Raw genomic sequence first — 126,225 nt, forward strand, 5'->3', positions numbered from 1 at the left:
TTTGTGCAAGGCACGAATTATCCCTCCTCTTCTGTTTCTCCTTGTGGCTCCTGGCCTCATTCAATTAGTGAAGTATTTGAGAATTTACTATGTTGGGCACTGGACAAAATGATGATAAACACAGTCCCAGGGCTGGAGGCACGCATAATCTAATGAAAGGGAGAAGGGCTAACAAATAAACAAGCATGAAAACATAATGTAATACAGGGCACTACAAATGTTGTGTGCCGTGATAAGGAAGAGAGGCACCAGAACATTTTGATAGTTGCCAGATGGGAGGGCGTTTTGGGAGCTGGGTGACAAAGGGGAAGGGATTAAGAAGTACTAATTGGTTGTTAACAAGTCATGGGGATGTAGGGTATGGCACGGGGAATACAGTCAATAATATTGTAATAACTATGTATGGTGTCAGATGGGTACTAGACTTACCATAAATTATATAAATGTCTAATCACGATGTTGTACGCCTGAAACTAATATATGTGAACTGTAATTGAAAAATAAAAATTTTTTTAAATTAAAAAACAAAAAGAGGCATCTAAATTAGTATTAGAGGGTAACGGAAGTCTTTTCAGAGAGGATAACCTTAAATCTGAGAGTCAAAGGTTAAGAAAGAGTTGATTAGGGAGAGGGGGTCAGGAAGAGAATCTAGGCAAAGGAACCAGCAATGGCAAATGACAGACTCAGAGAGAATGGCTCATTTGATGAACTGAAAATAGTTCAGTATAGCTGGAGCAGAGTTTGACCAGAGTTGAGGAATGGCAAGAAAAAAGGCCAGATTGTGTGGGACTCTGAATCAGGTTAAGAACTTTGAACTCCTGAGATAGTTCATTACAGCTGACTTCCCCTTCCATTGATTTCTACATTAGAGGCTGGCTAAAAACAGATTGTGATAGTTGAGGGTGTGGAAATCAGAGGATATGAAAAAATTGACAGCTCTTTTTGGCTGTAAATTCCTCTTCCTGTATCATTAGTTGACCCACAATGCCATCTTGGGGTGGCATCTGATAAGGTAAAGTTTCGGATGAGCTGCCCCAGTGAAGCAGTTCTATTATCTTCAGAAAGAAACAGGGCGGTAAAGGGCCCACTGCTATGCAGCATGATGACACATGAAACGTATCAAATGAAATTTGTTCTGTTTCATTTTATTGTAACACTAATTTCTGTTCTCTGAAGTCTGAGCAAACATACAGAAATCAGTGTTGTTAATTTGGTCATACACTTGTAACTTTTAAAAATTGTCATACACTTGAAACTTTTAAAAATTAAAAAGAATATTACTCCCAAAACTTGTCTTTCTGGGCCAAACACCTACTAGGTGAGATAAAACACCTACTAGAAGCTGAAAAGAAAGAGGCAAAGCTAGACAACTTGTCTACTTGTTTATTCTGTTCTTAAAAAAAAGGTCAAGAGTGGGAGAGGGAAATAACCCATAAACACTGAACAGGAACCAAGACTCCAAGACTTGGGCCTACGCCCCCTACCCTCAACCTCAGTTCTCCAAGATTCCCACCCACCCAATTTTCTTTTGAACAAGACACCCAAATCAGCAGCAAAGGAACCTAGGGTAGTTACTGAGATTTTTGAACACTGGGAATGGGAGGGGGAAAAGTCCAAAAAATAGGAGTTCGGATGAAAAGGGAAGGAATGAGGGACAGGCTAAGTTCTGGAGGGCCGAGTTGGGCCATGAGAGGTGGATGTGAGCCAGTATGGGGGGCACCCCTCCTGACTGCTGCAGCCCACATTCCCCGCGACCCGAGAGCCCCATGGTTTGTTCTGCAGTCCATCCCCTAATCCCCAAAGGCCTCACAGGCCTAGCTCCAAGTCCTCTAGCTCCTCCTGCAGCGCCCTCCTCCTCGCTAGCTTCTCCAGCTGCTCTTTGCTGGGCTGGCTGATTTCCCCAGCCTGGATCCGTTGCTGCAGCTCTTCCACCTGCCGAAGCTTCTTCTTTAGGTTCTTTATCTTCTTGGCCTTCTCGGTGGTGGCAGCTGAGTCAGGCTGGTCAGAGGCAGCTGGAGGGCCTGCCCGGGAGCCCGGTGGAGCACTGGGGAGTTGGGCTGTCTCTCCCAGGGACACCTTATCGAGAGTCTGGCTCAAGGCCTCTGCCTCCCCTTTCTCTTGCTGCTGCCGCCTTTTCTCCTTCCGCTTCAGATTGCGTTTGGCTGTCTTAGAGAGGCCTGGTTCACCACCTTCAGACCTTGTTGGGGTGACAGGAGCAGTGGCCTCGGGGCTCAGCCCTGGGGGTAGTTCTGGTTTACTCTTGAAAAACTTCACATACTTGTTCTCATACCTGCAAGGAGATGTCAAGTTTTAAAGAATCACTGACTTTTCCAGCCCTTTTCTTAACCTTCCAATTCACTCCACCCTTTTCACTTCTCTGCTTCCTTCCTCCCCTTTGGAACCGCCCCATCTTTTCTCTGCTTTGCAGATTGTAGGAGGGTCCCTAGGTCTCAAAGCTCTGAATGCTATTTGGCCATAGGAACCGGACTAATCACTTCTAATTGTCACTCATCCCTGAACCCCAACCTCCTCCTCTCCTTTCTCAGACAGTTGTCCCCTCCTTCCATTTCTGGAATTTGGCGATCAGGAGATTCTTCCATGAACTCATAGGCATACATGTTCTTTCTGTAGGGACCCTACTCAACACCCCCTCCTCAGCCTAACCACGCACACTGGGACCTCCTCCTGGGGCACATAGCCTTCTTTCACCCTCCTCTGCTTGCGCCAGGTCCCGTCAGGTCGCTGTGTTGAGGCGATGTACTTGCCTGAAATGAGAGAATTAAGTTAGAGAGTTACTCTATCAAATAGTTCCCAAGATGAAAGAATGCATGAATGCACAATTTCCCACAGCACCCTTCTGCCCACAAAATGCTGCCATTAAGACACTCTTTTCTCATATCAACCCTCCACCCCTCTCATTATTTACTGCCTATACACTGTATAATACACCATCCCTGCCCTCAGGGAGTTTCTATTTTTATAATCTAGTTGGCAAGACAAGACAGACACAGAGGAAGAGTTTTTAAAAGACAATAGCATGGGAACATCAAAAGACAGTAAATGAATAAGAGGCTTTAAAAAGGGGCAATAACAAGGAAAATGACCAGAGATGTTGTAAGGGAAAGTTTTAATAAGATAGATCATGAAAAACAAGTCAACTTTTAGGAATCCATACTATAGATATAAAAGCATCGGTACACAGGGATACATATAAAGAATGTTTGTTGCTGCATTATTTAAATTAGCAAAATGATAAAAGCAACTTGAATGGCCATCAACAGATGAATGATTGAATAGATGTGTTATCATTCACACGATGGAACACCATGCTGTTACGGAAAGAATTTTAGATATAAATTCACTGCCCTTAAATGGTGTTTGGGACATACTAAGTGAAAAAGCAAGTTGCAAGATAATGGGCAGTGATCCTCGTTTTTATTTCAGGATTCCCCCCTTACACTCTCATTTTGCCATATTACATTTAACTATGCAATATAAAAAATCGTATTTGTTAATCTCATCAGAGAAGTCTTTATTGGGAAGCTGTTAAGCTCCTAGTGGCAGATACAAGTTTTCCAAATTCTAATGTTCACTTGAAGGCTTGAATTTTATCATTGGCAACAAACACTGTCAAGTTGTTTTCCCTGAAATGACAGGCTCACTTCCTTCATTTTCAGGAAAATGCATATCAGATACCCAAGTCTGAATCACTAGGTTATCAGTGGTTTTTTTCAAGTAAAAATGGTGTTCTATGAAAAGAAGGCTTATTTAGCTTGCAACTCGGACAACTACACCAGTGCTTTTCCTTGAGACACTATCTTCAGTGTGCAACAGAGTATGTCATGCTTACTTTTCATTTAGTCCACTGAGAACATTAAAAATATGTGTAACTTCCAGACACAGGATGAGTAAGTTCCAGGGATCTAAGGTACAGCATGGTGATTATAGTTAACAAAACCGTATTGTATATTTGAAATTTGCTGAGAGTAGAGCTTTAATGTTCTCACCATAGCAACAAAATGGTAACCATGTGAGGTGAAGGATGTTAACCAACTTTATGGTGGTAAACGTTTCACTGTATATATATATAGATGCGCTTGTGCACATATGTGTATGTATATACTTGTATATACACATGTATATGTATCAAATCATCACATTGTACACCTTAAGCTTACACAATGTTATATGTCAATTACATATCAACAAAACTAGGAAAAAATAAAAACATGTTCAAAGGTCAGGGTTTAATAAAAGTAACAATTTTTATTACATCATCAAGAATGTTAAGTGAAACTGGCATTATTTACTGTAAGCATGTGGCAGTGAAGAATACAGTGGCTAGTACCGTTGGTGCCATCACCTTGATGAGTGCTAAGGGACCGGCAGTTTTACCCACTTCTGCTTTTCCGTATCAGTGCAAGTGTCAACCCAGGAAAAAGGCAAATAACATCTTATATATTATAAAAATGGTTATGCTTGCAGAGCTCCTAAAAGGGTCTTAAGGAACTCCCAAGGGTCCTGGACAATATGTTGAGAACACTGGTGTAGAGTGTGCTCCCATTCTTGTTGGGGTAAGGAGCAGCATGTAAAAGGGCCACAGAGTCAGTGTTTGGGGCAAGGAGAAAGGTGTGGAAGGACATATACCAAGGTACCAAGATTTTAACGCTGGTTACCTTAAGAGAGATAACCTAGAAGAGGTGGTAGAAATCATTAACAATTTATATACCCATCTATATAGTATAGATCTTGTATTACTTTTTTAAGTATATGGGTCTCCCACATGGATTAGTTACATGAGTTGGGTTTTTGGTTCAAAATGCAAATATCATTAATAAATTAAAACTAAAAAAATTGTGTTAAATAAAATGGGTAAGACTTGAGAACTAGAGGAGATGGGAGAAAGAACAAACATGAGCAAAGAAAGGCATGGGTGTGGGAAGTGGGAATGGGCATGGGATATTGAAAGAACAGAAAGTTAGAGGAGTCCAGGCGAATCACAGTTAGTGTTAAGGAGCAACAGGAAGCCAGTTTGGAAATAAAAAATGGGGCTAGATCTTAGAAAGCATTAAAAACCAGGTCAAGGAATTTGGAATTTATCTGGTGAATAAAAGAGAATGAAGATATTGTTTGCTCAGCTACGAGTTTAGAGACAAGAGGCTTCAGGGAGGGAGGACTGAGACTAGAGCTAGGCTTTGAAGACACAAACTAAAATAAATGAGAAAAGGGAAGCAGAATGGATTCTAAACAGAAGCTCACTCTAAAACAAAATTTCAGACATAGGAATGTAGATGGCATGTTCCGGAGGCGGTGAATAGATCAGTCTGGCTGAGTCAGAGGGCTGGTGTAAAGTAAATGAGGGGAGGCTGTTCATACCTTGAAATGTCAGTTATCTGGCACAAGGTATGCATTCAATAAATATCTGCCAAACGAATGAATCTTTTATCCAAAGCAATGCTTTAGGGCAATTAACCTGGCATGAAGGGAAGGAAAATTGGAAAGGGAAAACACTGGAGACTGGGGATATCAGTGAGGAAAAACAGATTGCAATAATCCCGGCATGAGGGACAGAATTGGCTGTAACAGTGAGAATGGAAAGGAAGAGACTGATGCCAGGTACACTGTCAAAGAATCAACATTTGTTAATTCACTGATTGGGGGAGGGGTAATGGTTAGAGTATTAAAGTCAAAGATAATTCACAATACTTTTAGCGATCCCAATCTTGAAAATTTAGCATAAGGAAATAGTTCCAACAAGAAAAAAAAAACAAAAACAGAAAAGAGAGAACCACATGAAAATCATAGCATTATCTATAAATAGCTAAAAAAAAAACAAATTTCACATCCAGTTATACAGGAATGGTTTATAATACATCCATTACAAATGATAAAAGGGCCCTGGTGGCTCAGGCGGTTAGAGCTCCATGCTCCTAACTCCGAAGGCTGCCGCTTCGATTCCAACATGGGCCAGTGGGCTCTTAACCACAAGGTTGCCAGTTCAATTCCTCCAGTCCTGCAAGGGATGGTGGGCTCCGCCCCCTGCAACTAAAATTGAACACGGCACCTTGAGCTGAGCTGCCTCCCTGATGGCTCAGTTGGTTGGAGCGCGTCCTCTGAACCACAAGGTTGCCGGTTCGACTCCCACAAGGGATGGTGGGCTGCGCCCCCTGCAACTAGTATCAGCAACTGGACCTGGAGCTGAGCTGCGCCCTCCACAACTAAGACTGAAAGGACAACTTGACTTGGAAAAAAGTCCTGGAAGTACACACTGTTCCCCAATAAAGTCCTGTTTCCCTCCCCCAATAATAAAAAAATAAAAAAATTTTAAATACCATAATTTGACACAATGTAAAACAATTTTTATGTATATACCATTATTTCAATTATATATGCTATATGAAAAATTATGTTGGGGTGATTAGATATTACTTTTTTTTTTAATTCCTATTATTGTCGTTGTGATATTGTGGGTTTTAAAAATATCTCATTTTAGGTTTCAAATGTAAATGGCTTGGAGAAGGGGTACAACAAAGGAGAGTAAAATTACTTTTGACCAGGTGATTTAAAAGGCTTTTATGGAAGACACAGCACCTGTTGTGACCTTTGGAAGATGAGCAGGATTTGGACAGGTGGGGGCGTGGGCTGTGGTTATGAGGAAAAAGGAAAAAGGGAAGTCTTTCAGGCATATGGGACAACATAATCAAAGGGACAAAGTGGACTAGTCACGCCCCTACTTAAAAGTTCTTCCTGGATTCCTGTTGCCCTCAGACTATGTACATGGAAAATGGAATCACACACAAAAGGCTGCCTTGACCCAGCTCGTGCTAGTTTCCAGCCTCTTAGCACTTAGTCACTCACTCTGCCCCAGCCACTGAAATATTCACACATCTCACCCAAAAGTGCCTATTCTCTATGCCTTTTTGCTTTTGTTTCCTTTGGCCTGGAATAGACTTTCCTTGATTCATATATTAGTTAATTCCTATTGGTCTTTAAAGGTCAAGTTCAAGCATAGGGCAGCCGGTTAACTCAGCTGGTTAGAGCGCAGTGCTCTTAACAAGGTTGCCGGTTCGATCTCCACATGGGCCACTGTGAGATGCACCCTCCACAATTAGATTGAAACAACTACTTGACTTGGAGCTGATGGGTCCTGGAAAAACACACTTAAAATACCTAAAAGGTTTTAAAAAATAAAAAAGTTCAAGTATAAACTACTCATTGAAATCCTCCTTGACATACCCACCCCATCCCAGGTTAGAAGTTGCCCTTTGTGCACTCAGCACCTGTTTTGGCTTTTATCATGCTTAATATTTAACATAACTGCTTGCTTGGGAGCAGAGACTTTGATATTTGAAGCAAAAGGCTTGGTCCACAGAAGTCTGTAATTAATTCAAATTAATGAATAAATAAACTTAAGCAAGAATCCAGAATACTTTGGGCAAAAAACATATGTAATGGGAAAAGAGACCAGAGGTAAATTAGTCAGAAGATGAAAGGTATCCAACCTCGTCTTGAGCTTGGACTCCAGCTTCACACTGTGGGAGAACACTGAAGGCCAATAAGGGAGTACAGATGCTCTGCTCAAAGCAATGCTTTAAGATTTACATGAAAATGTGTAACATAAACTAAAGGTAGAAAAAATGAAAGCAATAGCCACAATATGAGAAGACTTGAGTTAGATGGGTAATGTATGGGTAATGAAAGAAAAATTTGTCAGAAAGAGTATGTCAATAGGATCTGAAGACTGCCAAGATTTGAATTAAAGAGGAAATAATTGAAACAGTGCTACAGTGGATTTAAGCTGGTGGTTTTCACATGTATTCTCTTTATTTTTCACAATATACCTATGGGTAGGTAGGGCGTACGGTAATAACATTTATTCACACATGGATTTCAAATGTTTATTTAGCACTTGCACTGTAACAGGACCTAGGGATACAACAATGAATAAAGCAAGCACGGGTCTAGCCTTCTTGTAGTATGCATTCTAATGAGGAAGAAAGGTAATAAATCAGAACACAAACAAATTACAACATCACTTTTTAATGTGGAAAATTTGGAGAATAAATACCACCGATATACAGAAAGTCCAAAGGAGAAGACAACTCTGTGAAAATAACTGATTCAGTTCTAGACAGGTAGTGTTTTACATGGAATTAAGGAGAAAGGGACAATGCTAAGAAACATACTTAAGTAAACTTCAGAGATTACAGTCAAAGCCTTAAGACTAGTAAAGATGAATGAGAGAAAAGACAAGACAGAAGCTTCCTGAATGACCATCCTAACTGGAAGCCCTCAGAGATAAATAGCCCACTACCACAAAGGAGCACCTATTTTACATTATCTTGGTTCCATTCTCTGGCCTTGATGGTATCAAAAAGTGAAGTCAAAAAGAGAGAAGAGGTGTGGTGATTCCTACACTAGAAATAAAAACCAAGGGTAGAATATCAGAATTTTCAGGTAACATCTTTGAAAGAGTCAGAAACTAAAGATTAGAGACTGCCACTATAACAATTTTGCAAGCTTTGTTATTTCCCCACATATGCTGTTTTATGCTGTTTTGCAATCTTCGATCTGTTTCCATAAATTGAAAGGGCCCAGGGGGCCGGCCTGGTCGTGCTCCCAATGCTGAGGTCGCTGGTTCAATTCCCAAATGAGCTGCACCCTCCACAGCTAAGACTGTGAACAATGGCTCTCTAGAGCCCGGCTGCTCATGCCATGAGTGGCCGGCAGCCATTGTGAGTGGCCGGCAGCCTTTGTGAGTGGCTGGCAGCCAGCAAGAACTGCTGGGAGTGGCCCACTGGTGACCAACTGCCTCAGAGAGGGGGAGCACAAGGCTCATAATACCAGCACCATCCAGGGAGCTCTGTCCTACACAACTAGATTGAGAAACAAAGGCTTGAACCGGAGTGCGGGGGAGGGGGGGGATGGGGGGGAAGAAGGGAGAAGGGAGGTGGGGGAAGGGAGTAGAGGAAAGGGGGCAGGAATAAGGGGATAGGGGGAGGGGAAAAGGGAGGGGAAGGGGAGGGGGAGGGGAGGAGGTAGGAAGAAAAGGCCTTGTTTTCAGAGATGGCAGGAAGATTGAACAGACAACACAGCAAGGCTTCGGAGAACTCCAGGGGGGTTATAGGTGGAAATGACTGTTAAAGTTGTGTTGAATCCCTGGGACCTACTTCATGTAAGAAAGGAGATCTGAGTCACAGATCTGAGCCTGAGGATGCTCTCAAGGCCAACAATTATAAGATCTAGATGTGGTTTCTAACAGAAAATATAAAAAGATCCAATTTAGAGGAATGACCTAGAAAAATGGTCATGATCATTTTCTTCAAGGAAGAAAAGGTGCCAGCAACAAAAGAAAATGATTCTAGGAAAGAAGAACCAGGACAGTGCTATGCCATGGAGACCAAAGAGTTTTAAGTAAAGGCAGGCGATTAATAGTATTAAATACTGCAAGAGATTAAGGAAAAGGAGAAGATTTTGGCAATTTGGAAATCTCTAGTTATATGCAAGAATATTGCCTCAGAAAAATAGAGTGGTTAGAAGCCAGACTACAAATTATTTAAATGCAATAAACTATTGAAAGCTTCGTACGAGAAAACTACTATACAAAGTGCTACAGAGATTATCAAGATAAATAAAATGGTCCCTACTTTTAAGGATTTTACAGTCTAAGTAAGGAGGGTGGGCAAGTTAGGCAAATAAAGGATAAGACAAAAATATAAATGTCTTAAGTAGCCGAGGTGAAACTGATACATACTGGTAAGAGATTTCAAGAGAATAAATGTTTGATGAGGGAATGTGACAGGAAATCATGAAAATCTTGACCTTAAAGACGAGGTAGTAGTAGTAACAATAACAACAAATGAGTGGCTAATATTTCTGCAGGCAGCGAAAAGAAGGGAAAGGGCACTCTAAGAGGAACAACAACAAGCAAAACCATAGCAGTGGAAAACTTACAGTATGTTAGTAAGAACTATTAGGAAAGAACATTTATTAATAAGTAGCTACGTTAACAAGTAGGTACAAGAACTTTACATACATTACCTTATTGATTCTAGAAAATGGGTAGATATTATCATCTACAGCTGAGGAACGTCTTCAAGAGGTTAAAGGCACGTCCAAGATCACAACGGCAGCATGTACCTGCAATCTGAACTCAGTTCTGATGCCAAAATGGACACACTGCTCACTACTGTTGCACCTTATAGTGTATTGTCCAGTTTCACTGGAGGGTATAGGCAGAAACGTAGTATCTGATGATACTATATTGAAAAATACTAGTGAGTAGTATCTTGAGTGTACAAGTGAATGGTCCATATGGAAATTTTATAGTCAATTCTGAAAAGATAGTAGCAGCTACCCTTTACTGAGTGCCTGCTTCATGCCAAAGAAAGTGCTCATATATATTACTTCATTTTCACAACTCTACGCAGGATTATTCCAGTTTTAAATATGATGAGAAATTTAAAAACTTGCCCAAAGTTAAAAAGGTAGTAAAACGTAGCATATTTCAAACCCAGGCTGTGGGTTCCAAAGTACTTTTTATACCACTATTGTACACTGTGTTATAAATGAAAAAAAAAAAGTTCAATATCACTAATAAAAAATATATATATAAATGAAAACACTAAAATATTTTCATCTGTCAAAGCAGTAGAATTTTTAAAGATGAGGCTATCAGTGCAGCCAAAGAAGTGAGGAAACCAGCATATTCATATGTTGTAAGTGGTAAAATCCTTTAGAAAGCAACTTGGCTAACATAGCAAGAGAATATAAGAGAGTCCTATCATTTTTCAGCCTTTCCCAATGCTTTTGTTATATAAAACACTACTTCCATAAGACAGTAACAAGGGTTACCTAAAAAATTGTTAAATAAATTTGGGAAATTCTCGGTTAAACACTGGAAAAAATACTTTGTTTTTATCGGCAAGACTTGAGTTAATCTTATTCGTGTGAATATCCAAGACAGGAATATGGTTTATAGGGTTTCCCAGATGTATTTGACCCCAGGAACCGTATTTTTATTTCAGTTGTGTTGTAGCACATCTCACGGAACTAGTGAGTGTTCTGAGGATTTGGGGTAATACAGTCATTCAGTATGATCCCAACTGTGTTAAATATAGATATGTTATGTATGTGGATAGAGAGAAAAACCAAAAGGAAATGTAGCTGTAGTCATCTTTGGATTCTGGAATTACCAAACATGGATGCCTTACATTTTATGCTACTTTTGAAAATATTTTCCAAGTTTTCTATAATCAACATGAATTAACTTTATAATAAATAAATGTTTGTACTATCCAACCCAATAATTCTACTTTTGGGAAATCTATCCTAAGAAAATAACCCTAAATGCAGGCAAAGATTTATGCACAAAAACATCCATAGAGTTCTTATAAAAATTCTGGAAACAATCTAAAAGTCCAACAACAGAAGAAAGGTAAAAGAGGGTATGTGCCCGAACAATAAAACACTCTGCCAGTATTTAAAAAGATGTTTACAAAGAGTTTCTAACAGCAAAAAAAAAAAAGTATTTATGTCATAAAGTTAAATAAAAAGATATAAAAATGTATATACTATCTGATTTAAAAATGTTTTAGAAATTAACAGAAAAAATAAAGATCAGAAGGATATATACCAAATTTAACAGCAGACTCAGGGTAGATGAATTATATTGAACAAAAATTACATAACTAAATTTGCATTTAAGGGGCAATAATCTAGTTACAGTGCCAAATGAACTGGAATAGAGACTGGAGCTAAGATAATTCCATAGGAGGTCACAGCAATATTTGCAAAATAAATGAAACTAGAATTTTATCAGGTACTTAGAATGACTCAAGTATTATGCCTGATACTTTGCAGATATAATCTCTTCTAATCCATATAATAATCCTTACACAACATGAGTAATTATAGAACCATTTGTTGGGCACTATGTGCCGGACATGTAAATTATCTCATTTAAGTTTTAATTCTCAGAACAATCCTATGTTTAGGAGTTTATTATTCCTATTTCACTGATAAGAAAGAAAACCAAGGCTTAGATTCCCAAGGCTTGAAATTCCCAAGGCCTTGGCGGCCGGTTAGCTCAGTTGGTTAAAGCGCGGTGCTCTTAACAACAAGGTTATCGGTTCGATCCCCACATGGGCCACTGTGAGCTGCGCCCTCCACAACTAGACTGAAACAACTACTTGACTTAGAGCTGATGGGTCCTGGAAAAACACACTTAAATAAGTTTAAAAAAAAAAATCCCAAGGTCATACAACTAACAAGTATTGAAGATGGGTAAGAGTAATGGTAGTAGAAATAAAAGAATGATATTTTGATAACTGCTGTGTGTGTGGGATGGGGAGCAAGAGAGGAGTAAATGATGCAAAACAACACCCCAATAGCAGCAAAAACACTTAGTGATCTGATTTTGGTTTCCTATATTATTCCCCAATAAAAGGCACAACGGATCCTCGTAGAAATGACTGGTTCTAGGACTGGGGTAGAAATATACAATGAGCTGGAGCATCTTCTAGTGCCAGAAAGTAAAAAAGAGCCAAAAAAACAACAGCACAAACCTACACTGATGGGGCATGCCAGAGGGAGACAGGGCCAACTGAAAGAGCTCCCAATGTCCAAAGTGGGAACAGGTGAGGAATAAAAGAAATATTATTGGATTATAACCCAAAGTCTATACTGATATAAATAAATGATTGAATAAATACACAGGAGAGAAAAGACAAATCTCCTGTGCAGAAAAATTCCAAATAATATGTAAAAATATTCCCTCCTTAAGGAAGAGAGCATAACTTTCCACTCTTAACGTGTGCGTTATGATCCCAGACAAGAAAAACATGAAGGAGTTCACCACCACCAAACCAGTATTACAAGAAATGTTAAAGGGACTTCTTTAAGAAAAAAAATAAAAAATATTAATAAGACAATATCACAAAGAAAAAATTCTCACTGACAAAGGCAAACACATAATAAAAGCAGTGGATCAACCAACACTAAAGCTAGTAGTACAAAGGTTAAAAGGCAAAAATAGGAAGATCACGTGTAATTGCAACATTAAATTAAGGGATACACACAAACACACACACATAAATAAATAAAAAAGTAAAAAGTAAAAAACAATGACAAAACATAACCTTGGTGGTGGTAAGTAAAAATGGTAGTGATTTTAGAATGTGTTTGAATTTAAACCAACTTAAAATAGACTGCTATAAACATAGCTTGGTATATATGAAGCACATTGGTAACCACAAACCAAAAATTGACAAGAGATATATAAGAAATAAAGATAAAGGAATCTGAACACAACAGTACAGAAAGTCACCAACATACAAGAGAAGAGAGCAAAAGAGTAAGAAAACAACAAAGAACTACAAAAACAATCAGAAAACAATAAAATAACAATAACTACATACCTATCAATAATTGTTTTACATGTAAATGCACTGAATGCTCCAATCAAAAGAGGAATGGATAAAGAATATTTGGGAGCCAATCGGATGGCTCAGTTGGTTAGAGCGCGAGCTCTGAACACCAGGGTTGCCAGTTCGATTCCCACATAGGCCAGAGAGCTGTGCCCTCCACAACTAGATTGAAGAATGCTGAGCTTCCGGAGAGGCGGCCAGATGGCTCAGTTGGCTAGAGCACAGGCTCTCAACAACTTCGGTTCAATTCCCGCATGGGATGGTAGGCTGTGCCCCCTGCAACTAAAGATTGAAAACAGCAACTGGACTTGGAGCTGAGCTGTGCCCTCCACAACTATATTAAAGGATAACTACAGAGCTGATGGGTCCTGGAGAAACACACTGTTCCCCAATATTCCCCAATAAAAATTGAAAAAAAAAAAAAGAATATTTGGTACATGTATACAATAAATATTACTCAGCCATAAAAAATAAAATCTTAGCATTTGTGACAACATGGATGGACCTAGAGAATATTATGCTAAGTGAAATGCTAAGTGAAATCAGACAGAGAAAGACAAATACCATGATTTCACTTGTATGTGGAATCTAAAGAACAAAATAAACAAAACAGAAACAAACTCAGATGGAGAGCAAACTGATGGTTGCCACATAGAAGGGGGCTTGCAGGGCAGGGTGAAAAAGGTAAACGGATTGAGAAGTACAAATTGGCAGTTACAAAAGAGTCACTGAGAGGTAAAGTACAGCTTAAAGAATATAGCCAATAATATTGTAATAACTATATGCGTGTATGGTGTCAGGTGGGTACAAAACTTATGGGGATTACTTCGTAAGTTATATAAATGTCTAACCACTATGCTGTACACCTGAAACTAATATATTTAATGTCAACTGTAACTGAAAAATGTTTTAATTTTTTTAAAAACGAAAAAAAATATGGGCTATGAATAGTGACTTTCTTCTAAAGAGCACAGTATGAAAAGAGAGGGGAAAAGAGCAACTTACAGTAGAGAAACCTTATAAACACCACCGCAGCCAGGTGATCATGGTCAGAATCAACAGTAAAAAATCATCGTGATACTATTTACCCTGGACATGACATAATGAACATGCCACGTTACCTCTATGGTCGATTCCCCAAAAACATAACCCCAGTCTAATCATGAGAAAAACATCAGACAAATTCCAATAGTGGGGCATCCTACAAAATACCTGACCAGTACTCCTCAAAACTGTCAAGGTCATCAAAAACAAGGAAAGTCTGAGAAACTGTCACAGCCAATAGGAGCTTAAGGAGACATGAGAACTAAATGTAATGTGGTGTCCTGGATGGGATCCTGGAACAGAAAAAAAAATTAGGTAAAAACTAAGGAAATCTGAATAATGTACAGATTTTAGTTAATAATAATGTATCAATATTGGTTCATTAATTGCAATAACAATACCATACTAATGTAAGAGGTTAATAATAGGGAAAACTGAGTATAAGGTATATGGGAATTTTACCATCTTTTCAAATTTTCTGTTAATATAAATCTAAAAATGTTCTTAAAAATAAAGTCTTTAAAATTTTAAGAAGAAAGAGAAAGAGGGAGAGAAATGATGCAAAAATGTCAGTCTTGGACTGGCTAGAATAATTGTTGCCTTTAACAATTGGAAGGAAATAAGGAAGGAAAAACTGATACTGATTTTGGTAAGATTGTATTTGAGGTGTGACTGTATATCCAAGAATGAAGTCTATTCACTACACTATTAGAAAAGGAAACTGGCAACTCAGGAGAGAGGCTGGTGGTAGAAATAAAAACTGTAAAAAGTTAAGGAACCAATAAGCAGTGAGGAAATGGAAACAGTATGCATAGTCCTGATATTCAAGAAATTAAGCAGTGGACAGATGAGTTAACAGAAATGAAGGGTCTTGATTTTTCAATTAAATAGAAAGTGAGGTCATCTGCCACAAGAGGTAGAATTAAAAGGGTCACAGAGAGCTAGGGGAAAGGTTGGGGAAATAGCCATGGCAGGATGTAAGCAAACCAAGAAAAAAAGAATTGGAGAGAAGCTGTGATCTTGGCAGACATTAAGTTATAGAGACCCTGCTAGCTTCTGTGCCTGTTCTCTAGTCATATGCTGTGGCCTAGAAACAGAAGCCCAGAAAACAATTGATGGGTATGATTCACGATAACAAAAGTGCTTGCTTAGTATAGAAGATCAAAATGAATAAAGAAAATAATGAGGATAGTATCAAACTAGCTGGTCACAGAGGTCTACCAGGGCAACTTCAAGGGTAGTCATGAAGGTTCTGGTAGACTCAATAAAGTGGAAAAGGTTAAGAACCAGAGAACCGTAAGGAGGGCAAAATGCTGATTCTAAGGTTGTGAGGTAGTGAAAAGGGTGACCGGTAAGGAAGCTAAAATAAGTGATGAGAAGCACACGGAGCGGAAGCAGTGTCATAGGTGAGGTCCAAGTTACAGTGACTCTGATGTGTGGCTGGTTTGAAAATACAAAGGAAGGTCAATAGTCTCATGCTGAAGAACCTTAAGATCAGAGTATCCCAAAGGTGCTGTGCTGGAGATACTGAAAATGAGAGCGAGAAACAGAGTGGAGAAAAAAATACATGATGCCTGACCACTGCACTGTATACCTGAAGCTGAAACTGAATAATATTTTATGTCAACCATAATTTAATATATATGGGATATGGAGTACAGCATAGGGAATAGAGTCAATGGAATTGTAATAGATATATACGATGTCAGAGGGACAATAGATCGGGAGAGAGGGTTTATCACTTTGTGAGGGGTGAAATGTCTATTACATTGTTTTGTACGCCTGAAACTAATTAAAAAACAACAACAATGATGTGATAGGTCTGGGTCCTTGTGGGCCGTAGATGGCCCTGGGATATTAGAGAAACTGTTGTAATTGCATGGCAATACCGTCCACAAGTATTGGAGTGACAGTGGTAGATCAATGATCTGGAAAGAGTAAGGGAAAGCAAAAAAGCAGCGTGATTCCTTCTCCTCTTCCACATGGGTCACAGAAAACAGAAGACACCCCTTGGTGGGAGGGTAGGGTGAGATGTGACGTCTGGATTTTCGTTATATCAAATTAAGGAAACAGGTAAGAATAAAGAGCAGTGTACTGGAAATTAAGTAATACTTTCAAAGCACACAGTAAAAGGAGCTAGTTGAAGAAGGACCTACTGCGTAGAGAGGAGAGGTTGTACCACTTTGAAGTGTGAGGCTGGAGAAAGGAAACAGACCCGGGTTGTCATTAGATATCATAAGAGAAGTGGTTTGGGATGTTAAGGAACATGAAAAGAAGCAAAGCAAGAAGCATAAATGGCACATTTTAAAACAGACCGTATGTACCACAGTACAGACAGTGTCACTTCCAGAGAAGACTATCTATACATAATGAGGGCTACAAAAAAGAAAAAAGTGGAGGTGGCCACTTAGCTCAGTTGGTTAGAGCAAGGTGCTCTTAACAACAAGGTTGCAGGTTCGATCACCACATGGGCCACTGTGAGCTGTGCCCTCCACAACTAGATTGAAACAACTACTTGACTTGGAGCTGATGGGTCCTGGAAAAACACACTTAAGAGTAACACCCTGCCTTGCACAGCATTTTATAAGTTGCCTTCACATATGCCACCCTATTTGATCGTCAATGGATAGATAGTACTATACACATTTTTCTAAAGAGGGGGGAATTCGGATAGGACAAAACCACAATGAAAACCTTGCTTTTTCAGTTTTCAACACATAACCCTCACATACACAGCAGACACTTCAGCATCTCAATCAGCCAGGCTGGAAATTCTTCACTAGTGACAAGGAACAGCAGGTTCTATCAACTCATCAAAGGGCTTGAGGCCACTAGACACCTTGCTGGTTTGCCTTCTTGCACCTTAGATCCCTCAACTTCTATCACCATCACCAAAGAAAGTGGAGAAGGGTGGGGCCATCAAGGAGAGAACTCAGCTGAAAGTTGTATTAGGTTCCTCTTCCCTTCACACCTCTGTACCTCAGTGACCCAACAATAAAGATGAGAAAGTGGAAAAACCACTATGTAGCGATGAGACCTTCTACAGATACAGTTTCGAGAAAAAGAATTAAAACGTTGCTGTGGAAGGGCAGAAAGCAGGTATAACTAAGAGATGGGGGGAGGGGAAGGGCAGGAATTGGAGGGAACTGAGAGTGTAGGAGCCCCCAAGACGGGAGAATCCAAAAGAAATACTGAAGCTTAAACTGCTGGAGAAAAGATAAGAGCCCGAAAGGGTCCTGGAACAGGGACCAGCATTGAAGGACCCCGGGGTTTGGGTGACCGGAAGCAGAGACCCCTAAACTCGAAACCAGAAGGGGGCGCAGGTGACACCCCGTAGGAGAGAATGAATGGGTAAGGCGGTTCGGAGGGCGGGGCAAAGGAGGGGCCCCGGGATGGGAGGGGCACAGACCCCTTTCCAAGTCCGAACCCCTGCCCCGAGAGCCCGGAGAGAAGCGGCTCCGCGCCTCCCGCACTCACCGCCGGTCTCGTCAGTTACATAGGGAGTCGCCATCTTGAAAACGCAAACCACTTCCGGCGTGTGCGGGCTGGGGTCCCGCCCCCTCCCCACCGGAAGTGGAGTTCTGATCGTAGCAAGCCACCATTTTAGTCTTAAAGGGAGAGTACACCATTTCATGACCGGAGGTGGAGAAGAACGAAGGGAGGAATAGTAGCTGAAGACTTCAGTAAAATAAAAGCCGAGGGCTCTTTTACTGCCACTGATACCATTATTGAGCGTCTGCTGCGTGTAAAGCAGTCTTCTGGGTGCCGAGATAAGTTCCTAAGCACAGCCCCTCTCCTCACATGCACTCTTCATCCGACCAGGACCTGCGAGGGAAAAGGGGGCAAGGCCCACCTGCACCCGGAAAGGGGGGCTGATAGAGGAGAAAAGGAAGAATATTCAGGCTCTGGCCTGCACTCAGGTCCCAAAACGGCTTGAGGGCATGGAGCAGCGTGGGCAAACTCCGGAAACGCGCTGGGGCGCACTAGTGTTGTTGGGGGCTAATAAAAGATCCTCACTACTCTTTTAGAAGGTGGGCAGGGCGAAATCGCGTGCGGACTGCCCTCGGCCGCCCAGCTCAACCCTCCGGACTGAGAGCCGCGAGAGAAGGTGGAGGGCGCTGCCGGTTTGTCACCTGTCCCCGCAGTCTCAGGGTTGCCGACAGCTTCCATGCCGTGGAGGTGGTGGGTCGGGTTGGGCAGGAAGCCTGGGCCTGGCCCTGCCCTTGGGGCGGCCCCGGGGACTCAGGCGGCGAAGTGACGACTGCTTAAGTTTGCTCTGGCCTTCGGCCCCAGGAGCCTCTTCGGGCTGGGCCCCAGGGTCAGAGGGCAGCGTGAAGACTTATGGGCGGACCCAGTTAGTATTCTAATTAACCTCGTCCAAGTCTCTGGGCGAAGGGGATCGAAAGCGGGGCAACTCGCCAATAATCCGGGCCCACATTGTCACTCCCTTTACAACCCTGCCCTGCCCTGCGCCTCCTTATTCGTTAGACCAACCCAAATGGGCTCCCTCCCCGTTTCTTCTCAATAGCTGTTGTTCCTTCAGGGCTAAATCCTGCTAAACTCGTTTCCCCTGCAGCCTGGGAGGGGCCAGCTGCAGGTTTCTTTCCTCAGGTGTCACCTCTGCCCTTTCCCACCCAGGTTGCTTTTTCCTTATCAACCCGTTTACCTTCCCCAAATCCCCTACATTGGCTTACGTTAATTCCCAACAGTACCTCTGAAACCGGGGAGGAGGATGAAAGTGAGTATTAGTGACTGTCTCCGACAGGAGGCTGCGTGCCCCACTTTAAAAAACAAAAATTGGAGAGCAGTGGCTGACTAGGGACTTCCTAAGGCTTTAAAATTAAGCTTCAGAAGTTTTCTGGGGTCACAGCTTGACTTCCTATGCTCCTCTTCCCCGACTTCCACCAGAGGCCCAACTCAGAATATCTCAAAAGACTAAAAAAAACTGATTGCATTCAATACACAGTTATTGTAAGTGTTCTAACACTGCCATCCTTAACCCCTGTTCTCATCAGTTGTGCTCCATCCCTGCCAGGTCTAGCTAGCATCCTGTCCTTAGCCCTGTTACTAAGGATTAGAGGTGAGAGTGTGGGATGAAACCCCTAAAAACTAGAGGGATACATTGGTCTTGACTGTTCTACCTGAGGAGTACTAGTACTAGTGGGCTGCTCTATGGACCTTTCTGCAAAAGGGAATCCTAAAGTAGCCCTTGTTAACTACCCAACACTAGGCCCTCCACTGTGCCCCCAGACATCCTGCCTCAGCTCTGGGGTTGACAGGAAGTGAAACTCAACTGCCTGCCTAGCAGATCTGCCTGGGACCCAGCCCTGGGCCCGGATGTGCCCCCCACCTGAGGAGGAAGAGGGGAAAGAAGAGGCTGGGGAGAAGAAGGTTGTTGTTTTTTCCTTTCCCTTTGTTCGTTGTGGTTTCTTTCTTTCTGATTTTTATGATGTGGTTGATTAAAGAAATGAGCACCTGGAACTGTAGGCATTAGACGCCTCTTTCTGAGATCTTTCTTGGCCTTTCTTCCCCCCACCCCCAACAACAACTCCCTTGGTGTATGATGGAGAGCACAGATCCTAAAGAAGACACAAAGAATATGACTGATTCTGCCTTATTCCTTATTACAGAGATCACCTCACGTCCCACTTTGAAGTTTCAAAAAAGTCTTAAAAGGAGCCTCTTTAACTTCATGTTGGAACATATCTGAGGATGATGGAATGAAAAACACAGATCATACATATAGGGTGGTATCACTGTGAGTGTTAATTGCAAGGAAAGCTTGATGCCTTAAGAATTAGTATCACTCCAGGATTGCTAGATGAGAGGTTCGGATTGGAAGAGGTGCTAAGGGTCTTGTTCTTAACTTATATTGTATGTTGGTTTAGGATGGCTTAGAGTGGGGAGACACCACACACACACACACACACACACTCACCCAGCCACTCTTTGGTGCAGCCCCTAAACTAGACTATGTCTTTGGCTGTCCTGCAGAACTAAGTACAGGACCTGGTGCAAAATAGAACTTCAAAAGTTTTTATGATTCCTTATGACTAAGGAGGTCATATAGGACGGGGAGATGAAGGATGGGGAGTGGCAGTGCCCTTGTCTTTTTAAGGTTGGATGGGACACAGGAACAGAGAGACAGACCTTCTCCAACCCATGCCTCAGATCTCCAGTTCAGACGCAACAACAATATCCTCAAACCCTATTTACTCAGCAGCTGTATTTCTGATAAAAATGGAGAAGTCTCTTCTAACAAGCTTGTCTTGAAACAATCAAGAACTGCTTAGATTCCTCTGTTTCCACTAGAGGTCCTCATGAATTCATTCCTTCTCCTCCACCAAAGGCTGTGTGTGTATTTGTGTGTGTGCACACGACGTATACAACACACACACATATATCCTTCCTGTCAGAGCTCTCCCCTCCCCCTTTCTTGCACCACCAGGTGTAAAAGGGAAAATTCCAGGAACTCTAGACTTTGTTACTTGCCCTACTTCAATGTAGGGTAGGAAGGGGTTAGACGGGGTTGGGGCGGGGCCAGGGAGCAGGATGCCTGGGTCCCCAGTTCCTACCAGTAAGTCCCTAGGCCTCTCTCTCTCTACCTTGCTCTACCAACTTCACCACCATCTATGCTGCCACCAGAGCCTTAACTCCAGAACAGATTCCAGACTGGAGAAGCTGGAAGGATCTTCCTTCACCTTCTCTTTTGGCCAGGGCCTTCTACACCACCCACCAAAGCCAGCAGGTAAAATGGGACTGTTGGGCATAAAGAAAGGGTGTTCTTTGTACCTAAACCTCCACCCCAGGAATTAAGGGAAAGATCTGAGTCTTGAGAGAAGATGTCCTTAGACTTGGGAAAACAAGTCTGAGACATTTTCCCCGAGGTGAAGAACCTGGAGGTGGGCAGATTCTCACAAGGAGTGTCAAGCAGTGTGGAGCACATGGGGGGGGGGGGGCTGTTCAGGTCTCAGGATGTGGAGTCTGGAACCCTGGCCTTGCCGCTGTGAAATCTCCTGACTATGAATTTAAAAGTCAGTGGTGGATGGAAAGCAGTTGGAAAGGGAAGTCCCCAGATGGCAGCAATTAGGAGAGGATGAGACCTTGGCTGGGTGGGCAGCGGCCAAGCTATCCCATCAACAGCCCTGCCTCCTATCTTGGACTCCAGGGTCGGAATGAAGGAAGAAGCTGAGATGATTGGAATGAAGGGAAAATAGAAACAGAGCTGGTCCCGGGGCGGGAAGAAAATGAGAAGCTCAGGATGTGGAGAAAGTGGCACAGACCAGAGCCCTGGAGTAGTCGTGGGAGGGGGTGGAGGATGAGGTTTGGTAAAATGGAAACTGAGGCTTCTCCAGACTGGCAGTTCCCAGAGTTGGGGGTGCCTGGCGCCGGCGGGCGGGCGGGGGTGAGGGGCGGGCAGCTGTGTCGTCAGGAGCGGGGCGGCCCAGCGGCGGCGGCGTCTGCCTGGCCCGTCCCCTCCAGCCCTGCTCGGGCTTCAGCTCCCGCGTCGTGCTTCAGCTCGGATCGCGCGCCCTCGGCAGGCAAGGTAGAGACCCCGCGAGCCCCCGGCCGCCGCCAGCCCTACCCACACGAGCAGGGGGGGCGGGGGTCGCAGGAGGGGACTCCCCGCGGGCTGGGGTAGGGCTGCTGGGCCGAGAAGGAGGAAGCGTGACAGCTGGAGCGGGTAGCTACCTAGCAGGGTTTGCGCCAGGGCGCGGGGGCAGCGGGAGGACTGGGCCAGAACCCGGTAAGCAGCGTTCCCCGCAAACCTTCCCCTCCACGCCTCCCGCTCTCTCGGAGGGATGGTGAAGCTAGGCTCCCAGTGACCTGAGTCCAAGGAAAGTCCGTTTTGGAACCTCCACAGCGCTGCAGCAGTGGAGAAGGGTTCTTGTTTGGCCTCCTGGTCCCCAACTTCCCACCACTCTCCTTTTCACACCTGTCACCGAAAAGTTTCTGAAACTGCCTGGGTCTGAATATGCTTTTCACCTTTAAATGGGGGAAATGAGCTTTACTGAGGAAGAAATGGAAATATTACTGGGCATCTCCACAGCCTCACAACGAATGAGCGAGCCCACATGCCCCAACTGTGCCAACATGGGAACTTCCTCCTGTATTACACAATGACACCCCCCACACACACACACACACACACAAACACCACCCCCTTAATCAGGCAACACTACCATCTGTGAGGTTTGTGGAGGCTTAATGAATTTTGAGGCTTCAAGCCAAATGACTCCCTCTCAGGGGCCACTAACTAAACTAGTAACAGGGATGGGCAGGGAAGAATAGACCCTCCCTGGGTCCCAGAAAAGAAGAGGAGGATTCAGGCCCTGGTGTTGTTAAGGGATTCGGAAGTCCAGGTAGTCAAACCTGGGCCCAAGAAGGAGTGCCTGCCCCTTGGGGTTCCTTGCTGGGTCAGCCCGAATGTTCTGGGGGCATAGCTGATTCTTGACTAACAGTAAACGTAGGGGACTTGGAATGTGAGCAATGAATGTTGAAGTGAAAAAGAAAACTAAATTTTAGCACTGGCTTTGAAAATCATATTTATCTCTTGGTTACCAGCAATTTTAGTATTTGATATTTAAAATAAGATCTAGAAAACCAGACACACTAAGATTCAATGGAGTGGACTAAGGACAGGATATGTAGATTCTGGACATGACCCTGAGAGAGTTGTGCTCTCTCTGGGCCTCAGTTTTTCTCCTCTGTAAAATATGAGAGTTGGTACCTCCCAGTTCTGAGGATGTTCTAGGATTCTGTCTGCAAGTCAACTTCTAACTTTCTCACCCCAAGTTGGAAGGGGCTGGCAGGGAAACCAGAAGAGGGAAGGGAAGGGTGAGTCACAAATAGCTGGCTGGCAGGCAGTAGACCCCACCCTCCCAGCCCTGGCAGTCGCCTGGACTAGCCCAGGTTATAGCCTCAGGGTTGGGATGGAGCAGGAGGACAAAACTGGACTTGTTCCAGGTCTTAAAGGTCCCAGGATCTTGCAGTTAGCTGCATTTCAACAACAGGAGCAGCTAAACTTTCGAGGAGAGAAGTAAGGAGGACAACTGAAAAAATCCCAGGAGCCCTATGTCCAAGGTCTTAGCCCTGGGCTGTCCTTAGACACTGATACTCTAGTTTCCAGCCACCTCCTCACCCACAGGCAAAGTGCAGGATCCTGCTACTACACGTCTGTGCCTGAGATATGACGGGGAAGGTGTACAGTGGGGCTTCACTCATGCTCAGAGTTCCTAGAATTTATTCCTGGGTCAAAGACATTGTTTTTCCTGATCTCCAGATGTGTTTTCTTTAGGTACCACCCTTGTATAATGCTAACAACAACAACTGACATTTATAGAGTTCTGTGCCATGCAGTTGCTAAGCATGTTGCACGTATTATTTAATCCCCACATTGTGACTGATTTCTCTAGGTACCCATTTTACCAATGAGAAAACAGGTTCAGGGAGATGAAATAACTCATCCAATAGCTAGGATTCTAATCCATGCCTACCTAATTCAAAAGTCCATTCTCTTAACCTTTATACTACATTTCAGACCTGGGGGATAGGAAGGGTCATTTTGAAAACAGAGACAAGAGAGAAGTATCATGTCCTGCCATCCCTTGTTTTCTCTCTCCCTGTCACTTTCTCTTAGATTCCATTTCCTAGAATCTTGGAGCTATCTAAGAATCCCCAGGAGTAATCAGAGCAGCTAATTAAGCCTTACAGGCCCCATTAGCCATAAGACCATTATGCATTCACTGCATCTATTGTCACTAGAGATTATAGTCATTGAAAAGGCCAGATGGGTGGAGTCCTTTCTCCAGAATGTCAGTGTCCCAGAACCCTTTTCTGAGTGTTTCCAGAGAGTCCCCAGAAAAGGAATGGTGTGCTACATAGAGGTGGGCAGCAGAGATGTCTCAAGGACAGAGGCTACAGAGAAGATTCTTGTGCTGTCAGAAAGGAAATTCTTGTAAGTCCTGACTGCCTCCTTGAGGTTGACCCAACAAGCCCTAAGTAAGTGGGCAGAGAGGAGGAAGAAGGTCACAGTCTTGGAAGGAGTACAATATAAGTGCTTTTTAGCATTACTCAGTCATTTAACAAACATGTGTTTAACACCTACTGTATGTGCCCCAAATTTTCTCATCCTTAGTAGCAGGATGGACACTTTGGCATCTCATTTAACCATATTTGGGTTAATATTTCCAAAACGTGACTCCCTAACTTTGCACAACTATTTGTACAACCAATATGGAGCACTTATAACATGCTGGGCACTGTTTTAGGTATTGGGGATACACTTGTGAAGAAGACTGACAAGTTCTTGCCCTTGTGGAATTTTGGTAGAAGACAAACAGTAAACAATGAAGAAAATAAATTAGCAAGATAATTTCCACTTGTGATAAGTTGTATGAAGGAAACAAAGGAGGGTGCTGTGCAAAGAAGGGGGCTACTTTACAAGGGAATGATCAGGGAAGGTCTCTTTGAGGAGCTGACATCTCAGCTTAGGCAAGAAGTCAGCTCTGCCAAGAGTGGGGAAGGGTATTCCTGGCAGACAGAGCAGTAAGTCTGATGGCCCTGAGCAGGAAAGGACTTAGTGTGCTTGCGGAACAGAACAGAAAGGAGGGCTGTGAGACTAAAGGGCAGTGTGTAATGGGGAGAGTGGAACAAGAGGAGGACAGAGAGACAACCAGGGGCTCTGCCACGCCGTTCTTGGGTTTGAACTTTGGTTCCTCCATTTGTCACCTGCCTTGGGAAGTCCCAGCCTCTTTGAGCTCCAGTTTCTTCGTCTCTAGAATGACTATGCCAATAATTTTCTGTCTCATAGGATTTGATTTTAATTGATAATATAATAATAACTATCATTTTTTTGTAGGCCTTCTATATGCTAGGCATTATACTACCGTGTTTCCCCAAAAACAAGACCTAGTCGGACAATCAGCTCTAATGTGTCTTTTGGAGCAAAAATTAATGTAAGACCCGGTCTATTTTACTATAAGACCGGGTCTTACGTAATGTAATATAATTAATATAATATAATGTAATATAATATAATACTGGGTCTTATGTTAATTTTTGCTCCAAAAGACGTATGAGAGCTGATTGTCTGGCTGGGTTTTATTTTCGGGGAAATACCATAGGTACTTTTAACACATTATTTGACTTACTCCCCAAAACTGTGAAAGATAGGTATCATTCTCCCCATTTTACAAATGTAATTTGCCCAAGTCACACAGTGGTATCAGAGCTAAAAATGGAACCCAGATATGACTAACCCTAGTTCTGTTTTACTCCAAAACGGTGCTTCACTGTAGTAACGTGAGATACTGTTATTGCTGTTGTTGAACCCTCAAGGCAAGTTGCCCTCTGCTGCTTGGTCCTGGTGGTCAACATGATGCACGTGATGGCCCCTCCTCGGGCTCTGGGTCTCATAGCTGAAAGGTGGTGCTCCCCAAATACTGCTGGCTAACCTAGCAGGGTAGAAGGAAGACCCCAGAATCCGAGACTCACCCCCTCAGCTCAACCCCCCTGGAACTGGGAAGTCAGGCAGACGCTCAGTCTTCCCTTCCCTCCTTCTAATCTCGCGCTCCACGGTCCCCGCCCTTCCCGAGCCAAGCTCCGCGGGACACAGGCTAGGCGGGACCCGGGCTGGAGACCCGGCCAGAGCTGGTTCTGTGTCGCGCGTCAGAAGCGCTAGAGGTCGTTGCGGGACGTGGGTGGCTGGGGGAGTGGGTGACAAAGCCCCACTGAGGACCGAGGCCGGAGGCGGAGCAAGATGGGGTCGTGGCCCGGGAGGCGTGCCGGCAACGCAGTGAGAACCACCTGGAGGGCCGGGACTGCGGGATCCGTGATGGGAGAGACTGCAAAGATTAGGGGTAGCGGGAAAATCGGTAGAAGCAAGGGAGAGACACGCTCACGGAGACATACACACTGGGAAAATGGGGTTGGGGACAGGAAGGTGAGGGTGGCCAGAGATGAATTAAGACAGATGGGGGGGGGGAGAAATCAGAGAGCTTGAGAAAGATCCAGAAATGAGGAGAGAAAGAGATGAGTCAGAGAAACAGAGGCAGAGGACAGGCACTGTCCCGGAGAGATAGAGACATATGGTGAGGAACACAGGGAAAGGAAGAGACTGAAGGAGAGACTCTGAGACAAGAAACTGACAGAAATAACAGTGGGAGTGGACAATTAACGGAGTAGACAGAACCAAAGAAACTCGTTGGCTCTTTCAGCCACATGCTCTTGTCATCTTCCTCCAGACCTACCCTTGGAAGCGGAGGCCCAGGTACCAAAAGTACTACTACCAAGCTGCCTTTGTGGCCATCCTTAAGAAAAACAGAAAGATGGCCAAGGAGAGGGGCCTAATAAGCCCCAATGATTTTGCTCAGCTGCAAAAATACATGGAATGTGAGTCTTCCTTTCAGTCCTTCAGTTCTGGAGACCTTACCCCAGAGAATCCCTCTTCTTCCTTCTAATTCCCACCCTCCCCGACCCACATCCCCCAGTTTCCCCAGTGGATTTGAGCCAGTCAGCTCCTAAGATACGCTCATGATTTGGAAAGGGAGGAGAAGGAGATGGGGAACTTCCTGGGGTCTCAGATCTCCATCCACCTTCTCTGAAGCTTGACTGCCTGCTCCAAGTTTCAGAGAAGGAAGTGAAGAGGGGCACCACTTTGGAGGATCTGAAATGTTTCTCTCTCTGTATGTCTGTGTATTTTGAAATTTGTTCTTTTTTCATCTCACTTGAATCTTTTTTTCCCTGTTAGATGTCTGGGTGGGATTCTGGCAGAGGGCAGGGAGAGCCGAATCAGGCTAATGCTCTTCTTTCACTCTCTTTACACCTTAGACTCCACCAAGAAGGTCAGTGATGTCCTAAAGCTCTTTGAGGATGGTGAAATGGCTGATTATCTCCAAGGAGATGTGAGTGGCAGCTGGGAAATCCTCTCCTTGACCAATTCCTCCCATCTTTGTTTTTGCTACTCCATTGGGATCCCCAGCTTCCAGAGGTTGTTCTGGGCCACCCCTTGCTCTCCTTCCTTGAGATACCCCAGCATCCATTGTTACGGCAGCTATTGCTTTCAGACAAAGCAAGATATTCTATTAATTCAGGGCTCAGCCCAAGAAACCACACTCCTGTCTTGGATGCTTCTCAGCCCTGTATTTATTGTCTCTGTCCCCACTACTCCCAATTCTTCATTCCCCAACTTCCATCCTGCAGATTCCCCAGGGTAATGCTTGCTCTCATCATAGGCCATTGGTTATGAGGGATTCCAGCAATTCCTGAAAATCTATCTGGAAGTGGATGATGTTCCCAGTCACCTAAGCCTGGCACTATTTCAATCCTTCCAGACTAGTTACTCCTTAGAAGAGACTGTGAAAAAAGGTATGGTCATGTAGATGGGACTGGGCTGGGCCTCCAGAAGAGAAGTCAAATTAGTGTGTGTTTTGGGGTGAGAGTTGAATTGAGTCATATATTAAGGGCAGGGTTGGGGGCGAGAGGTGGAGGTTGGCCAAGCTGGTCTAGGAGCTAGAAGAAGGAAAAATTAAAGGGAAGAGTTGAAACAAACAAAGAGAAGAGCTAGAAGTGGAGGACACCCAAACCTCAGATCTGCTGTACTTTTTGCAACCAGATATGGTATGTCTCAGTGATGTCTCCTGCTACTTTTCCCTTCTGGAGGGTGGCCGACCAGAAGACAAGCTAGAATGTGAGTTGTCATTCTGGACTGGGAGAGGGGAGGAAAGGTGAAGGGAGAGAGGGTGTTCCCCAGCCTTCCCTCATTTTTTCAGGATTCCTAAGCACTGACAGGGTCAGACAAAGGTGGGGTCTGAGAATGGGCCCATTTCCTCTGTTCCCCCAGACTCCTTATACCTAATGCCATCCACCATAGTAACCCCAGTTCCCATGTCTTGTACATTTTCATGTGGGTGGCCTGGGGTGTTTGGGGGGTATGGAAGGTATGTACTGTCTCCCCTATCATGTTCACTAAGGGTGGAATCCAGGCCTGTTTCCCCTCCCTTTTTGTCTTCTTTTCAATCCCAGCCCCAAGCTTTGGGCTCTTCATCCAAAAGGTTTCTCCCCATCTCTTTGTTTCCCCTGTATTCTGTTGTGAATTCTTTGGGTATCCCTCACAAACTGATCCTGGCCCCCCTAAAACACCCCACAGTCACCTTCAAGCTGTACGACATGGACAGAAATGGGATCCTGGACAGCTCAGTGAGTTGGGGGACCTGTATGCTGGGCAAGGGAGTTTGTGTCCATTTGTCTGTGCTCCTCTGTCCCAACTCTTCCAGGATCTTAAGAAGCAGAGGAAGCTAAAGGGAGAAGTTGAATCCTCTAGGACTAAATTTGGGAGTAGTTTCCAAGCTCTTGACTCCTAAAAGAGGAGGCTGGAGGCATGAATTGGGGGCTGCCTTGCAAACATATGAACACACATAGACACTCATTTACTTGGCAGAGTCACCTAAGAATGATAGGTGGGTTTGGGGGTGGAACCCAGGAATCCTGATTTCTAGAGAATGGTTTGGTTAGTGGTAGAGAAGTGGGATATGGCTTTGGCTCTTACCCTCTTGACCCCCAGGAAGTGGACAAAATCATCATACAGATGATGCGAGTGGCTGAATACCTGGATTGGGATGTGTCTGAGCTGAGGCCGGTAAGGCAGTTCTTCCTTCCTGCCCCTTCTTACACCTCTCCTTGGTGAGTCCTGTATATACTTTACCCCATCGCTGAGAGGCAACCTGGTTCCCTTGGCTAGGATGGCTGGACTGGGTGTCCTAGAGGGCCATGGAAAGGTGTCAGACTCACACCAAAAGTTCCCCCACACACCCTGTTCTCTGCTCAGATTCTTCAGGAGATGATGAAAGAGATTGACTATGATGGCAGTGGCTCTGTCTCCCTCGCTGAGTGGCTCCGGGCTGGGGCCACTACCGTGCCACTGCTAGTGCTGCTGGGTCTGGAGATGGTGAGTAGGAAAGACTTTGAGGAGGGGTAAGGCAACTGCCATGGGTTTTGTTTGCCAGAGGTTGGCCCTCTAAGGGCTTAGACACTACTTAGCATCTGCTGTGCCCTCCCAGACCCTGAAGGACAATGGGCAGCACATGTGGAGACCCAAGAGATTCCCCCGACCAGTCTACTGCAACCTGTGCGAGTCGAGCATTGGTCTTGGCAAACAGGGGCTGCGCTGTAACCGTGAGTGATGGGGCCTGGTAGTGGGGGGGGGGGGAAAGGGGCAGCCCAGCTATCTGCCGGAACATGGCGCTCTGAACTTAGCGAAACCTGGGTTTGAATCCTGGGCTCTACCACTGACTAGTTGTGTGACTTAGTTAAACCTTAGTTTCCTCAACTGAAAATGAGGTGATTGTGAGCATTAAATAAGTTGATGCAAGAAAAGTGCTTCACCCAGTGCATGTACCTACTTTAAGCCTGCAATAAAAATTAGCTACTGTTATTGTTATTTTTATATCTGGGCCTCCTTTACATTATCCAGCTAGTTATTGGCACATGGATGGAGTGGGGATAGGCATGTGGTAGCAATTGCTCTTTTGGGGGAAGAGTGAGGAAAGGGCATAGGTCTTGGAGGTAAGCCCCCACCCTAAATTTCTATTCTGTACCACACCCTCACCGCAAAGGGTTGTATGTCTTGTTTCAGTGAGTGAGGAGGAAATAGGGGGAGGGGCTGCAGCTAAGGCTCTGACCTTCCCTCTCGCCCAGTCTGTAAGTACACCGTTCATGACCAGTGTGCTATGAAGGCCCTGCCCTGCGAAGTCAGCACCTATGCCAAGTCTCGGAAGGACATTGGTGTGAGTGATCCCGTGCCCACCCATACCTTGGCCCTGGCCCTGGCCCTTGGCCCATTGCTGCCCTCATCCCTTCTCCAGCCCTTGCTCAGACCCTGTCAGACAAGGGATTGCCTTTCTCCCCAAGGTCCAATCACATGTGTGGGTACGAGGAGGCTGTGTGTCTGGGCGCTGCGACCGCTGTCAGAAGAAGATTCGCATATACCACGGCCTCGTCGGGCTGCATTGTGTGTGGTGCCACCTAGAGGTGAGTTCGGGAGCTACCCCTCCAGCCTCTGCCTTGGGGCCTCTCCTTAAAGCGGCCCTCTCTCCTCCTGCCATTCGGCTCGCCTCCCCGATGGCATGTGCCATACTGTCACAGTTGCCCGTGCTCCAAAGGGCTCTCCAGTACCAGACCTCCAAGTTGAGAGGTGACGGGTTCACTCCATGATTTCTCCATGTCCACCTTGTCTTTCAGATCCACGATGACTGCCTGCAAGCCATGGGCCATGAGTGTGACTGTGGGCTGCTCCGGGACCACATCCTGCCCCCATCTTCCATCTATCCCAGCGTCCTGGTGAGGCCCGTGGGCAGCAGCCGGCAGGGGACAGGAGTGCTTCCTCGATTTAAAAACATACATACATACAAAGCCATTTAGAGCAGAACGGCTATACTTTTAGTATTCAAGTCAGACTCTCATCTGTTTAGGGATTCACACACAATCCAGTTTTCTTTCCTCTGTTTCTCTTCCTTCCTAGGCTTCTGGACAGGAGCATAAAAGCAAAATAAGCCAGAAGATCGTGGATGATTCAAATTTGAGCACCTTTGAGGCTCTGCGGGTACAGGGCTGAGAGGCTTGGGTTTCGTGGTGGGAGCTTGTTTTTCTTTGCTGGAGCCCCCTTTGGGAGAATGAAGTGGGGAATCTGGGGAAGGGTGCCTGTTCTCCAGAAGCCCCACCCTGGTAGGGGAGGGGGAAAGTATCTTGGGAGAAATGACAGCCTTCCGTCCGGCTCTAGGGCCATCTTCACTCTAACAAAACCTTACGTTCCTTATCCTTGTTTTCTTTCCCCATGCAGATTGATCCTGTTACTAACACCCACCCACTTTTGGTCTTTGTCAACCCTAAGAGTGGTGGAAAGCAGGGGGAGAGGTGAGAAGCGCTATATTGGGTCTTCTAAGATGGAGGGGGAGGACCGACAGAGGTTGGGAATCTGTGTGTATGTAGAGGACATATCTTGAGGAGGATATCAAGAGGGTGGGGTACAGAATCTCCATCCACTGCCATGAGCTTTCCCTTTTCCCTCCCACAGGGTGCTTTGGAAATTTCAGTATCTACTAAACCCTCGACAGGTGTTCAACCTCCTAAAGGATGGTCCTGAGCCAGGGTGAGTTTCAGTTGGGGGTTGTATCACACAGTGTTTGTGTGTGTTGGGAAAGAGCAGGAAAGAATGCATGTTGGTAGCAGAGGGCTAGGGGACCCCAAGAAACCAGAATTCAGAATGCTGCTTTACTAGGGTCACTAGGTATCCCCACCTCTGTGGTCTCTGCTTCATCTTTGTTCCATTCTCAAAGGATGAGATACCAGTTTCTCCCTAACCACTGAGGAATGGCTATAACTTTCCTCATTGTAATTTTTCTCTGCCCTTAGTGGAAACAAGTCTTTTGACAAAGGGGAAGGAGATCATATGTGCAGAAAAGAAGTAATCTGCCTGTCCAGGAGTTTGGTAGCCTTGGTCTTGCTATCTTTCCTCATCTTCTCTCTCACCTTTTGTCTCAGGCTTAGATTTTTCAGAGAAGTTCCTGATTACCGGATTTTGGTGTGTGGCGGAGATGGCACAGTAGGATGGATCCTAGAGACCATTGGTCAGTGCAGGGAAAGGCTCTGGGCAGGGCACTGGGCAGTGAGCTTCCAGAGCTAATTCCCTTCATCCATCCCTTCACCTGCCTCCCCAGACAAAGCCAACTTACCTGTTGTACCTCCTGTCGCTGTGTTGCCCCTGGGCACTGGAAATGATCTAGCTCGTTGCTTAAGATGGGGAGGAGGTAAGTGATTAGAAATTGTTTTCCTGGGGGTTGGGTAGAGTTAGGTTGGAAGGAAAAGGCACACCTAGAAGGCATCTAGGCATCTGGTGTACAAAGAGGGTTGGGGATGTAGAGGCACAGATGAGTGGGTACCAAAGTGGATTGTCCCAAAGGAAGAGAGCTTTGAAAGAAACAAGGACCACAGTCTGAACCTAGAAGGGTCAAGGATGGCAGTCCTATTCCTGTAAATCTACAAATATCCTATTTCTCCCCACCGACTCCTAGGGCTCAGAGCATCAAGGAATATGGGGGTTACAGGGAGGACAATGTGGGAATGAGGAAGGTTGTATAAGAGCTAAGTCAGATGCTGAGTGATGGCACTAGCAGGGAGCTTGACCGCGATTAATTCATTCAACCAGCTAATCAAAGGGCATTCATTCATTCATGATCATTTCTTCCCATCTATTGTAACACTCTCCTGACTGCATTCCCATTTCTGGTCTCTTGCTCCCTTCAAAGAGAAAGAGTTCAAGGGATGGTATTGGTAGTTAAAGAGGTCAGTGTGGGGCAGGTGGAGTTTGAGGTGTCTTGGAGTTGAGACTGTTGGACTCACAGTCCAGCTCTGAGGTCTTGCAGAGAAGGAGTCTCCTTAGCCGACCCCTATTCTATAATAGGGGTCGGCTAAGGAGAGTGAAAAGCATTTTCGGTGGAAGAAGTTGTGTAAAGCCAGAGGAGCCACCAACAACATGGTGGTGCTTTAGGGAAAGTGTGAGTCATTCATTGTGACTGGAACATCGGGTACAAGGTGGGCAGTGGGGACAGGAAGGACTGAGTTGAGCAGAGTCCATATGATGGAGGGTCATGAATGTTGTGCTAAGGAGTTTTTAACTTTACCCTGCCAGAGACTGAAAGCTGACAGCTCACAGAAATGATTTGTATCATTTGCCTTGCAGTGTTTTAACTTTTTGACTTTGGTTATTTCTAAGAAATGGGTCATGTATACTTCAATTCACCACAATCCCCTGGGCTTGCCTTTGTAACCTGAGGCATTTGAATGTGTAATTTCTGAATCGTGGGGAACTCTTAAACTCATGAAAGATGTAACTAAAAGAAAAAAATAGGTGTGTGTGTGTGTGTATGTGTGTGTGTAAGTGTAACTCTATTTAGTAAAATTTCTCTCTATGTAAAATATTATTCCAGAAAGTAGGAATATCTCTAAGTACATATTATAATTTAAATCTTTTTTAAAAAAAAATACATTTTATTGGGGAATACTGGGGGAACAGTGTGTTTCTCCATGGCCCATCAGCTCCAAGTAATTGTTCTTCAATTTAGTTGTGGGTGGAGGGCACAGCTCAGCTCCAGGTCCAGTTGCTCTTTTCAGTCTTTAGTTGCAGGGGGCACAGCCCACCATCCCATGCGGGAGTTGAACCGGCAACCTTGTTGAGAGCTCTTGCTCTAACCAACTTAGCCATCCGGCCACCCGATATAATTTAAATCTTGTATGTAAAATATGACCAATTCTTTTTGGCCAGTTCTTAAATCCTCAACATCTGACTCTGTTTTCATTTACGGTATTAGACACTTTGAAATCATGTATTTCGAGTCTTCACTGTGTATTATGCAATGAGACTCTCATAGCAGTTTCTGCTATGCAACTGAATCACGAAAATAATGATATAAATATAGCACTAATGAAAATTTGTGCTGATATTGAAAAAATCATAAGATGTGAAGAGGGGGTGATGCAAGGAATATTCTGTGGGAGCTCTGTGGAGGATGGGTTGGAGGAAGGAGACAGGGTAGGAAAGTACCTGTCCTGCAATAGTCTAGTCAAGAGATGATGAACACAAAAGCAAAGGCAGCAGCAGTGGAGTTCATGAGGTAGAAACCACAATGCTTGGTAACTAATGGGTTGTGGAGGAGGAGGTAAAGACAAGTCTAGGACACTTTCTAGGTTTGTAGACAGTAGATGACGGTGCCATTTACTAAGATAGGGAGTATAGGAAGAGGACCAATTTAAGAAAGAAAGACAGATTTGGTTTTGGACCTGTTGAGTTGAGGTGTCAGCGCAGCACCCAGATGGAGAAGTGTGGTGGGTAGTTAGAAATCAATATTAGGAATTTAGGATAGAAGTCACGACTGAAGATATATGTTCGAGAGCCATCGGGTCCTGGGAGGCAATTAACATCCTGAGAGTAGATGAGTTACCCAGGGAAAGAGATAGGAAGAGAAGGTGGGCAAGGACAGCAAGATCCTGCTAAACACTCTGTTTAAGAGCTGAGCAGAGGAAGATAAATTATTAAAGTAGTCTGTATTAGTGTCCTATTTCTGCTATAAGAAATCACCACAAACAGTGGCTTAAAATAACACAAATTTATTGTCTTGTAGTGCTGGAGGTCCGAAGTCCAAATCAGGTCCCACTGTGCTAAAATCAAGGTGTTGGTAGCTGTGTTTTTTCTAGAGTCTCTAGGAGAGAACCCCTTGCCTTGCCTTTCCCAGTTTCTAGAGGCTGCCTGCATTCCTTGGCTCACGGCCCCCTTCCAACCAGCAATGTTATCACTCCAACCTCTGCTTCCACTGTCACATCTTCCATGACTCCTCTCTTGCCTTCCTCTTTCACTTATAAGGACCCCTGTGGTTACCTTGGGTCTACCCAGATTATCCAGGATAATCTCCCCATTTAAAACTCCTTAATTTAATCACATCTATAAAGTCTCTTTTGCCATAGAAGGCAGCAGATTCTGGAAATTAGGATGTGGACATCTTTGAGGGCCCATTATTCTGCCTACCACAGAGACTAAGAAGGAACAGTCAGAGAGGTCTCTCTGTAACTTAGAGAGTGGTAGTTTAGAAACCAAGTGAGGAATTTCATAAGTTAAAATGAGAACTAAAGATATACTATTGGTTTTGGCAGGAATCATTGGCAATCTTTGCCGAAAGAGTTTCAGCCGGGTGGTACGATGAAAGGCAAATTACAGTGGGTTGAGCCATCAGTGGAATGTGAGGATGTGAAGACCCATTTTTGTAATCCTTTTTGTTTTCCTGATTACAAAAATAATACGTGTTTGTGGTAAAAAAAATAATTCAAACATTTCAGATACACATGACAAGAAAGTGAAAGATCCCTGTAATCTACTCCCTAAAGTTTTGGAGTCTTATTTCTCCATGGTTTTCTTTCTAGACACATACTAATATATATTTAAACAATGAGGTCATTTTATAGATTTTTTTTCTTCTTTTTTTAAACTAAACAGTTCATTTTGGTTATCATCATATTTCAACACATTCAGGTTTGTCTCACTCTTTTTATTACTGAATAGCATTCCATTGTGTGACTATGTCATCATTTATTTACCCAGTCCCCTACTGATAGACATTTGGGTAGCATTCAGTTTTTTATTACAAACCATGCTGCAGTGAACACCCTTGCACATCTGTCTCTGCACACAGATGTGATAATTTCTCTAGGAGAGATTTCTAGAAGTGGAATTGCTGGCTCAAAGAGTGAACATTTTACATTTGATTATTTTCTTTAAAAAATACACAAATAATACATCAGTACATTTTGACTAAAAAATTTTAAAAAGTGAAATGTGTAAATCTTTACATACAGGTTTCCTCTTCCCTACCCCTCACCTCCCAGAGATAACACCTCCCACTGTTTCCTGTTTGCGCTCATTTTTCTGTTTTTACGTGCACATATGCATACATAACACACTCAACTTTTAAACAAACATAAATAGGATCATGCTACCCAGATTGTTCTGGTTTTTCTTTTTTCATTGAATAATATGTCTTGCAGATCTGTCCATGTTAGTACATATAGATTTCATTCTGTATTCAATAGCTGCACATTATTCCATGGCATGGATTTGCCATAATTTATATAACCTTCCCCTACTGATGGGCATTTAGATTGTTTCCAATTTTTTACTGTTTTAGAAATAACCTCAACAAACTTCCTTGTACATCCATCTCTGTGCACATGTGTGTTAGTTTCTGTAGACGAAATTCCTAAAAGTGGAATTGCTGTATCAAAAGATGTATTGGATAAAATTTGATAACATTTGGATAAAAATTGCCAAATTGCCTTCCAAAAATGAAATGCCAATTTATGCTCCAACTAACAGCAAATGAGAGTGCCAGTTTATTCATAATGTCCTTAACACTTGGTTTTCTTAATCTCTTTGTAATTTGTCAATCTGATAGGCAACAAAAAGTTACTAATTGTTTTAATTTGTAATTCTTTTAATTATTATTAATATTGAGCATCTTTAATATGCATATTGGTCATTTGTATTCTTCTGTGATTGGCTTGTTTCTGTTATTTGCCCATATTTCTATTGACTGTATAAACAGCGATTTGTGAACTTTTTTTGAATATTGGGGAAGTTAATCTGTTATATGTGCTATAGCTATTTTCTCCTGATTTGTATTTGTTTTTTTGTTTGTTTGTTTGTAGGTATCTGTTATTTATGTAATGATACAGAAATTTTTAATTTTAATATAATTGTGCTATCAATCTTTCCCTTTTTTGATTCCTAGTTTTATATTGTGCTTTAGAAAGGCCCTTCCCACTCAGATTATTAAAACATTCTCTCATGTTTTCTTCTAATAAAAATTCTGCTTCCTTTTTTACATTTAAATTCTTGATCCATCTTGAATTTTTTATTTAAAAAAAATTTATTACATTTATTGTGGTGACATTGGTTAATAAGATTATATGTTTCAAGTGTACAATTCTATAATACATCATCTGTATACTGCATTGTGTGTTCACCACCCAAAGTCTCCTTCCATCACTATATATTTGATCCCCTTTACCCTTTTCTTCCTCCCCTCAACCCCCCATCTTGAATTTACTTTGGTATAAGGAATGACTTTTACACCGAGCACCATTGATTGAATAATCTATCTTCTCCACTTATTTGAAATGTCATCATATACTAAATTCTTATACATACTTGGGTCTATTTCTGGGCACTCTATTCTTTATTGAACTTTTTATTCTATTCATTGTGCCAGTACAGTATCACACTGTTTAGACACTATTGCTTTATACTGTGTTTGATCTGGTAGAATGAGGAGAGAAAGTGTCAATGGGGGGAGGGGGGAGGGGGGGAGAGAGAGAGAGAGAGATTTTTTTCCATTCATCACTCATTTTTTTATTTTCCTGGCTATTTTCTCTAATCTCCCAGATGAACTTTGGCATTATTGTTAGATGTGTACATACATTGGGAACAATTATCCTCCATGACAGTGTGGAGAAAGGGTCAGCAAGGTCTGTGGGACATTGGTCCATGGGAGCCATCCCCAAGCACCCTGCCCTCCCACTGGCAAGGGCTGGGAGGATATGCAGAACCAGGGCAGAGGATCCCTGGGAATTTGTGGAGCTGGGAGCTAAGAGGAGGTCTCTTTGGGACCTGGGACTCAGTGATAACTTGTCTTCTCCCCCATCCCTAGGGTATGAGGGACAGAATTTGGGGAAGATTCTCAAGGATTTAGAGACGAGTAAGGTGGTACATATGGATCGATGGTCTGTGGAGGTGATACCCCAACAAACTGAAGAAAAGAGCGACCCAGTCCCCTTTCAAATCATCAATAACTACTTCTCCATCGGTGTGGTCAGTGGAGTGGGGCATGGGGAAAGGGAGGAAGTGGAGGTTAAGCAGGCAGAGGCTGGAGGAGGGCAGACTGGGAAGGTAGAGGTTAAGGGAGCTGTGACAGGGAAATTGGGGGTGGGGTACAGTGGTGAGTTGCAAGAAAAGAACATGGGACATGCTGCTCCCAAATGGGGGAGTTAAAGAAAGTTCTGTGCTAAGGGGAGGCAAGCCTGATTTTCCATGCCCTGAACTCCCCAGGATGCCTCTATTGCTCACCGATTCCACATCATGCGAGAAAAGTATCCTGAGAAGTTCAACAGCAGGTGAGGGAAAGTGGGAGAGGGGTGGGCATACACAGGGGCAGGGACAAGCCTGTGGCCAAATCTCACCAGAGCACTTGGATAGTGACACCTCTAGGAAACCCCTCAGCCCAAAGCTACCCTGTTCCCCACGTGACAGGAATCAGGAGGTTGATGCCCTTCCCTGTCACTTGCCTACCCCTGCCAGCCTGTGTAACTTGTCCCCTCCCTACTGGGCCTTATATTGGGGCTGACACAGAATGAAGAACAAGCTATGGTATTTCGAATTCGCCACATCTGAATCCATTTTCTCAACGTGCAAAAAGCTGGAGGAGTCTTTGACAGTTGAGGTGGGTGTGATAAGACCTAACCTATGTCCTTTTCAGCTTTTTATACCTTAGTTTCTCCCTCCACGGGCACCCTCAAGAATTTCCCGTATCTTGAACCTCTACTTTGACCTCCCAGTTCTCCAGTTCTGATTTCCCAAGTTCTAAGATATAGTAGTCCCTATTTCTCTCCATTCCTTGCAAAACTCCAATGTGTCTTCTGGTGGAGGGAGGGGTCACGTCCTTGATGATGACAGAGGTAAGGATCTGTTTTCTCCTCCCCTCAGATTTGTGGGAAACCACTGGATCTGAGCGCCCTGTCTCTAGAAGGCATCGCAGTGCTGAATATCCCTAGCACGCACGGTGGTTCCAACCTCTGGGGTGATACCAAGAGACCCCATGGGGACATCCATGGGATCAACCAGGCCTTAGGCGCTGCAGCGAAAGTCATCACTGACCCTGACATCCTGAAAACCAGCGTACCAGGTGGGAGCTGAGTGGGCGGGCCTACGGGGGGAGGTGTGACTTTTGAGGCACCCTGCTTCTGTGAAACCTATCTCACTACTTTCCATCCCCAGACCTAAGTGACAAGCGGCTGGAAGTAGTAGGGCTGGAGGGTGCAATTGAGATGGGCCAGATCTATACCAAGCTCAAGAATGCTGGACATCGGCTGGCCAAGTGCTCTGAGATCACCTTCCAGTAAGGAAAGCTCTGGTAGGGGCTCTGCGGGAAGGAGGGGGGCCAGCAGCTCCAGGGTCATAGGAATAGTGGAGAGGGGCTGTACTAGGTCTTCCTCACTACCAAAGGGTCTCACAGCCAACCTAAGAAACAGTTTTGGTATTTGGTTGGTAAAGAAATCTCCACCAATCTGCCTTGGCCCCCACAGCACCACCAAAACCCTTCCCATGCAAATTGACGGAGAACCCTGGATGCAGACACCCTGCACAGTGAGTATTGCCTGTGCCTGCCAAAAACGGAACCCTCGCGCTCATGGATCCTAAATCTCCATTCCATAGCGTTTGTACTTCCTCCCGAAGTGTTAAGTTGCCCTGTGCACCTCCTGTCACATCCTGATGTCTCAGCCCCTGGCCTTCCTACCGTGGCCTCTCTAGGACCCCGGCAACCCACCCTGAACCCTACAGATCTTCCCCCAAATCTCCCGGCCCCAGCACCAAGGCTCTATGTCCCGCCTCTGAGCACGCCCCCTTCCCTTCCAGATCAAGATCACTCACAGAAACCAGATGCCCATGCTCATGGGCCCACCCCCACGCTCCTCCAATTTCTTCGGCTTCTTGTGCTGAGAGGGATACCTCGGCCTCTAAGCCGGCCTTGAACCCACCTCCCTGGACTCTACTCCCTAGGCTCTGTGTGCTTCTGCCACACCCTCCTGCCAGCTCAGGGGAGTGTTCCTTCACCCTCACAGTATTTATTATCCTGCACCACCCCCACTCTTCCCCATGCACATGTGTGCATGCACGTGCACGCTTGTGCGTGCACACACACACACACACACACACACACACCACAAACACATACACTGAAAGTGCCTCATCAGAATAAAATGACTTTTTCCCCAAAATGGGATATCTGTTAAGTAAATGGTATACCTCCTTCCTTTATACCTTCATTCCTTAAATGACAGACTCTCCCAAGAAGCAAGGAAGAAAACAGCACCAGGTTCTGAGTATTTATTTCAGGTAGTGGGCGTCTCTAAGGGGAGACTGGAGAAAAGAATAGGCATTGCCATCCACCTTGGGTAAATCCTGGCATCACGTGAGATTACTCAGACCTGCTGCTGCCCACTAAGGAGGGGGCTGCTCTCACCAACGGAGCAAGAGCGGAAGACCTGGGGCAGACGCAGCCAGTGGGTGCTACCATGTGGCAGCTGGGGAAGGAAGATAGATGAGCCCTGCTTCATAAGTCTGCGCCTAATATTGGGAGAAAAAAGGGGAAACTGGTTAGCAATGGACAAGGGCAGCCTGACTGCATCTCCTGAGGACACACCCATATCCCAGGTTTACTTAGCCTTGATCCTAGCTCCCTCCCCTTCTCCTCATAGACAGGGTTTATCCTCTCTTGTTTCTATGGTAACCTCAGTCTATTCCCCTCTGCCTATGAGCTTCCCTGCTTTGAGGACCTGGCACTCCAGGCCTGAGGATCTGTCCTCGCAAGTGGAGAACTCAGTTCACCCAACCTCCTCCACTCTTGATATTGCTAATAACAACAGTCATTAATTTCATCATTTATTGCATTCTTGCTTCAAAACCAGATGCTTTGTCCACATTGTCTCTAATGCTGACAACAGCCCCATAAGGCAGGTATTAGTTTTCCTACTTTTCAGAGGTTCAGAAAGATTAAACTATTTCCCCAAGGTCCCATCATCAAGACTGCAGCCCAGGCCTGTTTAACTTCCAAGTCTGGGCTTTTCCTGGACACCATACTTCCTCAAAGGGAGTGGTGATTCCTTTTCCCTTTGAGGAAGAGTTAGTAGTGGTAACAGGGAATAAGGGATTGTGAGCTGGATGGTGGGGTCCTCACCTATATATCAGAGATGCAAGCACCACAGCCATCAATACCAGCAAGATGCCCATGAACAGGGGAGCCTGCCCAAGGCCTGCTTCTTGACCTGTGAGTGGAATCCCAGGCATTGCTTCAGTGTCTGCTCCCTGCCAAATAGCCTCTGCCCCCTCCCCTTCTTTATTTCAGCTCTGTCCAAGTACCTACCAGGCATGACAAGCTGGGTGCTGACCATTGCCAGGCTGTTGGCATCAGCCAAAGACACATTGAGGCAGTAGGTCCCCGAGCCACCATTTAGTACCTGGTGCAGAACTAGCTGGCAGGCTGGGCTGGGTGCCACAGGCTGACACAGCCGCTGGGCAGGGGGCTGGCACCCTGGCGATGAGATGTCCATACAGGCTTCCTTGGGTAGCCTGGGAGAGGTGTCATCTCATGTCAGGGATTCTGGGAAGGGACACTAGACACCAGAGAGCAGGGCAACAGTCAACCCAGGAGTTCTCGGGGCTACCAGTAGGATACTCACCCGCCTTGGCAAGACACAGTCAATTCAAATGCATCCCCTTCGCTGGATGGCACAGCCTGCAGGATCTCAGCATTCTCAATACCCTCTGCAAAGTTGCAAGATTAAGTCAGGGATTCCTCTCTCAGGACTTCCCAAACATCCATAAATAGGAAAGCCCTAGGCTCTTTCCCTAATCTCATTCCCGTGCCTTCAGATGAAAACCCTGGGACTTGGGTATTTTTGTCCAGGTGAGTAACTCCTTCCACTGGCAGCCTGAAGCAGCACACACCTCCCTCCACCAGCCCCCCTTATATGCAAGACTCACGGACAATGTCCAAGGTGAGGGAAAAGGAGCCGTATCGATACAGAACACAATCGAAGGGGACTTGTCGCTTCACCAGCGTTAAGGTGTCTGTGCCATCCAGCAGGGGGCTCTGGGAGCCTGGCAGGAAAGTATTGAACAGGCAAAGTCAAGAGACATGATACACCTGGAAAGAGCCTTGCAGGCATTTTCCCAGGTAGACTCAGAGCTACTGAATCCAGGCTTGGAATTAGACAAGGCCTGGGAAATCTCTTTTTATAAATAAGGAAACAGAGGATCTGAAGGAGAAATAACTGCCCCAGAGTCACACGGGGGTAGCATTGGAGTTTCAAAAAATGCCAAATGTTTATCACTCTCCACACTGTGCCAGGTCCTGGGCTAGACGCTTGACATATGTTAACTTACCTAAATGTCACTATCTCATTCCTCCCTTTTCAGTGTTCCTAGCACAATTCAGGGTTGACCTGCTTTGGGATAGGAATCCAGAGGTGGGAAATGGTGTCAAAATCTGGGAAAGATTTCTATGCATTTACACTTGAACAGAAAATTAGACATAAATATTATGTAAATGATCAGTCTGTGCCCTGCCCTGCCCCTCAGGGAACAGCTCTCCTCAGGGATACACAAGCAATAAGCTCTCTCCCCAGGGCCTAGGGGAAGACCCTGACTTCCTAAACTCCACATCTGTTCCGTGTCATTAAGAGGGACCTGAAGGCTTTAAAACCAGAGAGGGCTCTGAGGGGACTCCATCATTAAGCAATGATTGGGTAACATCTGGGTTCTGGGTATGTCTTTCAGCTCTTTGGTAACAAATGCCCCAGTATGAATAAACCTCATTCATACTGACCCTCTTACCTGTAATACCTTCTGTAGGCATGAATGGGCTGGCATCTGGACCCTCAGGCTCAGGTGTGGATACCTCTCCCGCTGTGGTCTCCATCAACTCTGTAGTTGTTACCTGTGCAACTGTGGTTTCAAAGGGCTCTGCAGTTGACACTTCAGGTGTCCCTGTGACCTCTGCAGCTGGCATCTCTGCAAGTGTGGTACCTATGACCTCTGAGGTTGACCCCTGCTCAGGTGTAGTACCTATGCCTTCTGCAGTTGGCACTTGCACAGGTGTAGTGCCTATGACCTCTGTGGTTGGCACCTGCACAGCTGTGGATCCAGAGGGTTCAGCAGTTGGAACCTGACCAGGTGTAGTACCTACGACTTCTGCTGTAGGCACTAGCCCATCTGTGGTGCCTGGAATTGGGGAGGAACCACAGGAGGTGAGAGGAATGGCAGCCTGAAGTACCACCCGGGCAGTGACTGGGCCAGACTCTAGGTAAGTGTGAGTGACCATAAGTGCCCGAGAGATCAGGGTCCCAGTGCTGTCTCCAAAGTCCCAGGTGTAGGAGAGGTCAGCCCCAGACAAATATCCACTGGGGTCATGGAGCTGGATGGCAAAGATCAGAGGTTGATTTCTCAGGAAGCGCTTGTTCCCTCCATCCAAGGCCTGCATCTGGGACACGCTCACAGAGAAGGGCACCTGGTCTAGGATTGGAACAAAAAAAGGTGAGACCCACACCTGGGCCACAGCTTCTCCTTTCACAGCTATACTCTCCAGCCCTAAGCTGACTAGCCATCCCTTCACTGGCTCCAAGCCCCACATTCCTCTGCCCAGGTCTTCCTGGCTCTGCCCCTCTAAGATTATACACAATTTCTCCTTTCCCCTTCAAGTCCAGCCAGGCCTCCCTACCTTCTTCTCCTGCCCTAGGACTGGCGTTGGCACTTCCTAAATCCTTACCAGTAATAATGAAAGCGGAGCTGGAGTGGGCGAGGGGCACATAGCTCTGGGATCCCCGGCGGTGGTAGACTGTCACTTCCATGGTGTGTGTGCCCATCGCTGCTGTGCCTGTCTCAATGCTCAGCCCAGACACCGGGCCTCCCAGAATTTGCCAGTATTGGCCTGAAGTTTTTGGAAAGAAAAGTAGGGAGGGGTGGGGGTTACTGGTCGAAGAAAACTGAGGGGCCAGATTAGAGACCAGGCAACAGAGAAGGAAGGTCAAGAGATGGATCGAGGATGATTAGAGGGTGTTATGGAAGGTTGTGATATGGGGGGCAGGAAAGGGGTCCTAATGAATGGTTCCATGGGATGTGACTATAACTGGGAAAGGGATCCCAGAGAGAACTATAACAGAGAGAATTGGAGGGGGCTAGGTGCTATGGAAGAGAAAGGAGCCACGGGGAAAATGATTAGGGAAAATCACAGAGCTTAATGGATGGGACCAAAAGGAAAGGGGGTCAGGTAGGAAGAGGTGAATCCGAGTGTAGATGACAGGCCAGAGCAAGGAGTCCCTCACCCCAGGTCTTCCAGACATAAACAAATCTTCTCCTCCGAGACCATGGGTCAGATGGGCAGGCCCCCCCATCAGGGAAGATGCAGGTATCATCAGGTTCCTGGGGATACACTGGCTGTCCTATCCACACCTGGCTCCCTGAAAGGTAGAGAGTCACCTTCGAACACTGGCATTCCTTCCTGTACACCAAAACCCCCAACGTGGCTCCCAGAGAGGGGCTCTGGGAATACTCCCGAACTATAAAGTACATTCCCCTTGGTATAATACATTTTGGTTGGTAGTGGGAAGAATGGAAACTACAATTAAAGAGTCATGTGTATATATTTACATACGAAAGAGATTGCAAGACCATATATCCAAATGTTTAGAGTGATTTGCTCTAGCTAGTGGGATAAAAATAACAGCACCAGCTAGCATTTATTGAGCCTTTACTATAGGCTAGGGCAGGCATCATGCTAAATTTATGTATTATCACATTTTAATCCTTACAGCAACTTTTCAAGGTCGGTATCATCCCCATTCTGTGGATAAAGGAATGGTAGCACAAAACAAGTAACTTGCCCAGGGTCACATACTAGTAATAAGTTTACATCCAAGTCCATTCAACTTCTGGTCCACTGAATCTTCTGTCCCCCATTTTGGGGACTATAATTTTTTTCCTTTTTTTTTAATTTGTGTTTTCTAATTTTTCTAAAATGAATATGCATTACATATATAATCTGTTTTTTTAAAAAAGTAGAGGGTAAGGGGGCATTCCCTGAGGTCATTGGGGACACCAAGGAATCTGAGCCCTAGAAATGAGGGCCAGCAGTAGAGAAGTACTCACCATTGATGACAGTGTCATTGGCCCAGATGACCTGCCCGTCTGGCAGCACTTGTTGGCTTTCAGGGAAGTGCAGGGTAATAGAGAAGGAGGCATTTGCCCCGACCAGCGTAGGCCCATCATTACTGACCTTCAGGGCCACAGGGCCACCTGGGAAGGGTGGCTGCATTAGCTGGGACTCCTTGGCTTCCCCTCCCCATATGCCTTTCCCTCTCCTCTCTTCCCAAGCTACGTTCCAGCCAGTTCTTGCTCCTCTCCCCACCTCATTCCTACCATGCCCTCCCCAGAAATTGCCAAGTTCACACCTCTCCAGCAGTCAGGCCCCTGTATTTCTGTCCACTCTGGATATAGCTCCCTGTTCCAGGCTTTAGTTCTGAGCTGCCTCGAGACAGCAGGCCAGTCCCAGTCGTTGGGTCCTAAAAGGAAGGTACCATGAGGGTCCTAGGATCCTTACTCAGTCCCTTCTCAGGAGATAACACTGTCCCATGTTGCCCCACTCATTCTCACATTTAAAGTGCATTTTAATGTGCTGAATACCCACCATGTACTAGGCACTGTGCTAGGTACAAAGGACTTAAGAAGTGACTAAGACATGGCCCTGAAGGGATCCAAGGTAAAGTATAGGGAATAGACATATACATATACATAAATTACTATAATTCAAGGCACTGTTTAATATGAGCCATAGCCAGACATACATGAAGTACAACAAAATGACAGACTAAACAGATTAGTTCCACTCCAGTGGATTGGGAAAGACTTCAACGAGGAGTTGGCCTGTGAGATAAAGCACTCCAGGCAGGAGGCCCAGCGTGAGCAGCACGCATGGAGACAGGGAAACACATGGCGTGACAGGGAACTACTAGCGATATGGTTGATGCACATTGTGAGAGATGAGGCCAAGAAGATGGTTTGGGGGCTTTGAGTGTCAAATGAAGGAATTTGGCCTTCATCTTGCAGGCAAGGCCATCTCAGAAGGTTTTTTTTGTTAATTTTTTTCTTTTTGAGATATAATACATATACATAAAATTCACCCTTCAGAATCTTTTTGAATATAATCAGATTTGTGTTTCAGAAGGGTCACTATGGCAAGCAGTGAGGAAGATGGATCAGAGGCAGGCAGAGGTTGGGGTTGGGGCAGAGTAGACAAAATTATGGCAACTGACTGAGTGGCCTGAGAAGAAGGGATATGATGGATCCCCATATGCCTTACCCAGATCCAACAACTATCAAAATTTTGCCACATTTGCTTTATCTATTCTTTGTTATTGTTATTTGTTTGTTTTTTGGCTAAAGTATTTAAAAGCAAATCCCAGGGTGGCCTGGTGGCTCGGGAAGTTGGAGCTCCATGCTCCTAATGCCGAACGCTGCCTGTTCGATTCCCACATGGGCCAGTGCCAGATGGCTCAGTTGGTTGGAGTGTGGGCTCTCAACCACAAGGTTCCCGGTTCGACTCCTTGATTCCTGCAAGGGATGGTGGGCTGCAACTAAGATTGAACATGGCACCTTGAGCTGAGCTCCCGCTGAGCTCCCAGATGGCTCAGTTGGTTGGAGCACGTCCTCTCAACCACAACGTTGCCATCCCGCAAGGGATGGTGGGCTGCACCCCCTGCAACTAACAACGGCAACTGGACCTGGAGCTGAGCTGCGCCCTCCACAACTAAAATTGAAAGGACAACAACTTGACTTGGAAAAGTCCCGGAAGTACACACTGTTCCCCAATAAAGTCCTGTTCCCCTTCCCCAATAAAATCTTTTAAAAAATAAGAATAAAAATTAAACAAATAAAAGCAAATCCCAGACATCTTGTTATTTTAATGCTACAAATTCAGTTTGAATCTGTAAAAAAAAAAAAGAATATTGAATAAGCATTGTCACTTCACACTACACAAAATTATCAAAACCAGTCCATATAAAATTTCATAAATGTCTAAAATTGGCATTTTATGATTTTAAAAATCAGGATCCAAAAAGTAAGCACAATTTTTTAGAGCTGCAGGTGGGCAAGTATGAATAGAATATTTCCAGAATACATTAAGGAACATAGTAAAAGAAACAGTTGAAACAGCAGCATGAATGAGGGAGTCAGATCAAGGAGAACAGTCTCAAAGTCTGTAAGACCAGGAATCTAGAGCAAGAAAGAGGGAACTGGGATCTGATGTATATATTTCAGCACAGCAGAAACTATCCTCGTTTCATTTCTAATTTGTACTGGAAATCTAATTTGATTCTGCTGGGGGAGGATCTGGAATTATCTCATTGAGCATCCCACCACTAGAGCAAGAGAATCATAAGATGCCCCATTCTTTTTCCACTCCCAACCCTCCCTCCTCAGAGTAGCACGGGACATTCCAGACCCTCTCACCACCCCTTGCCCCCACCCCTTTGCTCCTGTCACGAGGCCCCAATCCCCCAGAGCCCTTTCATGTGATGCTCAGCTGAGACCCCTCTCCCTGTCTCTTCCAGCCCCAAGACAAAAGCCTGGGCTGTGTTCACTCATCTCCATCCCAAAGAAGGGAGGTGGTGCCTCCTTACCCTTCTTATCCAATACCACATTCTCTCACTCCTCACTTTAAATATTCTATCCCTAGTAACTGAGACATTTCCTAAAAGAATCTCCTACTCATTTTACCCTCTTGGAGCCCCTGCTCCAGCTCACTGCCCAGAGGGCCAAAGAACTAGGGCCACGAAGACCCATTATCCTCTTGCCCTTTCAAGCAGATGGGAGTATTTTGAAGCTCAGTCCCAAATCTCTATGTGAGGAGGGAGGTCAGGTGCCCATATCCTCACTAAATCAAATGGGTGGGAGAAGCCTGAAGTGTTGCCAGTATCTACCATTAGGAGAGGGAAAAGCAGAGAAGGTGTGCAACCCCAAATTCACACTTATTCATATCCACACACTCCACACTCACCTTCTGTGGTCCCCACAGCCAGAAGAGCACCCATCACAGCCACATGGAGAAGGCATTTTCTCTGCATCAGATCCATCCTGTCTTCCTTCCAGCAACCAAAGGTGCTGGGGGTGGGGGTGCCTAGGACAAGCCCCTATATAAGAAAGGGGTGCTCATTTGCATAGCCCTTCCTCCTCTCCTTTCAGAGGACGCCTGGGCGGGGCAAGAGGACCAGAGAAAGGCAGAACTAACAAGGGATCCTGGTCCCCGGACATCCCATTATTCAAACAGTTCCTGGTTTCATTAGGTCATTCTCATCTTGACTGAAAAATAATTAATTGACTGAAAGGCAGCTACATAACACGTACCCGACACACACAATTCATCATGGGAGAGTGAATCAATCTGTTGAGTCAAACTAGGAACTCTTAAAAAGACCGAAATAGAGACCCTTCATCCAGAAAGAGACAGTATCAGAGTAGGCTGAGAGGCTGAGGCAACGGCTCCTGCGAGGCCCAGGAAACCCTTACAATGAGATTCCCAGCTTTCTGCTTTTCAAAGGAGGACCCCTGGGCCAGGTGGAATTTAATCTTAGATCAATAGACATTTTCCCTAAGGGTTATGAAAACGGAGAGATCAGGAAATCCCTACAAATTCAGGACACAGGTAGGAAACTCGAGCCTAAATCAGGTACTTGAAAAAAAGTGCTTAGTCTCGGAGGTAGAAACTTGTCTTAATGCTGCACAGAACCGAACTTGCGCGGGGCGGGGTCATTTGCGGCGAGGGGCGCTGGGTTAGCCCCGTCCCCTCTGACGTTGACCAATAGGAAAGGCTAGGGGCGGAGCCAGGGAAACGCGGGAAGGAGAGGCGGGGCCTCTGGTGGTGGTAGGGAACTGGCGGGGAGGCGGCAACATTGTTTCAAGTTGGACAAATTGACAAGAGCAAGAACTGTACTGCGTTCCATCCGGACCTGGAGCCGCGGTGCCGGGCCCTGTTTCTCCCTCCTCCGCCCCCGAGAGCGGGGCCCCGCTTTCTGCAGGGTTCCCAGGTCCCCGCTCCAGGGCCGGGCTGACCCGACTCACTAGCGCTTCATGGAGAACTTCCAAAAAGTGGAAAAGATCGGAGAGGGCACGTACGGAGTTGTGTACAAAGCCAAAAACAAGCTGACCGGAGAAGTGGTGGCGCTTAAAAAAATCCGCCTGGACACGTGAGTGGCCTCTATACCCGGACTCCTACTTCGGGAGCTCCTTGAGTGCCCCCCACCCCCACCCTAACAGGCGGGTAGCAGTCCAGGGACCGGAAGGTAGCAGGGAGGGACTTCTTTTGAATTGGAGAGGTGGATTGGAGGACTGTAAAGGGTTTCCCTCCGGAGATTATAGGGTACTGTCGAGTCGTGGGAAATCTGCTCCCCAAAACCGGGTGATGCCCCCTAACGTGCAGTCAGGAAGAGGAAGGAGGCCTCTTGACATAGGGTCCAGGACTCCCCGTGGAGTTGGGTTTTGTGGGAACCGGTGAAGAGTACCTTTCTGAATAAAGAGCCCTCCTTACTGCCCCAGCCCCACCCTCATCTTAGAATTCTGTCCCTCTTTCAAAAGAATGGCAGTTGAACTTCACTGGCCCCTCAAGGGAAGCTGGGTGCTGCTACTCCCTTTTTTTTCCCTCTTACCTTCTCTCTTTCCCTTCACCAGGAGGCTTTACTTACCTACCTCTGGGAAAAAAAGAAATAATGACCTTAATATGTCCCAAAGCCACTTACTGTCCACACATGAATGAATTCCTACAGCACCCTTTTTCTTCTCTCACTTTCTTAGGGGATGCTGGGGTGGTGTCTCCTTGGGGGGAAAAGAGTGACTGGGCTGGGGAAAAAGGAATATTTGTAACCACATTCCCATCTCTGCTTTTCCAACCTCTCCAAGTGAGACAGAGGGTGTACCCAGTACTGCCATACGAGAGATCTCTCTGCTTAAGGAGCTTAACCACCCTAATATTGTCAAGTAAGTATATACCTGGGAAGTGGTTGACAGTAAAGGAGCATGCCTTCTGTCGTGTAGTCTGGGCATTTCTCTCCCTCATTTCCATTCCTGGACCTCCCTTCCTTAGGCTGCTAGATGTTATCCACACAGAAAACAAACTGTACCTGGTTTTTGAGTTTCTGCACCAGGATCTCAAGAAATTCATGGATGCCTCTGCTCTTACTGGCATTCCTCTTCCCCTCATCAAGGTAATCCTTCTAATCAACTCTTTCCCAACACAAGCATGTCTTGGAGGTGGGGGGCTGAAGGCAATTCAGACTGAGTGGTGATTTGTGATCTTGGTTTCCTTCCCAGACCTCCATCCTCTACACACACACACACCTTTCTTTTATGGCTCTTTCACTGCACATTATGCTTATTAGCGCTAGGGCTGGGCAGGAGAATTAAAGAAGTTGAAACTCTAGTGAGTCAACTTAGCAGCTCAGGTAGAAGATCAGATGAAACTCAGATAAATGGGACTTGAGGGCACTTGGTACATTCCTCCAAAAAAGCCCTTCCACCTGTTTGGTGGGAGAAATAGCCAGTGAGTCTATTATCTGTTTTAGGGCTGGGTTCTTTACTCCCTGAGCTACTTTCAATCTGTCAACAAATGTTTATTCAATACACATTTATTGAACACCTTCAATGTACTAGGCACAGGATGTGGAAAAGACGTGCAAAACTAAGTAAGACTTAGTTCTTATCCTCATTGGGCTGACAGTCCAATGAGAGAAATAGCTTGCAAACATGTAATTATAATCTAACATAGTAGAGGCTTTAGTAGAGCTTTGTAGGCACAGAGCAGACCCTAATCTGCTCAGTGTAATAAAGAAACCCAGTCCTCTCTCTCTCCATTGTCAGAGCTATCTGTTCCAGCTGCTCCAGGGCCTAGCTTTCTGCCATTCTCATCGTGTCCTGCACCGAGACCTCAAACCTCAGAATCTGCTTATCAACGCAGAGGGGGCCATCAAGCTAGCAGACTTTGGACTAGCCAGAGCCTTTGGAGTCCCCGTTCGTACTTACACCCATGAGGTCAGTCCCTCTCTGCATTTCTTCTCCGCTCTCCCTGGCAGGTGTTAACAAGGACATTCACTAAAATAACTAAAAGTATTTTGACAGCAGTTTCTCTCTCACTAGATGGAAAGTATTTCTGACACCTCGAGACGTCTTAGAGTATGCACAGAGTTCATCCTGTGGGGCTAACTGGGCTTTGATAGAAACCAAGCCAGGAGAGCTGGATGGCACATTATTAAAATTGTGATCACTTGTCTCAAGTTTTCCAGAAAAGTCACATTGGGGGTTCAGAAAATATGGTCCCCAGAACCATGGGCTATGCTCATTCTGACGTAAGAAGTTGTATGTAATAATTTTACTTAGGGGAGATCAGAGGGAATGTAAGGATGGAAGGAAAGAAGCTGTTAGGAGGCTGAGAGTTAGCAGGGTAGTATCGGGGAGCTGAGATGTGGGAATCTCCATGCTCGATACACCACCCCTCCCCTTCCTACTTTTGTCCCCAGGTCGTGACCCTGTGGTACCGAGCACCTGAAATCCTTCTGGGCTGCAAATACTACTCTACAGCTGTGGACATCTGGAGTCTGGGCTGCATCTTTGCTGAGATGGTACGGAGGCATGCCTGAGTTCCACCCAGCCCACTCCTCCCCACATTCAAGAACAACTGAACTGTTTCTCGGCCCCAACCCATGGCCCTTCTGTTATCACGGGGTTCTTTCTCTAGAGTAGCACCAAGGTGGGTGATGGGGAAAGGACAGGACTGTTGTCCCTGATGTCAATCACAATATTAGTATATCCTCAAACAGTTTTAGCATCCAGTATATATCTCTTATCCCTGAATTGAGCTGAATCATATCTGCAGCTGCTTTAGCTTTAGTCTGCATATATTTGGGAGAATGAATTCCATTTAGTGCTTCATTTGACCAGGAGACCTTATTGTAGGGTGCTAGGAATGCGGTGAAGCCACCAGTGTTCACCTTATCCACACCTTTTATTTAAACTACAGACTTCAGATCATGTCCTCCCGCTATGTCTGGCTTTTCAGACTGAAGGATCCCTGAGACCCAGTGTTATATGGGAATTCTCATCCTCTTAAATCAACAGTGGAGTGGGCTGTTTTCAAATCAAATCAGCAGTATGTGTTATGGTCCTTTATCTGGGTTGTAACTGGGGCTTGGAGACCATTAGCCATTTTATATATATATAAAATGACATTTATCCCCCAGTGCATTACCTTACAATTGCCCATATTCCTCTCTCAATTCATCAAAAAATATTTGTTAAGCACCTAGTGTGTACCCAGCACCATGCTAAGTGCTGTGGGGAACACAGAAGAAATGGAAGACACAGTCTCTGCCCGCTGTGCTCCTATCTAGAAGTGGCTGCATCACAAGGAGGGGGGATGACCGCAGTGTCTACCCCATACCCCGTGAGTGGCTTGGGATCCCTTTGCTACACGTCTGTGGCACCCCAGACATTCACCCCCTCCCAGCCCCACCCAGCCTTGGGGATCTGCAAAGCCATGGTTGGGGGAAGGAAGGAGGGGGCGAGGAGACAGATGAAGGAACTTCATTGTCTCAGGCTCTGTGTAACTGACCCCATGAAAGGCCCTGGGGCGGGAGTCATGGGGCCCTGCTGACCTACCACTGCCTGTGGGAACCTCCATTGTATAGGGGGCAGTTCTGACTGACGTCAATGTGGGTTTTGGCCTTTCCTCTTTCCGCGTTTTCAGGTGACCCGCAGGGCCCTGTTCCCTGGAGATTCTGAGATCGACCAACTCTTCCGGATCTTTCGGACTCTGGGGACCCCAGATGAGGTGGTTTGGCCAGGAGTTACTTCTATGCCTGATTATAAGCCGAGTTTCCCCAAGTGGGCCCGGCAAGATTTTAGCAAAGTTGTGCCTCCCCTGGATGAAGATGGACGGAGCTTGTTATCGGTGAGAGTGTGTGGGGGGTGGAGCTGGGCGGGGCATTTACTCATTCACTACCGGAGGGCAGGGTTTCTCCTAAATGAAGGAAGGATGAGGCCCTGGACTCTGGGTCTCAGTTTTTCCCTAGCCCCTGCTTCTGTCATCCTGTTGGCACACCAACTGAGCAGTCAGATACAGAGAGGAGGGAAATGGGAACTCTGCTTTGGGTAAAAGAAATTCTGATTTCCCGATTTTTTTTTTTCTGTTACATTTTATTGGGGAATATTGGGGAACAGTGTGTTTCTCCAGGGCCCATCAGCTCCAAGTCAAATCTTTAGTTGCAGAGGGGCACAGCCCACCATCCCATGTGGGAATTGAACTGACAACCTTGTTGTTGAAAGCTCACGCTCTAACCAACAGCCATCCGGCTGCCCCTCCGGAAGTTCAGTGGCAGCTCCTTGTCTTCAATCTAGTTGTGGAGGGCACAGCTCATTGGCCCATGTGGGAATCGAACCGGCAACCCTGTTGTTCAGAGCTCAAATCCAGCCACCCCGATTTCCCGATTTCTTTGAAAACTTGCCGCCCATTTAGTCTACTGTCACATTACTGAAGTCAGTATACATCTCTCCCTCCAGCAAATGCTTCACTACGACCCCAACAAGCGGATTTCAGCAAAGGCAGCTCTGACTCACCCTTTCTTCCAGGATGTGACCAAGCCAGTACCCCACCTTCGACTCTGATGTCCTTACCCAAGCCTCCAGTCTCACCCTCTCCAGTGGGGGCCTGATGTGGCTTGGCTCTGGGCTATTTGCCCTCTGTCTTGTCTGGCTGCCTTGACACTTACCTTCCCCTCTTAAACAGCCAACTCTGGGAGTATAGGGGAATGGAGGGGGGAAAAGGGTAAAAATGAAAGGAAACTTCAGTATTAGATGCACTTAAGTCAGCCTCTCCCACCCCTCCTCTTAGTCATTGCTGAGGAGGGCTGGTATTTAAAATAAAATAAAATAAAATAAAAGACTGTTCCCCCTCACCACATAGGAGGATTTGCCATCCCAATCTCTGAAAGCCCCGCAATTAATATTTCCTGTGTTTGGGATGACAGAGACCCCAAGCATCCTGTGGCCACTGTTTGTTAGGCTAACTGATAGCAGGGGGGTAAGTTGGAATTTTTGAAAACCAAGCAAAACGAAAACATAGGGAGGGGCCTATTTTAAAGAATTAGGTTAAAAAAATAGATGCAACCAATTTATACCCTAGTTTTAGTGTTTCATTTCACCTAACAGTCTGGGAGACTCAAGACTCCCAGTCTCTGCAGTCCTGGGGTGGCTGCAGTAGAAATGATTGCCCCCAGTGCCCTTGTCTGACCCTTCGATGGGCAAGGAGTGTCTGGGAGGCTCTGGAACAGGGATTGTGCTTCACCATGGCCTTATGAGGCAAGTGAAATATGTTTGAATTTTTCTCTTCCTTTTAAGCTTCTCAGTTCTTCAGGTGCCAGGTCCTGTCTTCCTCTGAAGGCCATCCCATAGGAGTGGAAGTTAGGGTTTAGACATCATTTTGAGAATGCTCACACTTTTTCAGGGCTGTGACTGAGTGGGAGCATTGGGAAAAAATATTTCTTTAAAATAAGGATGAACAATTATATTTATATTTCAGGTTATGGTAGTTTCTAAGTGGAAGTGGGTGGATTTGTTGCCATGTGCACCTTGGGGTTTTGTAATGCAAATATTCAAGTTTCTTTTTCTTTTCTTTTTTTGATTGTCTCTCTTCTCCCACCTCTTGTCCTTGAGTGTTCTTGCTATTAACATTATTTGTAATTTAGTTTGTAATTCATTAAAAAGAAAAAGTTTCTAGTTTTATAGTTCATCTTTACTCCTTTACTTTTGTGTATTATTTACTGAAAGAATGGTGTGAGAGAATATGAATGTGTATATATGATAATTGGTTACAGAACCCCACTTTTCCTAATCTGTCTCTGCAGGGCTACCCACCCCACCCCATTTTGGCTTTTATGATGCAATTGGGATAGTGCTGAGGGTGGGCAAAAGTGAGAATTGTTGCCTGATTTTACATCTGGAGAAACTGAAGCCTTTGTATTTCCTACTTCTTTCCCCACAAACCTGCATCTCCTCCTGCCCCCAACATACACACATACCACATACACATACATACACTCAAGGTGGCAGTTAGGGAATTTCATTGTTAGGAAGGGCTTGGGAACAGCAATATGGTTGAAAGTGGGCTCTGTGAGAATTTACCTCTACGCTGCATTTCCCAGTAACCTTGTCATTTTTCCTTTTAGTTGCATATCACAAATAGCAAAGTTTTATAAAGATACTTTATTCACCTTTATAATACGATTCATAATACCAATTGTCTGTATGAAAAATTATGAAGGGGCTGAAGCCTCCCCAAGCTACCGCTTCTTGGAGTTACCATTGTCTCATCCCACAAAAAAAACATCTCCGACTGTCCGCGGGCCACCCCAAAATTTCCTGTCCTCTTCGGCCCCACTAAAAACCGACTTGAGGGCTACTCAAATTCCCAAGCTCCGGGTCTCTAGAAGAGGTATTTCCTTTTACTCCCGTGCATTGGTCATAGAGGGAGGGGTGCTAGAGTCAGCCCCTGCCAAATCCGGGGGGAGGGGCGAAGGTCAGCCGCGGCCTTACTAAGGCTTCCTTCAACCCCGCCTTGCCTGCCATTCAAGTTCCGAATTTTCGCAGTACTGGTTGAAGTTTTACTTTGACCCGCCTCCGTCACTCACCTGATTAGATGTTTATGAGTCAAAGGGCGGGGTCATGAGGGTGTCGCAATTTTACTGGTGAACATATACGCCTGTCGACAGTGTACCGCCCCCTGTCTCGGGGAACTCGCTCGTCAATGGCTCGTCACCTCGTCCATCTTCAAGGATTCCCTTTCCATATTGGCCTAGGGTCCTGCCTGTCCAATCCCTGGCTTGTTCTCGTTGGTGACAGCGCCGAAAGAGACCCGCCTTTCTCCAGAGGATTGGCCGATCAGTGCACACAGAACCCACCCTTGATGGTAGGCGGGTAATCGTGCTATTGGCCGGGGCCCCCGCCCCAGGGCGAAGAGGAGGAGGAGGAGGGGCAGGAGGGTTTGGTTGAGCTGCGGCTGTTTGTCTGTTCGACACAGGCTTGGGCCCGACGGGGGAGACGGAGCCCCAGGTACCGGGCTGATGGAGCCCAGAAGGGCAGGGGCGGAGGCGCCCGGGAGAGGAAAGCGGCCTGGCCTGAGGGCAGAGGCGGGTCTGGGCCTCAGCGATGGGGTTAGAGTGGCCCACTGGAGAGGGGAAAAGGGGGCCGGGCCCCGGCAGGCCTAATGGGGGCGCTGAGGAGGGGGCCAGGCGGGCTGGGAGCCCGAAGTTGGTGAGTCCGGGTTCTGCCGGTGGCCAGACTGGGGGCCTGCGCGCGAGGCCCGGGGCTGGTGTAAGGGCAGGGGCAGGCCTCATTGAGCTGCGCCGAAAGGGAGGAGCTGGGGGAAAGGGCTGGGGCAGCGGGTGAGGTAAGCCCCTCTGCCGGGAGGTGCGGAGGGGTCAGTCCTGACGCCCGGCCCCGAGAGTATCGAGGGCTGGGCTCTGGCTCTCGAGATGTTTAATGGGAAGGGCCGGAGAAGGGTTCTTAGTTGGGTAAGAGGCATTCTTTTTTCAGGGAAAGTGACTATTATGAAAATAACCAGCCCAGAGCCGAGCTGAGAGAGGGATTTGGGTTCAGAGAGGGAGAACTGAGGCAAACGAAGAAAGCTTTCCTAATCTACAAGGCTAAAATAGTTGGGGAAATGGAAGGAGGGCCTGGTATCAGTTATGGGAGCTTCTGGGAATGCTCAAGGGTGGGCTGGAGGCACTGGGGCTTGGGAGGACTCACTCTTTTGTTTCCATTAGTGTTGAGATGTGGTAACTTGAAGTTTTTTTAGTACACCCAGGGAAGCCAATGAAGACAAAAGCAATTTATTTTCTGTGACTTTTGGCTCTTCCAAACTCAGCCTGTATACCTTCCCTTGGCCTCAGCTAGTTTAGGGTGCAGTCTCTGTTTCTTCTTACCAGCCTCAGCTGGTTTAGAGTGCAGTCCTGTGAAAAAGCTAAGAAGTTGGATTAGGGGATGTTCGTTTGTTTTCCCAGTGAATAATGTGGTCTATAGTGGATACCATATCTGACCTAGAAGTGGGGAGTCAGCTATCTCATTATCTGCACTAGAAAAAGGGGCTTAGGGATTCCCCAGCCACCAAGAGATCTTCTGACCATAGTTGGTGAAACTTTTGTGGGACTTAGACTTGGGTATTTCCCAGGCAGGTAATGGTTAGGTGGAACCAAGCCTGGAAATAGGAGGTGATATCACTGAGGAAGAGATTTAGGGAAGAGAAATTCCATTCCAAAAGGTTGGCATCACCCCTGTTCTTTGTCTGCTTCTCAGGAGCCCATGTTTCTGTGCCATAGAAATAGCAAACAGTAAGGCACTTGGGAAAGGGGGTGAGTAAAGAAAAAGAAGATAGACAGGAGTCCCCTCCTCCCATATGTTTTTAATGGTCTGCTAACCTTCCTAGTCCCCCATAGATTGGAGCTTATTGGATTTTCCCTTATTATACTTCCTCCCTTTTATACCACTGTAGTTTGTAACTACATTTCTTCTTAATTTCAGAAGTAATATGTACATATTTTTAAATATTCAAGCTGTACAGAAGTGTAAAAAGTGTAAATCCTACACATACCTCATTCATTATAGTTCATCCAGAAAGGTCAGAGATAAGAGACAGCAGATCATAATAATCTTGCTTTGCTTTGGGGGATGTGCCACCAAAAGCAATTCTGTTTTCATTTCAGTTCATTTTCAATTCTGTTCCCAGCAAGCTCTAGTCTCTCATTCAGTTTTCGCTTCTGAGGTGATAACTCTGTTACTTACTGTGCTCCTTTCACATTTCTTTTTGTCGTCTATCAAATTCAGACAAGCACAGTGCTGTACTCTGAGTTATCCCTCACCTTTTTAAACACACATACACCCAGTTGTGCACTGGGTATCCTAGGAAATGCCCACATATCTGGCCAAAACTTTTTTTTATGGGCAGGAAATAAACATTAAGGTAAATCATTTTGTTTGGAAGAACTCTTGGCATCTGCTAAGATGAGGAATTTGAGACCTCTATCTTCTGGTTCATGGTCTCTGCATGTTTAGATTCTATGACTGTCCCTTCATTATCCCAAGAGATGATGATGATTCTAAGGGGCCCTTGTGCCTGTCTTTCTGTGAGAAGCTTCCAAGTTTCTCTGGATTTGAAATTGGTTGTCCTCTAAACCTCAGTTCAGCTGGGACATTTCATACTACCACCTTATTAATTGAATTTGTCCTTACTGGCTTTAGAAGCCTTCTAATGTGCCCAGCCTTTGTACAGTGCCCTCAGAAACCTCAATTGTTGTCCCCCCAGGAGCTTTTATCTCCTCTTCTGCAAAGCCAGTTCTAGAGAAAATTGTAGGAGTGTGTGTTGTTAATCCTTTCTAAACTGCCATTGTCTTTTGCACCTTCCGCTTAATTAAAGCCTACCTTTAAGAAATGATTTGCTCTATATTAAGGCATAAATAACAAATAATCACTTAAAGTATTAATTCTTCCAGGGGTTTAAGTTTCATAAGAGCAAGCTAAGGAGTGGAATTATCAATATAGAATTTCAAACATAAACCTGGAGTTACAAAAATATATTTGGAGAAGAGGGCTTTCTCATTGCCCGTGAAGTCAGGGGTTGTTATCTTCTAACTCTTATTTTGCCCAGGAGCAAAGATTGCTCTTCTGAAGTGTTCCTGTTTGTATGCATCAATATGAATTTGCCTTTGCAGGAGGCATAGAGTAGGAGAAGCAAGTGTATATAGCTCCTATTCTTAAGGCATTTCAGATTGGAAAGTAACCAAAGTGTGAGACAATGAACTTAAAATAAGGAAATGCAACAGCCCTCTAGGAGGAAGGATACCTTAAAACCCCACACAATACACTCCCACTTCCCAAGGGTGTTTTAGGAAAGGTTTAGTCATTGACTGAGCAGTAACTGAGCTGAGTAAAGAGCCACCCAGGTGAGCAAAGTCTATGCAGATTTCTGGGCCAGGTTGGAGCTTCTGTTTAGGGACAATGGGGACTTTTTCAGAGTGTTCTCAAGCTCTGTGATGATATTTTTTTTTTTTAATTTGTGTTTCTTAAGTTCAGAAATTAATAGAGATAATGACCCAAAGTTTTTTGAACACTTAACATCAACTGAAAATTCAGGGAACTTTGTATTTAGCCACAGTTGCTTCAGCGCTAGGGTGGGAGGGCCACATATTGGGTGTGATTAGGCCATCTGAGGCATAGTAACGGGTGACAGGAAAAGCAGTTAACCCATGTGAGTTGCAACAGTACCTTGTGGGCTGGGTCCTAAGGGGGCCCTCCATCCAAGGGAGATCACAAAGAGGCCAGAGTGAGAATTGGTTCTCTGCAGCCTATTAAAAACATTCCCAAATGGAACTGAATAAGAGGCTCCCTAGATGGCATGAAGGGTGAGGAGTAGATAGAGGAGAGAAGCAGGATTGCTTTGGCCTTAATTTAGGGAGCATTTAATGAGCACCTACTAGTGATCAGCCATTGTGCTCTGCACATAAAAAAGTCACACTTTTTGAGACGTTCATAATTTAGCAGAGCAGACAGACACAAACAACTCACATGATGTAATAAATGATGTGATAGGAAAGCAGTCTTAATACTGTGGATCACAGAGGAAGCAGTGATGAATATTGCTAGGGGGAGAGAGTAATTATGCAATTTCACAGAGAAGGTGACATTGGAGCTTGGCCTTAAAAGATACATTAGGAGTTTACTAGGCCGACAATGTGGGGAAGGGTATTCCAGTCTTTCCCAGGTCGATAATAGAGAGCTGTACACCATGCTCACAGAGATAAGTATGTGCTCTGCCTCTTAGGGAAATACAAGAGAGAAGGTGGGGGAAGTGACTCGTTGGATGACATTGGATGAACACAATGAAAGAGCTGAGCCAAATAGTGGAACTCTCAATTAAAGATTTTGGTAATTTGGGGTCTAAACAAAGTTGGAAAGTTGAAGATATGTACTGGCTTCTGTCCTATCTTACTGAGTAAATCTCTCACATTAATTCCAAGGCCCAAAGAATCCTGCAAAAGTTACCACTTATTTCCCTATCACCTTCCATTACATTGCTTATTTCAACCATCCTGGCAGGGGTTGGTCAAGACCTTCTAGAAAGGCATAATAATGAGTCCTTTTGTCAGAAGGATATGGGACGGGATCCCAGTTCCCAGGGAAGGCCTAGGTGTCCTAACTTTTTAGTCCCAAAGGAAGTACTTATCTAAACTGAATAGAGAGGTAGAAACTATCTAAGCTCTTGTTCCTGTCCTGGTGTCCTCTTTAGAGTTCAGCATCTCCTGCTTCCTTAAGTATAGTGGTATAATAGTACTGTGTTTCCCTGAAAATAAGACCTAGACGGACAGTCAGCTCTAATGCATCTTTTGGAGCAAAAATTAATGAAAGACCCGATCTTATTTTACTATAATATAAGATTGGGTCTTATATAACATAATATAATACCGGGTCTTATAGTAATTTTTGCTCCAAAAGATGCATTAGAGCTGATTGTCCGGCTAGGTCTTATTTTCGGGTAAACACGGCAGCAAGAGAACCTGACCAGGAGTACTGGCTAGAAGGAGATTTGCTCCTAAGCAGCTGTGTGATAGCTATCTGCATGGTAACACTTGGCAAGTTCATTAATTTTATGTGCCTTGGTTTCTTCACCTGTAAAATACAGAGACTGGCCTAGATGACTTCTAGACTTGCCTCTTATCTGGCAAACAGGCTTTATGGGGCTGACATTTGGGAGTGGGCTAGACTCCAGTGGCTATATACTTGGAACTCTGTCTCTATTGATAAGTGATAGTCTCATATGTAGTTGGCATAGGGACTCAAAGCTACCACGTGGCAGGGGGCTTGAGGAATGGAGTCTTGCTCTAGCTGGGATTGGCAGGCTGAGAAACCTTCCTATTCACAGTTTCCTGTGCTGCTGGGAGAGCTGCCCACACTAAGGAACTTGCCCCTTCACCTCCCCATTGGGCTGATGTCATTGCCAAGCCTCAATCCTCCCTAGTTAATGGTCATTTGATAAACCATTCTTGTGGAGCTGCACTTCTAAGTGAAGTTAAATCAGATTTGTTCTGTTCTGAACTGAGAGGATTAAAAGAATAACCTCTCCCCTTTTTTTGCCTCAGGTTTTTTGCCTCAGGTTTGAAGGTAATAATCATCATACCGCTTGACTGGTTGACTATGATTTATTCTTTGCCTTTGAATGGATCATTTGCCCACTGTCAACTCTTAGCAAAAAATCACCACCTATTAGAATAGGGGAGAAATCAATTGAATCTTATACATATTATTTCATTTCTGTACCCCTGATCTTTTGAAAGTCTAGCTACGAGTATTGCGTAAAAAACAATACCCTTATAAACATGTTGGGATTAAAGATCAAGGCACAGAGATGGGCAGCTCATCAATTGAACAGGAAGGTAGGACATATTGAGGGTGACACATTGGAGTGGGAGGTAGTCTTTTCTAACACAGTAGTTACCCATATCTGATAATCCAAAGTTGCTTAGTAGCAAGAAAGTTTGCTGATCATGTCTGAGCTCTGGCTTGACTTAGCTTCTGGGGTTAGTGACAAGGGCTTTGCAACCCAGAGTGTGTCTGTGACTTTCCTGTTTTCACACTTCCCCAACTCCTGCTGTTTTCCCAGGCCTGGAGTGATGTATCTGCCCGTGAGAATTCAGCCCATTCTAACTCCCATGTTTTCATTTTGTGGAGTAGTAATGTTGAAGCTTAGTGTTCTGCTCTTTGGATCACATGCTTTGAAATAGATAAAAATGTGAGAGAATAAGTTGCAAAATCTAGTAACTTTGCTGTTGTTTCTTAAAAGTGTAATATACCATGTTTCCCTGAAAATAAGACCTAACCAGAAAATAAGCCCTAGCATGATTTTTCAGGGTGACATCCCCTGAACATAAGCCCTAATGCGCCTTTTGGAGCAAAAATTAATATAAGCCTCGGTCTTATTTTCAGGGGAAACAGTATGTATGTCATCTAAAAGAACTTGATCAGCTTATCATCTGCAGTTTTTTTTCCCCCTGTGGTGTCATCTGTTTTAAAGTATAAAGTTTTATGATGGCCTGTCCTCTTTTTGTATGAAACAGTGTATATGAAGTGCCACATAAACGTGTTTTTAAAAGTAATTCATCCTCACAGATGGTGAGAAGCCCTAAGATAAACAATTTTCTTAAATGTACCCAGAACTTTGGAATTGAATTCATATTCTGCTCTTTGCTTTCACTTCTCCCCTCCATTCCAATCCTTATAGATAAGGAAGCTGAGGCTCAGAAACAGAAAGGGAGTGAATAGCCTAAGATCGCAGTGGGTTAATTGGCAAAGCAGAGAATAAAACTCACGTTTGCCCAATTCCAAAGCCCTTACCACTGCACAGGAGAGCCTGTTGTTTAGTTTGGCTTCCCATTTTCATAATTGCTCCATAACTTTGGTAGCAGGGTTGGAGAATCCTCTGACCCCTGGAGAGCTGTACTCAGCCCTCATCTTAATTTCATCTAGGAGTAAAATTAACCACGGCCTATAGGCTGGCCAGAGAGGAGACTTCCTCCCATCCCTACTAACCCATCTTTCAGTGTCAGCCCTCTCCAAAGCAGTGTTTTTAAAACTTTTTTGATCACAACTCATTTTTTAAAAAATTTTACATCATAATTCAGTGTATGTACATACACACACATGAAATATTTTCACAGAGTCCTACCCTTATTATTTGCAGTACACTTATTATTATTTTTTAATATACTGATCATAGTCACTACTGGCTTACTGCCACAGTTTGAGAAACACTATTCTAAGGGTTTGAGGATGAAAACAGCTAAAGAACTGACATTGGTTAAGAAGCTAATTAATACTGATTCTTAGAGTACTGGTTCCCAGAATTTTGGATTTCATAGACTGATTAATTTAAATTGGGGCAGTTTTATTTTTCCAAGTAAGGATATTTGGAAAGCTTATCGACACACCATTTTTTAAAGCACTTTTAAAAAAAAGTTGTTTAGAAAACTATTTTTAAATATATATTTCCTGTTAAAAAAGAATTATGTAGAATGAAAAAAATCTGAGTCTTCCACGTAGCGTTTTCCTCAATCCCATTCACCTCAGAGGTAACTACTGTTAACAGATGGGTGTGTATCCTTCCATACATTTTTCTATGCAGAATTTTGTTTTCTTTTATAGAAATAGGACCCAACCAGGTGTTTTTGTTGTACAACTTTTTTTTTCTTCACAATAGGCTTTAGAGGTTTTCCCATAAATATATATATATATATATATATTTACCTTTGAGAGAAAATTGATTCTAAGAAAAGTTAAAAATTTTGTTATAAAGGAAACTTCTCCTCCCCCGACTCAGGTTCAAGCCGTTGTTTCTCAGTCTAGTTGTGTAGGACACAGCTCCCTGGCCCATGCTGGTCTTATGAGCCTTGCCCATCCCCCATCCCCCCAGGCACTCGGTCACCCGTCATCGGTCGGGTCCGCTCATAGCGGCTCACGGCAGCTCTTGCCGGTTGCCGGCCGCTCACGGTAGCCCACGGTAGCCCACGGTAGCCCACAGCGGCAGGCGGCAGCACTCAGCCTCCCAGCTCCAGGGAGAGCTGTTGTTCACAATCTTAACTGTAGAGGGCTCAGCTCACTGGCCCATGTGGGAATCGAACCGGTGACCTACCTGAGCCACAGGGCTGGCCCCGGAAACTCTTAAAATGAGTAAATTTAGCTCTATAAAATACTTTCTGTATCATCTTTAATCATTTCCTCAGAGACCAGTGAAAACTTCCTAACAAAATGGCACATGTGTATCTGGATTGTTAGGACTCACTGGCCTCGGGGACTACAGAACACCCAGCAGGATCAGAGTAATTTGTTCCACTCTAGTCTGCTTTGGGACTCTTCTGAGTTCTCACTTCTGTCTCATTCCTCTGCTAACTTTCTCTTTATACTTTTGTTTTTTCTCTACCTTTTTCATATCATGGCTGCTTTTTGGGACTATATAGATAACAAGTACTGAATTATACTTTAGTATACTAAATTGATCTTTCTGTCAATGAGGGATACTAAATAACAGTACCTATCTTATTTATTAGCACTATGCTAAATACATCTTTCACTTAATCCTCACAGCCACTCTATGAAGTGGGTATTTTTTCCATTTTATAAAGGTGGAAGGTAAGCATCAGGCAGAGAAATTTTTTTTTCATATTAATAATCTCATTTGAGCACTTTATGTCAAATACTTAAGTTCTCTATCTGTGTTATCCAACCCTCACAACAACCTTAAAAAGTAGGTGCTCATAAGGCTATTGTCCATTTTACAGATGAGGAAATGGGTGCACAGATAAGATGTAGTAACTTGCCCAAAGTTTCGCAGCTAGTAAGAACTGTAAAATAAACCCAGTCAGTTGGACTCCACATTCTTTGTTCCTCTGCGCTGCCTACCTCCTGTATGCTTTTTCTCTCTTTACTAGGATTGCAGAGATTTTTAACCCTGATTTGACTCCAAAGCAACTTGCTACAGTGACAAAACATTTCCCTACATATACCATAGACTATGATGTTTGTAGAGTCACTAGAATTAACCTTGGGAAAGATTAATTTGAACACGCAAACTACAACCCAAGCAATGCTTAGGGTTTTTTTTTTTTTTTTTTTTAATTTTTATTTGGGGAACAGTGTGTTTCTCCAGGGCCCATCAGTTCCAAGTCATTGTCCTTCAGTCTAGTTGTGGAGGGTGCAGCTCAGCTCCAAGTCCAGGCACTGTTTTCAATCTTTAGTTGCAGGGGGGTGCAGCCCACTATCCCATGTGGGAATTGAACCGGCAACCTTGTTGTTGAGAGTTCGCGCTCTAACCAACTGAGCCATCTGCCCCCCCCCAGCAGCTCGTTGCCTTCAATCTAGTTGCAGTGGGTGTAGCTCACTGGCCCATGTAGGTATCGAACCAGCAAGCCTATTGTTCAGAGCTTGTGCTCTAACCAACTGAGCCATCTGGCCACCCCAAGCAATGCTTAGGTTTTAGAGAGAGGTTTTGCATGCTCTGATCATACTAACTCTACTTTGAATCTCATAATTCCTTTCCCCTCAGAGTCAGGATGATGAAATATATTCAGGTTTGGATGATTAGACACTCCCAAAATCCCAACTTCTCTCTCTCTGTCTCCTCCTCCACCACCAGCTTTCCTAGCCTCTTGGAAGGTAGAAAAGGTCGTTCAGTTTATTCTTTTCATCAAATATTTATTGCTTGAAGACTTATCCCCTACACCATCCTCTGGAGACTCCTGCATGTGTTTAGAAGGTACACCTTTTTTTCTCTGCCTCTATTTTGGAGGGTTACAGCTGTTAGGTCCATTTAGTGTGGAGGGCAGTCTAATCCCTAAGCACCAGGAAGACAGCTGCAAGTTGAGAGCAGGTCAAGCCTACTGACTCTTAGACTTGAGAGACTTTCAGATGTAGAGAGGTGGCAGAAGCAAAGTGAAAGACTTGACACCAAATGTGGTTAGCTGATTGTGTTTCTCTACTCACTTTTGACCAGAAATGAGAAAGGATAGATTTTCTGGCAATTGGATCCTGGTTAGATTTTCAGAAATGTCAAGAAGAGTGGTCATATATGAAGGATACAGCACCTCTCTACTCTTCGGAGGGGTGATTTAGCCCACACCCCTAGAGTGAATCTCTCATTTTGAAAACTAGACAAAAGGGGCAGGGGAAGAAAAAGAACAGCCCCAGGATACCAAGGAAATACTGGGGATCTAGGGTACTTGGTGTCTCTCGGTGTTCTTCAGGACAACTAAAAGTTGATCAATTTACTATTCTTTAAAGGCCTGGTGGGGAATTAATGAGAGATTAAAAACTTCTCTCAGTTTTCAGTCTCTCATTTCAGCTTCCTTGGCAGTTTGGGATTATATATTATATGGTAGGGCAAACTATTTCAGATGTAATTCTTATTGTTCCCCACTTATACTACTCAGTGTCAGCTGCCTGGAACCCTCTTAGTGTATAACCTTTTAATGGTGGATGAATATAAGCGTTAAATCTCATAGGAGCACAGAAACAAAGAGAGTCTATCCTTTGTCTAAAAAGTGATTGTAGCTAAAATGACCCTGTGTTTAATTTTACCACTTTTCTTCTTGCAGGACTGTTGAAGCCTGGAAGTCCCCTCCCCTCCCCCCTTCCCCCTTTGCCGCTTTGTGGCATCCCCTTCCCTCTACCCTTTCCCACTCTTATAATCTAGCCATGACTAGCAGAAGCACAGCCCGGCCCAATGGGCAGCCCCAGGCCAGCAAAATATGCCAGTTCAAATTGGTCCTGCTGGGTGAATCTGCAGTGGGGAAGTCTAGCCTGGTATTACGTTTTGTCAAAGGGCAGTTCCATGAGTACCAGGAGAGCACCATTGGAGGTAAGTATCTCAGGGAAAGAAGAGATTCAATGCTTACTATGGCTTTTGAAGGGAGATCTAGGGACCTGACTCTGAAGCTGGCTGTCTTAGCTCCCTGGAATAAAAATTCTTTATAAAATGGGGGGGGGGGGGGGGCAGCTATAATGCCAAAAAGCAGGTATATATATTCATCCTCGAGCTTCTTACAAGAAGTTGACCTTTGTGTATCAATAAACTCACTAATTTTTCATCTGTCTCCCTCCTCCCACTCTCATCTTAATCCCAATGAAATCCATTTGAGGGTCGGCTCCAGCAGCGTTGGTTTGGAGCGGTGATTCGTAATCAGAGATGCACATGAAAATCATCTGGGGAGCATTTTCATCCTATGCATGCTGGGCCCTACCCTGGATTTACTGATTAGTATTGGAGGCTGGGCATGTGTGTTTGGAAAAGCTCCTTAGATGATTCTGATGCACACATCTGGTAAACCAGGCTGAAACTAAATACAAAAGATAAAGGGCATCTGCCTTTCCCACCTTTGCTACCTTCTCGATGCCACTAACCCCAAAATAGGGTGCTAATTCAGTAAAGGATCATTTATGAGAACTGCGATGTTACTACTTGACATCTTGGAAATGTGTTCTGGGACCAGCAAAAGATTTATGAAAAAGTAACAGCCAAATAACATTGATAACGATGGGACCTCCCATTAAGCTTTAAAATCTTCTAATCAGTTCTCGATGGGACTTTTATCTGAAGCTTATTATCGCCGTCATTATCTCTTATTCTGTTTTGCTTAGAAGAGGGATGACTCTGGTATTTCTATCTTTCTTTCTGTCCCTCGTAATTTATGATATGTGCGCATTCCTTAGTAAGAGAAACTTCTGGTAGGTAGGACTTAGCCAAGAGTGGTCTTAATTCTGATTCCAGGATCTATATAGAAAGAGGAGAATGCTAAACCTTTTCTTGTAGCTGAATAGCCTGGGTTGTGACTGGTCTTAGAATCAGAGTGGAGATACTGTGAAGTGGGGTGGGACGTTCCCATTCATCCTCTCACAACTTCTCCATTCTCTCATCCACAGCGGCCTTCCTCACCCAGTCTGTTTGCCTAGATGACACAACAGTCAAGTTTGAGATCTGGGACACAGCTGGGCAGGAGCGATACCATAGCTTGGCCCCCATGTACTACCGAGGTGCCCAAGCTGCCATTGTGGTTTATGACATTACTAATCAGGTAAGTGGGCTGAGAAGGTTATCTTTGTGTTTATCTATAGGAATTAAATTAGGTGGGGGAAAGAAATCAGGTTCTTGATATAGTAAAATAAGAATACAGATTATATATACTTCCAAGTGCTGAGAAGACAGCATAATGAATTATCAGAGACGGGTGGGTTCAGTGAGGGAAAGCCGCCTGCAGAGGACTGGGTTTTGAAGGTGACGGGCCTGGATTGGCAGTCACTCCAGCCCACCCATTTTCTTCCTCATATTTTCATAGGAAACCTTCGCCCGAGCGAAGACATGGGTAAAGGAGCTCCAGCGACAGGCCAGTCCTAGCATCGTTATTGCCTTGGCAGGGAACAAAGCTGACCTGGCCAACAAGCGCATGGTGGAGTATGAAGTAAGGTGGCCCATAGAGTCCCTCCCTAACACACTTGCCCTGTGCTTGGGACCTCTTTTTGTCCAAATCTACCCTCTCTGGAAACCTCATCTGAGGACATTCGTCATCTCATTTCCCAGTTCTGCACCATGTTAAATAAAGTGACACTGTGACCTTTATGACAACCAGGAGATTTTAGAGGAGTCAGAAGAAAATTCTAGAGCAGAGGGGTAGAGAGTATCAGCTGTGGGGGTACCAGTGTGAAAACAGGAAGGAGGGAGCAATTGAAATGAGGTAAGGGACTATTCAAGTGTTAGAACCCAAAGGCCCCCACCCAGCTTACTGTCTCTCTTGTAATTAAGATTCCTATCTCTGTTTGTTGCATTAAGTGGTGTAGACCATGAGCTATCCTTGAGGGAGTTGTCACCAGAATATGGGTCCAGGGCCAGCTGGCTCTGAGGGGTAATTAAGGGGAAGGAACCTAGGATATGGCCTAGCTCTGGTGCTACATAGGAGTGGAAAGGCAATACTTGTTCCTACCCTGCGTTCTTAGCCCCACCACACCCCACCTCTTGCAGGAGGCCCAGGCGTATGCAGATGACAACAGCTTATTGTTTATGGAGACTTCAGCCAAGACAGCTATGAACGTGAACGATCTCTTCCTGGCAATAGGTAAGGTCAGAGCAGCCTGAGGTCTTCCTGTGTTTTTCCCTTACCTCTAGGCAAGATCACTAACCCAAGTCATAACGATAGTTGGGAGTGTCTCCTCTTGTGAAAACTTGGGGTATAGAAATACTTGAACTTTTCATTGTGACCTCCATCCTTTAGCTGCAGCTTGAGCCCCCTCATCTTTAATGTAGTTCACAGTGAACCCTCCCCTCTTTAGAACATTCTTTAATGTCTCATATTTCCTCTTTGTCCTACTTCTCCCTCACCCAATAATCTTTTTTGGGGGGATGAGTAACATCTGCCATACTTTGTTCCCTTCTCTTTTTATCTCTAGCTAAGAAGTTGCCAAAGAGTGAACCCCAGAATCTGGGGGGTGCAGCAGGCCGAAGCCGAGGTGTGGATCTCCACGAGCAGTCCCAGCAGAACAAGAGCCAGTGTTGTAGCAACTGAGGGGGTGGCTAGCAGCAAACAAATATGGAGCTAGCACGAGAGCTAAGAAATAACCTCCTTCCCCACCCCTCAGCACACAGCCCCTACGGTAACAGCACACTGAGCCCTGGCTCCCAAGGGCTGCCTCCTGACAGCTCCGTCATGGCACTTTTTAACGCTTCAGCAACCAACACCAGGCAGCTGTTGCCACTGGCCTCCTACCCCTACTCTGGGGCTTGAGGGTCAGGTCCCCCAGGACTTACCTTCCAAAACAAACTTTCTTCACTTTGTACTATAGGTGCAGGACAGTGACCTACTTATCTTTCCTCCTCCCCATTTTTTCAGAAAACATTTTTTTTGTCTTCTGCCCTTCCCCTTCTGCTTTTGGTCAATCCCTGTTCTTGATCTCCTTTTCCTCCTCTCCCCAGGATGGAGAAGGTGGTAAACCCAGGAACTGAGGAAGGAGGTTTCCAGTTCAGTCACAATAAGGGCCCTGGGGAAGAGTTAGGCTCAGAGCAGAAGGGAGTAAGGAAACATTTCCTTTTTGGTTTTCTCATATTTAAAAACACTGTAGTATCCATGAGTTGGTCTTGTGGAGGGTGTTTCTAGGTGGAGTGCGAATGGGAAGGCAAGCTCTCAGGCACCAGGTGGGAGGCGTGTTGTTAGCTAACTGGGCGGAGGGAGGTGGAGGTGGAGGTGCGGTATCTTCTGTGGCCCTGGAACCCTTCCAAGGCCTAGCTTGCCTTCACTCCACCTCCTAGGTGGCTTCTCCCCCTGTAGTGGGGGAGACTCCTGACCCCAGAGTCCTCCAAAGAATCTTCACTGGTTGCCTGCATCTTTGGCTCTGCTGTGATCTAATTGGAGGAGGGACCAGTTTCTGATACCCATCCTCTAATTTATACATATGCATTTTTTTTCTCTCCGGCCTTTAGATGGCCTCAGCCCCAGCCACTATATCCCCCTGCAGTTTGCACTTTAATTGATGGTAGTTCAGTTGGGATACATGTTTTATGGGGGTTTCAATTGATTTACCTGCCCTCTCACCTTTATAATTAAATGGAATCCAAGGTTATATGAGGTTTTGGGAGGTACTGTAGAAAACTACCAGTGGCAGCTACTCAAGCCCAATCTCCACTGCTAACTTCATCCAACTCTGATTCTTAACCTATATTCTTGCCAGTCTAGCTCTGGGTATAGGTTTGCCTTTCCTGCAGAATTAACTGAAACAAATGGAGAGTGGTCTCAGCACAGGCCATGGTAGGGGGTAAAGAGGAGTCAGGCAAAAGAGAGGAGTTTTCTCTCCTTTCCCAGGGTTCATGTTCAATGTGATCCACCCATTACCATGTCTTTAATATTTCCCTGTAAATAGGTATGATCTTTATTCCCACTGTACAGTCTGTTCTGTCCCCCCACCTCCCATCAGGCCCTATTTCTTTTCTCCTTTGTTAGTATTTTCAGTGTAGTCCCTCTATACTTGTCCCTGTATCCATCTCCCATGCAACCAGTGGTTTAATCCATATACCACTAGGGGCTCGCACCACAGAGATCTACTTGTGGCCCCCTCATATCATAATACCTGTTCCTGTGGACAGAGAACAACTGGCACTGAAGGTCCCTCACAACTGTCTCATATCACCAGATGCCATTGGTCCTTTCTAAATCTAGCCTCTCTTCACATCCCTCATTAGGTATTTTAGGATGTCTTTGGGAAGCCATCAAGACAAGAGAGAACTCTAAACTCCTTGTTCTAGCCTAGAGTTTTGGGGAAATTAGTGAAAGTGAGATAGGAAAGGCCTCAGTGACCCAGGATTGGAAACTTTCTGCCCTTTTGGCTTGTAGACTTCCTTCTGCCCCAGAGGAGCTGAGAAATCCATGAAGCTGAGATTCTGAAGGACCCAGCTTAGGTTTTTCCACTTAGGCCTCAATTCCCTTCTTTTTCCAGGGGCAGCCTTAGTTCCCATGGCCCTGAAATACACATACAGTTTCCCTTTCCTTTTCCAGCACCCACCAGCCCCCAACAGTACCCAGTGCATCCTTACAAGTGGAAGAACGAGGATGGCTCTCTTAAGTCTCTTAGAAATGAAGTTCTTTCTCTGTGCAGCTTTTCCCGTGGAGCAGGAGTGAAGATGTTTCATTGCCTTGGGGCTGGGAAACCATTTCTCCAGGCTTCTTCTCCCCTCTCCTGCCCCTTAGGAACAGGAATGGCCTTAGCTTCTGGGTCTATCTGCTGCCTTCCTTCTACTGCCTACCAGCTCTTCTGCTTTCCTTTGAGCTTGGGGATCTTAGTTTCTATTTCCTAGGTCTTCATTTTTTTCTTCTGATCAGTTTTTTTTTTTGGGAGGGGGGAGAGGTCCCTCTTTTTTTTTCTTCTAAGAAAGCATTTGCCTTTTTCCTCATTTCTTCCTCTTCCAACATAACAATCGTGGTAACAATGCGACTGCTGATTTACCGATATATTTAATGTAAGTAAAAAAGGAAAAAAAAAAAAGAAAAGTGTATTGGAGTGTTGTTTCTTTTTTTTAATTTGTCTGTCAGATACTAGAAATTTGGAAGAAAGGGCACCCAATGATGTTTTATTGAATCAGAAACACACTGTCCCATGCATCTTGGTGCTTCCTTATTCCCTTTTATCTTTGCTCTAATAGTGAGATAACCCAATTTGGAAAATAGCCCCTTTATTGCTGTTTAATCATTCCTATTCCCCCGGCCACTAGAGAGCTCATCAAATACGACCATAGCTTAATTTTTTCAGGCCCTCTTAACAGAATGTATATATTGGGGGGAGGTGTCTATGGATCTTTGGGCAGACTGTTGCTGAGACTGGAGAGAGAAGTCGAATTTGTGATTACTTTGAAAAATTTATGCAAAAATTTATGTGCATTTCTCCAGGGAGAGGGTCCTTTGCCTTATTAGTATCTTAAAGGGGACCATGACCTATAGAAGGTTAAAAAAATCACTGAACTAGCATTTTTGATTGATCATGTGGCTTCTACCCCAACAGGAAAATTTTCCTAGATCTCTTATTGTTTCCTACTGTACATGAAGCCCTTCAGTCCGTCACAGTCAAAGTAGGTGTGGGGTGGGGGGGAATGATACAGAGAAAAGATTTGGTATGGTTGCAGGAGTTTTAAATCCCAAAGAACCTGAAGGACATGAAAGAGGACTGGTGCCAGGCAGACCTGGTATTCCAGTCCTGTTGCTGCCAACTTACCAGCGGTGGCCTTGATCAAGTTACTTAACTGCTCTCTGCCTCAGGTCCTTCTGTAAAATAAAAGTTGAAATTTAAGTCATTATGTACAGCATATGTGTAGCACACCTACACCAGGAGGTCACACTTAGTGAGAAGTCTTATCCTTATGGCATCAGACAGTTCCCAGCTGACTTCTCTGTATCCTTGGCCTGAGCTGTTTCTTAAGACTGGTAAGATAGGTCCAGGGTCAGGCCTCTCCAATGATTTAATTGTACACAGTGGAGTTGGAACTCTGTTTCCAAAAATCCCCCTTTCAGTGTCAGTTTCCCATTATGTATATTTCTTAGTAACCCTCCCCACCCCCCGCCCCAATGGCTCTTTGGTTCCTGGTAAAAAGCTCTAGTTCAGTTTAGGAGAGCAGAAAAGGAGGGAAAACAATCGTCCAAAATTAAAGATGACCTGCACTTAAAAAAGTGAGTAAGATTGTAGCTCAACCTTCTGTTCTCTAGAGGGCAGTGTAGATACGTTTGCCCCATGCCCCAGGTTCACAGCCAGCCAATGATAAAAGTTCAGTTCTGCACCAAATGATAAAAGGGTAATAAAAAATTATTTCTATTAGTGTCCTTTACTCTGAGATTATGAGCGATTATAATCTTCCTTATTTAGGGTGTTGAATGTCATTTGTTAAACGATGATTTAAAAAAAACTAAGCAAAATAAATTTTAAAAAATGGCTATTCAGTGTTGGTTCCATAATTTCGGGAAGAATTCGACTAGTCCAAAGAATCTCAAAGTCTAAACCATTATTTAGGCTTCGTTTCTGCTCTCATTCCTGGATAGAAAGGAATGGAGAGCTTGATCGTGTGTTCTAAAAGACAAACAGGGCTGTTGTAGTTGCAACACAGATGTTTGTCAAAAACTAGAGGCGAATCTCACCGCCAGGAGAAAGCGGGCTGGATCCTGAGGTCTCCAGTGAACGCACCTTGAGTCTCAGCTGCAGGGACGGGGCGGGGTCATCTCAAAGTGTCCCACCTCTCAGCCCAACCTTTGGAGTCCTCTTCACATTCCACTGCCCGGGTTCCGGACATCAGTGAGGATCCCATTCCTGGTCCAGCCAGCGCATGTGGAAACAAACCTGTTTTATCTCCAAGCCCTGGAGGCGCCACGCCTGTATCGGCCTCCAGGAGGCGGGCACAGCAGCTCCCGGGCGGCCGCGGATCACCAAAGGCTGGGGGACGAACCCAGGAGCGGGAGTGGTCCTTTACTCAGGCCCAACCAACGTCACAGCGCTGGCCCCGCCCCTTCACCAGCAGACTCCCGGCGCCCTGCAAGTACAACAGCCACCGTGCGGGCGACGGACCGGGTAAGAGTGCTGGGCCCAGCAATTGGAGGAGGAAGGGCTGGTGACCCGGGCGACGGCAGGGGCCTGGACACCCAAGGGTGCTCCGAACCGCAAGGACAAAACTGCTGGTACCCTCTTTCACTCCCGCTGCCCAGGTGCTCCTGGGGGGCGGGGTGTTGCCACTAGACACTTGTGTTAGCTGCTGGGCAGTAACCTGGGACCGGGTGCTCAAGCCCCAATGCTGGACATATCCTACCTAAAGTGTCCCTGAGGAGTGAGAGGCCACCACCTTCACAAGGTTCTGTTTCGCAGCAGAAGGCTGCCTCTGCCAAAACTTAGGACATTGAACTGTGACCGAGTTGACCTGCAGGTCAGCCCTACCGGCCTGCATCTCCCTAGTCTGGCTCAAGTGGGCGGGAGGCTGGGATTGAGGGCCGGTGGCAGGGAGAGTGAGAGGCCCATGAGCCAGGAGTGAAATGCACACTCTGCTCCTACTTCTGTCGCCCTCACAGTTTCTCTGCCTGCCTCTCTCTTGACCATCTCATCAGCAGCTGGGACTCTTCTCACCCCTCCCCATTTTGGCCTGCTGGGCTCAGTGATCTGCTCAGTGCTGTGATTAAACAGCTGCAGGGCAGAACAGAAATATTACCTTCTTCCTTCTCTAGCCCCTCCCTTGACACCCTGGCTATCAATTCCTCAATTTGCTGAGCTCACCGGAGTGGCATAGACAAGGTAGGGGTGGGGACCCCGGGTTGGGGTCCAGTTCCCAGCTGGGTTCAATTTTTTTTTTTTTCAGGGTGGGTGGAGAGAGAGGAGGGAACTGAAAGGCCTTCAAAGACAATGTTATTGTCACAGCAACTCTGCTAGGTAGATCTCATTTCATAGACGAGGATGCAAGTTCAGAGATGCTTGGTATGTTACCCAGGGAACAGGGCTGATTAATGGCAGGGCCGGTTTCCCAAACCCAAATCAGTTTGCCTCCAGGATCTGAGCTCCTTCACCCCATTAGGCTCCCACTACCCTCTCCTCCTTTTTGTCCCTATTTAAGTCAGTTCTGCACTCAGTTGTCCTCTCCTGATTTCAGCAAACTGAAGAGTAGACATTTGGCTTCTGCCCTTTAGGCCTTTTGCCCCAGACATGGTTCTCTGTAGTGGACAAAGTAGAAAGTGTAGGATGGGAGATAGGTGATTCTAGAAGACTCCTATTTCCCCCTCCACCCCCATTCCCTTTCATCCGGTCAGCACAGTCTGTCTCTGGAGTACTGCAGGTTTTCTCTAAGGGTCCCTTTGGATCCCCACTCCTACCCTTTGGCCTCATTACCACAGAAAAAGTATCCCCATTTGACCTCCTCTGTGTCTTCCTCCCACCCATTCCTGCAAATCGCCCTACTATCATCCTCTCCCAGGAATCCCTATCTTGGTCCCACAATCTTCCTCTTACAGGTCTGCCACAATGCTGTTGCTGCACAGAGCTGTGGTCCTGGGGCTCAGACACAACTGCAGGTAGGCTACCCCATCCTAACACTTGTCTCCTAGCCCGTATCTCCCACTCCCAGTATCTTTATGATGTCTTATCTACCATATAAGATAGTTGAGGTAGTGTCTAGGAAGCAAAGGGAAAGCCAGATCTCACTTGTCCCACCCATCCCTGGAGAAACTAAGTTCCAACTGAAGGAACCAATGGCCAACCAGGGAGATGTAAATCCTAGGCCTTCGCTGATCGGAAGTGTGCTACTAAGAAGACCTCTCTTTCTTCCAGATTCAAGTCTCCCCCCTCAAAGTTGTGCGTTCAGGCCTGCTCTACAAATGATTCATTTCAGCCCCAGTGCCCCAGCCTCACCTGCTCTGGAGATAACTGCAGCACCAGGGGATGGAGAGTCATGGGGACCCTGCTAGGCCTTGGTGCAGTGTTGGCCTATCATAACCACCGTTGCAGGGTAAGTGGGGAAGGAAGGGACTTCACTGTCAGACCAACAGGACCCTTCTGAGCTCCCTACCACAGAACCCACAGTAACGCTGTCTTCATGCATAGTAGAGATGAAATCTGATACCTCCATTTCCTAGTGGCCACACTTTGTGATGTGGTTCAAGGTAAGATACAGTGATTTCTTCTTAATATTCTGTTCCCTTTTGCCTCACCCCTGCCCTGCCTGCAGGCTGCTCAGGAGTCACCACGCATATACACAAGGGAGGAAGTAAAATTGCACAGGAGCCCCGAGACTAGGATCTGGGTGACTCTGGGCTCTGAGGTCTTTGATGTCACAGAATTTGTGGACTTACACCCAGGGGGGTCATCAAAGTTGATGCTAGCAGCTGGGGGTCCTCTAGAGCCCTTCTGGGCCCTCTATGCCATTCACAACCAGTCCCATGTGCGTGAGATACTCGCTCAGTACAAGATCGGGGAGCTGAGCCCTGAAGACAAGGTGCCCTCCACCTTGGAGACCTCTGACCCTTACACTGATGATCCTGTACGTCACCCAGCCCTGAAGGTCAACAGCCAGCGCCCCTTTAATGCAGAGCCCCCCCCTGAGTTGCTGACGGAAAACTACATCACACCCAATCCTATCTTCTTCACCCGGAACCATCTGCCTGTACCTAACTTGGACCCAGACACCTATCGCCTGCATATAGTAGGGCCTGGGGGTCAATCACTGTCTCTGTCCCTGCATGACTTGTACCAGTTCCCCAAGCATGAGATCACAGTCACTCTGCAGTGTGCTGGCAACCGGCGCTCTGAGATGAGTCAGTTAAAAGAAGTAAGAGGTCTGGAGTGGAGTACAGGGGCCATTAGCACTGCACGCTGGGCTGGGGCACGACTATGTGATGTGTTAGCCAAGGCTGGTCACCAACTCTGTGAAACTGAAGCCCATGTCTGCTTTGAGGGGCTGGACTCAGACTCCACGGGGACTGCCTATGGAGCATCCATCCCTCTGACTCGGGCCATGGATCCTGAAGCTGAGGTCCTGTTGGCATATGAGATGAATGGGCAGCCTCTGCCTCGTGACCATGGCTTCCCTGTGCGGGTGATAGTTCCTGGCGTGGTGGGTGCCCGCCATGTCAAATGGCTGGGCAAAGTGAGTGTGGAACCAGAGGAAAGCTACAGCCACTGGCAGCGGCGAGATTACAAAGGCTTCTCTCCATCTGTGGACTGGGATACTGTAGATTTTGACTCTGCTCCATCTATTCAGGAACTCCCTGTCCAGTCAGCCATCACAGAGCCCAAGGATGGGGAGACGGTAGAGTCAGGGGAAGTGACTGTCAAGGGCTATGCATGGAGTGGTGGTGGAAGGGCTGTGATCAGGGTGGATGTGTCCCTGGATGGGGGCCTAACCTGGCAGGTGGCTGAGCTGGATGGAGAGGAACAGCGCCCCCGAAAGGCCTGGGCCTGGCGGCTATGGCAGCTGCAAGCCCCTGTGCCAGCTGGGGAAAAGGAATTGAATATTGTTTGTAAGGCTGTAGATGATAGCTACAATGTTCAGCCAGACACTGTGGCCCCAATCTGGAACCTGCGAGGTGTGCTCAGCAATGCCTGGCATCGTGTCCATGTCCGTGTTGTTCCATGAGAAGGTGAAATGGAACCATTTACTCCCCCAAACCCCTTTCTACACCCATCCTTTAGCCTCATTACCACAGAAAACCTTTCCCTCCACCTCTCCACTTCTTAGATCACAGTCCTGTACTATGCCTTCCTAAGCCATACCCAGATACACACTGCACATTTCCAAACAAGCACCCCCCTCCTTTGACACTGTTACATACCTCTTCTGGCCACTGACCCTATGCCAGGTGGTGAGAACTGTTGGAGTAAGGGGCTAGAAGTGGGATTAGTAATTCTGGAAACAAACACTATCTTCTCTTCCTACCCTACCTCTACTTCTAATCCCTATTACCACTAAGGCCTCATTTTGCTTTTCTTGGATTGTTTAGAGAATGTGTGGATATGTGTAAAAAAGGTGTATATGCAAATTTCGATTGCCTCTCTGGGTTGTCAGGTTGTGAAGGGTGCAACCCTCTTCTTTTATACTTCCTTTTTAAAATATATCAATAAAGTATGTTTAAGACTACAACTCTACCAAAAAAAAAAATTATAACTTTTGGGACCTCCTGAGGCTGGGAGCGAGCATGTTGCAGGAGGAGGGTGCACTGGTACTGGGATGTGTAGTGCGATAATCCAAAACGAGGTGGAGGGAAGGAAGAAAGGAAACAGGTGCAGAGCAGTCAAGTAGAGAGCTCTTCCTTCTCTTAAGTCTGTCAGTCTCTGCAGCAATGGTTAGGTGACCGACCTCAAGATACGCCCCCCCAACAGCGGAGATTTTAAAAAATTTGCCGTCCTTAAGCGCCTCCCCCCACAATTCCTATGCCCTCGGAAGGAAAGGCGAAGAATGCTAAGAGGTTAAAATCAATATTGTTTTAGGAGGTTCAAGGGCAAAATTTGGCCTAGGGGCAGATGTGCCGTCCAATGTGCTCCTAGTTTGCAAATTAGATGCAGATGAACGGGCACTCAGAGTTACCCTCTGCAGGCGACCGCGCCTTTCAGACTTGAATCTTTCGGTGCTCGGCTACTCTCCCCTAGCTCTTCTCCCTTCTTTCCCCAGCAGTCTCCCCGGCTTGGGGGCGTTCGGTGTTCGGCCACGCCGCCTGTCGCCTGGTAGTGGGACCGGAAGTTGTTCGGGGGAGGGGAGACGGCTGTGATGGGGGGGGTTTACGGGGGGGGCCCGTCCCTCCTCAGGTGAAGCCGCTGATGGAGATGGAGCCACCGCCGTCGCCGCCGATGAGCGTCCGGGTCCCAGCTCCGGCCCAGTTGTCACCGCCTCAGTGACCCCCACTCCCCCCGCACTGGGCCGCCCGGGCCAGAGTGGGGGACCCCCAACGCCCCGCCCCCCTCTCCCCCAATACCGTCCCCTCTCCCTCACCCCACCAGCCTGCGCGCGCGCGGAGCTGCCTCAGGTGAGTGAGGGGCGTGGCTTGGGCGTAGCGCGGGGGGCGGGACCTCGGCCGCCGGGGGCGGGGCCTGAGGGGCTTGGGCGTGAAGAGAGGGGAGATGTGGGCGCCGGCTGGGTGTGAAGAGGGTCGCCGGGTGGGCTTCGGCCCAAAGGGAGAAAATTAGCCCTGGGGAGTTTGGCGCTAGGCCCCAGGATTGAGGGGGAGGTAGCAGGACCCTAGGCGTCCTACAAAAGGCGGGAGATGGGTCAAAGCTGAGGACCGAGGACAGGCAGGCTCTGGCGTGCGTGAGGTTCCTCGGTAGGGTATCGCTGGGGTAGAACGGAAGGTTAGAGCAGAGAAAGTGGAATCATAGAGGGTACCTGGGAAAAAACGAGGGACCCAGGGGTTTGGTCGAGAAGGTTGAAGGGAAAGACAGGCCTAGGTGGGAAATGTCTGGGAGATAATGATCAAAGTGGGAACTACATGTGGTAGAGAAAAAACTTCAGGTGGAGTGAAAAGTGCTATGGGGGTACTGTGTAGGGTGGGAAGTCTAGGGAACCTGAAAAGGAAGAGATTCACTGCATGTGAGCCCTAAGAAATGTAACAGGAAGCCCTGGGGCAGATGTGGGGGAGCAACAGACTTAGGAAGCTGGTCTAAACTAAAAAAGCCTGCATGTACCTCCTCACACAGCCCCATCCCAGTTATTTTCTTCCCTCAGAGTTGTAGATACTCATTTTTTACGTTTTTGTTTGATTACTATGCTTTCTTTTCTTTAAAATCATGACTGGTCTTGTTTGGGATAGTGGAATATTTAATGGAACATGGACTTCTAGATGTGAGATGTTTAGAAAATAAGGTACTTTTACCCCCCTCCACAGTCAAGAATTTACAAACTCTGCTTCCAGGAAGATTCGATGCATTACCAACCACATTGTGTCAAGCTTTGCGTACCTTTTTTCCCCCCTCAATCCCTTCTCTTATAAGCAAAATTGTCTACTGTTGGGACTTTTATTGACCCTCACTTACATGTTTGATAGCTCCAGCTGTGTCCTAGTCTCCCCATCCTAAGCCCTCAAAGCATCCGTGGTAAGCTTGATATGCTCCTGACTTGCTCACATTTCAGCTCTAGGCCATCTGTGGTCATGACCAAGCTGAAGACTGTTGAGGTCTGGCTGTCTCCCCTGCCTGCTCCTTGTTCACTTAGCCTGGATGACGTTCATATGCTCATATCCTTAGGAAGCATTAAAAACAGGTGTCTACCTAGAGTATTTACACTTAACTCTGATTCTGAGGAAAGTCCAGATAAAAGGCCAAATCAGACAGTCTTTAAAAGTGGAGCGTCTTGTTTGGTAGGGTATGTTAAATGTCTAGCCAGGAATACTTCATCCCCTCATGGGTCTGCCAGTAGGTCAGTGAACCTTGATTTGTGGTATGTAGGGGACTTCAGCCTTCCCCACTAACAGCCTAAAGCCAGAGAATCCAGACAACTCCCTGGGTCATGAGAACAGTCAGAAGAGTGGCTCCTGAGATAAAAATAAAGTCTTAAAAGAAGAAAATAGCTTTACCATTGGAAAGCAGGAGAGGTTTCACTGGAACTTCTGGGGTGGGCCCCAGGGTGGTGGGAGCTGCCCTCACTTGGGTAGCTTCAGAATTATATCTTGCCCTAGTCAATAGATGCTGATGTCTCAAGCGCAAAACATAATGTCTTTGTTGCCCACAGAGTGCAGTTCAATTGTAGCTTCTGGGCAATCCCCTTCCTCCCAGTAGGTTAAGGGTACAGCATGTTTCAGGACTTGGCTCAGAAGTAAGTCCTGACTTTTTCCAGTGAAAATGCAACTGAAAGTTTCTTCTTTATTTCCTCTTAGTTTAAATCTGCAGCTTGTACTTCCCAGCATGGGCAGGAACATTATCCCACATTTTACCCTACCCTCTCCAACATCCACAAAGGAATTATTTTCTCCCAAACTGGCCATCTCTCTTCCCTCAGCACACACACAAAATAGCCAAGGAAAAATAGAGATGAGTTATTGTTGGGCAGCTATTTCTAGCCTCATTTTACTCTGCGGGAAGAAATAAGAGTGTGGGACCCTGTGGGTGTAGACAATGCCACAGGCAGAGAGACTCCCTTTCTTTGTTGGTCTCTTGACCCTGCTGGAGAAGACTGAATTCCATGTTGTTTGATTTGCCTCCTCGTCTCAGAAAAGTTGTGGGCTCTATATTGGAAACAGAGACAGGTTCAAGGTTTGTCCGATGAAAATATCTAAGAGATGGTAGTGCTGATATGAATGGCTTGCCCCCCCCAGCCCCCCCACCCCCGCGGGTAGTATCAACCTTGTAGACTCTGCTGAAATACATATGCTGACATAATCCTTGAACCAAGAAGCCCTGTTTCTACCTTAAGATATTTAGTGAATATCTAGGTTGGCTTTTTCCTCAGGCCTATAATCTCTGAAAGAGACATGGGAGGGTTATTTCTTTTTCCATCCATAAACCTGTGTTTCTAGTTCAAGGATTTCAGTCACTAAGATGTAGACCCCAAAACTGTTCATTTCCTCACCCAAGAAAGCAAGCAAGCAAAGTGGCCCCAAACCTTCCAACTATGTGGTAAGATTTAACTTTGTGCCATAGTACTAAAAAGAACTCCAGACTGGTAACCTGGGTTCTATTTGTCCTACTTCTGTCACTAACCAGATGGGTGATTCTGGGCTTAGCTGCTGCTTCTGTTAAATAAGAGATCGGAGATCATCTCTCAGCTCCATTCTGGCTCCAAGATTCCCCAGGTCCTAGAGCCTCCCTGCCCCCAAGGCTCTCTACTAGAAGAGAGGCTTACTAAACAGGATTGTCAGAGCAAGGTTCTTTGTTAGCAGAGGAGTCAGACAATTAAGTTCGAGAATTCATCCTAGAAAAAGGGCTACATACCTCACTGCTGAATGTCACTACGGTCACCTTCAAAGTACTCCCCTTGGGAAGCTATGCACCAACACCAGCACCTAGTCCACCCTTCAAAGCAATTTTGGAACTCTTTTTCTGGAATGGCCATCAGAGCTGTCCTTGATATCCTGAATGTCATCAAAATGTCTTCCTTTCCATATTTCCTTTTATTTTCGGGTAAAGAAAGAAGTCAGTGGTGGCCAGATCAGGTGAGTAGGGAGGGTGTTCCAATACAGTTACTCGTTTACTGGCTAAAAACTCCCTCACAGACAGTGCCGTGTGAGCTGGTGCATTGTCGTGATACAAGAGCCATGAACTGTTGATGAAAAGTTCAGGTCGTCTAGCTTTTTCATGCAGCCTTTTCAGCACTTCCAAATAGTAAATGTGGTTAATTGTTTGTGTAGCTGGTACAAATTCATAATGAATAATCCCTCCAATATCAAGAAAAGGTTAGCAACATCGTTGCAACAAGTTGGCAAACTTAATTGTCAGACCTCGCATTTCTGGCACAAACACCAGTCCAGTGAGTTCTTTTGATCAGCATGCATTAGGGACTTCTGGCCATGACTGCCAGAATTGTTCCTGGTCTCTTCCACCTTTTTGCCACCCTACCCCAGTTAGAATAGTTAATTGAGACTTCCATGTAATTTCAAACATCGTTAGATGGAGCTAACCCTGTTTTTGGACATCGTTGGCTTTAAAACTGATTATTGTAACACTCAAATTGAACTCCCTTGTTCTACTTTCCCCAACCCTACCCAAACGTACAGCTAAATAGCAGTGACTTTGTGGGACCTTCCTATAAACACAGGGATTGTATACTCAAGAGTATACCGCCCCCCCAAAAAAAAAAAAAACACACCAGGAAATATTACCTCATGTGCATCACACCTAGTGATTTAAACTGTTTAGTTTGACACTTAATTCCTTAAGTCCTAAAATGAGACATGGGTAGGGTAGGATTGTTTCTCCTCCCACCCATAAACCTTAGCCTTCTCTCTCTTCCGCAGTCTACATGGGGAGCACAGGGAAGCACAAAGAACAAGAGAAAAGATGCATTCATCTGAGATCTAAAAGGAAACAATGAAGTGATATTTTCCTACTGCCCAGGTGTTGTGTTTCCAGCTCTTACCCCTTCTTATTTTAGAGTCTGGCCATTCCTAGGATGACCTGGGAATTCATCCCCTCTACACTGCTCCCCAAGTTCTTGGATAAGAAGCTGAGCTGTCTTCATCTGTGTTATATGTAGATGGAAGGTCACCATCTACAACCTGGTGAAAAAATGAGGCAGCTTTCTGCTGTAAAGACAGACACATGAGCTGAGAAAAGGTTGGTGGGTTTCTTTCAGAGGTCACTAGATTGTCCCTAAAGATAATTTCAGAGGGGCAAATTGCTCGATTTCAAGGTCTATTTCCTGGAAAGGGTGCACAGTCAGTTTGCAGACAATGCCTAATTCCACCTCTCCCTCAACCCTCTACCTCTTTCTCCTCCCCAATTAGGCAAAACCCTGGTAGAGAGTAGAGATTCCAGCATATTTTTGCTCAGATTATTCAGTTTAGGAAGGCACGGACAGGAGAGGGTGATTTTGTAGGTTTGAGCTACTTGTGGTACCTGTACCTGTGGAACCCAGGCAGGTGGTAAGTTTTATCTTAATTGCTGAGCTCCACCTCAGATCCCAGGTCCTAAGGGAGACCGGAGAAAACTTTTCCACTTCTCCCTGTTGTAGTTCAGGAATAATAACTAAAAGGACAGCATGGATTCTTGCCACTCCACCGCCAGCCTCTTTCCCAGCAATACCCCCCTCACTACCTTTCTACCCACCCGAGGCCACATGGAGTGTGTTTTAAATTCCAATTTTGAAGTGTCACTGGATCAAACAGGATTCCTTGGAGGATTTGAAGAGCTTTAATTACTTATGATGTCCATCTTATTTCAGGCTTTCAGAGCCACTTCATAGAGAAATCTTGACTTTCTGACATTTTTGTCACTAATAGTTAGAGCTGTGGGAATGTTCTTGTGGAGATGTGGAGATGGCGGTGGTAACTGATGCCTGATCTGCCATTAGAACCCAGACCTTGGATTGGTTCTCCCCTGCTGCTTGTCAGGAAGTACGGTGAGAAATCTGTCTGGAAGGGATTCCCATTCCTGTTCATATGCGACATCAAGTGGATGGGACAAAAGGCTATGGAGGACTCTTGTTATGATGCCAAGAGGATTCAAAAGAACAACGAAGAAAATCTTTGTCTCCAGAGGTTACAATGACCAACCTTTCCTTTTTCCTCACAGAGATACTTCCTTTTGAATTGGGAGACTAGTTGTTTCTAATTGTTTTGTATTCAGCTCACTGAGCTGAATTTGTAGTACATATGTGCTTACCTGTATCACTAAATGACATCTATGTTGATATAAAGCCAGTTTCCTTCCAAGATCTTTGAGCCAGACCTGTCTTGTGTAACTAACTTCTCTCTCCTTAAACCTCCTCCCCCTACAGTGTATCTCCAATTGGCACTGCCTAATTTGACCCAGTTCCTCTAAGGAGACACTAAGATCTGCCTGCCTGGCCTGGCAGGGGGAGGAGGTGCTTTGAGGGATGGGCAGTGGGAAGGTTGGGAGGGATGTGCCACCTGGGGGCTTGAGCAAATAGTGAAGTTCATCTACTGATTTGCTCCTGGCTCTCAGAATCCCAGGATTGGGAACAGCAGAATCTCAATCCCCTCTGGCTTCCAGGGTTACCAACTTGGCATTTATACCAGTTGGAGGCAGCTAAAGACTTATTTTGCCCAAGATGTGTCATGGAGCACCTGTTAAAAGCAATTAAGAAGCAGAAGAGCTCAGTTTACTGCTAGGAACAAAGTCCAACTCAGAAAACAATTCCTTTAGACCCCTCTGGAAATTGTTTTGGGGCCATTTGGGCAGGTATCCAAGAATGAGATGCATTTCCTGAGCCAGTGCTAGCTGAATGCTATGCTTCAACTACTCTGCCCACCTAGTGCTTGTCTAGCCCCTGGTCTTCTCTTCTCTTTCTCTCCCCCCCCCCACACACACACAAGCATATTTCTCTAGGTAGAGCCTGTTCAACTTGTTCTTCCTTTTTAAGTAACAGACCCCACTCCCACAGGGATTATACCAAAGGAAAAGATGCCTTAATTGACGTTAGAACCAGGGAAAAGCAAGAGATCCATGAAGGCCTTGAGTATCCTGGCTTTTGAAAGGAAGCAACATGGTTTAATAGAAAGAGCACACCCCAGAAAGCCAGGAGACTTGTGTTTTTTTCTTGTTCTATTCTTACCATGAGCCCTGAACAAGTCAACCGTGCTGAGCCTCAGTTTCTCTAAGCAGAAAATGAAAATTCTGCTCACTCTTGCTTCTCCTGCACGGTGTGTATATGTGTGTATGTGTGTGTGTGTGGGGGGGGGTCATGTGCGGCATCTTGACCTTTGCAGTTTTGAACTTGAGCTAATGGTTTGGGAATGAAAGGGGCTCTATGAGTACCAGGCCGCCCTCCCTCATCTTTGGATCTCTGGCCACTGCAAGTTCTCTGGCTAGTTCCAGAGGATACGAGTTCACTAACCCCTGTGGACTTGGGCTCTTCTAATCATTGCCCGGAAGGGAACCTTCAGGGAACCATTTATTATTGTGGCTTGGTCTAACAGTCTGGTCCCAAAGCTCAATCTATCCCAGGGAGGATGTCAAGAAAAGTGGAAAATACACTTAGAGAAATTTTTCTGCCAAACCTAGTTTTCCTGGATGAGACTAACAATCGCTCTGATGAAATCTAAGGGAGAGCTGCTTTGTGAACTGGAGGAAAGCCCACATTTCAGGCTTTCTCATGAGACGTTTTAGGAGTATGATGTCTCAGCACTAGACAAGAAGGACCGTAGTGTGAGGAGAGACAGGTTAATAGATACTTTCCCCTCTCCAGGAATCCCTACCCCTGCCTCTATCAATATAATATTACAAACAACCCACATTTTCATCCATCTGCCTCAGTGAGATCCTTCAAAGAGACCAAGAATCCTAGTGGCAACTCAGGCTGTTCCTTGCCCTACTCCTGCTCCCCCAAATCTGCCCCTGGGGTATTTATTTTTCATTAGCTGAACAGAAAACAATTTTGGATGTATGTAAATTTCCAGCAAATGGATGTTTTTTCTCCTCCCACAGGATCCTAAGGAGATAATTCATTGCAACAAATTATCACTTTTAATTGTTCTCAGTTCTGGATTGTTTAATACTGTACTGCCAATTACTATCTGCCTTCCATCAAATAGACTAACCTGCATTTTAAATTCAGGCTCCCCCTCATTTAAAAACAGTAAACTTAGCAAAGTAATTGACAAGATGGCGGGGAAAGCCATTGAATTTGTCTATTATACCTTCAGCAGAGGGCTCCTCACTGAACCTGAGGTGGGCTGCTCTCTCCCACCTTCTACTTTCCTATCCCCCTCCCTCCTGCCACACACCCAAAACAGAATCCCTTGAATGACTGAACCCTGCTTCTTCCTCTTCCTACTAACCCATCCTTAACAAGATATAGAGCCTCTATGGGATTGTTTCTTTGCCTCCAAAGGGCTGAACTGAGCTGTAACCTGCCTCCTTTCCTACAGCATCTGCTCTACCTGCAGGGAGAGGGTCTACTCTCAAAACAACACAACCAGGACCGCTCTGGAATAAGACAGTGATTCCACCCCAGAGGTTGGGCAAGCAGAAATTGTGGGTTGGAGGAGACCCTGGGGTTTGTAAGTCAGGGTACACTATCTTCCCCACCAGGACAAGGTGTGAGGTTTTTCTTCTTTAGAATAGGGTCAGAGCACACTTAAGTGACCCTTTAGGTTTCTTGCTGACTCCAGAATGTTAGAGAGAAACCTCCTCCCTTCCCCGATCCAGCTTCTAATGGCAGCTATTTTCTCTTTCAGCAGAATCTAAGATGGACATAGAAGACTGCAATGGCCGCTCCTATATATCTGGTATGCCCTCTTGTGCATTCTATTTGTAAGGGCTGGGAGCAGACACCCTCCTGTGGAGCAGAGCCTTCAGCTTAGCGCAGGACCTCTGAGTGCCCTAGTCACAGAGCTGACACTCACGCTTGACAGTGTGCATTTATTTTGGTCACTTTACATTCCCTAGTGATTCTCTTCCCAGACTTCTTAGGGGATAGGGGAAGGGGAAGGGAATAGGAGAGGAATACGAGCAGAGACTATTAGAGAGGAATGATTTGAAGAAAAAGAGTTTCTTCTGTGCCCCGAGGTCACCAGCCAAACAGGACATTCTTTCCCAGCCAGGTAGAGAGTGGAGCAGGGTTTCAGACCTCAAAGGCCTGTCATGGCCATGGGGAATATGTAAATGAGTGACCTGGGTTAGGCTAAGGAGCAGAAGAGAAGGGTGGGGCACTAGAGAACATGTCCTACCTCAAGGAGCAGCAGCTCTTTAGTGTCTACCAGTCATTATCCAGTGTGGCCAAAACTTCCAATTTTTTAAGAGAAATCAGAAATCCAGATTTCATATGAAACGCTTCCATTTAAAAATAATGACTCAATCTTTTTAAAAATGTTCATGGGGCAAGCCAAACTTATATCTATGGGCTGAATTCAGCCAGTGGGCCAACAACTTATAGCCTTTGAAGTAGAGCTCTAGAGCCCAGTTCTCATTTCTCCCAATCATTTCCCACGATCATAACATGCAGCTTTTCATACCTGCCAGGTACTCTTACTGAGGCAGGAGAGATCACGGCTTATAGTACGACTGGCTTCTAGAGTAATCAGGATCCTCTCAGAGTTTAACAAGGTGAAAAGAAATGGGGAGGGTATAGGAAAGGGCCTAAGACACAGTATCTGTAAGATGGAAGCAATCATTTTTTGGACCATTAGAATGTTGGAGCAGGAAATGATTATAAGAGTTGTAAGGGAAGCCAGAATTGGGTTTTGAGTATCCCCATCTGAAATCCAAGCACCATTGTAGAGATGACCTAAAGCTTCTTTTTTTTACCCTAAAGTGGGACCAATGGAAGAGTTATGGGCATGCGCTAAGGCAGATAGCTGGATGGGTCAGGCACACATTTAAGAGTCACTGACAACACTTGGGTAACATAAGGGAAGACATCGACTCTAACCCCTTTTTCATTTAAGGAGGGAAGGAGTTGGAATGGGTAAAGGCATTCAATAGCTGTCACATGCTGGACAGAGTGACAGGGGTCAAGTGGACTGACTTAATTGAAAAAGACTTTATTGGTACAAAGGTCATAGCCCTTCTGAGGAACGAGCCAACCCTCCTACCTCCTGCCCAGTTAAGAAAACCACTATTGAGCAACAACCACTCAGAACCCTGCTTTATTGCTGGGGACCACTCAGATGGATGAAAACCAGTTCCCGCCCTAAGGTAGGCAAATGAAAAACCAGGAAGGTGGCTGGGGAAATATCCCACAGGGCTCTTTTCAGTCCTATCTCTGGAGAATGTTGGATATTAGACAAAAACTTCTGAGGGTGTTTGCTTCACGGTGCTGTGAGACCAAGCTTTCCCTTCTTCCAGCAGGTTGGCATTTCCTAGGTAGGAAGAGGCCTCTCTCTGCACAGAATGGCTTTTGAATGAAAGTGGAGAACCCCAAACCCTTCATCTTTATTTTGAGAATTCTAGATGTTAGCAGCTAACTTAGAAAGGGAAAAGGGAAAATCAGGGTAGGGCTAACATTAGCCCTGAAAAGTAGCCCCTGCAAAAAACAAGCATGGCGGAAACAGTCCACTTGGGGGGCATCTGAGAGCCCATCACTGACCCACGCCTTCTGGGCTGATAGGGCAGCAGTGGGAAAGGCTACAGTGCCCACCAGTGGCTCCTTCAAGGTTATCGCAGTTCTGCCTGGCCATTTGAAGGGGGTATCTCTGCTGTTCTTCAAAGAGATTTTCCCCCTTCACAGAACCTGATTCAGAAAGTCCATCTTTTCTCCCCCTATCTCTTTCTAAAGGTGCAGATCATTCCCTCCTGGAGGACAGAGGGAAGAAAGGGAAGAGCCCATGAATTTACCACACAGATTCTCTCTCCTCCCCCGTTTCCTATCTTTCAAGGGAAACTGAGTTGCTCAAACCAGTTCATGCAATTATTTGACTAGGCAGTGCCTGTCCCAAGTTTTCTGGGACTGGGAAATGTTTAAGGGAACCTTAGTAGAAAGGGATCCAGGGGTAGGCAGCCCAAAGTTTCACGGCCCCTCCCACCCCCAAATTCTTGGAATCAGAAAATCTAGTCTCCAAAGTAGGTCAGCACGTCAGTGAGCAGCTCCTCTGGAAGGGAAGGGAGCAGAGGCCTTGTCTTGATAGAGGGCGGATTCATCCAGGGCTGTCGGCTGCTTGCCCGCCCCAGGGGCACAGGAGGGGAGGGGAGGTGGGGAGACTATACCAGTATTTTGCCTGGGATCTGAAAGGGCTCAGGGCCACAGAACCACACCAGCCTGAGACCAGACTGTGCTGGGCCCTCTCACTGCTGAGAAGGAGGGGGGCTGTCAGTCCCCAGATCTACCGAGCTACCTCCCTCCTGGAGGAGGAGGGAAAGGAGGGAATACAAGTGCCTGAGTTTGGTGGGGGAGGGGCTTTCTGCCGATCTCAGAGCCTTGAAGCTGCCCTGTGTCCTGGGCCCCATGACCTCTGGGGCCTTGGCTTCCCCAGCTGGCGGAGGATTGGGCCTTCCCTGGGGGCCCCCCTTTCTCCCTCCCACCCGAGGGCCCATCCATCTCTCTCTCTTGCACACACTCTTGCCTCTCTCAGGCATTTGTTGTGCAGTTCCTCTTTGTCTGCCGGGCACGAGGGCAACGGCATCTGCCTCCCCCTCCCTGTGCACACACCCCCTACCCCCCACCCCCTTCAGAGGCTTGGGAAAGGGATGCAGTAGCCTGGCATCCCCCCCACCAGACACATATACATTCTCTCTAGCCCCCTCCCCAAGCACATCCAGGGTTCTCTCTCTCTCTCTCTCTCTCTCTCTCTCTCTCTCTCTCTCTCTCTCTCTCTCTCTCTCTCTCTCTCTCTCTCACTCACACACACGCACACTCTCTCTCATTTACTCCCTCACTCACACACATACACCCTGGGCTGAGTTCTTCTTGCTGGCTGCAGCCGTGGGCCCCTGCTCACCGTGCCGCTGCCGCTGCCTGCGAAATGACGGCGGTTCCCCTCACTTCCAGGAATCCACGCTTCCTGGAAGGTGAGTGGCTGGGCTCACCCCTGCCTGCCACCGAGACGCAGACATGCACACACCACCCGCACTCCCTCGCCGTTTCCAAGGCGGCGGCCGCGTTCGCACCCCAGGGTCTCACCGGCAAGGGAAGGATAATGTAAGTTCAGGCAGAAGGTGGTTAGTGGAGGGGGGAAGGGGGGTGCTGGGGCTAGGGAGCCAATTCAGTAACAACTCCCGAGCCTGAGGAGAGGGAGAGGATGGGGGTTGTGTGTGTGTGGCGGGGGAGGGGGCGTTCCTCCTTACACTTGCGGAGGATGGGAAAGGGTGTTTGGTGTTGCTAAGCAAAGACTGCGACTTGGGCAGTGGGAGCTTGTGGTGACATCTTGATTAGGCCTTGGGGACAGATGTAGAGCTGCTCAGGGTGAAATGCCGAGACAGGCCTGGGTGGGAATGGGTAATAGAGAGAATCAAGGTAAAGAGGAGCCTTGGTAGCAGATGCCTCAGCCTGGAACAGATCTAAGGGGCCTCAGCCTCCTTCCACAATAGAGCTGGGGATGGGCGTCTTTCTTTGCTCCTGTACCCACTATTCCCTGCTAGCAGGCTAGCATCCTGCCACCCCTGAGCCCCTGGTCAAGAAAGGGAAAGCAGTTAGGATGAGGTCCTTGGCAGAGAAATGTGGAGGTTCTCCCGCCTCATGGCTATTTCCTAGATGTAGCCACTCTTTAAGGGATCCAGGAAGGGCAGCAGGAGCGAGGGCTAGTCTTCTTCAGCGTGTGAAACACATTTAGCTTGTGGGACATTGCCCTGGTTCCTGTCTCTCCCTCCTGCTTTTCTGCCCTATACCCACCTCCTAGTTCCTCTGGTGTGAACCTCATGATTTGGCTTTGCCCTCTGGGGGTCCAGCCAATCCATAATGACTCTGACCAAGAAAATGTCTCTGAGACCTGAGAGCAGGCTTAATTTTTGGCTTTGACAGTTTGGGATTTCTCGGGAGTCCCAGGCGTGTGAAATTCCCTCACTGGGATTTCTGAGGCTAAGGGAGGAACTGGAGGACTTCCTAAATCTGACTCTAGTTCCCTCCACCCTTTAGCTAGAATTCAAAATCCCTGGGGGCCCCATAAAGATTTTTCCAACCCCTGAAATGATTCATTTTTATGTATTAGCCCCATAAAAGTAGACTTGAGCCTGTTTTCCCTCTTACCTTTATCGTAGGGAGGGCCATGGCACCAAAGAACTCCTTGAACTACTGTTGTCACTCTGGAGGCACCTGCTCTTCCTCCTGTTCCCAGGCTTTAATAGGGAAAGCCACAAAGGATGTTTTCCCCTTAATGTTCCGAAATATCCCTTTAAGGATATCCTGCCCCATATATCAAGCCCCTGGCCCCCAGAGGCCGCCTCAGCCTAGTAGGCTGGGACCAGCAATGGATTCCCAGCAAGGTTCCTCATCCGTCCAGGGTCAAGGACTCAGTGCCAGGGCCCAGAGCCCTAGTCTTTCCCCCATTACAAACATCAATTGATTTAGGGCAAGTTAGCACTGGTGTTTGAAAAGGAACGAGAAGATAACCCTTTCAGCCCTCCTAACTTTAGAAACCCTACATGTAGTTGAAAGGACATATTTTCAAACTGTGTCTGGGTCTGCAAGTCTCAATCCACAACTCTGAGATGCTCACTTCATTATATGTGTGTGGTTTTGATTTGGGGCGACTTTTGTATCTAACCATGGTTCACCTAGAGCCCCAGCTGGGGAAACTCAGTTTCAAGCCAAAAGGCTTTTTCTATAGATAGTGAACAAATTTCCTCAGGCTTTGATGGGATAGAGTGGGGGAAGTGGGACTTTTAGGAGAGGATATGAATGGGAAATGGTCCCAAAGTCCTGAGTGGTTGTTTTCTTCCCACTGACCAAAGCTGGAGAGGGATCCCTCAGGAGGGTGTGTTCCGGATTTCTTGCCTCAGGCCCAAGACTCCAACCATTTTATAATGGAATCTTTATTTTGTGAAAGTAAGTATGTGCATAGCTGGGAAATTGGGTAAAGTAAAGTACTAATAGGTGGACTTCAGGGATGAATTTTAGGGTTTGTGTCTCTTCCATATTTAGGCCTGTGTGCACACATCCATGCATGTTCATGTTAGCAGAGAATGTAGAAGGCTATGGGTATGTTTATCTCAGTAGGTGTGTTCTCTTTATGTGCATCTACATATGTGATCTCTGTGTCTCTGTGTTTTACGTGTGTCTGTGTCTACATGTGTTTTATTTCACCTATATATTTGTGTAGAAGATTGTGGGGAGGAGGGATTTTTTTTTTTTTGACATGATTCATATTATCTTCAGGTGTGTTATCTGATTTTTAAAAACATGAAATTTTCAAAAAGCATTTTTACAAAGCAATCTGTCAACAAGTTAAAATGAATACATTGAAAATAAACTGATTATTTCACTGTCAAGGGAACCTCAAATAGTAAATATCTGATTGGAATCATATCAGATAGGAGGGTTCCTAGAGTACTCGAATTTTTGCTAATTTTAGAAAGTCTAATGGCCCCAACATCCCCTGCTGAAACATGGAGTCCCAGTTGGCTGTGTAGGTGGTGATTACGGATGTGGGCACTTACTATTTGTGATCAGATCCCGCCAGTCCCACCACTATGGGCTATGTGACCTTGAACAAGTAACACAGCCTCTTTTGTGCCTCAGTTTCCTCATCTGCAAAATTAAGATAATATTGGCACCTACTTCATAGGGTGGTTGTGAAGATTAAATGAAATAATTCATTTAAGATGCATAGAACAATGACTGGGACATAGTAAGCACTCAGTTAATGTCAGCTGCCATCATTATCACTGCTATTATTATCATTAGATTCAGGAACAATTCCAGCTGCCCTTCCTGCAGATCCCGAACCTGGTGTTGGGGGCTCCAGAGAGGAACAATAGGGAAGAACGTCTGCCCTGAACCGCCTCCCTCCTGAGGCCCCCATTTTCCTCTCCACCCTGGCCCGCCCAGCCCCAGCCCTGCTTCCTGTGGACGTCAGGCAGTGATGCTCTTCCCCTCAGGCCTAGATAAAGGTAGAGTGGGCAAGGCCCAGCCACTCAGCTTGCAGAAGTCAGCACCGGGCACCCAGGCTGGCGAGGGCACAAGGTATGGTGCCCAGCATACAACACTGCCTTGTACATGGCTACAGGATAAATCTAACTGAATTTTGAAAAAATTAGGCAATGGACAGTAAATGGCTCCCACCCGCAGCTTCACCTGCCTTCTTGTTCTCTCTTCCAAGGTAGCGGGGACTCATCTCTGGAGAAGGAGTTCCTCGGGGCCCCAGTGGGGCCCTCAGTGAGCACCCCCAACAGCCAGCACTCTTCTCCCAGCCGCTCACTCAGTGGTAAGTGTACCTTCCATCCCTCCCCCGGCACTGGGCACCCCCATTTGTGTTTGGCCCTCGATTCATCTTCCATTGGCAGCCATTTCCCCATCGCTGCCTCCCTCTGGTTTCCTGCTCAGAGTCTCTAAGAGCACTAAGGAGCTCAGTGTCCAGGGTTTTTATGATTTCTGAAAGGAGAGTGAAGAATCACTGCCAGACTAGGGTGGAATTAGAAAAGACATGGGTGGGATTAAGTTTGTAAAGGCCGCAAAGAGAAAGTCTGGAGTTGGAGTAGCAGGTAGATAGAAAGATCATGAGCTGGAGTCAGGTAGGAAGTAGATGAGGAGGACCTCCTCATCACCTCTCCCAGTTCTCCCGCCCAGACGGGGTCCCCATGACTGCCCCTCCTTAGCTGGCCTTAGATCTGTGACATTCTCTAAATGGTTGAAATATCCAGGAATGTAGGTCAGAGCTAGAGCCAAAGCTTTCTCCTCGATGGCTCCTCCCTTCTCCATCCCCCTCTCCAGATTTTTATGGAGTAGAGGGGTTCAGTCTTATGAGGTGGGAGGATAATGTGAGCCATGTCTGTCTTCCAGTTTTGTTTTCTCTTTACCCCCGTCGCTTCGGTCTTCCTAGGACCATTTTCGTGTCACTGTTACTTGCTGGCTTCCTGCCCAGGCCCAAGTCAGACATCTTTCTTAATGACAAGAGAGTGGAGAAGTAGGCTCCCCTTAACCTCCTCCTCTCCCCAGTGACAGAAGACATCCTATGTACCCCCAAAGTTTTTCTCTTGAAGCCGATTTGCTTGGTCAGTGGGATAGGAGGAAAGGGTTGCGTCAGCGCCCAGCAGACCCTGACATCACCACATAGGATACCTAGCGTGTTGGCCCCTTATGAAGCCCGAGTGTCTTAGGGCTTGGAGAGTCCTTTTGGACTCTCAGAAGTGCCAGTCCGGCCTGGGGACAGGCTCTCCCCTTTGCCCGTCTCTATCCTAAACACCATCCCACCCTCTAGCCAACTCCATCAAGGTTGAGATGTACAGTGATGAGGAGTCAAGCAGACTGCTGGGGCCAGATGAGCGGCTCCTGGAAAAGGACGATAGTGTGATCGTGGAAGACTCATTGTCGGAGCCCCTGGGCTACTGTGATGGAAGTGGGCCAGAGCCTCACTCCCCTGGTGGCATCCGGCTGCCCAATGGCAAGCTCAAATGTGATGTCTGCGGCATGGTCTGCATCGGACCCAACGTGCTCATGGTGCACAAGCGCAGCCACACGGGTGAGTAAGCCAGAGGTCAGGAGGAGCTCCCAGGTGGGCTGGGGAGGTGGAGGCAGTGCTAGGAGGCCATGCCTACAGTGGGGTAGCCTCAGAAAGGGAATGGTCTGTCCTGGCACATTTTCTAGCTGAGGAAAAATAAAGGGAGGGAGACGGAATTTGGACGCCCTGAACACCTGATTTCCCTGGCACGTTCCTCAGCTGCTGTTATAAAGAACTGATATTTATCTCAGAAGTAAGGGAGGGGAAAGTGTTGTAGCCTCAAGAAGGATCCTATAATCCAACGGGGGTAAGACTCCTAGGTATTGTTTAGGCCTTCTCATCTCATGATGAAAAAACAACACAAAAAAAAACGGAAAACAGAAACCTCTTCTCAGCTTCCTCGGGCTTTGGGCTCTTGGGGCAGAGGTAGCCCCAGGGGTTTGGGTTTGGATAATGGTCTTTTGGCCCAGTGTTCCATGCCTGGTGCCCTTCTCCATGCCACACACCCCTAATCCACACCTTCCCAGCGTAAGACTGTTCCCGGGGGATCTTTCTTAAGCAGGATTTGTGTCAGTGGCACAGCTCCGTCTCTCGGAAACGTGTTCTGAGCACCTTCCCTCCCTCGGGCAGTGTGGGGCAGAGGGTGGGGGACTAGGCTCAGTCCTCGAAGTTGCTCTCGCCCAGTCCTCTGGAGTCTGCCCTTTCACTTGCAGGGGAAAGGCCCTTCCACTGCAACCAGTGTGGTGCCTCCTTCACTCAGAAGGGGAACCTGCTGCGCCATATCAAGCTGCACTCTGGGGAGAAGCCCTTCAAATGTCCCTTCTGCAACTACGCCTGCCGCCGGCGCGATGCACTCACTGGCCACCTCCGAACACACTCGGGTCAGTGACCTTCCCAGTGGGAGAGGAGGGTGCGGGACCCCAATAAACCCAGTAAATAGAGCTCAGTGACTTCTCTTCCATCTGGGGAGTTACATTATCTGTCACTGAGGCAGGCAGAGTACTCCCAGAGCAGATCGGGCCCTGCCTCTCCAACTCCTCCTCTGGGCAGCAGGCCCCGTGGGGAATTTGGGGGACTCTTTGATGAGGTATTTTACATCTGCCACACTCTGTGACATGGAACAAAAGGAGTATGGGCGATGTCCTTGGCTCTTTAACAGTCACCCTCCCTGACTTCTTAAAGTTCCTGCTGATGGCAGAACCATCTGTGCCCCATCACCCCTCACTTCTGAGCATCAGGGAAACCCCTCCTTCCACTCCGACTGCCCCCAGCCCCACACCTGTGCTCACCTCCTCTGGCAACATCAGAGGTCTGTCCTCTCCTTTACTTGTTACTGATTCCTGAAAATATCCACAGGCTTCCCAAACTGGAAGAAAGGAAACCTAGGAAAAATTATCCCATTTCTGTTCCCCATCCCAAGACGTTTCCCCTTCCCAGCGGCAAGAGCAGGGGCCTGGAGGTCAGTGTTTGGAACAGTGCCAGGGAACTGGACTAACCCGATTTTCTAGCCCAGCCAAGACTGAACCTACATCTGCCTGAATCAGCGGGACAGATAGCACTTTCGAAGCATTTTACTAAGTTTTAAGCTTTTGGCTTGGACTTGGGAAGATGCCAGGAGCTGAGCTGGCTGGAAAGAGGGAGCTCAAGATTGGGAAAAGTCAGGAAGAAGGGCAGAGGGGAGAGAATTAGCAGGGTCTGTCCTTGGAAACTTTCCTTGCTATTTTTCTCTTTTTCTAAACTCTCCTGGGCCAAGATTTAAAGGGACAGAGCAATCACTTCACCACCCTCTACTTTTTACAGCCACCTACCTTGTTCTAGATTCTCTCACCTTAGAGCTGGGACCTCTTTAGCTCTATGTATGTGAAGAAATGGAGAGAAAAAGCATCGTTGATTCATGCTTTATAATCCACAATTCCAATTGTGTCTCCTTATGTGATCCTCAGAACAGTTCCAAAGCAGATGTTGTTATCCCATTTTGCTGACAACTCTGGAAAAAGTGAAAAAGATTTGCCGGTCACAGAGCTTTTCTGCAGCCTCCCTAGAACCCTATCAAGGTCCAGTGCCAGAGATTCCTTCCTGCTCCTTTCCCTCAGGAAAGGGGCGGCTCCCCCTGCTGGTTTGGAACATTGATGTCTTGGCCCCTAGAATTCTTACAGCCAGGCCAGGGGGAGGGGGATTTTGAATGTTCTGTAAGAGATTATATTAGAGACAGAAGAAGGCACAGATATACTGTAAGGTCCCATTATGTGAAACGCTTTCTATTACAACCCACACTATAAGAAAACAACGGCTCCTCTGCAGATGTTAAATCATTTCCTCAAGAGTCTTGGGTGGATGGGAACCATGGCTTTCATCTCATCCCCCAAACACTGGGCTTTACAGAGCAAGAGCAAGATGGTAGTAGATGGATTGAATCAAGGTCAAGTTTAGGCAGGAGGATGGGGGCAGTCCCGGAGATACCTTCTCCAGTCTCCCTGCTCAGTAGTAGCAAGATACATAAGATAAAATATACAATACCTTGTTTCTTTCACTTTTTTCTCTCCTCTCACAAATATCATCTCTCAAAAGTTATCTGTAAAGGAAGTGTCGATCTCAGTTTTTCCAACCTTTTCTCTTTAGTAGAAACAAATCTTTATAACCTGTTCTTTAAAAAAAAAAAAGACCCTCCCCCAAAGTTGTTCTCTTCCTTTTATTCTTCTCCCTTGTTTTCCTCTCTGTTCTTTTACTCTTTTCTCTTCTCGGAATTTCTCTATCAGTGATGCGTTCTCTGGGGCTCTCTTGGTATCTCAGTGTAGAGAGACAGAAAGAAAAATAAGCAGTAAAACCGGGCTAGGAGTGGAGGTAAAAAAGCACAAGTAAAGGTCAGTGAAAACTGCCCCTCCCAACATTGGCAGATCTGAGGGCTCTCATTTCTGTTACCCCAGCCCACCAGTTTCCCCCAAACCAAAGCAGATAGTTCGTAAGCAAAAAAATCCCCTTGTGTGATAAACAACACTGACGCCGTCTGCCACGTGGAAAGGTTAAACCACAGTCTGGGCCCCAGACTCTGAGATCCTGGGGTGGGGCCAGCCTGCCCGCCAGGGATGATCCCCTGCAAAGTCCCTGGGTCCATCCTTCCTTTGAGCAGCAATTTGGCCATCTTGAGGCCCACTAGCAGTCCCGCACTATATGCCCTGGGTCCCCTCTCTCCTCCCATAGCTGTGCATTGTTCTTCTTCTCCAAGGTTTGATCCTCTGGCCTTGCTCACAGCTGAAGTTGGGGAAGGAAAGACAAGCAGAAGAATTCAACCGAGCAAGATCCTTTCCTCCTAATGCCAGCGTACCTTTCCTCCTAGATGATTTTGTAGAGCCAGGGCACAGGAAGAAGTAATTTTGATGCTATTTCTCTCCTCTCTCATCCACAGTCTCCTCTCCCACGGTGGGCAAGCCCTACAAGTGTAACTACTGCGGCCGGAGCTACAAACAGCAAAGTACCCTGGAGGAGCACAAGGAGCGGTGCCACAACTACCTGCAGAGTCTCAGCACTGAAGCCCAAGCTCTGGCCGGCCAGCCAGGTGGGCTGTGACAGGACTGTGGGGGAGTTGAGGGCAGGGCACAGAACAAGGTTGATTCCAGCACCTCCCCACGAAGGGATAAGGCCCTTGGAAAAGGGACAGTTACCTCAGGAAATCTGCCAAGTACCCCCGTTAATGCAGAGCCCCCGGTAGGTGCTGCAGGGAGACCCAGAAGTAGGGGAGGGTTTGATCTATGTCCTCAGTCTAATGGGAGAGAGGGTACACAAGGAAGTATAAAATCAAGGGTCAAGTGTATATAATTGTCCCCAAATTATCTGACATACTGCTGGGATGAGTTCTAGATAGGGTGAAGTAAGCAGAACCTAATTTCCCAGGCATGGGGTATGACCTTCCTTGGCTACTGACCTGCTGGTTTTCTCCAGGTGAAGGCTCCTGGTCCAGTGCTTCCCCTACTCAGCTGCCTATTCCCATCTCCTTCCCCATAGGTGATGAGATACGTGACCTGGAGATGGTGCCAGACTCTATGCTGCACTCATCCTCTGAGAGGCCAACTTTCATTGATCGTCTGGCCAACAGCCTCACCAAACGCAAGCGTTCCACCCCCCAGAAGTTTGTAGGTAAGAGTCCAGTTGGAGAGGAGACATCAGCTTTAAGCCACAGCTCATTTAAATCTAAGGTCTGGTAGCCATTAGAGCAGTTGGGTCTGGAGATTTGATTGAAGAAAAGAAAGTCTGGTGGTCTCTGGTGCTCAGAATCTGTCCCCAGAACAGGAGTGAAGAGGGATAATGACCTTGAGAAGGTACAAAGGGTTAGTGTTGAGGGCTCTTGTGGTGATTCTACAAGGACGGGGTCAAGGGACTCTGGCTCTCCCAGTTTTTGAGGATACCAAGGGCTTGTCTATAGGGGCTGAGAGAAGGGCCCTTAGAGTCAGAAGGAGGAGGTGAGGATGGGGTCGCCCACCGGGCCCTGGTCCTTCGCTCTCTAAGGACCTGGAGCTTTATAGAAAGTAGTGACAGCGGTAATAAAGATCAATGGGCTGGAATTGAGTCCTTTTCGAAGATTACAGCCTACAGTCAGTCGGGCGGCGGCCCCACAAGGGACCTGAGCTCGAGGGAAGTAAATGAGGGAGGGTAAATAATGCTACAGCCATCCCCTGGGTAAGAAAACAAAGAACTAATCCTGGGGAGCTGAGGAATTCTCCAAACCCAGCCCTGCTGAGAGCCTCTTCTCTACAGGCGAGAAGCAGATGCGCTTCAGCCTCTCGGACCTCCCCTATGATGTGAACTCGGGGGGCTATGAGAAGGATGTGGAGTTGGTGGCACACCACGGCCTGGAGCCTGGCTTTGGAGGTTCTCTGGCCTTTGTGGGGGCAGAGCATCTGCGTCCCCTCCGCCTTCCACCTACCAATTGCATCTCAGAACTCACACCCGTCATCAGCTCTGTCTACACCCAGATGCAGCCCCTTCCCAGTCGACTGGAGCTTCCAGGGTCTCGAGAAGCAGGTGAGGGACCCGAGGACCTGGCTGACGGAGGTCCCCTCCTCTACCGGGCCCGAGGCCCCCTTACTGACCCTGGGGCATCCCCCAGCAATGGCTGTCAGGACTCCACAGATACAGAGAGCAACCACGAAGATCGGGTTGGGGGGGTGGTATCCCTCCCTCAGGGTCCCCCACCCCAGCCACCTCCCACCATTGTGGTGGGCCGGCCCAGTCCTGCCTACGCCAAAGAGGACCCCAAGCCGCAGGAGGGGTTACTGCGGGGCACCCCAGGCCCCTCCAAGGAAGTGCTTCGGGTGGTGGGCGAGAGCGGTGAGCCAGTGAAGGCCTTCAAGTGTGAGCACTGCCGCATCCTCTTTCTGGACCATGTCATGTTCACTATCCACATGGGCTGCCATGGCTTCAGAGACCCCTTCGAGTGCAACATCTGTGGTTACCACAGCCAGGACCGGTACGAATTCTCTTCCCACATTGTCCGCGGGGAGCACAAGGTGGGCTAGCGACGTGCTGCCCTCCCCTCACTCAGCCCACCACTCCACTCTGCCCCCCACAGGGGTCTAGCCCTGTCCCCACCACATCCAAGGAGTTTGGCTGCGTAGCCCTCACCACTGGCTACCTGACTTCACCCTTGACCCTGAGCCCTCCTCACCTTTTCTCCCCCACCCTGACTGATTTAAGCATTGTGATGAAACAGGTCTTTTGCTTATGTTTCTCCTTTTTCTCTTCTTCTCTCACCCCAGCATACTCACTGAGTTATTTATTAATATAATTAGTTGATTTTGCTTTTGCTTTTTTTTTTTTTTTTACCTTACATCAGTTACTTGCCACTCCCCCACCCTCTTACCCACAGTCCCTTTCCACTTTAGACCTAATTTTTCTCTCTTTGATCTGGCTTTCTCCAACAGCCCTGAGGGTGGGAAGCTCCTCTTAGTACTAAGGGACCTTTGAGCTTCTTGCTCTAAGTCCTCACCTTTTACATTATGTGATGCTTCAGTTTGGATGCCGATAGCTCCCTCTGGCCCTACCTTAGCTCTGTGGCATTATGTCTCTTCTCTGGGACCCTTCAACCTGGTACTCCATACCTCTCGTGCCCTCTCACTTTAGGCAGCTTGCACTATTCTTGAACAAATGAAGAATTCCCTCACGTGGAAGGAGGGGCTAAAGAAATTCTCCCCAGTCATGGTGGGACTGAGGGTCCTCTTGACTCCCCCTATGAGTTCCCCAAAGCCTACATTCAGGATTTCCCTCTAGGATGTGATATCTCTTCCCCCAACACTTGAACAACCCCCAACACTGCTCTACTCTTCAATCTGCCCGTCTACTCAGTGGTAGTTTTTCTCTCCTTGGAGTGCCCCACTTTTCTATTTTCAGGGGCCAAGGCTAGGTCTGCAGTCCTCTGTCTCTGACACGTTGGGAGCCACAGGTGCCTAATTGGGAACCAGGGGCATGGGAAGGAGGTGGGTCAAAAATTCTTCTCATACTCTTCCACCTCTCAAACTTCTTCACTCTAGTGACCTTCCGAGGCTCTCAGGGACTCCTGCAGTCCCCGTCCTATGGGAAACTAGTGGGTTGCTGCCTGGTGACAAGGGGTATCTCAACCCCTCAGTCATGCTGCCTTCTTTTCCTCCGCCCCAGCAAGATTCACCCTCTCATTTCCGGGCTCCTGGGCCTTATTCTTAGGATCAGTGGCATGGAGAAAAGGGTGTCTCTTTTCTCTCTTCTATTTTTCAGTATAACCAAAAATTATCCCAGGATGAGCACGGGCACCTGCCCCGCACCCCAGTCCACTCTTGTCCCAGCAAGAATGGGATGGGCACAACTGAAAGGGGGTCATCCGTTACTGCCCTCTTCTACACTCAGCCTCCAGACCTAGGGCAGGAAGGGGCAATCTCCTGGCTACTGCACAGACCCCTGGCTATTTGGGTAACATAGTTAGTGAGTGGGGGCCGGAGGAGATACAGCTCCACTGCAAGTGGAGGTCTCTTTCTACAAGAGTTCTCTGCCCAAGGCCACAGCCATCCCATTCTCTGCTTCCTCGAGATTCAAACCAAAGGCTGTTTTTCTATATTTAAAGAAAAAAAAAAAAAGAAAGTAAAAACCAAACACAACACCTCACAAGTTGTAACACTTGGTCCTTCTCTCTCCTTTTCTCTTCCCTTCCATCTTTCTTTCCAAATGTCCTTTCCTTATTGGCTCTTTTGCCTCCTACTTTTCTCACTCCCTATCAGGGATAATTTAGGGGGATGGTAAAGGGTTGGCTAAGGAACAGACCTGGGATTGGGGCTCTTAAGGGCTCTAAGAAGAGTCTACCTTACCCTCTTATGGGGAGACCCTAAAAAAACTCCTCTTCCTCCTTTTTCTCCCCCATTATGTGGCCCCCCCAAGAGAACCAGATTGTTAGGGAGGGACATTGTGAGTTGATTGTTCCTCCTTGACAATGTAGCAATAAACAGATGCTGTCAAGGGCAGAGGATGGGGGAGTTAGCAGGGAGGAGAGTGGTCTCTAGAGAAGGGAAGAGATTTCTCAACAGCACCCTGGGGGTCTGGCTCCTTTTTTCAGGATGACAGCAGAACTGAGATTAATATCTGGAGTTGTCAACTGTTCTGGTTACTGAGCCTCTTCCTGTTAGACCTACTGCCTACCACCTCTTCTGTGTCTGCTGTGTATCTAATCTGGTGACACCTCTTAAGGACCAGTCCCTTCTGGGGTATCAGAGCCTTAGGGTGCCCTCATCCCCTCCTCCAGTCAGCTTTGGCACCTGTAACTTCCTGGAACATGAAGAACTATATTCTGAGCCCATGAGAGTAGAGACTGGAAGGGCAAGACCAGGTGCTAAGGAGGGGAGAGAAGGGCACTCTGTCTCTCTCCAGACCATCACTGCACTTTAACCAGGGTCTTAGGTACAAAATCCTACTTTCTAGAGCCTTTCAGCTCTGGAACCTCAAACACCCTCATGCTCTCTCTCCCAACTCCTTTTGCATAAAAAAAAAAAAAAAAAAAAAAAAAAAAGGTAAAGAAAAAGAAAAAAAATGCATTGAAACCCACGGGGAGAAAAGAGGTGTTTTCCTTTTATATTGATATTCAAAATCAACACCACACACAAAAATTTCTAAGTAGACACTTTTCCAGACTTTTGTTTTTTTGTGTCCGTGTCCAGAGCTGCAGATGGGATTTTATAATACTTCTGGCAGCTTCTTGTGTAAATAATATATATATATTATATATATTTTTAATCAGAAGTTATGAAGAACAAAAAGAAAAAAAAAACACAGAAGCAAGTGCAATACCACCTCTCCTCTCTCTCTCTCCCAGGGTTTCATTTGTAGCCTATGCTTGGTGTCTCCTTGGACCTTATCCCTTCACCTCCTCCTCTTCCTCTGGTTCCACCTCCCCCCCTTTTTTTTAAAAGTTTTTCTCCTTTCTCAAGGGGAGTTAAACTAGCTTTTGAGACTTATTGCAAAGCATTTTGTATATGTAATATATTGTAAGTAAATATTTGTGTAACGGAGATATACTACTGTAAGTTTTGTACTGTACTGGCTGAAGGTCTGTTATAAATAAACATGAGTAATTTAACACCCCTGGCTGTTTCTGCAGATTTTCTTTGCCTGGCTTTTCTACTTGGAGAGAGGGGGGCCTCCTTGCAGCATATTGTACTAACTACTAAACATTTTGAAGGTGAACAAGTCTAAGATTAAGAGGAAACCAAACAAGAATGATAAAGTTGTTACTACAGAAGAATTTTCAACCTAGAATGGGAAGTGCAGATTTTTCTTACCAGGAGTGCCTGCAGGATAGGAGAGAAAGCCCAACTTGCCTAAGTATCCGAAGCAGAGATTTATCAAATATTTGATGAGTACCTATTATGTGCAAAACACATTATATGCCCAGGGAGACACAAGTTACAATAACATGAATGATGGTAATAACATGAGGTCTACCACATCTTGAACACTCATAAATGCCAAGCACTGTGCCAAGTATGCATTTAATTGTGGAAACAACCTACAAAGGAATGATCACCATTACTGGTGAAGAAATAAAACCCCAAGAGAGAATAAATAACTAGTCCAAGACTCATCAGCCAATAAGTAACAGAACCTGGATCTGAACCCAGGGATGTGTGACTCCAAAGTCTGTGCCCTTCCCTTTATGCCAGGAATGCATCTAGTGAAACCCCAGGCTATAAAAATTCCAAGAGGGTAAAGGGGATCAAATATATGATGATGGAAGGAGAAATGACTCTGGGTGTTAAACACACAATGTGATTTATAGATGATATAATACAGAATTGTACACTTGAAACCTATGTAATTTTACTAGCCATTGTCACCCCAATAAATTTTAACTTAAAAATACACATACACACACGAGGTTGGACAATTAAGTTTGCGAACTCACCTTAGAAAAAGTGCTACATACCTCATTGCTGCATATCACTATGGTTACCTTTGAAATACTCCCCTTGGGAAGCTATGCACCAATGCCAGCACCTAGTCCACCCTTCAAAGCAATTTCGGAACTCTCTGAAATGGTCATCAGAGCTGTCATCGTATTACCCTTGATGTCCTGAATGTCATCAAAATGTCTTCCTTTTAATATTTCCTTTATCTTTGGGTAAAGAAAGAAGTCATTGGGCCAGATCAGGTGAGTAGTGAGGGTGTTCCAATACAGTTATTTGTTTATTGGCTAAAAACTCCCTCACAGACAGTGCCGTGTGAGCTGGTACATTGCCGTGATGCAAGAGCCATGAATTGTTGGCTAAAAGTTCAGGTCATCTAACTTTTTCATGCAGCCATTTCAGCACTTCCAAATAGTAAACTTGGTTAACAGTTTGTCCAGTTGGTACAAATTCATAATGATTAATCCTTCTGATATCAAAAACAGGTTAGCAACATCATTGCAACAACTTGGCAAACTTAATTGCCAGACCGTGTGTGTATCCTTGTGAATATCATAAAAATGTCAGCATGTCAAAAAGAAAATTCCAAGAAAAGGCAAGATAGGCACATTAAACGTGGTTTTGTCTTAAATACTTATTATTTTCTGCCCCCTTCACTCTGAAATTTTTTCTGTTCTCTCCTACTTACCTTACTTCCATTCACTATGGTAACATCTGTCTTCTATTTCCATGAGACTATATTGAAGTGAAAATTGGAGACACTCCCATCTAGAGTCTATTTTCCATTCCCCATTGAAAGTAAGAAATTAAAAATCGAAAGAGACTGAATACAGTTGTTTTGAAGCCAAAACAAAAGTTAGAAAATAAATATTAACCCCAACAAAGTGGGTTAGAGGTTAAGAGAAACTATGATGAGTTGTTGGAGAGAAAATGAATCTGGTGTATTCAGATTCCAGAAAGTCTCATGAATGAAAAAAAAAGTTGGTCTCCATCTGTACCAACTGAATGCTGAGAGGGTCTGAATGCTGAATGGTACCCTTGACACCCTAGTTTCTTCAATTTTGGAGACAAGTAGGTGGTTGGCTACCCAGGGGTAGCTACTTCTGCTCAAAGCTAAAGACTTTCTGAAGATTGTTCAGAGATAAATAGAGCTTACACATGACAGTGTGTTTCAACTGGCAGTCAGACTCATCGAGTGGCGAAATCACTTCAGTGGGACTTGATCAGCATTTATTAAAATAAAATAGAAAATTGAACATACCAGTGCACCTAATGTCATAAGGGTTAGTATCATTTCATGAAGTTAGTGTTTCAGGTGTGTTTGTGTGTGTGTGTGTGTGTGTGTGTGTGTGTGTGTGTGTGTGTGTGTGTGTTTGCATATGTATAGAGTACCATGTGAAATATATTTGTAGGGCCAGCCCGGTGGCTCAGGTGGTTAGACCTCCATGCTCCTAACTCCGATGGCTGCCGGTTAGATTCCCACATGGGCCAGTGGGCTCTCAACCACAAAGTTGCCAGTTCAACTCCTGGAGTCCCGCAAGGGATTGTGGGCTTTGCCCCCTGCAACTAAGATTAAACACGGCACCTTGAGCTGAGCTGCCTCCCTGATGGCTCAGTTGGTTGGAGCGCATCCTCTGAACCACAAGGTTGCCGGTTCGACTCCCGCAAGGGATGGTGGGCTGCACACCCCCTGCAACTAGCAAGGCAACTGGACCTGGAGCTGAGCTGTGCCCTCCACAACTAAGACTGAAAGGACAACAACTTGAAGCTGAACAGCACCCTCCACAACTGAGATTGAAAGGACAACAACTAGACTTGGAAAAAAAACACACCAAGTTCTGGAAGTACACACTGTTCCCCAAAAAAGTTCTGTTCCCCTTCCCCAATAAAATCTTTAAATATATATATATTTTTTATTATGAGTCTGAGTCAAAATTGTTTAAGTCACTGGTCCAGACTATATGCCTCCATCCATTTGTTAGGTGAGAGACAGCATAGTACAGTGGAGCCATAACACCTCTTACTAGCTTGGTGACTTTGGCCAACCTCAGTCTTAACCTCTCCACAGTACACCTCAGTTTTTTAATCTGTGAAGTGAGGATAATAATAGTACCTACCTTATAGGCTTGTCGAGGGTTAAATTAGTTAATATTGATAAGGTGCTTACTTACTACAGTACCTGGCACTGTGCTAACAGGATCCAGGGATAAAAAGACGAATGAGAAACAGCCCCAGCACCAATGCACTTGACCATGGCCCCTTATTGTGGGGGTGTTTCTCCATAACGGAAGGAGGAATTAATAAAATGTTTTGTTTCCCCGAGGTTGTCGGTTTCTCAGCCTTACACCGAGTAACAGGATTGAATAAGAAATGAGCCAAGAGCGTCTCCCGGTGGCACAGCGCCGCCTCGGGCCTACGAGCTTGGGGTTAAGGGCCCGGCAGCTCTGCACTACAACTCCCACCATGCAGCTCTTTCCCTCTGGGCTCTAACTAGGAGCACCATTTGTGGTTTTGCGTCGTGCAACTTCCGCGCCTACCGTCGCAAAAAACGGATAATTATAACGCCAGTATCGAGTCCGGGGTAGGGTGTCGCGGTGCTTTTTGGGTAACATGTAACTCTAATTTTCTTCCGCCAGCTACCAGAAAAATAGTCCCATGGTTACCTTGTGCGACGCATAAGTAAACTCTAGAAACGCCTTTCTGCCCTAGATTTCAGCGGAGACGCTGAATAATAAAGAAAAGTTGAGTAAAGTAGCTTCCGTTTTGGGCGTTCGTCAACTAAGGATTCTTCCGATGTGCGCGTAGGGATCTCGTGCTATATAAGAGAGGAGAAACGAGTGCCGGGTCCTCTCTCGGGTCCTCGCTTCCAAGATGGTGAGTAAAGCCGCATGGTGAGCGTGGGGCCCTGGGTTGAGGTTGAGAGGAGCAGATTTCGGGTTTGTGGGGATTTAAGAACGCGGCCATGGTGGAGTGGATACGAATGTATGTTAGTTCCGGACTTGGAGAGTTGCGGAGGGGTTGGAGATCTGATCGGCACCTTTTTCGGGGAGCCGGTGCGGAATGGTGCGGGGAGGGAGCTACAGCTGGGTAAGTTGCGCCTCCTTCGTTAACAGGATCTTTATCCTCATGCAGACCAAGAAAAGAAGGAACAATGGTCGTGCCAAAAAGGGCCGCGGCCATGTGCAGCCTATTCGTTGCACCAACTGCGCCCGATGCGTGCCCAAGGATAAGGCCATTAAGAAGTTCGTCATTCGAAACATAGTAGAGGCCGCAGCCGTCAGGGACATTTCTGAAGCGAGTGTCTTCGACGGTGAGTGAATTCCTGGCGTGATTTGTGCCAGTATCCTAATACCTAACCCCCACCCCACCCCCGCAGGCTGTGTTCATTGGAGCGTCCCGTGCGATTTCTATGCACCTTTACGGTTGTTGCCAGTGAAAAAGAACGGTGTCTTTGCTGTGTTGGCCATTTGGAGCCTGGTCTGATTAAAACTGGATTTTTTGTGGTAGTGCTTTGTCATAGCTTGTTTGTCATAGTTTGTGCCTGCTTTTTAAACGGGATGAGATTCCGAAAGCACAGAGCTCATTCTGTAGCAACTTGAGGAGCCCTAGCTATAAACATTGGTAAATATAGCAGTCCTTTAGAATTGTAGAACATTTGAGTACCTATTGAGGAAAAGTACAGGTTTAAGTCTCGAGAAATGTTTCGAGACTGGGCCTAAGGAAGGGGGTCTAGTTTGATGGACAGAAGTGCTTTGGACCAATATGTTATTTTGGTCATTTGGGGTGTTTTTTTTTAAGACAAATTGGCTTTCTAGGGCAACAAGAAAGGGGTCCAGGAGAAGGTATTAGGGCTGATGTAACTGCTGAAGGGACTGAATTCTTTGTTTATCTAAGATGTGGATTTGGTCCCCTTAGTGACAGGATGAGTTACTAGGGGGACGTTACTCATTTGTGAAACTGCATATGTGTTTAGGTATCAGAAACTGAACAGTTGTCTTTTGGAGTGAAATTTTATAGATGTGTCTGACAGATGTAAGTTTATTTTTTAAAGTAGGCTTACTTTGACAGAATGAGCAAGAAAGAACAGTGCAGGGTTGGTATGTAATATTTAACATATTGTTTTCTGTTTCTTAGCCTATGTGCTTCCCAAGCTGTATGTGAAACTACATTACTGTGTGAGCTGTGCCATTCACAGCAAGGTAGTCAGGAATCGTTCCCGTGAAGCCCGGAAGGACCGAACACCCCCACCTCGTTTTAGACCTGCGGTAAGTATCTTCAAAAGGAGATGTGGAATCCAGAGGGGTAATGTGCAAAAGATATATGAGGACCCAACGATAATCAAAGTCTCTGGTGAGAGCAACTAAGTCTGATGAGGCAGGTGGGACCCACTCCTAAAACATTTGCTTAGAGTCACTTGTCAGACAGTTGTTAGGAATGAAGGGCATGGTTTCTTCCACATCTACCAGTTTTCCATGTGTTTATGGCTCAAATACATTAGTTATGGTAGGGTAGTGGTCAGGTTCCTTGAGTCGGGGGAGGGGGGTATTTCGTGGGAGGTTTTTAATTTACTTTCATTCTTTTGACTTTCAGGGTGCTGCCCCACGACCTCCACCAAAGCCCATGTAAGGAGCTAAGTCCTTAAGGACTGAAGAAATATTCTCGGGGGAAAAATAAAATGGAAATTATACTTTATATACCATTACCATGTTGAGTGTATTTGTTGCCAGCTAAAGTGGGGCTGTGTACGTCATAAGGACTAAGATTGCTTTTACCAAGTATTCAGGTGTACAGTGCCGCATTGGCTTTTCCTGGGGGAGAAAACTTAACCACATACCTGACTCTGATTTCTTTTGTATTTGTATCCTCTGGCTCCCTAGTTTGCATACAGTGTTTCTCTGAAAATAAGAGCTAACCAGAAAATAAGCTGTAACATGATTTTTTCAGGATGCTTGTGATATAAAATAAGCCCTAATGTGTTTTTTGGAGCAAAAATTAATAGAAGACCTAGTCTTGTTTTCGGGGAAATACGGTAGGGCTTATTTTATATTACGAGCATCCTGAAAAATCATGCTATGGCGTATTTTCTGGTTAGGTCTTATTTTTGGGGAAACGTGGTAGCTATATAGGAAAAGGGATTAAACATCTGAGTGTTAGGCTAATTTAACTTGGCTAATTGTTTTTAAAATGGAAACTAGGAGAGGAAGGAAAAAGTATTGTTGAATAGAGGAGCACATCGGGAAGTGATATAGACTGAGGTGTTTACCCTTGGTGGGGGGACACATTATTAGGGCATGACTTCCATAGTTTGTAAGGGGATCTGTATCCAGATCCTTTATATAGTTATTTCATGAGTGTGATAATGGTTTATTCTACAATTCAGGAATTGGAAAGTTACCGAATAGGGATATATGTTTATTTTTTTAAACTTATTTAGGAATGGAGTGGTAAGGAGTGGCTTTGCTAGTTAGGTGGTATTGTAAGTGTCTATTCAAAATTCAAAAGAATATGATAGCAAGGAAGGGCTGGAGTGTTTCAGCATAGAGGTGGTCCTGTTAATTGGAGAACCCTTTAGCTGAAAAACCCAGGGGAAACTGCTAATCTTGGCTTACTCATGGTCTGCATACCAGTGCATGTGCTGGAATAGCTGTAGCAAACCCTAAATTTGTCAGAACACTGAGTGTAGGCAAGAGTGTCTCCATCTTGGGCAGCCAGATAGCTCAGTTGGTTAGAGCACGATCTCTGAACAACAGGGTTGGCGGTTCGATTCCCACATAGTCCAGTGAGCTGTGCCCTCCACTACTAGATTGAAGGGCAACATCTTGGAGCTGATGGCCCTGGAGAAACACACTGTTCCCCAATATTCCCCAATAAAATTTGTAAACAAAACAACAACAAAAGAGTGTCTCCATCCTTGGGGGAAGCCCATGAGACATCTGTCCTCGTTTCCTCTATACTACAAACCCTTTATACTAGAGGTAAATGCAAAGTATGATCTTGTCTCCTACATGGAAGAACCTAACACTGCTAAGAATTGATTTAGTAGTTCTGCTTGAAGATAATCCCAAACTAATCTTTGTTTTTGGAATGCCAGAGATAACGAACAAAAAAGGGCTTTCCATGTGCTTCAGGCTCTAAAGTAGCCCCATCCCACTTGCCTACCCAGTACCAGTTGGGAATAACCCAAACCAGTGTCTTGCCCGATGGGTAATCAGGATATCTAATTACCCATGGGAAAGTTACCTGCTACATAGGCATCCATCACCTATCCCAAGAAGAAAGCAACATGCTGTGAGGAGTGGCCCACAAGTCAGCTTGAGGTTCTCCAGATGTTTGGACAGCAAAAGTAGTCTGTTCTGCTTAAGCTATTGTGGACTGAAGTTCAAATAGTTGGTCACAAAAAAGGTAGTATAGACCTCTGAACCCCCCCACCTCCCACCCAGTTTTAATGGAACTTATTTGTAGGGGAAAAGTTAATTGGCATTTCCCTACCATTTTTTGTAAACTCCAGGCTCAATGTGTGACCAGTATACAAAGCTAGGTAGAAGCCTCTGTGCCCTTCCAGCCATTGGTCCAATGTGCGCCTGTGAGGTTATTGGATTTCAAGTCAATTCCCTGTGGTAGTTAGGATTCATTGTGGTCCTGGGCTACCCCCTTTCCTTTAACGCCCAAATCCTGGGTTTTAATTTTGTTTAATTTTGCATGACTTAGCATGTATGAGGAAGAAATTATTGCTTGTCACTATTTAGATTGATGTCATGCTTCTTTACACATTTAGCTTATTCCTTCAGTAACTATTAGGTATAGAGGTATGTCTACTTCGTATGTATTAACAAGCTAATAGACTTGTCAAAGGAAACAGCCAGTAGATGAAAGAACAGGCTAGGATCTAGGCTGATTTCATTCATTTGTTCAATAAGTATTGCCCATACACTTGACACTTTGCAGCCAGGAATTCCCCCATTAAGCAGACAGCTGGTTGAGAACTTAAAGATAGCTGACTCTTAAATGTAAATCTCACCTCTGATACTTGGAGCTTTGCAACTTTGGGTGAGTTACCTACTGTGTTCCCCTGAAAATAAGACCTAGCCAGACCATCAGCTCTAATGCGTCTTTTGTAGCAAAAATCAATATTAGACCCAGTCATGTATTAAAATAAGACCGGGTCTCATATAATACTGGGTCTTATATTAATTTTTGCTCCAAAAGATACATTAGAGCTGATGGTCCAGCTAGGTCTTATTTTTGGGGAAACAGTATATGCCCGAGAGAACTGAAAATATATCCACATAAAGACTTATACATGAATATTGATAGTGACATTATAATAGCCAAAAAGTAGAAACAACCCAAATGTCAACTCATGAATGGATACATGTGGTATATCCATACAATGGAATATTTGGCCATAGAAAAGTTTTGCTACATGTACATTGATGAACCTTGAAAACATACTAAGTGAAAGAAGCTAGTCATAAAAGACCATATATTGCATGATTGCATTTATATGAAATGCCCAGAATAGGCAACTATAGAGACAGAAAGTAGATTAGAGGTTGCCTAGGGAATGGGGAGGGTGGGATTGGGGAAAAGGATTGACTGTTAAATGGTACGGGATTTCTTTTAGGGATAAAGAAAATATCCTAAAATTGGTTGTGATAGTTGCACATGTTTGAACATATAAAAAACTATTGAATTTTACACTAAGTTTGGTATGTAAATTACAGCTCAATAAAGCTGTTACAAAATTAAGATAATGTGATGGCAATCCATTGGAGAGTTCTGAGCAGAACAGTAACATGATCTGACTCAGTCAGTTCCTGACAAATAGCTATTCTCCTTATTTTTATTATATCACAGCTATTTCTGAATGTTACATGAGTATTTCCCAAACTTCAGGCATTTGTGTACCTGTTGATATTTCTGCCATATCTATATTGTCTCTTTGAATTAACTTATTTTTACATATTTTTTATAAAAGAAAGCATACCAGTATTCCAAGTGGAAAACTAATAACTCTTGGCATAAGTAGAAGGTAATGTTCTGTTTTTGTTTTTTAAACTACATGGCTTTTAAATTTAAAAAAAGTGTTGGTTTATCATTTTTTGATCACCAAAATGATTTTCATCACCAAGAATGTTACCATCCAAAATCATCCTGTAAATAACCTTCGGAAATGTCTCCTGAACTGTAAGCTTGTGAGGTCAGAGACAGTGTCTAGATGGTCGTTAATATTACCTAACATAACAGCAGCTTGAAATTTGTGGATAAATAACTGGTCGGCCTATGGAAAAGTCAGCAATTAATGAGATAATTTCCTTTGCGTGAAAAGGAATCACCTCTCATTTGAATAAAGAGTCCTAAGCTACACCTCCAAAAAACATGATTCAAAGTGCTTAGGTTAGGGTCTGGAAATTTGAATGTGTCATAATTCAAGTGAAGAAAATGTTGTAAAGGGGCAAGTGATCAACTGCCAACTGCTGCTAATAAGTCAAATAAGGACTGAGACATGACTACGGGCTTGACGAGAAGTTTCAGTGGAGTGGTGGGGGCAAATCACGATCAGTGTGGGTTCAAAAGAATGGGACAGAATGTCTTTAACATATTATCACTAAATATGATACTAATTATAAAAAGAATGGGAAGAGAACATTGGAGACATCGTTCTTATTCAAGGGGTTTTGCTGAAAATAGGAAGGAAGGAAATAGGGCAGTGGCTGAAGGAAGAAGTGGGGCCAATAGAATTTTATAAAATGGTAGAAATAGCATATTTGCTTGAAGATGGGAAAATAGAGAAATAGAGAAAAATCGATGATGTAGGAGAGAGAGCCATGTCCTTGAGCAGACAAGAAGGGATGGAGTCCAGGGCACAAGTGGAGAGGCTGGCCTTGGACAGGAGCCTGGACAGTTTATCTACATTAACAGGAGAGAAGATGGAATACATAGTCCAAAAGCAAGTAGGTTGTTTGCGGCTTCTACTCGTATTTCTCAGGGAAGTAGGAGGCAAGGTCATCAGCTGAGAATGAGGATACAGGCAGGGGGAGTTGGAGGTTTGAAGAGAAAGAAAAAAGAATGGAATTAGGTGGCTGGGAAAGTGAGTGGGCTAGGCAGTGCGGTCTGGTGTAGTGTAATTGCCCAGCCCAGCAGCACTGGAGGTTAGAGGGCAGGAATTTGAAGTGAGACCATTTGGCACGATAAAGTACGATTCAGTTGGACAGGTACAAACCCAAAGTGGATGGAGAATTGGATTTAACTGCAGCTGTGGGTTTGCCAAATGAATACGCTGAAGTTAGAGAGGGCAGAGTATTTGAGAGTCTACTCAAGGGAGTGATTATAATGACTGACCGTGGAAGTTAGGATAAGGAGGAAAGATAGGACATGGGGAGGGTAAGGTCCAATGGTGAGGGGGTCTGATCAGTAGGTTCAAATTCTGGTTGGGGTTAGGACAGTAGAACTGGTAAAAAGTATGAAGTCAGAGAGTTGGGTGTTTAAAATTGAAAATCTGGAGGGGTTTCAATTTCTGGTCAAGGGTTTGGGGAGAGCCAGGTTTTCTTCAGTGTACATGGGAAGGTTGAAGTTGGAGGATTTTACTGTTGATGAATCCTGAATTCCAGAGGGCCGAAGGATTTCAGGACATGGGGAATAATGCAGAATGGGATGGGGTGAGAAGGACTGCATGGGAATTAGAATCTGGAAGATGAAGGGTGTCCTGGAGTCCTGGATTTCTGTGGTGACTGCACTGCACATGAGCAGGGTAAGGACCACGGTACAGTGCAGACTGGCAGACGTCACTCCTCACAAGTGTGCGGTGGAGCCTGGAGTCTCAGCTCACCTGTCTGTAGGTCCAGGGACCCAGACTTCACAGCTTCTCCTCAGGGCCATTTTCCTGACCTTATCTCTCTGCTTTCTTGCCTTAGGTGGGTGTTGCACTCATCATTGCTGAAATATGGGGGTATCTGCGAAGGCAGCAAGGTGAAAGGCCCAGAAGCACTGGGATGGAGGTAGGGATCACTAGCAGAGGAGGAGAGAAATTGGGGTGGGGAGGAGGAATGTGGAGTGCCCCCTTCCACTTCCCTACTCCCCAAAGAGAAGTTCTGAGGACATATCGTTTTCTCTAGTATAAAGCACTAAATAACCCTACCCTGATCCAGGCCACCTGGACGGAATTTAAGTTAAAGGTGATGTAATGCTACCACAATGAGATACCACCTCCCACCTGTCAGAATGGCTATCATCAAATCAGCGAAGAGCAAGGGTTGGCGAGGATGTGGAGGAAAGGGAACCCTCGTGAACTGTTGGTGAGATTTAAATTGGTGCAGCCACTATGGAAAACAGTTTGGAGGTTCCTCAAAAAATTAAAAATAGAACTACCATATGACCCACCAATTCCACTTCTGGATATTTATCTGAAGAAAACAAAAACACTAATTCAAAAAGATGTATGCACTCTATGTTCATTGCAGCATTATTTAAAATACCCAAGATACAGAAGCAACCTAACCATCAATAAATGAATGGATAAAGAAGCTGTGATACATATAGGCAATGGAATATTAGTCATAAAAAAGTATGAAATCTTACCATTTGTGACAACATGGATGGACCTAGAGGGTATTATGTTAAGTGAGTGAAATGAGTCAGAGAAAGAAAAATGCCCTATGATCTCATTTATATGTGGAACCTAAAGAACAAAATTAATGAACAAACAAAACAAAAACAAGCTCATAGGTACAGAGAACAAATTAGTGGTTGTCAGATGGGAGGGGGGTTGGAAGGATGGGTGCAAAAGGTGAAAGGGATTAAGAAGTTCAAACTGCCACTTAAAAAATAGTCACGGGGATATAAAGTACAGCACAGGGAATATAGTCAATAATATTGTAATAGGCATGTGTGGTGTCAGATGGGTCCTGGACTTACCAGGGTGACACTTTGTAAGATATATGTCTAATCACTATGTTGTACACCTGAAACTAATATAATATTGTATGTCAACTGTAGTTGAAAAACACATTTAATAAATAATAAAACTAATATATATATATATATATATATATATATATATATAAAAACGATGATGTCATGGGCAGGAAGCTAGTCCTCATCAATTTCATTACCTGGGCTTGACCATAGAGGGCAGTATAGTGCAGCAGTTAAATACTCAGCTTTGGCGTCAGACAGACCTGAGTCTGAATCTTGCTTTGCAGTGAGTATGTAGCCTTGTGACTTTGGGCAAGTTATTTACTCTCTTTGAACCTCCATAACTTCATTTAAAAATGGAAATAGTTATACTTCACAGGACTGTTTTGAGAATTAAATTAAATAATATATGTAAGGGAATTTGCGTAGAATCTGCCAGGTAATATAACATTACAAAAGGTGGCAGTTATTATTCCTGGCCCAGTCTTCAGCTTTGCATGTCTTAAAAACTCAATTTTTAAAATAGCTTCATTGAGGGTAATTGGCATACCATAAATTGTAGATATTTAAAGTGTACAATTTGAAGTTTTGACGTGTATATATCCATAAAACCATCACCATACTCAAGACAATGAACATATAGGTCACTCCTAAAGTTGCCTCTTACTCCTTTGTAATCCCACCATCCTGTCACTCCAGCCCCTTCCCCTCCAGCAGATAGTGACTAATCTGCTTTTTGTCACTATAGGTTAGTTTGCATTTTTAGAATTTTACATAAATGAAACCCTACAGTATACGAGAGTTTTTTTGTCTTGCTGTTTTCACTCAGCTTTTGTCTTGCTGTTTTCACTCAGCGTAATTATTTTGAGATTCTTTATTGTTGCATGTATCAATAGTTGGTTCCTTTTTATTGTTGAATAGGATTTCATTGTATGGGTGTAGCACAGTTTGTTTATCCATCCACCTGTTAATGGGCACCAGTGTGTTTCCACTTCTTGGCTATTATGTGTAAAGCTACTATAAACATTTATGTACAAAGTCTGTGTGTACATGTGCTTTCATTTCTCTTGAGTAAATACCTAGGAATGGAATCACTGGCTGGATATGTCATACTGTAGGTGTATATTTAACTCTTAAAGACACTGCCAAATTGTTTTCCAAAGTATTTGTACCATTTTACATTCCTACTAGCAGTGTATGAGAGTTTCAATTTCTTCGCATCCTCTTCAACATTTTTTTAAAAATTTTAACCGTTCTAACAGGTATGTAGTGCTGTCTCATTATTAATTTGGTTTTCTATAATAACTAGTGATGTTGAGCATCATATGTGCTTATTTTCAAAATGTGTATCTTTTGTGAACTATCTGTCTGAATCTTTTGCCCATGTTTTTAAAATTAGTTTGTTTTTGAGAGTCCTTTATTCTGAATGCAAGTCATTTATCAGATACGTGATTTGCATATTTTTCTTCCAGTTTGTGACTTATCCTTTCATTATCTTAACAGTGTCTTCTGAAAGCAGAAGTTATTAATTTTGTTGAAATCAAGTTTATTTAAAAAAAACAGTTTATTTTCTTTTATGGATCATGCTTTTGAATCTAAGGTATTTTCCTTACTCAAGGTCACAATATTTTTCTCCTGGAAGTTTTATAGTTTTAGGTTTTATATTTAGGTCTGTAATGCATTTTAATTAATTTTTGTATCTGGTATGAGGTATGGATCAAAATTCTTTTTTTTACATATGGATATCCAGTTGTCATTTGTTAAAAAGACTATTCTTTCTCTGTTGAATTACCTTTGCACTTTTGTCAAAAATCAGTTGGCTATATATTTGTGGGACTATTTCTGGACTCTATTTTGTCCCAGTGATCTATTTGTCTATCTTTCACATTATTTTTTCTTGTTTTTAACTTTTATTTATTTAAGTGTGTGTTTTTCTGGGACCCATTAGCTCCAAGTCAAGTAGTTGTTTCAATCTAGTTGTGGAGGGCGCAGCTCACAGTGACCCGTGTGGGGATCGAACCAGCAACCTTGTTGAGAGCACTGTGCTCTAACCAACCGAGCTATCTGGCCACCCCCCAATGCCACATTATCTTGATCACTGTATCTTTGTTGTAAGTCCTGAAGTCAAGTAGGGTAAGCTGCCAACTTTGTTCCTCTGTCACTTTCTACAACAACAACAACAAAAAACTGCTGAGATTTTTATTAGGATTGCATTGACTGCATAGATCAATTTGGAAATAATTTGACACCTTAACAATATTGAATCTTTTCATCCATAAACACGGTATAGCTCTCCATTTATTTAAGTCTTCCTTAATTTCTCTCAGTAATATTGTACAGAAAAACTCAGTTTTTGAGAGCTTACTCAGTGTCAAACTAGTCACCCACTCTGGGTCAGAAAACTAGATAAATCACTGAAGGTGTAGACTCAAGTCAAGACTGCCTGTGTTCAAACCCTAAAATGTACTGTCTGTATTATATGGTCAAGTTATTTAACCTTTTGGTGACCCAGTGTCCTAATGTGTAAAATGTGGGTAATAATAGGGAATTCCTCATGGTGTTGTGAAGAATAAATGAGGTACTATGTACAAGGCACTTAGTATTGCAGCCAGCACACCGGAAGTGCACAATAAATAAGTGCACACACTAAGTGCACAGTAACACACCTATTAGTATAATCTGCTAGACACTTACAATCTTCTCATTTCCTCATATCTCAATTCCTCATACATCTCTTTTTTTAGATCCAATCTTTAATGACACATTCCTAGCATTTCAAACATTCCCTTTCATGTTGAGCCTACCCTTCACACTAAAAACAATTTATTGGCCTAACTTCCACTGAGGCTGAAGACACTGCTCTTTCACTATATTTGTTTATTTTCCATCCCTGTATCGGGACTTCCATTTTTCTGTTTTCCATTAATTCTTATAAAATCTTATAAAATTGCAAAATGCAATTGAAACTATGATTTTCCGTTTTTAAAGTGGCAGAACCTTTTCTTCAAGTGAGCATCTCTCAGAAGTTCAACATGTAACTGGTTCAAGTACTGCTTTTGCTGAAGCAGAATGTATGTGTACCTATGACGTACTCACACCCTTCCTCTTATCCTTCCTACCCTAAAAAAGCTCCTGAAACACCTCCAGGGTTCCCAGAAGCACAGTTTGAAAAATACTGGAAAGAAACAAAAACAACCCTCCCCCTCAAACCCACTTAAATTCTGCAGTTGCAGAACACCTCCAAAAGCAACGAAGATGGCACTGCAGAAACCAAGCTGTCGGCTATTAGGAAGTATCATCATGTAACTACATGACATGGGAATAATTCTGCTGCTGCTGTTAAAAAAGACGATTCTTTTTATTTGTTGAAAAGACTGTTCTTTCTCCATTGAATTGACTTTTAAAAAGGAGGTTGAGGGTGCAAACATATAATGTGCAAAAGAACTGGTGTTGAACGCTGAGCATAGAAAAGTTGAGGACCCCTATGTTGGATGAACACTGGAGACAGGGGCTTAGAATTCTATGGCCCAGGTCCTCTGAGGACTTTCCTTCCCCACCCTCTGTTCTGTTAGCATGACATGCAGCCTCATTGCCACCAGCTCCCAGGGCCTTTACCTCCTAACTCTAGCATAATCCAAATGTTCCCTGCCTCCTATATGAAGGTCATGGTTTTCTGTCACTCCTGCTCCCCCCATTTCTACATCATCGTTTGTTTGTTTGTTGTTGTTATTATGGTTGTTGGTTTTGTCTTTTTGCCTTTTCTATATCTTCAAAAACAAGTAAGTTGCAAAGCCCAGATTGGAGCTGCCTAATTCCAAATTTTGTCTTCTTTATTTTGTGTCTAGCTGCCTTCTAAAGCCAAGGATATCTGTGTATATCTAAAGCACCTATCCTTAACAAAAGAATCAACACCAGTCAGTTTCTTGGGACAGTCCCCTCCTGCTGGGTAAGTTAACTCAGGAGGCCAAAGTAAAAAACTAAGGTTGTAATTGCCCCTCTCTACCCTAGGGGTGATTTTTATCTAGGAAAGATCATCTTTTCTGTATAAACACAACACTTCCTCTATGACTGTATAAGCAGGATACATTCCTGGTAACTTTTCTAAATTCTCATTTTAAAAAACATTTAAAAATGCATTTGCTATGTTTGTACATGGAACATTTCCAGGAGGATCCCCAAGGAACTGGCAACAGTAGTTGCCTCCGGGGAAAACTGAGTGACTGGAAAACAGGTGAAGGGAGATTTATTTTTTAATGCTGTGACACTGGTCCAAGTCACCATCGCCTCTCACCTAGATTACAGACAGCAGTGACCTCTTCCAGCAGTAACTGATCTTCCAGCCCTTCCTCTTACTGCCCACCCCCACCCCCAGAGTTCATTCACCATATAGCAACAAGATTGATTATTTTTAAAAATAAATCCAATGCTGTTACTCTGCCACTGAAATCTTTCCAATGGCCTCCTTCTGTAATTAATATAAAATCCCAACACTTTACTGTGGATGCAAGCCTCTGTTTGACCTGGCTTCTCCCTTCCCCTCGACCTCCTACCCATTATTCTCTCTGCTGTAGCCTCTGGGCCTCCTTTCTGCTCCTCAGATACTCCAAACTCATTCTTCCCTCAGGGCCTGTGTCCTTTGCTCAGCCAGGAAGCTCTTCCCTCAGATCAACACACAACAGGCTTCTTGTCATTATTCAAGGCTTGGTGCAGTGTCACCTGAGAGGACCCCCCTCTGACCATCTATCATTTTTCCCCCCTTCTTCCGTCTCCCCCGCCCCGCACTCCTGTTCAAGCCATTGTTTCTCAGTCTAGTTGTGTAGGACACAGCTCCCTGGCCCACGCTGGTATTATCAGCCTTGCACTCCCCCAGCTGAGGCAGTCGGTAGCTGGTTGTCAGTCGGCCAGTCACAGCAGTTCACAGCAGCTCTCAGTGGCTGCCGGCCAGCCGCTCATGATCATCTAAGTGGCTTTCCCCATGCACACCAGCAATCACTTCCCCAGTGCCTTGTTTTGTTTCCTTCGTGCCACTGCATATTGAAATTATTTCCTGAGTTGTTTGTTGACTGTCTAAGCTCCTTAGAATGTCAGATCCTTGAGGGCAGGGGCCTGTCTCTCATTTAATGTCTGTGTCCTCAGTGTTTAGAACAGTGCATGCCACTGAATGAATGAGTGCATGTATGAGGGTGTGTAGGAAGGTCTCAGGTGGTGGGCTGTTGTGTTAGTTTCCTATGGTTGCTGTAACAAATCACCACATTCAGTGGCTTAACACAATACAAATTTAATATCTTACAGTTCTAGAGGTCAGAAGTCTGAAATGCATCTTATAGGGCTAAACTCAGGATGTTGGCAGAACTGGGTTCCTTTTGAAGGCTCTAGGGAAGAATCTGTTTCCTTCCCTTTTCCAGCTGCTAGAGGCTGTCTATATTCCTGGGTGTGTGGCTTCTTCTTCCACCTTCAAAGTCAGCAGCCGAACATCTTAAAATTTCCCTGTCTGACAGTCATGCCTCCCTCTTATAAGGACTCTTGTGATTTCATTGGGCCAATCCAAATAATGCAGGAAAATCTTCCCATCTCAAGATTCTCAGCTTAATCACAGCTGCAAAGTCCTGTTTTCCACGTAAGGTAACATATTCAAAGGTTTCATGGATTAGGATTTGGACAGCTTCAGGGGCCATTAATCTGCCTATAAAAGCCATAAACTTCTGTCCTGGAATCTATCCTGGTTAGCCTAATTCAAGCTCTACATCCACCCTGAAACCTTCTCAGACCCTGTCCCCTGCAAAAACAGATAGTTAGTCCTTTTGTGCCTGTATGGTACTGTATGGCACAGCATTTACTGCACTTCGTAGAAATTATTGAATCTATTTACCTGCCTGCTCCTCTATTGGATCCTGAGCCTTTTAGGGCAGGATCCAATGTTTGTTCATCTTTGTATCTTCAACACCTAAAATGCTGTTTGACTGATTGATTGATTGAATCATTCATTCATTCAAAAAAATCTTTATTGAAGGCCCAGGTATTGGGGATATAGTGCTAAACAAACATAGATATGGTATCTGCCCTCAAAGAGCTTACAATCTACCTGGAAAGAGACAATTTAACCATTGGTAACCATAAAAGGACACCAATGATAGGGGAGGTGCCATGGGAGAGCAGAGCGGAAGCATCCACTCTTTTTTGGAGGTGTCAGAAAGGGCTTCTGAGAGTGACATTGTCTTGGCTGCTGCCCAAAAATGAGAAGGAATGAGTGCAACCTGAGGGAACAACGAAAAACAAAATACAAATGGCTACTATCATCACTATTGTTTAATATATAGTTTCTTTCTGCAAATAGATTGTAAACTTTTTGAGGTCAGAAGCTTCGGAAATGTTTGTATAACACAATAGTTGTATAACACAGTATCTCCAGTATCTTGAATATAGTTGGCTGTCAATAAATATCTTTTGAATGAATTCGGAATTCAATTTTTTTTGTAAGTGCTATCCCCATTCTCCTCCCATTTTTTATGACTATAATATTTACATTGTTAGATCATATGGCCATTACATACCATTCTCTCTCTTTTAACCTTCATTTAGTCTTAATAGTTCTATAAGGAACTACTAATACACAGTGCTCACTCACAGCCCTTATATGATGTCTCTCTGGACAGTTTGGTTGTCTGGACACATTCTCTAGTGGATTTCTTAGGAACGATATTCCCTGAGTTCCTGCCTATTGATAACAATTTGTCTGTGTCCATTATAGTTGAAGGTTAGTTTGCTTTGGCTCACACGTTCTTTTGATTATTTAAAATATGTCAACTTCATTTTCTTATTGCATAAAGTATTGCTGTCAAAAAGTCTGACGATTATCTGATTTGTCCTGTAGAGTCACGTGTTCTTTTTGTCTGGTCAAAGGAAAATTTTCTTTAAAGTCTAATAATTTTATTAGAATATATCAAGGTATTAATCATTTTAGGTCAATATTTTTAGTTTCCTTCTATATTCTTTTTTACTTACCATGTAGTTTTGAAAATGTTTTTAATTCCAGGAAAGTTTTTGGGTGTTTTTTCTGTTCTGTTTTGGTTTTCTTTTTCAGAGATTTCTATTAGCCTGTTAGTGGAGTCCCTGAAGACACTCAGAAAAGTTACCTAAAACAGAATTTGCGCTCCAAGGATTTTATATCTTCCTTGTCTGTGTTTAATATTTGTTACTTTCTCTCAAAATCCTCTTACTGTATTTCCTTTTATTTTAAAATTTTTCCTTTTTCATCTTTAATTTCTGTTAAGGCATTATTTGTTGTGTTTATTTGCTCCTGTGTTCCTTTCCATGAGTTCTATTACTTCAAACATTTTTGAGTTTTTTGCAATTCTGATTTATGTTATTCTTCCATTTCTCATATCACTTTCTTAATGCCTTTTAGCTCATTTTGAAATAAAATGTTATAATTTTCATCTATTTTGTGAGATGACTCTCTGGCATGCTTTCTTTGTAGGGATATTTTTCTGTTCCTTATTCTTTTTTTTTTCTTATAATAACTTGGTATAGGATTTAACTTGATACTTTCTGTTGTTCATTTTTACCTGAATTTAAGTTTTCTGAAGGATGTGTTCTGTTAGCTTTCCTATCTTGATTATAGCTTCCTGTTCTGTTGCTTTTGGGTAGTGTTAAAAAATATGGTGGCTTACTCTCAGATTGCCTGGCTCTTTATCCCTACCCCACTTTTATCTGGACCTCCTCTTCCTTTGTCTCTATTGTTCCTGTCCTGCTCATTTTCATACCTCTCTCAGCAGTTTTTCTTCAGTATAGGGCCTGTGCTGAATGGGAGCCCCTGATGGTCAGTTTGGAGAGTTCAAAGGAGTGAGGTTGCTCCAACCTCTTTAGGCCTTACTGGCATGTGTGGGCCCCTTGCCTTCACTTCTTACTGGAGATGTCAACATTTCTCTTAGTTTCCACTGTTGTCAGATTGGCCTGCCATGCTTCCTATTGGTTATTTGAAGTTTCTCCTGTTCTCATATATCTCTGACACCCCGGTTGCTTCCTCTGCTCTCTCCCGCGTAGACCCCCATAACAAGCAGGTCCTATGGCTCTTGGTGGTTTGCTCCCACTGCTCGTATTTTGGGGTTTGTGGTCGTACCTGGTCACCTAGTTTCTGTACATGTTGTCCAGGAACTTTTGGTTTTCCCAACTAGTTGCTCTGTTTTGTTTTTGTGGGGATTTGAGAAATCCAAAACCTAGGCTGCTACTGCTGCTGCCATTTCCCCACCATCACCACACATCCCCACCCCAATTTTGCTTGTATTGGGCTCTGCTTGTGCTCTATTCTTTTTTCTTTTTTCATGTTGGAATGATACGTGTATGTGTACTTGTCTATTATCTGTTTCTCCTTAGATTGTAAGTGCCATAAGAGCCCAGGAATAGTGCCTGGCAATATAATATGGGCTCAGTAAACATTTGTTGAAGGAAAAATGTTCCAGAAAAAGCAGCATGTTTGGGGGCTGAGAGAAAAAAGTCCTTAAGTGGAAAATACATAAAACGAAATAGAGAAGTGGTAAGAGATAAAGCTGGAAGATTGGGCCAGGTCAGTGTAGGGACTTGTAAACCAGTTAAGAAATTTGAGCTTTATCCTGAGGGCAATGAAAATCCTTTAAAATACTTTTTTTTTTTCTGGATGTGATCTGATTCATTTTCTCCTTTAAAAGATTTTAAGCAAGGGAGTGGTCTGATAAGATTTCTGTTAAAAAAAAAGAAAAAGAAAAAAGAAAACCACACCACAAACTACAGTATAGAGAATGGTTTGTAGGAAGCAAAACTGGAAACAGGATTAGAATCAATAGAAATAATCCAGCATTGAGAATAAATGATGAATAAAAAATTGAACTACAGTGATCTGATTTTCAGAAAGCTTGCACAGTGGAAACATAATCAGAATCAAAAGGCAACAGAATGGCCAGAAAAAGGATGAATCTTAAAATGACAATAACTTAGCTAAGATCATTAATTCAGGCCCCCAGTTCATAACTGATGAACAAAAATATAGGCTGATTTAATAATAGCTTGTGGAAAGACAAGTCAACAGGAACACTTACATGAAGTAACACGGTGATGAAATTGACCAAAAATATTAATTCACTCTTTTTAAAAACAAAAACATTTTGTTTTTAAAATTCACATTGAGATAATTCATGTAATTCATATATTATATAATTAATGCATTTAAAGTGTACAGTTCAATGGTTTTCAGTATATTCACGGATTTGTGCAGCCATCACTGTGGTCAATTTTAGGACATTTTCATCACCACAAAAAGAACCCCATGCCCATTAGCTGTCACCCTCCTATTCTCCCATCACCCCTCTCCCCCAAACCTAACCAACTACTAATCTACTTTCTGTTTCTATAGAACCCTTTTCTGGACTTTCATAATAATGGGCTTTCACATAATATACAGACTTTTCTGACTGGCTTCTTTCATTTAGCAGAATGTTTTCAAGGTTCATCCAAGTTGTAACATTTATCAATAATCCATTCTTTTTATGGGCAAGTAATATTCAATTGTATGGATGTACCACATTTTGTTTATCCATTTTTCTGTTGATAGACACTTGGGTTGTTTCCACTGTGAAGGAGACAAAACTTTACTTCTACTCATCTAGGTTCTTAGCTGGGACTCTGTAATGAAAAGATAGGTTAACAAGAGAAAAACAAGTTTATTAATACATGCAGCGTACATCACATGGGAGAAACCTCAACAAAGAGTAACTCAAATCAATGGTTTAGAACTCTGGCTGATATAGCCTCTTCAACAAAGAACAATAAATTTATGGAGAAATGACAGGACAAAGAAAAAGAATTCTAAGTTTCTAAGGGTGGCAAACTGTGGGAAGGTAAATATATGGGAGGAAATTAATGGAGTAAGGTTGTTTGCAGGTTTCTCTAGTGCTATCTCTGGGCTGATAAGGGTCTGGTGTGTCTCCAGTGAAGGAGAATTTACATCCGGCCTTTAGGCAAAAAAGGAGGAGGGTAGAGAATGCTTCCTTCTTGTTGGAACTGCCATCTTCCAGTAATTTGCCAAAATAACCATCACAAAGGGAAAGAAAATTTGACAAACCTGCTAGATGTTCTCCAGGCCTTTTAGAAAACATGGAGTTGTTCCTTTGGCCACATACATGTGAAACTACAAGAAATGTGATATTGTAGACACCAAGGGAATGGGCACTATTTAAAAAGGAATGCTCCACAAATGTTCCCATGGCAAAACTAGAAGGGTCTACAGTGTTACCCAGCATGCTGTTGGCATTGTAAACCAACAAGTTGAGGGCCAAGAGAATTGATGTACATGTTGAGCATATTAAGCACTCTAAAAGCTGAGATAATTTCCCAAAACATTTAAAGAAAAATAATCAGAAAAAGAAGAGAAAGGTACTTGGATTCAACCAAAATTCCAGAGAAGCACACTTTGTGAGCACCAATGGAAAGGATCCAGAGCTATGGGAACCCATTCCCTGTGGTTTCATGGCATGATAGGTATAAAAAATAAATAAATGATCTATGGACTGTAAAAAAATTTTTAAATAAAAAATAATTTAAAAAGAGTTCAAAGGTACTAGTCCCCATCATATCTTTATTTAATTTATCAATCTGGTCCCTGAAAAAATCCAACAGATTCCGTAGGATAACAATGAACTACAGCAAAATCAAGCAAGTAGTAACCCTAATCTAGTTGGAGTGTGGTATTATTGCTAGAGCAGATTAACAGGGCCTCAGGCACATGGTACGCAACCTTTGATCTGGCAAATGCATTCTTTTCCATCCCTATCAGAAAGGAGAACAGAAACAGTTCACATTCCCTTGGAAAAGACACTATACATTTACAGCCTTGCCCCAGAGCTATGTTAACTCTACTGACCTCTGTCATAAAATAATCTGAAGAGAACTGAGTAGCTGGACATCTCTCAAAACATCACCCTATATGGATCTGCTCTGTTGATAACATTACGCCAATTATACTGGTTGAGCAGGAAGTGGCAAGTATGTGAGATGGATAGGTAAAACACTTGCTCTCCAGAGGGTAGGCTATTAAAAAATCTCTTTTCAGAGTTCCCTTCAGAAGGGAGCTGAAGCATTGTGACTGCTCAGCAGTCCAATTTCTCCTTCTGTCCAATCCCACTTCCTCCCTTTCCTACAGTTGTTGATCCCAAGAGCACTCACTAATAAACGACCTGCAGTCTAATCTCCACTTTAGAATTGACTTTCCTGGACACTCAATCTGATCAAGGGAAAAGCTTTACCAGGCAAAAGATAAACCAAAAGTAAATTTGGATTTTAATATGTGATAAATTTCGAGGCAAAAAATTATGGGACAAAGGAGAGAGTATTACATTGCAATAAAATAAACAAAAAAGCAAGAAAATATAATCATCATAAATGTGCTTGGCAATATAGGCTCAAAAATATATAAATAGCAATAATTAACTTTATTGAGTACCTTCTATGTGCCAGCCATGCTCTATGACATATAGTCTTTACATGTATTAATTCACACTCTTCATTACAATCCTATGAGAAAATACAATTATTCTCCCCATTCTACAATTATAAAACAACAATCAGGGCCCGCCCGGTGGCTCAGGCGGTTAGAGCTCCGTGCTCCTAACGCTGAAGGCTACTGGTTCGATTCCCACATGGGCCAGTGCCAGATGGCTCAGTTGGTTGGAGCGTATCCTGTCAACCACACAACCTTGCAGTTGGACTCC

At 45.1% G+C, this 126,225-nt stretch overlaps 8 protein-coding genes across 32 annotated transcripts; 6 read left to right on the forward strand and 2 right to left on the reverse strand.

Annotated features, from left to right (window-relative positions):
* Window positions 1-1,369: 1,369 nt before the first annotated feature.
* On the reverse strand, window positions 1,370-18,967 carry PYM1 (PYM1 exon junction complex associated factor). 3 transcript variants are annotated; one of them, XM_074325588.2, is made up of 4 exons: window positions 18,605-18,967; window positions 17,949-18,343; window positions 2,672-2,765; window positions 1,370-2,290 (listed from the first exon to the last, which is right to left on the reverse strand). In XM_074325588.2, exons 2-4 carry the CDS (start codon window positions 18,103-18,105, stop codon window positions 1,807-1,809), a joined length of 735 nt encoding a protein of 244 aa, XP_074181689.1. In that variant the 5' UTR covers window positions 18,106-18,343; window positions 18,605-18,967; the 3' UTR covers window positions 1,370-1,806. The 3 variants fall into 3 exon arrangements, with proteins under 3 accessions (XP_074181689.1, XP_074181690.1, XP_019597910.2); XM_074325589.2 differs by lacking the exon at window positions 17,949-18,343 and having other exon boundaries at window positions 18,605-18,955; XM_019742351.3 differs by lacking the exon at window positions 18,605-18,967 and having other exon boundaries at window positions 17,949-18,598.
* Window positions 18,968-21,037: 2,070 nt separating this feature from the next.
* DGKA (diacylglycerol kinase alpha) lies at window positions 21,038-40,064 on the forward strand. Of its 6 annotated transcripts, none has more exons than XM_019742348.3 (24): window positions 21,038-21,219; window positions 26,717-26,864; window positions 27,303-27,376; window positions 27,707-27,839; window positions 28,087-28,161; window positions 28,621-28,670; window positions 29,035-29,109; window positions 29,299-29,418; window positions 29,531-29,645; window positions 30,168-30,256; window positions 30,381-30,500; window positions 30,711-30,809; window positions 30,991-31,071; window positions 31,309-31,382; window positions 31,543-31,617; window positions 32,010-32,095; window positions 32,186-32,275; window positions 37,721-37,881; window positions 38,119-38,183; window positions 38,419-38,509; window positions 38,773-38,971; window positions 39,064-39,184; window positions 39,372-39,432; window positions 39,703-40,064. In XM_019742348.3, exons 2-24 carry the CDS (start codon window positions 26,801-26,803, stop codon window positions 39,784-39,786), a joined length of 2,202 nt encoding a protein of 733 aa, XP_019597907.3. In that variant the 5' UTR covers window positions 21,038-21,219; window positions 26,717-26,800; the 3' UTR covers window positions 39,787-40,064. The 6 variants fall into 6 exon arrangements, 5 of the variants coding, with proteins under 5 accessions (XP_019597907.3, XP_019597906.3, XP_074181687.2 ...); XR_016021912.1 differs by lacking the exon at window positions 21,038-21,219 and adding an exon at window positions 21,877-22,017 and having other exon boundaries at window positions 39,064-39,199; window positions 39,703-39,780; XM_019742347.3 differs by lacking the exon at window positions 21,038-21,219 and adding an exon at window positions 21,878-22,017.
* Window positions 40,065-40,159: 95 nt separating this feature from the next.
* Window positions 40,160-48,610, reverse strand: PMEL (premelanosome protein). The gene is made up of 12 exons (XM_019742350.3): window positions 48,247-48,610; window positions 47,900-48,032; window positions 45,294-45,404; window positions 44,992-45,138; window positions 44,169-44,303; window positions 43,613-43,774; window positions 42,682-43,359; window positions 41,830-41,946; window positions 41,526-41,610; window positions 41,210-41,415; window positions 41,024-41,111; window positions 40,160-40,413 (listed from the first exon to the last, which is right to left on the reverse strand). Exons 1-12 carry the CDS (start codon window positions 48,265-48,267, stop codon window positions 40,269-40,271), a joined length of 2,028 nt encoding a protein of 675 aa, XP_019597909.3. The 5' UTR covers window positions 48,268-48,610; the 3' UTR covers window positions 40,160-40,268.
* Window positions 48,611-48,745: 135 nt separating this feature from the next.
* CDK2 (cyclin dependent kinase 2) lies at window positions 48,746-54,673 on the forward strand. Of its 2 annotated transcripts, XM_019742352.3 has the most exons (8): window positions 48,746-49,085; window positions 49,795-49,872; window positions 49,979-50,099; window positions 50,752-50,922; window positions 51,408-51,509; window positions 52,187-52,330; window positions 52,634-52,837; window positions 53,446-54,673. In XM_019742352.3, the coding sequence occupies exons 1-8, from the start codon at window positions 48,970-48,972 to the stop codon at window positions 53,548-53,550; spliced, it is 1,041 nt and encodes a 346-aa protein (XP_019597911.1). In that variant the 5' UTR covers window positions 48,746-48,969; the 3' UTR covers window positions 53,551-54,673. The 2 variants fall into 2 exon arrangements, with proteins under 2 accessions (XP_019597911.1, XP_019597912.1); XM_019742353.3 differs by lacking the exon at window positions 52,187-52,330 and having other exon boundaries at window positions 48,747-49,085.
* A 1,172-nt stretch (window positions 54,674-55,845) lies between these two features.
* Window positions 55,846-71,504, forward strand: RAB5B (RAB5B, member RAS oncogene family). Of its 4 annotated transcripts, none has more exons than XM_019742356.3 (7): window positions 55,912-55,992; window positions 65,117-65,236; window positions 66,075-66,337; window positions 67,399-67,550; window positions 67,812-67,934; window positions 68,492-68,585; window positions 68,917-71,504. In XM_019742356.3, the coding sequence occupies exons 3-7, from the start codon at window positions 66,175-66,177 to the stop codon at window positions 69,030-69,032; spliced, it is 648 nt and encodes a 215-aa protein (XP_019597915.1). In that variant the 5' UTR covers window positions 55,912-55,992; window positions 65,117-65,236; window positions 66,075-66,174; the 3' UTR covers window positions 69,033-71,504. The 4 variants fall into 4 exon arrangements, with proteins under 4 accessions (XP_019597914.1, XP_019597915.1, XP_019597913.1 ...); XM_074325584.2 differs by having other exon boundaries at window positions 55,981-56,193; XM_019742355.3 differs by lacking the exon at window positions 65,117-65,236 and having other exon boundaries at window positions 55,846-55,992.
* A 1,766-nt stretch (window positions 71,505-73,270) lies between these two features.
* Window positions 73,271-77,621, forward strand: SUOX (sulfite oxidase). 2 transcript variants are annotated; one of them, XM_019742466.3, is made up of 5 exons: window positions 73,467-73,563; window positions 74,208-74,274; window positions 74,985-75,044; window positions 75,301-75,478; window positions 75,698-77,621. In XM_019742466.3, the coding sequence occupies exons 3-5, from the start codon at window positions 74,995-74,997 to the stop codon at window positions 77,102-77,104; spliced, it is 1,635 nt and encodes a 544-aa protein (XP_019598025.2). In that variant the 5' UTR covers window positions 73,467-73,563; window positions 74,208-74,274; window positions 74,985-74,994; the 3' UTR covers window positions 77,105-77,621. The 2 variants fall into 2 exon arrangements, with proteins under 2 accessions (XP_019598024.3, XP_019598025.2); XM_019742465.3 differs by lacking the exon at window positions 74,208-74,274 and having other exon boundaries at window positions 73,271-73,563.
* Window positions 77,622-78,265: 644 nt separating this feature from the next.
* IKZF4 (IKAROS family zinc finger 4) lies at window positions 78,266-102,751 on the forward strand. Of its 13 annotated transcripts, none has more exons than XM_074325575.2 (10): window positions 78,291-78,488; window positions 86,310-86,360; window positions 89,558-89,707; window positions 91,456-91,549; window positions 92,823-92,927; window positions 93,921-94,181; window positions 94,874-95,041; window positions 97,564-97,713; window positions 98,160-98,291; window positions 98,910-102,751. In XM_074325575.2, the coding sequence occupies exons 3-10, from the start codon at window positions 89,621-89,623 to the stop codon at window positions 99,668-99,670; spliced, it is 1,758 nt and encodes a 585-aa protein (XP_074181676.1). In that variant the 5' UTR covers window positions 78,291-78,488; window positions 86,310-86,360; window positions 89,558-89,620; the 3' UTR covers window positions 99,671-102,751. The 13 variants fall into 13 exon arrangements, with proteins under 13 accessions (XP_074181680.1, XP_074181682.1, XP_074181676.1 ...); XM_074325573.2 differs by lacking the exon at window positions 78,291-78,488 and adding an exon at window positions 87,629-87,768 and having other exon boundaries at window positions 85,016-86,360; XM_074325574.2 differs by lacking the exon at window positions 78,291-78,488 and having other exon boundaries at window positions 85,016-86,360.
* A 3,542-nt stretch (window positions 102,752-106,293) lies between these two features.
* RPS26 (ribosomal protein S26) lies at window positions 106,294-108,265 on the forward strand. Its single transcript, XM_019742221.3, has 4 exons — window positions 106,294-106,447; window positions 106,706-106,883; window positions 107,708-107,838; window positions 108,164-108,265. The coding sequence occupies exons 1-4, from the start codon at window positions 106,445-106,447 to the stop codon at window positions 108,197-108,199; spliced, it is 348 nt and encodes a 115-aa protein (XP_019597780.1). The 5' UTR covers window positions 106,294-106,444; the 3' UTR covers window positions 108,200-108,265.
* Window positions 108,266-126,225: the final 17,960 nt, after the last annotated feature.

This window comes from Rhinolophus sinicus, chromosome 1 (genome assembly GCF_057876585.1).
Source record: "Rhinolophus sinicus isolate RSI-liver-muscle chromosome 1, RSI-T2T, whole genome shotgun sequence".
Classification (NCBI taxonomy): Eukaryota; Metazoa; Chordata; class Mammalia; order Chiroptera; family Rhinolophidae; genus Rhinolophus; species Rhinolophus sinicus.

Bases quoted from the DNA above. Each gene is read 5' to 3' on its own strand.
- PYM1 (XM_074325588.2), bottom strand. From the start codon at position 18,105: ATGAAATGGTGTACTCTCCCTTTAAGACTAAAATGGTGGCTTGCTACG. The intron at 2,766-17,948 runs GTGAGTGCGGGA...CTCTCATTTCAG, and splicing joins TGTAACTGACGAGACCGGCG to GCAAGTACATCGCCTCAACA. The intron at 2,291-2,671 runs GTGCGTGGTTAG...ATCTCCTTGCAG, and splicing joins CCCCAGGAGGAGGTCCCAGT to GTATGAGAACAAGTATGTGA.
- DGKA (XM_019742346.3), top strand. From the start codon at position 26,233: ATGGGGTCGTGGCCCGGGAGGCGTGCCGGCAACGCA. The intron at 31,383-31,542 runs GTGAGAAGCGCT...TCCCTCCCACAG, and splicing joins GGTGGAAAGCAGGGGGAGAG to GGTGCTTTGGAAATTTCAGT. The intron at 39,185-39,371 runs GTAAGGAAAGCT...TGGCCCCCACAG, and splicing joins TGCTCTGAGATCACCTTCCA to CACCACCAAAACCCTTCCCA.
- PMEL (XM_019742350.3), bottom strand. From the start codon at position 48,267: ATGATGAATTGTGTGTGTCGG. The intron at 45,139-45,293 runs GTGTGAACTTGG...CACCCTTCCCAG, and splicing joins GGGGCCTGACTGCTGGAGAG to GTGGCCCTGTGGCCCTGAAG. The intron at 44,304-44,991 runs GTGAGTACTTCT...TCTACCTTTCAG, and splicing joins CAATGACACTGTCATCAATG to GGAGCCAGGTGTGGATAGGA.
- CDK2 (XM_019742352.3), top strand. From the start codon at position 48,970: ATGGAGAACTTCCAAAAAGTGGAAAAGATCGGAGAGGGCACGTACGGA. The intron at 50,100-50,751 runs GTAATCCTTCTA...CTCCATTGTCAG, and splicing joins TTCCTCTTCCCCTCATCAAG to AGCTATCTGTTCCAGCTGCT. The intron at 52,331-52,633 runs GTGAGTGGCTTG...CCGCGTTTTCAG, and splicing joins CAGTGTCTACCCCATACCCC to GTGACCCGCAGGGCCCTGTT.
- RAB5B (XM_019742354.3), top strand. From the start codon at position 56,147: ATGGGGGCGCTGAGGAGGGGGCCAGGCGGGCTGGGAGCCCGAAGTTG. The intron at 67,551-67,811 runs GTAAGTGGGCTG...ATATTTTCATAG, and splicing joins TTTATGACATTACTAATCAG to GAAACCTTCGCCCGAGCGAA. The intron at 68,586-68,916 runs GTAAGGTCAGAG...TTTTATCTCTAG, and splicing joins CGATCTCTTCCTGGCAATAG to CTAAGAAGTTGCCAAAGAGT.
- SUOX (XM_019742465.3), top strand. From the start codon at position 73,322: ATGTGGAAACAAACCTGTTTTATCTCCAAGCCCTGGAGGCGCCACGCC. The intron at 73,564-74,984 runs GTAAGAGTGCTG...TTCCTCTTACAG, and splicing joins CCGTGCGGGCGACGGACCGG to GTCTGCCACAATGCTGTTGC. The intron at 75,479-75,697 runs GTAAGTGGGGAA...CCCTGCCTGCAG, and splicing joins ATCATAACCACCGTTGCAGG to GCTGCTCAGGAGTCACCACG.
- IKZF4 (XM_074325575.2), top strand. From the start codon at position 89,621: ATGCACACACCACCCGCACTCCCTCGCCGTTTCCAAGGCGGCGGCCGC. The intron at 94,182-94,873 runs GTGAGTAAGCCA...TTTCACTTGCAG, and splicing joins GCACAAGCGCAGCCACACGG to GGGAAAGGCCCTTCCACTGC. The intron at 97,714-98,159 runs GTGGGCTGTGAC...CCTTCCCCATAG, and splicing joins AGCTCTGGCCGGCCAGCCAG to GTGATGAGATACGTGACCTG.
- RPS26 (XM_019742221.3), top strand. The intron at 106,884-107,707 runs GTGAGTGAATTC...TCTGTTTCTTAG, and splicing joins TGAAGCGAGTGTCTTCGACG to CCTATGTGCTTCCCAAGCTG. The intron at 107,839-108,163 runs GTAAGTATCTTC...TTTGACTTTCAG, and splicing joins CACCTCGTTTTAGACCTGCG to GGTGCTGCCCCACGACCTCC.